This window comes from Nuphar pumila, chromosome 2 (genome assembly GCF_984573655.1).
Source record: "Nuphar pumila chromosome 2, dmNupPumi1.hap1.1, whole genome shotgun sequence".
In the NCBI taxonomy this organism is placed as follows: domain Eukaryota; kingdom Viridiplantae; phylum Streptophyta; class Magnoliopsida; order Nymphaeales; family Nymphaeaceae; genus Nuphar; species Nuphar pumila.
Window position 1 is genome coordinate 5,856,912 of NC_143250.1, and position 121,896 is coordinate 5,978,807.

The 121,896-nt window shown below is 38.0% G+C and overlaps 5 protein-coding genes and 1 long non-coding RNA gene across 7 annotated transcripts in view; 1 reads left to right on the forward strand and 5 right to left on the reverse strand.

The window, feature by feature from the left end:
• LOC149844586 (uncharacterized) overlaps positions 1-2,123 on the reverse strand; it is an 8,599-nt gene extending 6,476 nt beyond the window's left edge. The window contains exons 1-2 of the mRNA XM_089985503.1: positions 1,923-2,123; positions 527-623 (exon numbers count right to left, since the gene is read on the reverse strand). The gene's annotated coding sequence lies outside the window, so the exon portion shown is untranslated. The remainder of the gene's footprint in view (positions 1-526; positions 624-1,922) is intronic.
• Positions 2,124-7,818: 5,695 nt separating this feature from the next.
• EPF1 (epidermal patterning factor 1) lies at positions 7,819-9,074 on the reverse strand. The gene is made up of 2 exons (XM_089985508.1): positions 8,963-9,074; positions 7,819-8,102 (listed from the first exon to the last, which is right to left on the reverse strand). The coding sequence occupies exons 1-2, from the start codon at positions 9,072-9,074 to the stop codon at positions 7,819-7,821; spliced, it is 396 nt and encodes a 131-aa protein (XP_089841634.1).
• Positions 9,075-29,992: 20,918 nt separating this feature from the next.
• LOC149844588 (uncharacterized) lies at positions 29,993-31,381 on the reverse strand. The gene is made up of 2 exons (XR_016429769.1): positions 30,882-31,381; positions 29,993-30,682 (listed from the first exon to the last, which is right to left on the reverse strand). It is a non-coding gene; the product is annotated as an uncharacterized LOC149844588 (long non-coding RNA).
• A 25,581-nt stretch (positions 31,382-56,962) lies between these two features.
• On the reverse strand, positions 56,963-90,265 carry LOC149844589 (uncharacterized). Its single transcript, XM_089985518.1, has 15 exons — positions 90,123-90,265; positions 81,596-81,737; positions 80,733-81,034; positions 78,489-79,394; positions 78,340-78,385; positions 77,730-77,867; positions 77,258-77,632; positions 77,134-77,177; positions 76,221-77,031; positions 75,962-76,178; positions 75,402-75,601; positions 62,974-63,449; positions 60,520-61,606; positions 59,903-60,178; positions 56,963-59,801 (listed from the first exon to the last, which is right to left on the reverse strand). The coding sequence occupies exons 1-15, from the start codon at positions 90,263-90,265 to the stop codon at positions 57,165-57,167; spliced, it is 7,800 nt and encodes a 2,599-aa protein (XP_089841644.1). The 3' UTR covers positions 56,963-57,164.
• An 8,105-nt stretch (positions 90,266-98,370) lies between these two features.
• Positions 98,371-103,963, forward strand: LOC149844590 (uncharacterized). Its single transcript, XM_089985530.1, has 9 exons — positions 98,371-98,489; positions 99,383-99,609; positions 99,757-99,846; positions 99,950-100,082; positions 100,160-102,248; positions 102,327-102,492; positions 102,566-102,730; positions 102,953-103,105; positions 103,374-103,963. The coding sequence occupies exons 2-9, from the start codon at positions 99,400-99,402 to the stop codon at positions 103,572-103,574; spliced, it is 3,207 nt and encodes a 1,068-aa protein (XP_089841656.1). The 5' UTR covers positions 98,371-98,489; positions 99,383-99,399; the 3' UTR covers positions 103,575-103,963.
• A 2,196-nt stretch (positions 103,964-106,159) lies between these two features.
• LOC149844591 (Zincin-like metalloproteases family protein) lies at positions 106,160-121,488 on the reverse strand. Of its 2 annotated transcripts, none has more exons than XR_016429775.1 (17): positions 121,237-121,488; positions 121,058-121,139; positions 120,914-120,966; positions 120,767-120,821; positions 119,781-119,919; positions 119,643-119,697; positions 118,938-119,160; positions 118,032-118,127; positions 112,842-112,961; positions 112,647-112,772; positions 112,315-112,470; positions 108,959-109,075; positions 108,477-108,602; positions 108,364-108,382; positions 106,770-106,905; positions 106,544-106,709; positions 106,160-106,461 (listed from the first exon to the last, which is right to left on the reverse strand). XR_016429775.1 is itself a non-coding variant. In XM_089994879.1 (17 exons), exons 1-17 carry the CDS (start codon positions 121,452-121,454, stop codon positions 106,226-106,228), a joined length of 2,172 nt encoding a protein of 723 aa, XP_089851005.1. In that variant the 5' UTR covers positions 121,455-121,488; the 3' UTR covers positions 106,160-106,225. The 2 variants fall into 2 exon arrangements, 1 of the variants encoding a protein (XP_089851005.1); XM_089994879.1 differs by having other exon boundaries at positions 108,315-108,382.
• Positions 121,489-121,896: the final 408 nt, after the last annotated feature.

The following is a 121,896-nucleotide window of genomic DNA, read 5'->3' on the forward strand; positions in this document are numbered from 1 at the left end:
TGGCTGAGAATTTTTTTTTCTGCTATTTTCCTTTAGTTGGGCAAGCAGCAGGATATCCTCTGAAACATTATGCAGGCATAGGTTTTTAAAATATTGTCATATCTGTGTCAGTATTGTAGCATAATGACACATGAGACACACGCTAAGTGAAGTGAAAGCGCATTCTTGACATAAGTTACTGTCTTTGTCAAACCAAGTCAATAATTTCTTATATGTTTCATAACTTGTCCTATTCTGTAAGATATAGTATTAAGATTAGTTTCATCTATTCAGATCTTGTAGAGATAAGGTATCTCTCCTATAGACTTCATCTATTGTCATGTAGATCCAATGCTTTTGGCATCAAAAGATGTGAAAAACTGTAAAAATGTGGAAGAGGAAATGCCATCATTAGGTGCTTGAACCGGAACCAAGATATTGTATAAATTGTCCAAGGCATTGTTGAACCAACAAAATATTTTCCAAGCCACAGGGAAAGGGCAACGCAAAGAGAAGACATGATGAGAAAGAAGGAAACAGAACTCACCAACACATTGAGCCAACTGCGATATTACGTGAGAAAAATTATGTGCCCATGCAAGCTCCTCGCACCTACCCCTCCAATATAATTCATCTTCATCAACCTGTTTCATCAAAATGAATAGGGATTAAGCAGTCAAAAGCATGTTCCCCCTGTATGAAGTGCTAAAGAGGCAATAAAAAACAAAGTTAGATGGATTTTCCAGATAAGACCCATATCCCCAAGAAGATATTTTCCAAGATTTCATAGAAGAAATTTCAGAGGCCAAATGGAAAGCTACAAAAGAATAACAACTGTCTATGACATGGTTTTAAAATTTCCAAATGTCATAAGATAGTTGTTAAGCAAAATAATCCATGAAGTTACACGAATAAAGCAGGAGCGAATCAGAATTTTACTCTACAGTACATTTAAGCATCCATCTCAAGTCCTTAGAATCACGCTTGTGTAAACATCTACACCATGGTTTTTACTTTTCTAAAATCTCTTCTTGAGACTCATTTTTAACCAACATAGACTCAACTTTCTCTCATTTCTCTTTCTGCTTCTAAGTAGATAATGCCTCTATGAAGTCCACACACATATTTGAAGAACTATAAGGACAGCCCAACAAAGAAAAGAAACAGAGTGCTGACCCCCTTCAGGGAAGAACATGAAGGAATGCACTTTCGACGCCTAATTCTCATCTCAAGCGGCTAACTTCACTGAAGCTCCTCCCCAACCCTCCTATCCCTACTTCTTGTCAGGAAAGAAGGGTTGCAAAGAGAGAAACCATTTAAGGTGCGGCCATTGCAGCACATGCTGCGAGTCCCACGGTTGGTAGAGAATGGAGTGTTATGAGGCCAACCTATTTTGCTGGTGCCTACTGCCTACCAACAAGAGGGAAAAAACAGCAATGCAAGAAAAAGGAGGTTGAATTTCTCGGTGACACAATCATGACAAAGAGTGCATGTCCAGAAGAAAAGATCCCACCCACCCACCACTTTAATGATCCCTTTGACCCCCGGCAGTACTTGCAGATTTTTTGAAAATGGGCTCCAAAAGAAAACACTGTAAACCCGAAAAAGGTGGCCTTTTTTCTTCAAAAGCATTATGAACAAGACAATACATCTAATTAACCGCACCCTTGAGAGAGAGAGAGAGAGGTTGCATGTCAAATAAAATGCTTAGAACAAGTAAGCTATATAAAGGGAGAGGAATTGACATGGCAATCAAAGTTCTAAAATGTCGATCCAATAATTCTGAGAGAGAGAGAGAGAGCTTGCATATCAAACAAAATGAAAACTATGCGATAGAAACTGAGATAGAGACTGAAATCACGACGACCAACGTACTAAATATTTGAGATAACAATTCACACACACACACACACACACACACACACACACACACACAGGCACACCTAAAATGCAAGGTGGTGGATCAATGAACGCCAGAATCAACGTGGGGATCGTATTTAACTCCAGAAGAGGCATCCCCTTTGCCTTCTCCCCCCTCTGCCTCTGCCTCTGTTCTCCCTCCGACGTTGGTGGTGGTGTTGAGAGGAGGATGACGATGGTTGGGGATGGGACGGGAGAGAGGCTCGAGGGAGGGAGAAGGGGGAGGGAAAGTTGGGTAAATGAAAATATGTGGATCAACCACGAGAGAGAGAGAGAGAGAGTCCTCCGACTGTGGCGGGGGGACGTGAGGTTGGCCCGTCCCTCATGGTGGAGCGAGGCTGACAGGGCGCACTGCAACCGCGCTTTCTACAAAGAAAGAAGGCCCTTGATTCCCACATTCCTTCTGGTCGGGTCAGCGTTGGCCCGGACTCGCCCATATAACTAATAACCGAAACCCAGACCCACATAATTTTAGAATTTTATTTTTATTATATATATATATATATATATATATATATATATATATATATATGTATATATATATATATAATACTCGGGTCAGTCGACTACTCAGCAAAAAAGTCAGGTCAGGTCAAGTACCCAGTCATGACCCAAACTCAACCAAAATATTGCTGGGGTCGGGTTAGAACCTTTCATGCCCATACTCGGGGATTTGGGTTTGGGTCGGGTACCTGATACAAACCAGACCCATTGGCAGCCCTAAAATGCTTTCATTTTGCCATTGATCCTCCCTCCACGTGGTGCTCTCGCAGTCCAGGAGCACTAGGGCTGCAAATAGATCGGATATGGTTGGATATCCGATCTAAGTCCGAATGTTATTTTAGGATTCAGATTCTTTAAGTAAATTCCAAATATGCATTACAGTAGGATTCAGACATTCAATCGGATTACTTTCTGATTCGGGTCAGATTTACATCAGTTTTTTTAATTTGGATTTAGAATTTATCCTAATCAAAATCCAATCCGTTTGCATTTTTTATATGTAAATAACTAGTTTTTCTTTTTATTTTTCAAATCCAATATTAGCACTTGTGTTTTGGATTCGGATTCAACCTTCTTTCATCGGGTCTAATTTGAATTGGAAATCGGATTCAAATCTATTGCTTGCATTTTGAATTGGAATTTTGATCGAGCAAAATCTGGCCCAAATCGGACAGGTAAGGCCTAAGGGGAATCTATGGAGAGAGTTCCAGAGAAACAAGAGAAAAGCTATGTAAAGAAGAAGGAAAAAAGTTAGAGAAATAAGCATAAAGGAAGAGAAAGATAAAGGTTGTCTCCCACACAAAGGCTCAGAGCTCTAGCAGTCTTCAAAATTGATAAGGTTGCACAAATGCATTGTGCCCCTGCACCTGATTGCCCTCCATCTCATGTTGTGTGTAAGAAATAAATAATTAAAGAAATTATCAAAGAATAAGAGAAGTTAACCCCAATTTGATTATATAAAAAAAAAAATAGTCAAAGAAATTACCAAAAAAGAAGAGAAGCTTGAGACAGAGAGAACACGGGTGCATCCTACAGCTAAGATGAGTCAATGTTCTCACTTAGATGTGGACTGATCCTAGCCGTCCAGATGCATTTGTTGGACAGTTAAGATCAACCTAAGATGCTCTGTATCATATGTCAAAAGATGGGATCCTTTTGGAGAGAGAAAAGGAAAAGAAGAGAAAAATGAGATATAGGGATATGACGAAATTCACAGGCTCTTGGCAGGAGTGTGTGGATTTAACAATGTGAGCTAACTTGTGAAATGGGTGTGATTTGATGAGCTGTTACTTCTACAAAGAATTTGGATGAGATGCAATCACATTGTACAAAGTGCATGTGCTGCTGCATGACCACCACCCATTTGCTTTTGGGCCCCACATCAGACGACTGTTTCAGAACAAAAGGATAGCGACACATGCATTTTGTGCAATGTGATTGCACCTTATCCAACCTTGACAGAATGGGGTGGCCTAGAGAGAGAGAAAAAAAAGGGAGAGAAAAATGGGATGCAGTAGCTGGCAAAATTCACATACTCTTGGCAGGAGTGGTTTTTGCTCAGTGAGGATTTAACTGTGAGCTAACTTGTGAGATGGTTGTACTCATGATATTCCCATTCAAACAATGGGGCTCTAAATTCTCTTTAATATAGTTACTGTCTCCAATGGTCTTGTGCAAGACCAACAATGCCTACATTTTTTTTGGGTATTTTGCAAATTTGTTCCTGCCTTATAGCTAATTTACAAATCAGAGTGGCTTTCCTCCAAATTGTAGAGGCCTCCTTTCTTATTCCCTGCTGTCACTATTTCTGTTCTTTGTGCAAAAAATTTAAAAACATATGACAGATCTGATGTAAGTTGGATCTTTTTTTTTATTTCTAGGGCATATAAAATATTTTTTAACGTAATTTGTAACAGTTTTGAATTGATTTTGGTGTCATCAGTATAAGAAATGTTTAATTCTTCTCTGTTTCCTATCATAACACAATCATGACCAACATATCCTTTGAGATTAATCAACTTACCAATATTACCTGTCATATAGGCACTAGCACCAGTGTTTGAGGATCATTCTGAAACTTGGTTATAGTGAGGGAAGTGCTTGAGGGAATTCTTTGAACTAAAAAGCATGATTGAATCGATTGTAGCAGTTGGCAAACAACATTTTTCATACTGCTTTTCTTTCTGACCACTTGATCCTCCTAGACCTAGTTTGGAGTATTGATATTTTGCAAATTGATTCCTGCCTTTTTATTAATCCTTGCAAATCAGCCCTTGAGGTCAATTGGCCTTCTTCAGAAATTGATGGGTTCTGCTCTTATGAGAAGAACAATTTGCAAAAAGTGAATAAGGTAGAGACTATTTGGAAAAAATTATTACACTAACAACTATTTGATGAAGGGCATTTTTCCTATTTGACCATGATCAAATTAACAGCTGTTGACAGAAGGAGGTGAGGGCTGATTTGTTAAATGATATAAGGCAGGGATTATTTAAAAGAAAACTTTTTTTCTAATAAAGTAAAACCAAAGGATTCTCAAAACCCACAAATTTGCTTTGTGTATGTTGGGCATTGTGGAAATCGTAGTAAACCTTAAAACCCTAATTTTGTCATTTTCTCTGCTTGTTTGTCTACTTTCTTTCATTGCAAGTTTTGCTGGTAGATGATTTCTTACTATAAAACCCTAATTTTCCTCCATTACAGCATCAACATCGTCGTGCAGAGTTGCTTTCTAGATTTGTGGGATTTTGTATGCAAGTATTCGTAGTGGGTTTGCTATGAGGAAATATCTGCAAATTGTCCATCGTTCTATGTTTGTTTCTCTACTTTCCTGATTTTTCTCTTCTATTGCCAGACTCTGATCACAGTCTCAAGGGTAACTCTCTCTCGAGTGCTTGGTGTTGGAATCATTGATAGGAGCTCGGATGTTTTGCTGAAACCAAACTGGCAATTCAACTGCCAGGCATGGTTTTACTGCTAGGCTACTGCTCTAGGCCATATGTCAACTGCTGAATTTGGATCCAGTTTTCTGCTCTCTACTGATTCCCGTCCTTAGTGATGTTCAGTATGTATCATCTTCGTTGGCATCAGAATGAAAGATGACTCAAATTGTGAATATGCTCCTCGTTTTCCTGAGTTTTACTCTCCATTTTCAGTGGCCAATACCTTTCTTCTTTTTGGCAGGGCTTTTGCAAGGAAAAAAAGGCAGGCAAAACATCACTGTGGATGAACTGGGTCATGTAATTACCCGCAAAGGGAATATTATTAAAAATTAATAAACAATTTAAGCTCATCAGGTCGGCTTGGGATCCCCCGGCCCACCCCACGTATATAACTGTTCGGGTTTCGGCCTGATTCTAAAACCTTGGCCCAAACCTGGCCAATGGTAGGCAGGGTTGGCTTGTCCCATCGGGCTGCCCGGCCGGGTGCGCACCCTTAGTGTCAAGTTGATTGCCCAGGATCAAACTCCACTGGCGCATGGACGCTGCCGTTACTTTGTCACGGTTTGAACACATAATTGTGTCCTCAAACCTGAGTTTTACCTTGCAGGGAGGGAGGGAGGCCCATCAAGTGACAGGACTTTTCCTTGTCATCCAAATAATAATAATAATAATAATCTGATGTAAAGAGTTCCAATTCAAATAGAATGTGGCCAGTATTAATTCTGACTAATCAAATGTTGGCTAATCATGTTGGGGATAGTGAAAAGCTCATATCAAATATGGATTCAGGTATCCATTAAATTCAGTAGCAAAAAATCAAAAAACATATTGGAATCTGATTATAATCAGATATGGTTTTGGCTAAATAGTAGGGTAATGTAACCCTACTTATTATAGCTGGGTTGAAACTTTTATTTTTATTTATTTATAAGCCAGAGAAACTGCACCTGGAATGAAGACTTAGGTCATGCTGACTTAGCCTGCTCTAACTCATAAAACTCTAAAGCTAGGACACATGCCCCCGGGGCCAATGTTGGGTGTCAGGCTTGCGCAAAAAGGAGATGCCCATGGGAACTGAACTTTGATCACCCATCTAGTGGTCAAGGCCCCACCTTGGGGCTAGCAGGGTTCAAATTTGATGATGAGTGGGGATGGAAGACCTCATTGGGTCAGAATCTTAGCCATGCGAACCTTTTAAACGCAGATCTTTGAACTGGTCAGATGTTGGATCCAGTACCCATCCGACCCAAAACAAGATTTTTAGGTCTAGAAAAGATGGTAACAGCCTGAACCAGAAATGGTCATACATGGGACTTTCAGGCACCAAGGTGTTGTTTTTTCTACTATTATTGTAATGAATTTTACAAGTGCTTACTAAGTCAAATCGCAACTCAATCAACCCGATCTGACCCGGTGTTGAGCTATAAACAGGTATGGGAATTTAATATATAAATGTGGTCAGATATAGAATCACTGATATCTGACCCATCAATTACCTAAACCCAAATCCATACCTGACAACATATTATCTGGTGGGATTCAGATACAGCTAAATGGGTGGATACCCGACCCATTGACATCCCTAGGGCCTAATGAAATCAGAGCTCAGATATTTCTAGAATGTTGGTGGATTTGGATTTGAGGATCTTGTAAACAATGTTGTTAAAATTAGTCTGAATATAGGCCAATTCAGATCGAATCAGCCCTTAGCCGATTCAAGTGTCATTTCAATTTAGATTTTTTAAGAGGTTAAAGAAATTGCTTAATGTTTTTTAAATACTTTTTATTGTTCAATGACACGTGTCATCTGATGGTAAAAAGTTGTCTATTCACAAACGATTCGATCCAACTGGATTGGATTTTTAGGTTTTTTTTTAAGATTGATTCACCCAGTGAACCCATTTTAACATTAATTGTAAAGTTTTTTTGAGAGAAAAGGCAAAACATTGCTTGTAAAGTCTTCCAAACTATGTTACAAGTATGTCTGATATTTTTCAATTTTATCAAAAAAAAAAAATGAAAGTCTCATCCTTCTCAATCTATTGGTGATTTTAACGATATTTTTATTTTATTTTATCCCTATGCTGAATTTTGATTCAGCATCACTCGGCAACATTTTATTTGGATAGCTTCATCATCCAAACCATAGCAGTGGTTTCTTCATGTTAAATAGAAGAAAAAAAAAGTCAGAAAGAAGTTGGGTTGTCAGTGAGTTTAAAACATTAAGCAAATAAAGAACAAGTAGCAATCAGAACTGCATATTTGTCATTGTCAACCAGATCTACTTGACTGTTACATGTCAAAGGTGTGAGCTCCTAAGTGAGTAATAAATGTTACAGTAAAATAGGTTAAAACGTGTGATCCAGAGTGAAGAACAAGGGTGCAAAACAGGTGGGGAAGGTGGGCCTGTTACAGGGGCCCAACTCTGCTGTATGGTACAGACATGGTACATTGCTTTATCTGGAGGAGGAACTCATGGCACAGGGTAAGATTTGCTATTACACATGCATTTATATGCCATGGGGCATGTCTCTGCCTCTTCAAGTGTCGCACACACAAAGCTCACCATCACCCGTCTGCACGGCGAGCACCCCCCACATGCATGCGAGCAATCGGGCAAGCTAGATCCGGCTACCTGGACTGTATCTGTGGCTTCCTTCGGTTTGGTGTGCCTCCACTCTGTGAAAAACTCTGGTTTTAGTGGAGGCAGTCTCTTTGTTGCAGTTCTTGGACTTGCTGGCTGATGCTGGCTATGATCTGTGGAAATATGCAGCGCATATTATAGTTCGGACACACACTTTAAATACAGAGACTCACTAGTTGGTGATCTAATGCACTGAAATGCTAGATGCAAGCTATGTTTGGGTGTTATATGAACCATGACCAAGTTCATGAACTCCATGAATATGACAGGCAAAAATTTCAGACTTTTGATTCCTGTGGACATCCACTAAATTCAGTTCCAATAGCAGCAACTCTGAGAATTGAATAATGTGCATTTGCAAACATGACAAAATTAACAAACTCCAAGTTCCTGCATGTAGTACCAGCAGAATCATGACCAAGTCCTCGAACTCAATTATTGAACTTCATGAACTTAGCCATGATTTACAGGAATAAGCCCAAACACAATCTTGAACTAAAACCAAGTTTTCTCTTTTTTGTTTTATTGGATAATCCAAGCGTAAAACCCCTCCATCACCTACCCCACATTGACTGGCCTCTGGTTGGTAAAACCCTTGAGGTTCCCTGCCAATTGGGGAGTACACCCAGCTTTGATCTTGCTACAAGGGATGCCACCCTTAAGTTTCAAACTTGTGACGTCCGGTCAACTTGGTGACATTCACAAGTTGCTCCTATCAAATAGCATGACCTTATGGGCTAAACTAAAACCAAGTTGTTTTTTTTTTTTAAAGTCTAGCTGGGGTTAGACCGATCCCTACCAATTATACAAATTATACCATTGGGTTTTGAACCTGCAGCGTCCTAACACAAGGTGACGTTCACTAGCTACTCCTATCAGGCAAGCGGAGCCCCCTATTGGTTAAAACCAAGTTAATTAACACAACTCTGATGGAAGAATTCGAGTACTCTTTAGGTTTCAGCTAGATACTTACTCCGACTATGAAGACGCCCGATGCTCCGGCCGGCCGATGCCGGTTCAAAGAGGAAGAAGACTAGCAGTAGAACAGCAAGGAGTTTCATGGGAAGAAGAATTTTCATGGTCATTGATACACTAAGTTAATGAGTCTGAGATGTAGGAAGAAAAAGTGTGGATGCTTGGGATGGTGAGAGTTGGGAGTTGGGAAGTTGGGGGAGGGCATATTTAAAAAAGGGTGGGAGGGTGTCAAGCACATTGAAGTGGATCACAGGGTGGGTGTGGTTGGTAAGGTGGGGATCACATGAAGTACAGGAAGAGGGGGGGAAGTGTTGCTCATCACAGGTTTGGGCATGCTCACTGTGGTGAGCTTGCGTGATGCTCATCACGGAATATTGCCGCACGTCTGGCAGGCTCAGCAAGTGCTGATTACGTGAACATCACTGAGCTGGTTGCTTGTAGGTTTGAATAGACTTAAAACAGGCAGGAGGTTCCTCTCCCCTGCTTCTCATGAGGGCTGTGCATTGGTTTTAAAGGCTACAAGGTACAGGAGAATGTAATAATGTGACTTCCATTATTGGTCTCTCTCTCTCTCTCTCAATGCGACTGTGACTTCATTTAATCTCTCTCTCTCTCTCTCTCTCTCTCTCTCTCTCTCTCTCTCTCTCTCTCTCTCTCTATATATATATATATATATATATATATATATATATATATATATATATATATATATATATATATATATATATATATATGTGTGTGTGTGTGTGTGTGTGTTGGGGGGAGATATAGGAAATAACCGGTCAAGAAGACGATGGCAAAAGCTTACAATTAACATCAAAATAACGGCAGGCAAATTCTGCAGAGAAATTGAAACTTTTTGTTTTTCTTGCATTTTTATCGATAAAATATTAGAAAAAATTAATTAATTAAGAAAACAAAAGATTTATTGTAAGAAGAAATAAAAAAAAATTGTTGTTTTTTCCGGTTAATAGTTTTATATTATTTTGACCGCTTTAAATGGCAATCAAAATATCGCACTTTTCACGGTATTTTTTTAATGTCATCGATATTGGTCGGTTGAGAGTCTTGAGACCCTACCTAGGTATATCACTATGTTTAATATATATATACACACACGAATACTATACAAACGTGACATGAATAGGTGATTTTTATGAAAATTAGGACAAATGGAGAGGTATTTTTAGAATATTTAATTTATACAACATTATTTAACTTTTTTATATAAAAATATGTTTATTATTAGATAATATTCTCTTTTCCAGGGTACATACCAAATCCAGATTAAACACTTCGCGACGTGTCTCACAGGAGCATGTGCCGTATCACTACCATGTGAACCAGGTTTGAGATTTAATTAATTTTGCCTGGATATCCGACCCAACCTGGCCGACCCAAATATTATATATAATTTTTTAATCAAAATATGCATCTTAAATACCCTTTAAATTATATGGGTCGGGTTTGGGATTCATTTTCATGACCCAAGATAATCTGGGTTGTGTACCCGCTCCCAAGTCATTGTTATTTGCACGGGTTTGGGTAAAGCACAATACGACACAAACCCGACCCATGGACAAACAATCCTCAGCACGGTTGTTTGTGGACCCCGATCTGGATCGAACTTTAAACCTAAGGCTGACCCATTTACGTTTCCCTTAAATCTCTCACATGAGCAAAGCATGCCTACCGTATACAATGTAGGAAAAAACTTCATTTATGGGCCAATCATTTGCCCTTAATTGTAAATATAGGCCACACGTTTCGAAAATTCCAAATATTGGTTAAACGTTTATTGAAAACTGTCAAACAAGAGTCTGCATTTATTACTGTTTTTTTTAACTCAAGTTAAATCATAAGTCAAATTACAACAGTGACCTTAATCATTAAAAGTTGGCACTGTTTTACTTTATCTAATGAGGATAAGTACTTTTTAGTTTTTAAGGGACAATACAAGAAACAAAAAAGGACTCAGGTTTTACAATACGATGGGTGTTGACCTGACCTGAGGTCCCTATTTGACAGTTTCAGAAAAAAGTTTGGTCATATTTGAAATTGAAGGCAAAAGGTTGGCCCTTAAATAAAATTTTCCTTAAAATGAAACCCTAGATACATATTGGCATTTATTGACTAAAGCTACCGTATCCTTTTCTTGCTACATTTGAGCAAATTTATGATTCTTTTTTACAAGCATTTAATTGCATTACGGGTAGACTCATGTTGCCCATCTGCATAAGCCCTTGATATAGGCCATCCAATCTTGCAAATAAGTAGTGATGCAAAGTCGCAAACAGTTGGGATTCGGATCCGATGTACCCAATACCATATTTGACTAATGGGATGTTGGCTAAATGAACTTGAACTTGGATTCAGATGGTGAAGACTCTACCAGATCCACTTTTTTTACATGTAAATAGATTCAGATATCCTACAAACTCCGATATTTCTCAGATTTGATGGCAAAAAACCAAAACCATATCTGCAACCAATTGTAATCGGATATGGATATGACTAATCAAATGCAACAAAACGGAATCGAATTCGGTCAGATATCGAAATAAGTCTCTAACTTTGCCTTTATGAACCAAAATATTTCTCAATCTGAACCTGTGCTTAATCGCATCGACCGTTGATCGCGCACGCTGATGGATTGTCAGTACACAAAAAAAAATATTTGTGTAAAAAATGCTAAACTCCAAAACGCGCAAAAAAACCATGCTTTTGAAGCACCGCTAAACGTTCAAAGGACACGTACATAATTAAAAAGTTGTAATGCTGAAATATGTCCTTTTACCTTTAGTTGCGATATTGAATGCCAACCTTTAATGGCGCTTCAAAAGCAGCTAAAGGGTGGTTTTGCATAAAAAAAATGCCTTTTTTTCATTTTTTGTGCGTTGATTGCCCATCAATGCACATTATGGACGGTCAGCGCAATTAAGTAGATGCTCAAGCACGTATTCATCAAGCAGCTATATATATAAAAGAGAGACATGAATACATAAATATTTTGAAAATCAGAACATGATGACATGAGTTTTTTATTTTTAATGCTAAAACATACTTCTTGTTAGTAAAAAAATATTATTCAAATTTTTTAAATAACTTTAAAATAATGAATAAAACGTCATGATGTGTCACATGGTGCTTCCACATATGTGTCGTGTTATTTAGTAATGTGTCCCTAGGAACGTATCATGTTAGCATACTTGATGCCACGCGCATTGCCACCAGCCTTCTTGGCATAATATTAGTGTTATTTTGAAAATATCATGATTTTTATTGCAACAACTTCAGAAGTGATAAAATACAAAAAAAAAAAAAATGGCAGACTTTGGTTATATGGCCTACAAAGGCATATGTTAGATAACTAGGGACATTAATTCTTCCTGAATCGGAAAACCATGAGTCATAGTTGCCAAACCTTAAGTTAAAGGATGGCATGGCAAAAGTGACGGATAAAGCCCCTCCGAGTTAAGATAAAGACTTTAGGAAACTTAAGAGCAAGAGGTATATTTGAATACATTCTCATCAAACTCGAGTCCGTCAAAGTTCAAGCTTTAACGAAAACCATTAAACCTAACTCATCATTATATGCTTAGAGACTTAATCTCATGTCCTTATAACGAATCACTTAAAAAATAAAACCAAGGCAGATCATGCACTACAAGAAACCTGTGGATTAGCGACAACCTAAATCCGACGCTAATCCGTCGCTAAACTGTTTTGCGACGGATTAGCGTCGGATTAGCGACAGATAACTTTCATCGCGAATTTTTCAACGCTAAGTAGTGCCACAACTTATCCGCCGCATTTTCATTCGCTAATTTGCGATGGATTAGCGACGGATATGATCCATCGCTAGTCCTTCGCTATTTTAAATTAGCGATGGATAATAACAGCCGCTAAATTTTAAAAAAAAATAAAAAAAAAATGCTCGCTGCCGGCGCGTTTTCCGGCTGGGAGCAATTTTTTTTGTACAGAACCGGCGTCGGGATGCTCTTCCGCAACGAGCCAGTCACGGCTGGAGACGGGATCCGACGAGGGAGACGGGATCCGGCGAGGGTCGTAGTGGAGATGGGATCCGACGAGGGAGAGGCGGAACAGGCGATGGAGACTGTCGAGGGGCACCGCCGGGAGGAGCGGTCAAGGCAGGCGGCGTAGCCAGGGTTCACGGGGGAGAACTTGCAGGAGGCGTCGGGCTGGACGACGACGCGGAGGATGGAGGTGCCATTGGTGCCCGAGCAGTCTCCACCGAGAGGTGCCTGAGAATGGAGGTGTCGTCGAGCTGGACGACGAGACGACGAGAAAGGGATCACTGCAGAGCGGCTGCAGAAGTTGCGCGTGGTGCGAGAGGTGCCGTCGGGCTGGACAATGAGACGGGGACGGAGGGATCGCTGCAGAACGGTTGCAGAAGCTGCGCGTGGTGTGAGAGGTGCCTAAGAAGGACGACCTCCGTGGTGTGAGAGGTTGTTGCGCATCGTCAGAGGAAGGTGGGGATGGTTTAAATCGAACGGGAGGAGGGAAAAACAGAGGGAAGAAAATTTTTGAACGGGGGGGAGGGAAAATTTCGCGCCTCAGGCGAGATGGGTTTAAATCGAAAATTAGCGACGGAATTAGCGAAGGAATTTTTCCGTCCCTAATCCGTCGCTAATTAGCGACGGATTAGGGACGGAAAAATTCCCTCGCTAATTCCGTCGCTAATTACCATTTTTTGTAGTGTTTTGGCGATAAAAAAACATTGTCATTAATCCGTCGCTAATTTGCGACGGATATATTTCCATCGCTAATTTTGCAAAAATTTCAAATGTTAGCGACAAATAGTTTTCGCTTGTTGATCCGTCGCAAATTTTCGTCGCTAATTAGCATTTTTCTTGTAGTGATGATCAATGCATTATAGCATATAATGATGAGTTATAGAGGCATGAGGTCGATGATCAATGTATGATAAGTCTTTTTTAAGTGACTCGTAACGGATGGTCTTTTTTAAGAAAACATTTTTTTTTTAAAATCTGGATTGACAGAATTTGGATGAAAAAATGGTTTTGGGAGCCTTGAAAGTTTTAAAAAATTGTAGACCGTTGATTTTAGAACCTTATAAAAACCTATCCACGCATTGGTCTGTAGGGTCTGACATGGTATATTAAGGGATGATCCCACATTCCTTTAGGAATTTAGCAAACGGCTCTGGACGTTGTTCACCTGATTCATCATATCTACCATAGTACACACCACCACAGTCAGATCTAACTTCCTTAATTCTTTTGCCAAGTTGATTTTCAACTTCAACCTTGAATGATTTGAACACATCCAAGGATTGAGACCTTTCATGAATTAAATATAGGTACTTATAACGAGAATAGTCATCTATGAACGTAATAAAATATTGTTGACCATTTCAAAAAGTCGTAGGGAAGGACCCACAAATATCTGTATGAATTAATTATAAAACTTTTGTTCTCCTTTCGATACCTAATTTTCTTAGGTTTGTTTGTTTCCCTTTTATACACTCAACACAAACCTGAAGGTCACTAAAATCAAGAGAATCAAGAATCTCACTCGACATAAGCCTTTCAATTCTTTGTTTAGCAATATGACTTAAGTGTTTATGCTATAATAAAGCGAAATTCTCATTTCTTAATTTTTGTTTTATATCACGAGAACTTAAATTCAAAGTTTTGTTTAATGAAATAATAGTATCAAGCAAATAAAGGTTATCATTCATAGATAAAGAACTGATCCCAATAAGATTTGAATCAAGAAATAATTTAAATTGATTATTTTTTAATAAACAAGAATAACCGTATTAGTTCAAAAAAAATAGAAATCAAATTCTGCCTAAAAGATGACACAATAAATGTTTCTTTCAAATCTAAGTAATTTTCAGTCTTTAATAGCAACCTAAATGTTCTTATTGCTTCAACTTCAACGGTTTTGTCATCAAATATATAAATGAATCTTTCAGCATCAATTGGCGATCGTCAACTTAGGCAATTTTGCAAAAAATTTTGTGGGCCCACCCATGATAGAACTTGCGATGGCGAGGATGGCAAAAATTTTCTCTGCTTCCCACGAGCATGCCTACCCAACCGCGCTACTAGTCCGCCACGAGAATTAGCGCAAAGAGAATCAAACGTCGAACTCCATGCATTATAAATAGTGAGCGACAAATCTCCAGGATAGTAAGCATTGATGGCAGAGCCAAATTTTTTGGGGCCCACCCCTAGCAAAACTTACAAGGGTTAGGAGATGCCATCAAATGTTGGCGATGAGGCTAACATAGCTGGAGCAATAGACGAAAAAAAAAGCCCAAAGTGTTACGGTCGGACCGGGACCCAAATAGACCCAATCTTGACAGCATTGAGAGAGAGAGATGTACCAATTGTACTGGTCGTCAAGATCAAAGCCTTTGCGATGACCAACTTCCTTCATTGCCACCTTTTGTTCCCTCACTTTCTCTGCTTCAATATACTTCTTATCGTCAGGGTGTAGACAACAACGACTTTCATAGTCACGGAATGCTTCTTCATAGGGGCCTTTTTGTCTGCGAACATCTGAAGGATCAACGTGGTAAAAGATGGGGGAAGATGATCTTGTTGTTGCGAACCATCTAAGCCAACTCCTTCAAGCACCATTGGGAGTCAGTGTAGTTCTGAGACAAGATAACTATGCATATGACAGAGCGTTTGATTGCTCTCCAAAGGTTTTCGTCAATCCTTTTTCCACTCTCCAATTCCTCGTCATCCATGAAAGTATGGACCCCTTTTTGTTTTAGAGCTTCGAACAGGTGTCCAGTGAACCCTTTGCGGGTGTCCGAGCCTCTGAAGCTCAAGAAGACTTCGTACTTAAGTGGAGAAGAAGAAGTATTGAAAGGAGATGACATGGTTCAAACTCTTTTAGGTCTTATGCGAGAAATGATATGAGAGTCTGAACCTGATTTTCATCCAACGCAGGAGAAATATACTGAAGAATAAAAAAAAGTGAAAAAAAGCACATGGCACAAGCGAAGAATTTTATAAAAAAAAAAAACAAATAAAGGAAAGCACATGGAACAAGTGAAGAATCCACGTATTTTCTCTCTCTAATGGACTCTTTTAGGTCTCCTGAAAGAGATGATCTGAGAGTTTGAACCTGATTTTCATCCAACCCAAGAGAAAGATAGCAAAGAATCTTTTCAAAAAAAAAAAAAGTGAAGGAAAGCACATGGCACAAGCAAAGAATCTTTCTAAAAAAGGAAAAAAAAGTGAAGGAAAGCACATAGCACAAGTGAAGAATCCACATACTCTCTCTCTCTCTAATGGACTCTTTTAGGTATTCTGCAAGAGATGATCGGAGAGCCTGAACCTGATTTTCATCCAACCCAGTTGAAAGATAGCAAAGAATCTTTTTCAAAAAAAAAAGTGAAGGAAAGCACATGGCACAAGTGAAGAATCCACGTACTCTCTCTCTAATGGACTCTTTTAGGTATTCTGCGAGAGATGATCGGAGAGTGTGAACCTGATTTTCATCCAAACCAGTTGAAAGATAGCAAAGAATCTTTTTCCAAAAGAAAAAAAAGTGAAGGAAAGCACATGGCACAAGCGAAAATATTTCTAAAAAAGAAAAAAAAAGTGAAAGAAAGGACATGACACAAGTGAAGAATCCACAAACTCCATTATTCATCTAGCAGCTATGCAATATATATATATATATATATATATGTGGGTAGGTGCTTAATGCATAGGTGCTGAACTTGCGCTGAATCGCGCCGACCATCGATTGTGCACGTTGATGGATGGTTAGTGCATAAAAAAAAACACGTAAAAATACTAAACTCAAAATGCACGAAAAAACTCTTCCGCAGCACTTTTGAAGTGCCACTAAAAGTCAAAAGAATACATACATAATTAAAAATTTGTAATGCTGAAATATGTCCTTAATTTTACCTTTAGTGGCACTTCAAAAGCATAGCTAAAGGGTATTTTTACATATTTTTTCATAAAAATTTGCCTTTTTCTGTTTTTTGTGCGTTGATCGTCTATCAATGCACATGATGGACTGTCAACATGATTAAGTAGATGCTCAAGCACCTATTCAACAAGCAGCATATATATATGGACTCAATATCGATAAGAGACATGAATACACAAATATATTGAAAATTAGGACATGATGACATGAGTTTTTTATTTTAATGATGAAAATATCATTTAATATCGTAATATATAAAAACATATTTCTTGTTAGTAAAAAATACTATTCAAAATTTTTAAATAACAGTAAAATAATGACATAAACGTCCTGATGTGTCACATGGTGCTTCCACATGTTTGTCGTGTCACTTAGTAATGTGTCCCTGTGAATGTATGATGTTCTGATCCTTGATCCCCACGCGCATTGCCACCATCCTTCATGGCAAAATATTAGTGATATTTTGAAAATTTCATGATTATAATTTTTATTGCAACAATTTTAGAAGATGTGATAAAATACCAAAAACAAAAAATGTTTTAAAAATGTTGCGTATGGACATAGTATACCACAATTCTATTTCTTGTATTTTTAAATTTTACACAAATTTTAAAAGCGCTCGTACGTTGCGTGTATGTTGAAGTAAACAGATGTTTTGAGTCGACGTGGAGAAGCTTTTAACACAAATTTTCTGATTGTTACGAGTCATTGATCCATTTAACCATTTATGGGTACAAGTGTACGAGTGTATGTTCATGTTTTGAAGAAATAAAAGAAAAAAGAAAAAGACATTTTAAACAAGTTTTGAAGAAATAAGAAAGGTTGGATCATCTTATTTCTATCCCTTCTGGTTTTTTTTTGGGTGCTGCAGTATTAGACGTAAAAACTTTGGTTAATGTGTAAGAACTAAATGGCACTCGTATTGTGGTTTGTGGATCAAATGCTACAAATATGATCCACATGATTAAGAATGTGGAGTTAGAAATTTATGCAGCTGATTGTAGACTGTCCCATACTCCATCGGAGATAAATCCTCTACTTTGTGGCATAAACGGCCAACATAAGATAGATGAGGTCCTTGACTTCATTTGGTTGTTTTTTTTTATAGTTACTAGAAGTTTTTTGTGGGTCCAGCTTGTATGGGGCAACAGCATCCTAGGGAGCGGAGTGACATTGCTAATGTGACCAGCGTTTGACCCGATCCTCTCTCTCTCTCTCTCTCTCTCTCTCTCTCTCTCTCTCTCTCTCTCCATTTGAATTTACTTGGGCCTCCCCCTACAAGTCAAGTCAACCTCTAAAACATCATGGACACCCGTTGTTGACAAGGTGTGTCTTAAGCTCCAGTCTTGGCGTGCAAGATATTTGTCTCTTGCGGGCAGAATTACTTTGATCAAGCATGTTCTGTCAGCAATTCCAGAATTTTTCATGTCGGTCTGTGTCATGCCAGTCAATGTTGAGCACCAACTGAAGCACGTCTTGTCAAGGTTTTTGTGGCGTGGTGTAAATGGACCTTATAAGAGGCACTTGGTGGGATGGGACTCCATCGTTATGCCAAAGACTATGGCTGGCTTAGGAATTTTTGCTTTGCGTAAAAGGAGTGTGGCATTGGCTGTGAAGTAGTGCTGGTTGGCTCATACGTCACAGGATGCATGCGCAAACTTCCTACGGCTAAAATATGGTCTAATCGATTCGCTTGCTGTTCGCCGGGGGGCTCGTGGACCATACACATCGCATTTGAGGAAAATGTGGTTTAGGGCATTGCGTTTGTTTCTTGACAGGGATTTGGACGTAGGGGTAGACGAATCTTGGCTTCAATGGGCAGTCTCGAATGCGGGAGTTTTCCAAGTCCATAAGGTCTATCGTTCTCTTCTGCCTCCAGGTCAGGGCTGGATCTTCAACAATGCTCTATGGGTGAAGGGACCATCTCCGAGGACCAAGGTATTGGCTTGGTTGATTCTTCATGACCGGATACAGACCCATAACAATATCAAGAGGATGGGTTTTCAGTTTCCCAGTTGGTGTGTGCTTTGTCGACAGACTGAAGAAACTACACAACACCTTTTCTGGTCGTGTGAAGTGTTTCAAGAATTGTTTTCTAAAACTTGGAGGGCTCCATCAGTTGTTGTGCGGGAGGGTTGCTTTGCGTTAGATCTTATCCTCGGCCCTGCTATAAGTAGACGCGAAAAGAAGTGGAGGACTATTTGGAGAGTTTGGTTGTTTACAGTGTGGTGGTTCATATGGATGGCCAGAAATGATGCTACTTTTCGGGATGTCCTGTTCAACCTTAACCGTTTGACCCATAGGGTCTTGGCTGATGTGTATGCTATCTTACGCATATATCTCAATGACCTGCCTCTGCCACAAACCGATCCTCATATAGATGTTTGTGGTCCTCTATGAGTGTTCTGTTTTGTGTTATTGGTGTTCTCATGCTATGCTATTGTGTTTGTGCTTGTGGGTCTCAACGCTTTGTTGAGTTTCACTTTTAAGTAACGTTGATGGCTTTTCGGCTCCATTTGAATGAAAAAACAATACTAGCATCTCGGGTTTACCTACAAAAGAAAATTTACTACAGTATTTAAAGAAACCGTTTACCAGCTTCTCCTGCTAACGTACTCAAACAAGTTTATTACAGTAAAATCTCTCCCCCTCTCCAACAGCAAACTTGCAAACAGTAATATGAATAAGGCCATCAACCGGTTGGGTTTCACTAGGATCGTTCCCATACCAAACCCTATTGGGTCAGGGTTTGGTGATAAAGGAAGCCTAACTGGAATTTGGTTCCAAGCTAGCCAAACAGTCCAATTAGTATATATATGAAGCCTGAAAAGGTTTGTGAAATTGCATACCAGATGTGGGTTCTGCCTGGGTTTCCAATTAGGATCGTGAGAAATAGTGAGATTTATGAAAATCTCACGATAGTATAGCGAGATTTATGAAAAAATTTCGCAATTGCATCCCAGAAATTGCCTGAAAGTTTAAAATCGCAATTTTTTTGCAAGATTTTCAAAATATTTCGAGATTTATGAAAAAACATAAATACCGGCTATTTATCATGAAAAACCATGTGTTTTTATTTGTAAATATTTTTATTAATAATTTCTTATAATTAAAAATCATTTTTTATTGCCAAGATTTTGCCGCAAAAAAATGCGACATTTTTGAAAATTTTCAAATTCACACGAGTTCTTGAAAATTGATATTTCACCGTTTTTAACTTTTGTCTCTATGAACTCAACAAAGCTAAAGGAAAGCATAATGGTTGTTGACATCTGGATGCTCCCCACATGGAACCATGTTCCCCATTACCTATTCATCAGGAATCTTTGGATACATAGTATCCACTTAGAGTCATAAAGCTGGACCTGTTTCTCTTGATCGATAAGCATGAGGCTAAAAATGCAAGTTCCATTGATTTTTTTGCCACATTTCCCCAACTTGGTCATCACTATGGCTTATGGGGCCCCTTGACTTAGATGTTGTGGCTCTACCATAAGGCTGCCACATTCAACTCCACTTTAAAAGTTCAAATCATAAATCTCTTTCAAAAAATACAAATAAAAATAAAATTAAGAATAACAGTAAAAATTAAGAATAAAAGTAAAAATTCAAAGCACAGGACTACAAATGTTGCAGATATATTGAATTCTTTTTAGCATTTTATCGTGGGAAATGTACAGACTGAACTTTTTGATAAATGTGAACTTATTTTCTTAATTTTTCTTATGTTTTTATTATAAATATATGAAAGTTCTCTTGATATTTTCTCAGAAAAAAACTTCTTTTAATTTATTGTTTAATGTTCTCTTGATAAGAAAATCCTCAGAATGAAATTTGTGACTATGCGATAATTAAAGATCCATGAAACCATAGCTTATGTCATCACGTTGGACTATAAGTTTGATTTGGGTCGGGGCTGGCCTTAACATTTCGTTGGACCACACATCATAGTGTAGCTAGAGTTGAACAACAACCCAATTTTCCTGCAAATGAGGAAAGAGCAACACCAGGGATGAAAAAGTATAGGGACAAGGCTGTTCTGCTGCAGCATCCTTGTTTTCCTTTTTTGGTAGAATGGATTGAACCTGTACTTGGATAAACACATATAGATACAAGTCATGAATTTGGGGGAAGAAGTCTGCTTCGTCCCATTTGCATATGCTAATCTAGATCCGAATCTAACATATATACTTGATTGGATCTACACTGGAACTGATTTAGGTCTGGATCTTGGTCAGTATTTGGGGGTCGCCTGCATGACCATTGGGATGGCTGTGAAGGTGCTGAGATGAAGGCACCAGATCAAACCTCACTGGCTCACGGGTGTGTCTGTAGCTTTCAGGCCACGTATGGCAGAGGTAGTCATGGGCCCCACCCATGGTTTTCCTCGTTTGGGTCCGGTGGAGGCATTACCTAATCTTACAATATCAGATATGGCCTAATCGGATTTTAAGTTTGACTCGGAGATGGATATGCATTTACACGTAAAAATGTTCTGATATTAGCCCGGCCCAGATTCATGGTTGAATTTAGATGGTAAAACCTAAAACCAAATTCGTCTCAATTAACGGGATGCATCCGGAAAGCCCAACCTAATCCAATTAAACAGGTTCTGGTCAGTTGGATATATGACTTAGACTCAATCTGGTGCATTGACATCCCTACTCAAGGTGTGGACTCAGATCCCTCAGGGTTTTGCCCAAGTCAATTTTAATATTGTCCCAACCAGCCCGTGCGAAGATGAGTGAGTTGACCCCCTGATGAAAGAAGGAAGGTGGTTTCCCAAGCGCTCAGGATTCTCTGTCGATCTGGTTTATCTTATCCCTATCCTTATTGTTAAGATTGCCTCAGATTGGCAAGTTACCATATTGATCATGAAAGAGGTTTCCTAGTGTAATTAGGAAATACTCATGTGTTTCAACAACGTGTAAGCAAATGTATATATATATATAGAGAGAGAGAGAGAGAGTAAAGAAATAATATAACTGGTGCTGCCTTTCATGGACATAGGTCATATCGATCGAACCACGTTATATTTCTTGTTGATATGCCGATGGACACAAATCGTTACAACCCTAGCAATTGCATCATGTAAATCATCACACGATATGTGCATCACATCATGTAAATCGTCACATGATTTATGCAAATCGTGACTTGGGGTCACTTGCAAATCGTAACAGGCTGCCGCTCGCCGTTTTGGAATTTAACATGGTATCAAACCATAGGTTCAAGATTAGTCTGGACCAGTCGCTGCAGTAGCTGATTTGTCATTGTGTCGTTTCCACCTGTGTGTCAGCTTTCTCATTCTTCATGGCCGACGCTCAGGGATCATCCGGTGGGACGACTGCAACCACCAACTCATCTATGAAGGTTGTGGTTCAAGAGCTAAATCCTACCTTAAAAATCACCACTGTCTCTCTTAATGGTCGGAATTATCTAAGTTGGTCAAAAGCCGCAAGTCTTTTTCTTGGCGGTAAGTCGAAACTTGGATATGTAACCAGCAAGATTCAACAACCATCTGAAGAAGACTCGACTTATGATGAGTGAGAATCAACAAACCATCTAGTCATGTCTTGGTTACTGAATTCCATGGACCCAACTATAGCTGAGGGTTTTTTGTTTATGGAGACGGTCAAAGATCTGTGGGATGCCTTGAAAGAGGTATACGGGGTGCAAAATAATCTTGCTAGGGTTTATCAGTTGCAACAAGATATATCCCAATACACTACAAGAAAAATGTGTATTAGCGACAGACGTTATCCATCGCTAATCCATCGCAAACTCCGTCGGTAACATGTTTAGCGACGGATAGAGTCTGTCACTGTGGTGAGCTTGCGTGATGCTTCACGGAATATTGTCGCATGTCTGGCAGGTTCAGCAAGTGCTGATTACGTGAACATCACTGAGCTGGTTGCCTGAAGGCTTGAATAGAGGAGTTAAAACAAGTAGGAGGTTCCTCTCCCCTGCTTCTCAAGAGGGTTGTGCATTAGTTTTAAAGGCTACAAGGTACAGGAGAATGTAATAATGTGACTTCCATTATTGGTCTCTCTCTCTCTCAATGCGACTGTGACTTCATTTAATCTCTCTCTCTCTCTCTCTCTCTCTCTCTCTCTCTCTCTCTCTATATATATATATATATATATATATATATATATATATATATATATATATATATATATATATATATATATATGTGTGTGTGTGTGTGTGTGTGTGTGTGTGTGTGTGTTGGGGGATATATAGGAAATAACTGGTCAAGAAGACAATGGCAAAAGCTTACAAAAAACATCAAAATAACGGCAGCTAAATTCTGCTGAGAAATTGAAACTTTTTGTTTTTCTTGCACTTTTATCGATAAAATATTAGAAAAATAAACTATTTAAGAAAACAAAAAATTTATTATAAGAAATAAAAAAACAAATTGTTGTTTTTTCCGGTTAATAATTTTATATTATTTTGACCATTTTAAATGACAATCGAAATATCGCACTTTTCAAGATATTTTTTTAATGTCATCGATTTTGGTCACTATGGTTGAGAGTCTTGAGTCCCAACCTAGGTCTATCACTATGTTTAATATATATATACACACACGAATACTATACAAACGTGACATGAATAGGTGATTTTTATGAAAATTAGGACAAATGGAGAGGTATTTTTAGAATATTTAATTTATACAACATTATTTAACTTTTTTATATAAAAATATGTTTATTATTAGATAATATTCTCTTTTCCAGGGTACATACCAAATCCAGATTAAACACTTCGCGGCGTGTCACACGAGAGCATGTGTCGTATCACTACCATGTGAATCAGGTTTGAGATTTAATTTTGCTTGGATATCCGACCAAACCTGGCTGACCGAAATATTATATACAACAACAACAACAACAATGCCTTTATCCCTAGGTACCCTATCGTATGCCTTCTCCAAATCAAGAAAAACCATATGCAAATCTTTGTTACTCTCTCTATATCTCTCAATAAGTTTTCTAAGAAGATGTATAGCTTTCATAGTTGATCTTCCAGGCATAAAACCAAATTGAATCTCCGATATCATGACAACCTTCCTCAACCTATACTCAACCACCCTCTCCTAAAGTTTCATAGTATGACTCATGAGTTTTATACCACGATAGGTTGTGCAATCTTGTATATCACCTTTATTCTTATATAGAGGCACCAAAGTACTTTTCCTTTACTCATTAGGCATCTTATTTGTCCGTCAAATCTTGTTAAAATGATTTGTCAACCATTCTAAACTTTTTTTCCCAAGCATTTTCAAGCCTCGATAGGTATACCATCTAGGCCAACTACCCTTCTCGATTTCATTTTCTTCAAAGCCTCTGCAATTTCTTTCTTTTGAATCTTGCGCATGAAATTATGATTTATCTTATGAAAAGGAATGGAGAAGCCTCCAAGATCCTGAGCATGACTTTCATTAAATAGCTTATCAAAATAATCTTTTCATCTCTTCTTAATCTCCTCATCTTTAACTAAAATCCTTTGTGTTTCATCTTTGATGCATCTAACCATACCCAGATCCCTCGATTTCCTATCTCTCATCTTTACAAGCCTATAAATATTCTTCTCGCCCTCTTTGATATCCAACTTATCATAAACCTCCTTATATACCTTATCCCTCGCGTTTCGAACTACTTTTTTAGCTTCCTTCTTTGCTATCATATACTTCTCAAAATTCTTATTATCATGACTCTTACTTAGATTTCTATAACACTCTTTTTTAACCTTAATAGCTAATTTGACATCCTCGTTCCACCATGATGTATCCTTACCTAGCGGTGCACCGCCTTTAGACTCACCCAATACCTCCTTAGCCACCTTTCTCATGCCACCCGCTAACTTATTCCACATTAATTATGAATCCTCCTCGAGACACCAATCAACTTCCTTAACTACCTGCTCTACAAATATTCCTTGTTTAGCTCCTTTCAGTGCTCACAACTTAATTCTAGAATCTATCATATGTCTATCTCTTTTGCAGCATTGTCTAATTCTAAGATCTAAAATTAAGACTCTATATTGTGTAGCTACACTTTATTCCGGTATAACCTTACAATCGATGCAACAATACCTCTTAACACATATTATGCATATTATGCATTTTATGTTCTACCAATTCAGATTCATAAACTACATGACTCCATTACATTCTTGCCCCTGCCAGGGATTCTTCTCAACCCTGAGTTTGTCCTTGTGCTTTAAATGCATCTGAAGTTAAAAACCTATAGCTTTATAAAAACAAGTATATTTTCACCTTTTGTATATGTTTTTCAATTTGGACATGATGTGTGTATGATAGCTACTCAAATCATGTGCTGTTTGTGTTTCAATCTTGCAGCTACCAACCCCAAAAGTACAAGAATGCAATCTCATTTGTCTTACCAATTGATTCTAAAAACAAGGAGACATGGGGAGACAGTGAACACATACTTGCTTATATTTCTGAGACCACTATAATTTTTAAGGATATAGTCCAAGTCCGTGATGATCAATGGTGGCGTGCTCTCTCAACTGGTTACATAACCCAGTGGGCTGCTATGTATCCTTAGAAAATAGATGCCCTGTTCTATGCTCATTCTGTCAATGAAGTGAGAGCATTGACACCTCTTCTGGAGAAATTTAGACCAACAGTTGGAAAGAAGGCCTATATTGTGGTGTCTGGTGGTAGTTTTTGCCCATGTGAAGGCGTTGCAGATGCACTCAAGTGGCCAAGGGCAGGTTGCCGTGAGAGGAGATTCAAGATCTTTGATTTAGCCATTGGTGCTACTGGGGGGATTTCAGATTTTGAGGTGCTCATCCTGCATGTTGTTTATCCTTATTGAAAAGTTATACATACCAACTTATATGCTCCCAAGTTATTGAAAAGTTGATTATGGCCAATTGTATAGATTTTATCCTTCATCAGATTAATGAAAATTATTCATTTCATAATCCTTCATTTTAAACTTGCATGATTCATGATATCTCTATGATTTTTTATTCTCTTCTTTGAAACAATCTAATATTTTTGAAAGGCCATTGTGTTGTTGCTCATTACTTTTTTTTCTTTTTTTCTTTTCTGGTGTTGAATGTTGCATCCCATGGTTATTGAGGATCAGAGCGGCTGGAAGTTCCTGGATTTGTCTCTATATGGTGCCTAATTCACATAATTTACAGAAATACAATTTGATCATTATATGGAGCAAAATCCATATTTAGAGCAAAAATGCAATTCAAAGTCTATATTCGAGGCAAAAAAATATATTTGGGACAAAAATCTATATTCATAGCAAAGAATCATGATTTTAGATATAATTTCATAATTGGATCCATATTCGGGCAAAAAAACATAATAAATTTGTTAGAACATGTAAAATGGTAGACGAATCGGGTCATACGATCCAAAACGAAGTAATTTGACCCATTATTCTTGACTGTCCAAGTTGTTCTCACATCATCGTCATCAAACAACGACAATTGGAACATAGCATTTGAGTATGATTCAAACAAACGTTGGACTTAGAACAGCTGTTACAGAACGAACAGAACCAATGCTCTGTTCCATTCTTTTTGTTCATTTCGTCCAACCCTGAACAAGCCATCAAACGTACCCTAAGGCAACAATTGGTTCTCTCAGACCTGTAATAAAGTTCTATTATAACTGTTGCATATCTTGATACCTCAGTTGAGGCTCAAGAATCAAATATAAACCAAACATCTTAAACCTTGGTTAGAAGTAGAGATAAACACAACTCATTTCTATATAACGGTCACCTATTAAGTTAGGGTGTGCCTGCAACAACCGACTATCCCAAAGACATACTAATCAGCCATAACCATAACTAGTAGTACCACGGAAAATACAAAGTACTGATCATGTCTGTGAAGAATGGGTAGAAGACAATCAGTTAGCTGAGTGTCAATGATAAATGCCACATCTGGTTTGTGCACCTGGAGCACATGAAAATTTTTGAGTTGAGAGGCTCTGTTGCCAAATACACGAACATTCCATGCTAAGAACATTAACAGTAAGAAGTCATTGCATTCACCTCCCCATCAGAGGAGCAATGCACAACCAGATTCTCAGCATCATCAGTAATATTACTGTCCAAAGATGAAGAGTAATTCATCAATGTATTCTCCCCATCTTACTCTTGTGGAGGTGATCATCAGGTTATTTCACGGTCATATTGAGAGAAAGCTCTCTCAATGCAGATCCATTCTTTAGAATACTAGTGATCTCCCTCCTACCATCTTGAACCTTCACAATCGTGAAGGCTCTACTGTTAGCTTTTGCTTGAGTCTTTCCAACAACCATTGAGGCCCCACGAGGCACTAAGTCAATACACATCCTTGCTGAAAAAGAAAAATATCGAAACTACAAGCTTGGTAATTTGCTAAATTAATTTTGAAAAATTAATTTTGAAAAGTTTTTGTTAATTTTTCTATGAAATCCAATAAATGTATTTGATGCAAATAATAATCTGACATTTATTATTACGAGATCATTATGTTTATGGGTGTATTAATTAAAATATCCATGAGATGATTAATATGATATAAGATATCATAAGAGTACAGATAACTAGATGTTTGACTTTTGGCATAACTAAGTTTTCAATTCCTTCTGCCAAAATAATCACACCTAGATGAGGCTTGGCAACTCATTTATACGGCAGCTATAGTGTATGATGTTCATATTAAAAATGAAATGGCTGATTTTTGAGTTATCCAAGTAAAGACTGACCGGTTAACTATACACTGACCGGTTACATATGAGAAATTATCTTGAAAAACCATTTATTGTGAGAAGATAATTCTTGTATATAAAAGCGTTCACAATATCCTTTGATGTAAGAAGTTCATTCATTACTAAGTAAATGATTTAATTATTTTGAATACACCTAATAAGTTGTAATAAATTTATTGAAGGGTGTATATTAGATAATGAGTGAAATACTTGAGCAATCATGAGTGTCCAACAATGGATTCAAAACCATTTTTTGAAGAATATCTAACACTGAGGAAAAGTACAATTCATAATAAAAGGAAAAATTCAAGCTTAGACAAATTATTTTATTAAAATTAATTTTTCAAAAAAATTTATTAATTTTTTTATGAAAAAGTTTCATAAAGTCCGATTAGTGTTTTGAATTCTCAATAAGCAATTATACATAAGCTATGGGTTTGACAATAATATTATTATTCCTAAGAGGCCTATAAGGGATATTCATTTTTAGAAGAATTATTTTAAAAGTATTTTATATTAAAGAAATTATATTAAGTATAACTCTTTTAAGGGTTTAGTTATAATATGGATAATCCCACATTACTTATGGTTCTAGTAATTGGTAAAAATTCAAATTCAGTAGTTCATTGAACCTGAACTCGATAAGCCTAATAGATATCCCCTCCTTAAATTCAAGATATATTTAAGGAAAACCCTATTAATAGAGGTGGTTGAGGGAAGAAGAGTACTTCTCAAGATAGTCATAGTTCCTTTGTATCATTGAGAAGCTAAGGTTGAGAGAAATAGTCGCAAGAAGCTTTAGAATAAGACATCAATAACCTTTATAAAAAGCTGCAAAAATATACTTTTCTTTTCTAGTTTATATTAGATGATTAAAATATGCAAAATGATTTTTTGGGTTTGTGAATGACTCACCGTTGTTATTAGTATTTTTAACCTCTCCTAGTTTCGGTTGCCTTCGAAAAGACTACAATCTCCTTCCCATTAACCTTATCAAGGTCAATTTATATTTTACAATCTCCACAAGAGAATGATCTAGTCATCTTCTTTGACCATCATTCTACGTTCACTTTTTTTTACTCAAAGAAACCACCCCCGATGTAATGACCTAATCAAGCCTGCTCATCAAACTGCCTAGGCCCCATCCCACTAAGCCATACCCCTTGGGCCTATTATACGTTCACTTTTACTATTGTCGTTCCATCAACCACTTCACTATCATGCAGAACGTACCCTGTACCTTCCTGTTGAGCCCCTGATTCTTTAGAATCGCCTTCTTCCTGCCATGGTCCTTGCTCGATTTCTTATGATTCAATCTTTTAAGTGGCCTTTCAAATGTCAATGGTTCTCTTGTTCATGCTTTTGTTGTGCTGCTTTGTCTAAGACTGATCTACATTTTAGCTTCGCTTCACATAATTTGATCTCAACTAAGTGTACGCTTTCAGTGAAGAGTTGAGATCAAAGGAGCGGTTAAGTGACATGGCTAATGGCATGACAGTATTGCATTGGGCCCACAGTTACAGAGTGCAGGCCCACATGAAATGTTGTCATGTGATTGGCTATGTCACTCATTAGCCAGGAGAGTATACTTCCTTTAGTTGGATTCGTGGAAAAGCCATTTTTTTCTTATTTTTCAAATCAAATCCCTTTTGTTTTTTTAACGTTTTCCTCTTGCTTTTTGCCCTTTCCCACTCACCTCCCCTCACTTAGTAAGTATTTCATATTAAATGTAATAACTTTTTTTATAACAAACTTGAATATTGAGTGTATATCGTTTTAACACTTGCTTCCTTTTTCTGCTTCACATATCGTTTCTCATATTCATTTCGTTTCTTGATAACTACGTTCTTTTTAAGTTGTGGCCAGCCTTATCAACAAGAAGTTAATGTTTATGGATGGTAATCACATCTTCCATCAGATGAGCAAATTGAACTATCTTATATCATTAGGGCCTCACAGCTCAAGCCCAACGAGCCCGCTCCTTCACAGCTGCCACCACTTTATGATGATGACTTGACTCTTGAGTTGGATTGAGGGTCTACCATGGCTCTTTTTGGCATTCTCCCAAATTATAAAAAGTCAAAACCCAATACATTCTTTGGAAGAAGAAGAGAAATGATGGAAAATTAGAGAGATTTGGAATTGGAATTAGCCAACCCATTCAATTCTAAACTCCCCAACATACGGCTGAGGAATTGTTTATTCACAGTTCCATCAGTCATTCTGACTCCTGATAAAGCATAAAATAAGTAAACAACCTAGAATTTTACAAGTAAAAAGAAAACTTTTAAAAGGTTTTCTGATTGTAGACAACACCATTATTTTCCCAGGGACAGAATTCTCACGTAATCTTTTTTTTTTTTCCTTCCAAAAATTAGTAACGAAAATAACATCAGTAGCGATCAACAATCTCTTGTTAATAAGCAATATACAGCGAAGGAGAAATATAGAAAATGCAAGAACAAGGCACAAAATTGACGAGTTCTGCTTTAGACTGCTGTAGCCAGTTCACGCAAGAAAAACATAGACAAACAAACACTGTAAGATCCAAGAGATGTGGAGGAAACATGAGTAGAGGAATCAAAAGGTGTGCATCTTTTCGGAGAAGCGATTTCATCACCTTCTCGATAGCTTCTGCGGAAGCATTTGAGCAGGCACATGCAGCAGAAGATTCTTTCATGGTCAGAAGAAGGCTCTGGAAGCTGCTGATTGATTCCACAGGGCGTCTCCTCCTCACCGATTATTGTAGTGTCAATTCCATGCTCAATGTTTCTGGATGGTGACCCCACATCTTGCACAACAACAGTGGTAGCAACGTGTGCATGAGCTTCCAATGCCGATGGCAGAGCACTGTCCCTCCATTCGACCCTCTCATCAGATACTGAGCTGATTGATTCAAGGACAAAATCACTAGGGAAAATCAGCTTTTGCCATTCCCTGCGACCTTTTGAGGTGCGGTAATCCTGTTCTTCCAGTTCTCTGTGCCTTGATTGAGTTGCGGTAATCCTTTTTTTCCCATGAAAAATTAGTAACGAAAATAACATCAGTAGGGATCAGCAATAATAAGCAATATACAGCAAAGGAAAAATATTAACAGCGCAAGAACAGGACACAACATTAAAAGGTGCGAATCTTTTCGGAATTATGAGATGGTAATTACTACACTCTAGGGATTTATGAGATTACGGAGAAGCGATTTCATCACCTACTCATTAGCGTTTGCGGAAGCCTTTGATGCAGAAAATGAGCAGACACACGCAGAAGATTCCGAATGCCATTGGAAATGCTACATTCCGTTTTCCATGTTTATTTTCCTTCTCGTGTATGCTTGATCTTTCTTGGTCAGAAGACAACTCTGAAAGCTGCTGATTGATTCCACAGGGTGTCTCCTCCTCACCGATTATTGTAGTGTCAATTCCATGCTCAGTGTTTCTGGATGGTGACCCCACATCGTTCACAACAATAGCGGAAGCAGATACTGAGCTGATTGATTGAGGGACATAATCACTAGGGAAAATCAGCTTTTGCCATTCCCTGCGACCTTTCGACTTGGGGTAATCCAGTTCTATGCGCCTTTCTTGATTCCCAACCCTGACGAGCAATTTCCAGCAGGAAGAGGAAAATAGGCGATAGATCTTCCTGTACTCCTGGGTCCTTTTAGAGTATCCACTTATCAATACTTCTTCCTCTTCTTCTTCGTGGCATTCTTCGGGACGCTCCTCAAGTTTACTCTTTTCTTCTTCTTCTTCTTCTTCTTCTTCTTCTTCTTCTTCTTCTTCTTCTTCTTCTGCGTAAAATTCTTCAGGACTTTCCTCAATTTTATACTCTTCACCTTCTTCCCCATCGTTGCTTTCCTCTGCAGGTACTTCACCTTCTTCCCCTTCGTTGCTTTCCTCAGCAGATTCTTCACCTTCTTTGTGGTTCTCAATCTTATTTTCTAGGTCCACTTCCTCCTCTTCACCGTCAATATCCCCCACGATTAAATGATCTAAACTTTTCAACTCCCATAAAGGAAGTGGAGTTGTCAGCTTTGTAGCATGGATGTCCAACTTCTCCAGCTTCTCAAGGGACACTATGGATCTGGGAAGCTCTTTAATGTCAGTGCGATCCAAACTGAGTTCTTTTAGGTTTACCAGATTCCCCAAAGAATGAGGCAATGCACTTATTTGCTTACAGCCCGAAAAAATTAATCTCTGCAGTTCAGTCAACCCCCGAATTGAATCCGGCAAGCTTGTTAGCCTATCACAATCATACAGAGATAGTTCTTCTAAATTGTGAAGGGACCCAATAGAAAGGGGCAGCTCTCTAATTTTTGTTCCAACAAGATCCAAGTAACGTAACTTGTTCAAGTTCCCAATTGAATCCGGCAAGCTTCTTAGCCTATGACAATAATGCAGAGATAGTGCTTCTAAATTGTGAAGGGACCCAATAGAAAAGGGAAGCTCTGTAATTTTTGTCAAGTCAAGACGCAATGAGCGTAACTTCATATTGCAAATTGAATCCGGCAAGCTTCTTAGCTTATCATAAGCATATAGAGATAGTTCCTCTAAATTGTGAAGAGACCCAATAGAAGGGGGAAGCACTCTAATTTTTGTCTCACCAAGATTCAACTCACGTAACTTGTTCAAGTTCCCAATTGAATCCGGCAAGCTTCTTAGTGAATCACAACCATCCATAGATAATTTCTCTAAATTGTGAAGGGACCCAATAGAAAGGGGCAGCTCTCTAATTTTTGTTTGACGAAGATACAATTCACGTAACTTGTTCAAGTTCCCAATTGAATCCGGCAAGCTTCTTAGCCTATCACAACCAGACAGAGATAGTTCCTCTAAATTGTGAAGGGACCCAATAGAAAGGGGCAGCTCTCTAATTCTTGTTTCAGAAAGATCCAACACACGTAACTTGTTCAAGTTCCCAATTGAATCCGGCAAGCTTCTTAGCGAATCACAACCAAACAGAAACAACCTCTCTAAATTGTGAAGGGACCCAATAGAAAGGGGCAGCTCTCTAATTTTTGCTTTATGAAGATCCAACACACATAACTTGTTCAAGCTCCCAATTGAATCCGGCAAGCTTCTTAGCCTATCACAACCATACAGAGATAGTTCCTCTAAATTGTGAAGGGACCCAATAGAAAGAGGCAGCTCTCTAATTTTTGTTTCACGAAGATCCAACACACGTAACTTGTTCAAGCTCCCAATTGAATCCGGCAAGCTTCTTAGCCTATCACAAGCATACAGAGATAGTACCTCTAAATTGTGAAGGGACCCAATAGAAAGGGGCAGCTCACTAATTTTTGTTCCTGCAAGATGCAACTCAAGTAACTTCTTCATATTGCAAATTGAATCTGGCAGATGCGTGAGAGCCTCACAGTCAGATAAGTCAAAGATAATCAACTCCGTAAGACGACCAATGGATTCATCAAGTGAGACCAATTTCTCACATCCCCTGAGTGAGAGTTTTTGTAAATTTGGTAAACGATCAAAATTAGGAGATTTCTGAAGTTCAATGCATCGTTCAAGCTTAAGAACTCTTAAATCATGGAAGACCTGCAAAAACGTTGTCTTGTTTAAGGAAGCAATCACAACTAGAAAGTGCAAAGAAAGAAGGAATATAAACATTAATTAAAATACTAACCTTATTTCCACACTCATTAACTTCATCCCATAGTCCCACCATTTTACCATCTGATAAGTCGAGATATCCAATCCGCTTGAGGTCGAACTCCTCTGGTAGTGATCCTAACAGGCAGTCATGCCATTCTAACCATCTCAAACTTTTGGGCATTTTGCTGAAATCGCCTTCAAGATTGACACCTTTGATACCAAGCAATCTCAAATTGGACATTTTGGTGAAAGCTTCAGTGCTCAGACTTAAATCAAGAGGACCATCAATAAGGAGGGCTTCAATATTTTGTGACCCCTGGATATGCCCAACATGTACACTGTCAAGTTGTGAAATAGAGAACGACTATGATGCTAAGTTTTTGCATGATACCATATATGACCGCAAATGAGAAAATATGACAAAAACATAGCAAAATTATTTTGTTTCTTTTCAGTTTTGCCCTTAATTTGTCATACCTCCTGCCTTTTTTTAGGCCATAATAACTTGTCCTCTAATTTTTCAGGTGACAAAGTACATTAATCTGATTTGTCATATTTTTGATTTGTGGCCAATCAGATTTGTCATAGCTCCATCTACGACTTTGTCCAAACAAATAAATATTAGTAAATAAATTGTACCATTAATTAGTTATTACCTTACGATCATTCAATGCATCCCATGCATCATCGTCATCCCATATCCTGCTACGGTTTGCTATGTTTCTCCCCATATCTCGCAATTGATCATGCATCACCAATCTATTATATTCATCAATCTTCAAGAGAGATTTATGCAAGAATACTTGAATTGTTAGGTTCGAGGCGAACCCACAGGCTTTGAGTACATCGGTCACATATTCTCTTTGCTCACCAATAAACAAGCATGCGATGTCGAGAAATATTGTTTTCTCCTCTTGGTCAAGCCCATCGTAGCTTATTTTCAACCTTTCTTGAATATCAGGGCGAGGAACACGCTTCAACTTTTTCAACATTTCTTTCCATTGTGCTTCCTCTGTCATGTCAAACAACTCTGAACCCAATACTTCCAATGCTAAAGGAAGTCCACCTGTGACTTTTACTACTTTTCGGGAGATCTTCATAAATGGATCGAGAGGTTGGTTTCTCCCGAAAGCATGCCAACTAAAGAGCTCAAGTGATTCTTTTTTATCCATTTTTTCAGGCCTATAAATCTCATGATCCTTCTTCAAATGATGCACATTTAGTACGTGCTCATCCCTCGTTGTTATTATGACCCGACTTCCTTTCCCAAACCAGTCTCGTTCACCAGCCAATTTATTAAGTTGATCTATTTTATCAACATCATCAAGAATAATGAGGACTTTTTTGCAACCGCACCTCTGCCTTATTATGCTCGCACCTTGATCCTCACTGTGTATTGCTGGGTTATCAACATTTGCAATCTGAGAAATGAGTTGTTTTTGCAACGTGACCAGCCCATTGTGTTGTCCTGCTGCTTCCCTGATATTTGGAATTATGCATGCAGCATCGAACCTATCAGAGATTGTATTATAAATGACTTTGGCTAGTGTTGATTTCCCGATACCCCCCATACCACAAATGCCTATCATTCTAACATCTTCAGTTTCGATGCTCAACAATTCCATCAACTTGTCTACCCGACGCTCCATTCCAACAAGGTGCTTGGTGAGATCCAATGTATTGCAGTTGTCCTCAAGCAAAACCTTCTTGACGAGTATTTGGATCAATTCTGTCTCTTTTCTGCATGTTTTAATCGTTAGAGCAGCACCAATAAGAGAAGAGATGCAATAAGAAAATGTCTTGTAAACGTTTTTCAGATGTATGTTCATCGAAGAAAGCACTATTGTATTTGGTTTTTCTTTTTAATGATGAGGAGCCCCCACCGAGAACCAGGTCACTGGGCGAGGTAAACCTCAGACCAGTTAATGTCTTAAAAGATACCAGCATATCAAGTGGGAGTCGAACCTGAGATGAAGGGCTCATCATCTTCTCCCCAAGCTCACTCCCACTCGGGCGACTGGCGAATGTTGGTATTTGATAACGGATTTAGTTGAAAATAGGATTCACGAAGGAGTACGGATCCCATCATATTTGACATAGGATGGGATCCGTCCTACATTCAATCCTACCCATCCAACCAACAGCTAGGATTATTGGTCCACATTCTCACTAGGATGTGGATTAATCCCACATCTCTTTGATTGGCTGGATGTAATTAGATCTCTCTCTATATTGTTGGAAAAAAAGGATCAGGTTTTTCCAAAGGTTGTCATGACCAATTCAATAAGGAAAGAATAAAAGCTATAAATTTTGAGCCCAGATGCATTTAAAACCAAACTCAATAGAGCAAATTAGAATTAAAACTGGTAAAGGATGCAAAAGGGTCATAGCATATGACACCAACTCCCACCATCAGATATGTAACAAAACTGAAGGGTGCAAAGTTGTCACGAACTGAATTGGGCTCATTCTTGGACCTAGGTTATTAGAGCAGATCTACTACTTTAGCTGGGTGTTGGAGATAGGAGCTGAAGTTGTTAACATCCTCAAGAGGATGCAGTTGAAAACGGGCAATCTCCACTCTCAACACCGTTGTCATCTTCCAAAACCAAACATCTGTATGAGTTGGTGTACCATCATCTCCAGCTCCCAAACATCTACTCCCACCAAGTAGGGATGCGAGGAAGCCATTGATTAGACCCAGTAGTTTGCAAGGTACTTGATCCAATCACTTGATCTGGTCTCCCTAACATATACCTGAATCAAAGATCATATTCAGAGCACAAATGGCTGCTTGCTAGCTACTAATAAACGCGTTGAGGACGGATTGGGTAACCAAATATTTTTTGATTCAGTTTGGGGTTGTACATATAATTTATCGTTTTCACATGAAAATCATTAGGTTTTGCCATCTTCAACTGATAAAGTACCGCAACGTCTCATATCATAAATAGATCTATAACTGTACTACGAGATCCACGTTGGCCACATTAGGATGTGATTTCGAACCCATTCACTCTTGAAAATGGCATCCAGTATGGGGTCAAGCATAACCCGACCAATCCCGCATCTGATCCATTTCATTCCTAGCCACAAGAAGCAACCTCTATCGTGGAGAGAGAGAGAGAGAGAGAGACGTACCCATTGTACTGGTTGTCAAGATCAAAGCCGCTGAGATAACCAACTTTCGTCAATGCCTCCTTCCATTCCCTCACTTTCTCGGCTTCGATATGCTCTTCATAGTAGCTGAATGCTTTTTCATAGGGGCCTTTTTGTCGGCGAACATCTGAAGGGTCAACGTGGTAAAAGACGGGGAAGATGATCGTGTTGCTGCGAACCATCTTAGCCAACTCCTTCAAGCACCATTGGGAGTCGGCGTAGTTCTCAGACAAGATAACTATGCATACGGCAGAGCGTTCGATTGCTCTCCAAAGGTTTTCGTCAATCCTTTTTCCACTCTCCAATTCCTCGTCATCCATGAAAGTATGAACCCCTTTATGTTTCAGAGCTTCGAACAGGTGTCCAGTGAACCCATTGCGGGTGTCCGGGCCTCTGAAGCTCAAGAAGACTTCGTACTCAACTGAAGAAGAAGATGAAGTATTGAAAGGAGATGACATGGTTCAAACTCTTTTAGGTCTTCTGCAAGAGATTGTCTGAGAGTCTGAACCTGCTTTTCATCCAACGCAGGAGAAACAAAGTGAAAACCTTTCTCGAAAAAAGAAAAAAGTGAAGGAGGAAAGCACATTCGTGCTATCCAATCATCCTTATTAAAATCATTAATTGTCTCGCTTGACTTTAACCATAAAGACAAATGCTATTCTCTCTCTCATTTTTGACCAACTCTTTCTCCCTTCATTTGAATGCGAAACGTTACTAACATCTCCTGTTAAACTAAAATTTACTACATTAAAACAAAATTCCGTTTGCCAGCATCTTCTACTTACTCATAAAAGTTGAGAACAGTAACAACACACACTTCCACTCTCTCTCTCCAATAGCAAACTTGTTAAAAGTAATATGAATAGGGCTATCAATAGAGTTATCGACATAATTATTATCCAGTACTTGGGGCAGCTGAACATGATACATGTGTTGGGCGCATCGTTTAAGGCTCAGTTTGGAGACTGGTTTATGCATTTGACAAAGTGGCAGGCTACAGTTTCATTCTTTATTCTTTAGTGTAAATACAAAGGATGGAGGACCTCTCAATGCATAAACACCCACCCTAAGCTATAGTTTCCAAATGTCCAACACCAAGGTTGTTTGACCAGGTTTTTACCAATTACACTAACTCTCATTCCAACTACTAGTTTTCAAACAGAGCCGAGAAGGTCCACTTCATTGTGGCTCAATTACTGTCAAAAAATGCTATTGTGTAATGAGAAGAGTTTATCTGATTTCAACAGACATAAACATGGGTGTAAATGGGTTGGATTTAGTTCAGATTCAAGTATTATCAAGTTCGACTAATCAATATCCTGCCAGTTCTACTTGAGATGGAACACGGAGCTTGTGTACAGCCATCCTCCACTTGGGCCATCCAAGCATTCTTGGGTTGGTTCTTGAAGCTGATCCCTTCATTGCTTGCTTCGGTAGGCCCACCGGTCCGCCATCATGAACTCGCCAGCCATATGTATAACATTGGACCAACTCGTGGGTTTTTCATAAACATATATTGTAGCTTTCAAGATTGATGGCCTTTTAAAATCCCCTCTAATTCAAAGGAAATGCTGGTAACAAATCAGATGTAAGAACAAACAAATTTATAGAAAAAGAAATGATCTTTTTCTTATAATTGGTCGTCTGTCTTTTTTTGTTTTCTACAAATATCTTTTACTCAATCCTTCATATATTTGTAATGCTCAAAAAGTATATTCCTTTTATTATTTATGTTATTTACTTTTCTTACACCATAAATTGATTGTTTTTTTTTTTTTGCACTTAAATATCAATTAAAAAATGCCATAAAGTATTCCTATCAAAAACGCTAATTGCAAGGAGTCTTAAGTTGGGCTGGTAAATGAGCTGAATGAATCCAACAAGGCACGTTCGGGCAAGGCTCATTAATCGAGCTTATGTCTCGGCTCATGTTTGTGTTTAGTCAAGCCAAACTCGAGCTCAGCTAGTCTCTGAATGAATGAGATGAGCGGAACATGATCTGGCTGGTGGAAAAAAATCATATTATTTATACATGGAATATATATATATATATATATATCACTCAACAATACATATTTTATGTATATATTTTGCATTCATCCTTCTCTTTTTATATATATTTTATACATTCTTCTTTATGTTACACTTAAAATATATATTATACATAAAAATAAAAATATGATATTTTATTTATACAAGCTCTTCCTAACCGAGCTGAACACCCTGTGTTTGAGCTCGACTCATTTAAGCTAATAGGTATTTACTTTGCAGAGAAAAAAGTGCAAGCACATGACATAAAATTTTGTTCTAAACTAAAATTTTGTACATCATTCAACTCAAAAACAAGTATTTCCATAAGGTTCAATAAATAAAAACCGTAAAGCAAAAGTCTCTGCATGATTCGCTGGCTGGCTGCAAATACCCGTGAATGAAAGCACTATTTGAGACAACCAATCACACATGACCGAATTTCATGTAGGGGCTGAACTCACTAACTGTGGGCCCCATACAATGTTATCATGTGATTGGCTAGTGTCACATGGCCATGGCACTTAGCCGCTCCTTTGATATCAAGTCCTCGTTTTTGGGCTCGAATCTCCTCTAATTAGACTTTCAGTGTTAGCAATCCTTATTTTTTCATAAGATAGGGAAGCCAGGTTTAATGTCCTAATCACTGTTTCTAACCAACAAGCAAACTAATGTAAAGGAGACATGGAAGCCAGATAGTTGATTTTTTTTAATTTTGGGGTTGGAGGTGGGGAGAGGAAGCGCTGGGTCAAGGAAAAACACCCATCACCAACAGCATATTGTCTAGTCCTTTGTTGGTAAAACCATTGAGTACTAACTGAAAAGTACACCCAGATTTAACCTGTGGCAATGAACACCTTCAATGACTTTTGAGCTCATGATGTCCCATTCAACTTGGTAAGATGCACAAGTCACCTCTACCATATGAATAGAGTCCTTGTGGGCATTGAAACCAAATAGCCGGTAGAGTCATCAAAGTGCAAGGTGTTGGATTTATAAATCAACCGAAGACTAAAGAAGATCATAATACATATTCTCGTTAAATCGTTGAAACAGAAACAAAAACAAAACTTAATACGAAAGCGTACCTGAATCTATAAGTGCTCCGACAGATCGTTGACGGGTATGATCTTTCAAAACTTGTATACGTAACCGTTTTTCTTTTTCTAAACCTAATGAGAGAGGGACTAAATTCTCTTTCTTGATTATGACAAGTCTAAAGAGAGGGCCATTATATAAGGTTTGGGGACTATAACCAAATGTGCTTAAGAGTCTGTCTCCAATTGGGCTCTTTACAGAATGGTAGACAGTGCATGTCTCTCCACATAGTGTACCATACCATATGAGATATCATAAGACCCAACTGGATTAGATCACATCAATCGAGCTTGAACTTAAGGCAATCTATAATGTATGGTTTCACGTATGTAGGCCCAAAGAATTTTCTAACAATCTCTCACTTGGGTCACATACGTAACCTTATAATCATATATTATAACCTTACGAGCTCAAAAAATTTGTCTTATCAATTGATATCTCTACCAATTTGATTCATTAATCATGTCAACATAGAACCAAAGCGATCTTCATTACAAGTAACGTAATTGAACCCAAAAATGATCGTGTATATCGACATAACCAAATGACATGGATCAAGTATGGATGTGAAGCATGAAAATTACATGCAATGTGATCAAACATGCTTATTTTCAACTGGTCCTACCTAAAAACTTTAGTGAGATCACAATATAATGAGTATAGAATGAAAGTGAAACTTTAACTTTATACCAAAGTGACAAAATGAGCTTTATTATATCATAGAATGTCCAAATACAAATTCCTACTAAACCAGCATATCATAAAATGATAAAATACCCATTCGAGCAATATGCTCATGAAAGACCTTTGGTGGAAAACCTTTAGTAAGCGAATCTGCAATCATGAAGTTTGTGCCAATATGTTCTATTAATATCTGACCATTCTGCACTCTTTCTTTAACAATAAGGAACTTAATATCAATATGCTTTGACTTCGATAAGCTCTTGTTATTTTTAGAATACAGCATTGTTGAATTATTGTCATAAAATAACTTTAGCGATATTTCAATATTATCCAAAATTTGTAGCCCTGTAACAAAATTATGTAGCCATATCCCATGATCGGATGCATCATAACAAACTATGAATTTTGTTGTCAAGGTGAAAAAAGCAATGAGTGCCTGCTTGGCACTCTTCCAAAAAATAGCTCTCTCGACCAACAGAAAAGCATAGCCTAACGTGGATTTGTGACTGTCTTGGCATCCTGCAAAATCAGAATCGGAATCAGAATACCCAATGATCTTCAACTGATTTAACTTCTTGTATGTGAGCATGTAACCTTTTGTTCTCTGTAAATACCTCATAACCCGTTTGGCCGCTTTCTAATGATTCATACCTAGGTTACTAAGATATTTGCCTAACATTCTAACAATATACGTTAAATCTGAACACGTACATACCTGAGCATACATAAGACTCCTCACAACAGATGATAGAAAATTTGTTCTATAACCTTAATTTCAAACTGGTGTTTGGGGCACTAAATGAGACTAAATTTGTCTCCCTTAGCAATAGGAGTATCCACTGGTTTGCAACCTTCATGCCATATTTTTTCAGGATCCTTTCAATATAGCTCTTTTGTGATAATTCAAGAATACTTCAAAAATAGTCTCGATGTATTTGGATTTCTAATATAAAAGCGGCATCATCAAGATCTTTCATTTCAAATTTCTTTGTCAGAAATCTCTTAGTTTCGTGCAGTATGCCTATATCATTACTCGTAAGTAATATGTCATCCACGTATAAAACCAGAAAAATAAATTTATTTCCACTGAACTTATGGTATATGCATTCATCAACCACATCTATATCAAAACCAAACGAGAGGAAAACTTGATGAAACTTATGATACCACTGACAGGAAGATTGCTTAAGTCTATAGATTTTTTTTTTAATTTGTAATTAATTTTTTTGGCATTTCTTGAGACAAAATATTTTGGTTAGACCATGTATCTTATCTCATCGATGTCTACATAAAGAATGCAGTCTTAACATCCATCTATTGCAGCTCTAAATCATAATGAGTCACAAGTGTCATCATAATCGTAAAAGAGTCTTTCATAGAAACCGAAGAGAAGGTCTTTGTGTAATCAATGTCTTTCCTTTGAGTAAACCCTTTTGCAACAAGGCGAGTCTTATATCTTTTCACATTACCCTTTGAATTTCTTTTGATTTTAAATATCCATATGCAGTCAATGGGTTTCATACCTTCAGGTAATGGGACAAGATCCCATATGTTATTGTCCATCATGGATTTAATCTCCTCATGCATTGCTTCAATCCACTTTTGAGAGTTAGAACTTTATGTAGCTTGGGGTTGTACACATAATTTATCATTTTCACATGAAAATCAATACGTTTTGCCATCTTCAACTGATAAAGTACCCTAAGGTCTCATATCATAAATAGATCTATAATTGTACTACGAGATCCAAGTTTGCCCAATCTGGATGTGATTTCAAACCCATTCACTCTTGAAAATGGCATCCAGTATGGGGTCAAGCATAACCCGAACAATCCTGTATCTGATCCATTTCATTCCTAGACACAAGAAGCAAACTCTATCGTGTGTGTGTGTGTGTGTGTATATATATATATATATATATATATATATATATATATATATATATATATATATATATGGCTAGAGAGAGAGATGTACCCATTGTACTGGTTGTCAAGATCAAAGCCTTTGAGATTACCAACTTTCGTCAATGCCTCCTTCCATTCCCTCACTTTCTCCGCTTCGATATGCTCTTCATAGTTGTGAAATGCTTCTTCATAGGGGCCTTTTTGTCGGCGAACATCTGATGGATCAACATGGTAAAAGACGGGGAAGATGATCGTGTTGCAGCTAACCATCGTAGCCAACTCCATCAAGCACCATATGGAGTCGGCGTAGTGCTTGGACAGGATAACTATGCATACAGAAGAGCGTTCGATCGCTCTCCAAAGGTTTTCGTCAATCCTTTTCCCACTCTCTAATTCCTCTTCATCCATGAAAGCACGGACCCCTTTCTGTTTCAGAGCTTCATCCAAGTGTCCAGTGAACCCATTGCGGGTGTCCGCGCATCTGAAGCTCAAGAAGACTTCATACTCAAAAGGAGATGACATGGTTCAAACTCTTTTAGGTCTTGTGCAAGAGATGGTCTGCATGCAGAACCTTCCTCAAAAAAAGAAAAAAGTGATGGAAAGCACTTGGGTGTTATCCAGTCATTCGTATTAAAATTGTGAGCCGCCTCGCTTGACTTTGATATCATAAAGACATGCTATTCTCTCTCTCAAAAAAAGAAAAAAGTGATGGAAAGCACTTGGGTATTAAAAAGAAAACGTTGCTAGCATCTCCTGGTTACCTAAAATTTACTACATATGGCAGCATCTTCTACTTTCCTACTCAAAAAAGTTGAGCACAGTAAAAAGACGCACTCTCACTCTCTCTCTCTCCAATAGCAAACTTGTTAAAAGTAATATGAATAGGGCTATCAATGGGTTGGGTTTCACTCTGATCGTTCCCATACCAAACTCTATCGGGTTAGGTTTTGGTGATAAAGGAAGCTTAACTGAAATTTGGGTCTAACCCAAACAGTCCAATTAGTATATGGAGCCAGATATGGTTTGTTAAATTTCATACCAGATCTGGGTTCCAATTAGGGTCCACAATTTTTCGAAGCAAAAAACTAAAAAAAAATGTTGGTATTGCCTCTTGTGACTATAGATTCATGTGGTGGTTGGCGGTGAAAATTACCATGAAGGGATTTCTGAATGATCATATTAACACAATATGTTAGTGATGCTTGTGCTATTTGAGGATGCACCGTAGTGTGTTTTTGTTGCACATGGGCCCAAGATTCTCATTAGAGTTGCTAAGTGGCTCGTTTCCTTACATGATCAGCAACCAGTCCTCACTGAGCAACTCCATTGGCTTGGGTCTCAGAAGTGGTTCATGACCTTGACAACATGGCCAGTTTTAGAACTTAATTAAATGAGCCAGTTGAGTATGTGAGAATCCATCGTTTGAGCAAGAGTCGCCCTGACCAAGTGGGTTGGTAAAGCATCGAATTCAAAGGAAATGCTGGTAACAAATCAGATGTAAGAACAAACAAATTTATAGAAAAAGAAATGATTTTTTATTATTTGTCGTTTGTCTTATTTCCCATAAGAACCATACCTTTTGGTTTTCTACAAATATCTTTTACTCAATCCTTCATATATTTGTAATGCTCAAAAAGTATATTCCTTTTATTATTTATATTATTTACTTTTTTTACACAATTTCATGACAAGTTCTTTTTTTGGGGCAAGTGGACTTCTCGGAAAGCGACTTTCATGTTTTTCATCTGAATTTCTGTCTGAAACTGTTCCTAACACGGATTGCCTTGATGTTGGCTTCCTAGAATGGTCGTGTGTTCATTCATTCTTTAACAGGATTGCTCTGCAGGTCTTACAGAACTGTGATATCAAGATCTCGCCTATGTTTCCCTTCTTTAAGTCTGGGTTCACAAAGAAAACATGACATAAAATTTTGTTCTAAATTAAAATATTCTCTTAACTTAGACTTTCGGTGTTAGCAATCCTTATTTTTTCATAAGATAGTGAAGCCAGGTTTAATGTCCTAATCACTGTTGCTAACCAACAAGCAAACTAATGTAAAGGAGACATGGAAGCCAGATAGGTGACTTTTTATAATTATGGGGTTGGAGGTGGGGAGAGGAAGCCCTGGGTCAAGGAAAAACACCATCACCAACATCGTATTGGCAAGTAGGGATGGCAGTGGGGCGGGGCGGGGGACAAGGTCTCCACCCCCGCCCCGCCTCAAGATTTTATCCTCCACCCCCGCCTCCATCCCCAGCGGGGAATGGATTTTATCCTCCATCCCCGCCTTCATCCCCGTTTCATGTCCTCCATTCCCGGTTCAAACGGGGATGAGGCGGGGCGGGGCAGGGAAAAGTGGTGGGGGCGGGGTTGGGGCGGGGATGAGGCAGGGATCGTGGCGGGGACGGGGAGGGGCGGGGAAAAGTGCACGTCCATCCCCGCCTCCACCACCGCACGGGGATGGATTTTAACCTTCGTCCCTGCCTCCATCTCCGTTTCATACCCTTCATCCCCGGTCCAAACGGGGCGAGGCGGGGCCCCGCTTTCCCCCGGTCCACTGCCATCCCTATTGGCAAGTCCTTTGTTGGTAAAACCATTTGAGTACTGAATGAAAAGTACACCCAGCTTTAACCCGTGGCAATGAACACCTTCAATAACTTTTGAGCTCATGATGTCCCATATAACTTGGTAACATGCACAAGTCACCCCTACCATATGAATAGAGCCCTTGTGGGCATTGAAGCCAAATAGCTAGTAAGTAATAACTTCAGCTTATTGGAGTCATTGAAGTGCAAGGTGTTGGATTTATCAATCCATCTAAGACTAAAGAAGAACGTAACACATGTTCTCACTAAATCGTTGAAACAAAAACAGAAACAAAACTTAATGTAGAAGTGTACCTGAATCTATAAGTGCTTCGACAAATCGTTGAAGGGTATGATCTTTCAAAACCTATATATGTGACCATTTTCCTTTCTCTAAACCTAATGAGAGAGAGATTGAATTATCTTATTTTATTATAGGGAGTATAAAGAGAGAGTCATTATATAAGGTTTGAAGACCATAACCTAATGTGATTAAGGGTTTCTCTTCAATTCAGCCCATTACAGAATTATAGACAGAGCAAGTCTCTCCACATAGTGTATCATACCATATAAGACATCACAGGGCCCAACCAGATTAGATCGTATAAATCGAGCCTGAACCTAAGATAGTCTATAATGTGTGGTTTCACGTATGTAGGCCCATACGATTTTCTAACAATCTCTCACTTGAGCCACATACATAACCTGATAATCACACATTATAACCTTATGAGCTCAAAAAAATTGTCTTATCAATTGATATCTCTATCAATCTGATCCATTGATCATGTCAACATATAACCAAAGTGGTATCCATTACAAGTAACGTAATTGGACCCATCAATGATCATGTATTTCTACATAACCAAATGACATGGATCAAGTATGGATGTGAAGCATGAAAATTACATGCAATGTGATCAAACAAGCCTATTTTCAACTGGTCCTACATGAAAACTTTTGTGAGATCACAACATAATGAGTATAGAATGAAACTGAAACTTTAACTTTATACCAAAGTGGCAAAATGAACTTTATTATATCATAGAACGTCCAAATACAAACTCTCACTAAATCAGCATATCATAAAATGATAAAACACCCATTCAAGAAGTATGCTTGTGAAAGACCTTGGGTGACAAACCTTCAGTAAGCGGATACGCAATCATGAAGTTTGTGCCAATATGTTCTATCGATATCTAACCATTCTGCACTCTTTCTTTAACAACAAAGAACTAAATATCAATATTCTTTGACTTCGATGAACTTTTGTTGTTATTAGAATATAACAATACTGAATTATTGTCACAAAATAACTTTAGCGGTCTTTCAACATTATCCAAAATTTGTTTATTGCTTGTAGATTTCAATAGAGAAGTTAAAACAGGCAAAAAGTTCCTCTCTCATGCTTCTCAAGAGGGTTGTGCATTGGTTTTATTGGTCTCTCTCTCTCTCTCTCTCTCTCTCTCTCTCTCTCTCTATATATATATATATATATATATATATATGTGTGTGTGTGTGTGTGTGTGTTGGGGGAGATATAGGAAATAACCGGTCAAGAAGGCAATGGCAAAAGCTTACAAATAACATCAAAATAACGGCAGCCAAATTTTGTTGAGAAATTGAAACTTTTTGTTTTTCTTGCATTTTTATCGATAAAATATTAGAAAAATAAACTATTTAAGAAAGCAAAAAATATTGTAAGAAATACAAAAAACAAATTGTTGCTTTTTCCGATTAATAGTTTTATATTATTTTGACCATTTCAAATGACAATCAAAATATCGCACTTTTCAAGATATTTTTTCAATGTCATCCATTTTGGTCACTATGGTTGAGAGTCTTGAGTTCCTAACTAGGTCTATCACTATGTTTAATATATATATATACACACAAATACTATACAAACGTGACATGAATAGGTGGTTTTTATGAAAATTAGGACAAATGGACAGGTATTTTTAGAACATTTAGTTTATACGACATTATTTAACTTTTTTATATAAAAATATGTTTATTATTAGATAATATTCTCTTTTCCAGTGTACATACCAAATTCAGATTAAACACTTCGGGACGTGTCACACAAGAGCATGTGCCGTATCACTACCATGTGAATCAGGTTTGAGATTTAATTTTGCCTGGATATCCGACCCAACCTGGCTGACCCAAATATTATATATAATATTTTAATCAAAATATGCATTTTAAATACCCCTTGAATTATATGGGTCGGGTTTGGGATTCATTTTCATGACCCAAGATAATCTGGGTTGTGTACCCACTCCCAAGTCATTGTTATTTGCACGGGTTTGGGTAAAGCACAATACGACACAAACCCGACCCATGGACAAATAATCCTCAGCACGGTTGTTTGTGGACCCCGATCTGGATCGAACTTTAAACGTAAGGCTGACCCATTTACGTTTCCCTTAAATCTCTCACATGAGCAAAGCATGCCTACCGCATACAATGTAGGAAAAAACTTCATTTATGGGCCAATCATGTGCCCCTAATTGTAAATATATCGAAATAAGTCTCTAACTTTGCCTTTATGAACCAAAATATTTCTCAATCTGAACCTGTGCTTAATCGCATCGACCGTTGATCGCGCACGTTGATGAACTGTCAGCACACAAAAAAAATGTGTAAAAAATGCTAAACTCCAAAACGCGCAAAAAAACCATGCTTTTGAAGCACCACTAAACGTTCAAAGGACACGTACATAATTAAAAGTTTGTAATGTTGAAATATGTCCTTTTACGTTTAGTTGCAGTCTTGAACGCCAACCTTTAGTGGCGCTTCAAAAGCATCGCTAAAGGATGGTTTTGCATAAAAAAACATGCCTTTTTTTATGTTTTTTTGTGCATTGATTATCCATCAATGAACATGATGGACGGTCAGCATAATTAAGTAGATGCTCAAGCACCTATTCATCAAGCAGCTATATATATTGAAAATCGCCGAAATATGCCGAAAATGGTGTTGTTGCGGGTCATCTAAGCGGCCCACCAGGATGAGAGAAGCCAAGTTCGCCAAATAATCCGTCATTTGTTGCACTGACGTACTGGTTGAGAACCCCACAACAAGTCGTTGACGAACTATTTCTGGCGTACGCTGACCACAAGCTTATTCCAGGCGACCTTAAAGATGTTTTGAAATACATTGCACTCCCAAAATAGGTGAAATGCAGATTCTTCGGCCACCTCGCACAACACACATTTACTCGGAAGATGGAATCCGATGGATTTGAGGAAGTTGTCAGTCTGCACCCGATCGTGTAGGATGAGTCATGCTAAGAAACGAGATCGAGGAGTCGGTCCCTTGCCCCAGATAAGGCTTGTTGGGAAACTGTCCACCCCCGAAGGAAGAAGAGACAGGTAGCATCCTTTAGCGCGGAAAGAGACATTCGGAGCAAAGGCGCGTCCTAAGAACTGAGACAGCGAGTCAACACGGCCATTATTTGAAAGAACTGTAGACCTAGTTTGGATCCATGATTGACGAAGCTTTGACATTGCTTGCTGACTCACGCAAGTTGCCCCAACCAACGATTCCACACCCCCGTATTAAGCAAGAAGAATGCTGGCACACGGGGACCCATGTGTGTGCGTAAGCCAGCTCTGCTTCACGACGATAATCATACTCCTCAATCTGGGGTCATTGCTTCCCAAACCCGCCTATAAAGAGGAAGCCTTAGGGTATCCCACCCTATCAGGTGACGCTTGTTGTTGAAACCACGTCCAGACCATAGGAAGTTTGTCAAAACCCGAGATAGCTTCTTACTAACCCCCACATGCATCAGGAACATTGACATAACAAATTTTGGCATAGCATTTCAGACGTACTTGATGAGAGTCAGTCAACCCACGATGGAAAGGTAGGAAGCTTGTCAGGCTGAAATTTTATTCTGAACTCTTTGCAGAGTCGTGCTCCAGGCTGTCGTTGTGACCCTGCTTATCTGAAGCGGCAGGCCCAAATAAGAAAAAGAGTTTTTCATTATCGTGCATCCGAATATCCGCTGGCCCATGGCCAGCATCGACGTAGGGGCATTTACCAAGAACAAACAATATTTATCATAGTTTATAGATAAACCTGACATTGATAGGAAAAAAAGTAGGACAAGCTTGAATCTTAACATTTGTTGGATTGAAGCCCTTCCAAAGATAATCATATCGCCGGCGTGGGTCAGGATATGATACGAAAACTCCGGTATACTGAGTGGATCAATTAGGCCACACTCCATTGCCCTCTTGACCAAAACCACAAGGCCCTCAGAGACGACGTTGAAGAGTAAAGGAGACAGGGGACAACTTTGTTGAAGACCACGACCAAGTTTGAACTGCTTGCCCCTTACCCCATTGATCTGAATTTGTGACTGTGCATTGGTAACCAGCTCATGAACCCAGCTAGAGAAATGTCTGCTGAAGCCCAAATTCTCCAACATGTTAAAAAGGAACGACCAATGAACCAAGTCGTAGGCTTTATGGAAGTCAAGCTTAAGAGTGAAGAAAGTCCCCCTCCCCCCCCCCCCACACACACACACACAACTGATCTTGATAGAATGCAACACTTTTGTTGCCAGAATGAAAGAATGTTGAAGCCTTCTATTATGGATGAAGGCAAACTGAGCCTCCGATAAAATCCTAGGAGCGACTGACAGCATCCTATTTGCCAAAACCTTTGCAATAATGCGGTATAAACCTCCAAACACAGAAATAGAGCGAAATCGCGAGATGTCTGATGTAGCAACCTCATTAGGAATAAGAGACACAATGACTAGGTGGGAATCAATTGACAATCGACCACTGCGATGAAACTCAGCGAAGACATTAAGGATGTCACTCTTAACGCATTGTCAGAAAATGTGAAAGAAATCCACCGGATACCCATCAAAGCTTAGAGCTTTCCACTCAGACGAATCCCTCACAGTCGAGAAGATTTCATCTTCGGTGAACGACACCTGAATTGATTTGGAAAGAGCCTGATCCATGGTCAAGAATAATGCAGTACCCATAGCGCCACTTGTTGCTTGATCGGTTGCAGAAATACAAGTTAGTGAAATAGTTGGTGACAGCAGTGAGTACCTAATCGCCTGAGTAGGAGACACCGTCAATAGACATAGAAAGAATCACATGTCTTATATTTCTATGAGAGGCAAAAGAATGAAAGAACATTGTGTTTCTGTCACCTGCTTTAAGCCAAATCACCCTTGACCGTTGCTTCCAGCGTATCTCATCTTTTAGACGCCAAGATTGTAATAGCAGAGACAACTTGGCTGATCTAACATTGAGTCTTTCAATATCGGATGCAGACATTGAGGACATAACCAAGAGCAACTGATTGATGTTTGACAACTCGTGTTTTCACTCACCCATATTCTGAAATTTGATTATGTTATTGGAGACCAGCAAAGATTTGATGTCGCAAGATAACCAAAACAGTTTAATCAGGCACCGTGAAGTCGCCTAGTCCGCATAGCAAGGTCTACTCCAAAATTGTTGGACTAACGACTCGAAACCTGCCTCCTTAAGCCACCATTGCTCAAATTTGAAGGTTTTGTTGCCAGAGAAGTCTTGACCCCATCGAATAACAACCTAATTATGGTCCAAGACAGATGGTGGAAGTAGGCAACAAGAAATGTCATTAATAGAGTTCAGAAGATTCGGCGATACGAGCACCTGATCTAGTAGACGAAAGCACGATCGAGATCACAGATTGGTCCAGGAGAATATTTTACCTACATAAGGGATTGGGTACACTCGGTTCATCTAAATAAAATTTTGAAAGCCCATCATTGAAACTGAGAAGGAAACCGGAAATCTTGAGTCGATTGGCGACAAAAGGCAGTTGTAATCACCCATGACACTATGCTGGTCCCCGAAAGAAGCAATGACCTTGTTCAGGTCCGACCAAAACTCCTCCCGACGGGAATTGCGGTGGGGACCGTAAACCATTGTAACCATAGCTGGAACCGGCTTTGGCGGGAGGGGAAGTGCGATGGATATGAAAAAAGTTCCTATGTCAACCTACTGTAAGTCTAGAGAGTGTTTTCCAAGGAAGAGTAGACCTCCTGCATAGTTAATCGTAGGCTTGAAGAAAAAATCTGCACCATGCCAGATTTCATAGACGATAGAGCGCAAGATAACTTCAATCTTTGTTTCACAAAGGGCAATGAGATCGGGCTTTTCTTGACGGATCCAACTTGCCAGAAAAAGACGCTTAGAGGGGCAATTCAGGCCCCGAATATTCCAACACAAGATCTTCATAACTGAAAATCTGAAAACCTCCACGGAGTGCGAATCCTCCCAGACCACCTCGGAGAAACCCCCAACTCGCTGGATGGAGAATGTAGAGGCTGACGTCGTCTCCTGATTGGGAGACCACCCTGCCCAGAAGGAGAGAGAGAGAGAGAGAGAGATGTCCAAAAATTCTTAACTCTTAAAGCCTATATAATTTAAAAGGCTAAATTTAATTTTCTCTTTCACCTTATTGTAAAAAATGAAAAAGACAACCCACAAGTGCCTCATCTGGTAAGGGCAACTTGTGAACGTCACCAAATTGATGGTTTGTCACAAGTTCAAAACCCACGGGTGGGGTGGCTTGCAACAAGGTCGAAGCTAGGTGGACTCCTCGGTGGGCAAAGAGGGACCTCAGGAATTTTACCAACCGGAATCCCATTAATGTATAATTGATGATGGGGTTTTTGGCTTAGATTATCCAAAAAAAAAAGACATTTTAAACAAGTTTTGAAGAAATAAGAAGGGTTGGATCATTTTATTTCTATCCCTTCTGATTTTTTTTTGGTGCTGCACTATTAAACGTATATACTAATGGCATTTCTCATGATGCTTTTTCTGTGTGGTTATCTTTTCAGGCATGCTCGGTATAAATTTTGGTGGGTAATACCTTCAACTCTTTTCAATGTTTTGATAGCACAACCCTTTTCAACTATTGTACATGGTTTGCCTTTTAACATTAACTTTTGTCTTCTAATCTCCTCTTCCTATTACAGTTACAAGACATACCGCTTAAGGTCAGAGATGAAGATATATCTAAGATTTAGCTTTTGGATCTCGACTGATTTTGTATGCCACCTTGGCATTTATGTTGCATTCATTCTTGACGCATTTGGATAGAAACAAGAACCAACCTTCTTTGGAATATTCCTCAATTTTACTCTCTTCTTCTTCTTCTTCTTCTTCTTCTTCTTCTTTTTCTTCTTCTTCTTCAGGACTTTCCTCAATTTTACTCTCTTCCCCTTCGTTACTTTCATCCTCTTCTTCTTCGAGATATTCCTCAAGATAGAATTGAATTTGGAATCTGGAATCTTAGATGGAATTAGAAGATGGATCTGGATTTCAGAAATTCAGATGAGATTTGAAGATGGATATTGGATTTTGGGAACCCAAATAGAATTTGGATTTGGATTCAAGAAATCCAGATAGAACTTGAAGATGAATTTGGATTTGGATTTGAGAAATCCTGGTTGAACTTGAATTTAGTGTTAATCTTAGAATTTTGATTCTTAATTTTAAAGTGATTCGAAGATTAAAAACTCAAAATATTTCAAAAGAACTTAGGAATTTGGGAATTTAAAGTGAAGAATAGAAGACTTGATTTTAAAACTTGAATTTTTGAAATCAGATGATGAATCTGGGATTTTAAGGTTGAATTGAACTTTGAAATTCGATCTGAAGTATTGAATCGAATTTTGAAATTGAATCCTAAAAATGAATTTGAAATTTTAAAGTTGAATTGAACTTTGAAAATTGATTTGAATTGGATTTTGAATCTAGAAATAAATTTGAAATTTCAAAGTTGAATTGAACTTTGAAATTTAGAATATTGAAGTCTGAACTTTGAAAATAAGATAAAATTGAAAATAGAGAGATGAATTTGAATTTATAGATGAGAATTGAAGATTGATTTGAGAAATGAGGAAATATATGAAATTTTATCTCAAAATTACTTGGATTTTTGAAGAAAATTTGAAATAATTTGAAAATATGATGTAATTCTATCCTAAATGATGAATGAATTAAAGAGTTTTGAAAATTGGATTTTGAAAAGCATATTTCATTCTTTAAATGAATTGAAATAAGATTGAATATATAATGCATTCCTGACTATGGTTATAAAATGTTTTATAAGATAATCTATATTTAAATTCAGATAAAGAATAAAATACAGCGACAAATTTTTTGGACACATTGTTTTTGTAGATCATGACATCTCGATAAAGGAAATTTTGTAAATTTTTTGCCAGCTTATTTTTTGTCATTATGCACAGGAATTTTTTTTGGTAAATCTGTTTGTTCACTTGTGTTTTCTTCTATTCTGTTATTTGGACAGCTTTCTTGTGCCCGTTTTGATGTCTTGCCCCCTGTTTGCACACACTGCAGAACCATGCTCTGTCTTCACTGTATTATATCGTCTGTGTAGAATGAGGGGTAAAAACAATTTTAAAGTTGGAAAATCATTTTTTTTTTAGCTTTGTGCTTCAGATCAGGAGTGATTGTTACGAGTCATTGATCCATTTAACCTTTTATGGGTACAAGTGTATGAGTGTATGTTCATGCAGTATTTCTGAGGCCTTATTGTCCAACTTTGCATTACATGTAACATGAGTGTCATTCATGGTGCATGTGAAATATCGGCTAGTTCTGCTTTCCTAGTTGTTCTGCTTATGTTATGCTTTTGACAGTAATGCATCCAACTTTATATGATTGCTCTCCTTTTCAATCGATTCTCAGCATTGTGTTTTTTTTTTTGTTGTTGTTGTTGGTGGAAGATGGAATGATCCGAGTTGTTCAGATCAAAATTGACATTTTGCATATGGTAAGAACACCATAAGCCTGAATTCAGTCCATCCTAGGCCTTTATTTGGGCTTTGGCATGGGCCTGCTTTTAATAGAGATCAAGCACAAGAAGCGAAACTAGGCTTGCTCAGTTAAAAGTTGCCGGAAGCCTGACCTTAGTCTATAGCTAGCTGTTAGGCTCATCCTACTTCTAGCCTTAATAGGTAACCCGTTCCATATGTCTGACCTCTTTTTGAGAGAGAGAGAGAGAGATGTCCAAAAATTCTTAACTCTTAAAGCCTATACAATTTAAAAAGCTAAATGTAATTTTCTCTTTCACCTTATTGTGCAAAATGAAAAAGACAACCCACAAGCGCTAGCATCTTAAACTATCCACAAAAAAAAAAAACTAAAAAGACATTTTAAACAAGTTTTGAAGAAATAAGAAAGGTTGGATCAAGGTTGTTAAATGCGATGAGGCGAAGCGAGGCGTTGAGCCTGCGCTTCGCCTCTGAGGCGTACGCCTCTCACAACTGGTATGGAAGTGAAGCGGTGGGAGGGGAGGCAGGGAGAGGCAGAGGAGCAGTTGGCCGGCACGTGGCGGTGGATCCACCGGCACTTGGGGTTAGCACAGCCGACGAATCGGGTGGAGGAGGAAGATTTGGGGATGAAGGAGGGGATTCTGGAGGTTGATGAGGGGAAATTTGCGCATCACAGCACGCCTCAGTACCTTGAGCGTGCGCCTCGCCTCTGAGGCGTACGCTTCAGGTACTGAGGCGTACGCCTCTCACAACACTGGGTTGGATCATCTTATTTCTATCCCTTCTGATTTTTTTTTGGGTGCTGCACTATTAGACGTAAAAACTTTGGTTAATGTGCTTTGTGGATCAAATGCTGCACTATTAGACGTAAAAAAACATGTTTTGGGTCGTCTGGTTGGTTGTGTTATGTAAGAATGTTGCGTTAGAAATTTATGCAGCTGATTGTAGACTGTCCCATACTCCATCGGAGATAAATCCTCTACTTTGAGGCATAAACGGCCAACATAAGATAGATGAGGTCCTTGACTTCATTTGGTTGTTTTTTTTAATAGTTACTACAAGTTTTATGCTACATGGAGAAACTCATTTTCTCAAAAGCCCACTTTGAAAACAAGAAATTCCTTGATTCCCTAAAAAGAGGTTTGAGAAGCTCGCTTATGAAATATGAGAAACCCGTTTTCCTTTAGTGGAAAACGTGTGAAAAAATCAGGTGCCATGGCATGGCACAATCTTTTGTGCCTTATGCACGTGATCACCCTCCATCTTGAGGATAGGACCTGTCAGGCTTGGGGCTCAAGACCTGATGGAGGGAGATCAGGTGCCTAAGGCACAAAAAATGTGCCATGTGAAGACACCTAACCGGACTCGTGGAAAACCCATTTTTTCCTTATTTTCCAAATCAATTCCTTTTTGTTTTTTTTTTACATTTTCCACTTGCTTTTAGCCCTTTCCCACTCACCTCACCTCACTTCCCAAGTATTTCATATTAAATGTAATAATTTTTTTGTAACAAACTTGCATATTGATTTTATATTGCTTTGTGCATGTTTCACTTCATTACATATTTGTTTGTGCTCGCACTTCATAGTGAAGTGCTTCCTAGGGGTGGCAATTTCTGACACGACCCGCCAACCCGCCTCTTAAGCGGGTTCCGGTTGGGCTTAAGCCAACCCGTTTAATAAACGGGTCGACCCGTGTAACCCGTTTATTAAACAGGTCTGGTTCGGGTTGGGGGTATGCCAACCCGCCAACACGGCTGACCCGTTTAATAAACGGGTTAGGCGGGTGGGTCAACCCGCCAACCCGTCTGCCCGACCCGTCAACCTGCCAACCCGACCGCCAACCCGACCCGTCAACCTGCCTACCTGCCAACCCGACCCGCGAACCTGAAAACTCGTTTACCCGACCCAACCCATTTATTAAATGGGTTGGTGGGTCGTGTCGGGTTACCCGTTTATTAAATGGGTCGGGTTCGTGTTTGCCACAGCCGACCCGTTTAATAAACAGGTCGAGTTCTGGTTGAGGTATGCTGACACGCCAACCTGACCCGCCAACCCGACCCGATTGCCACCCCTAGTGCTTCCCATGTGTTTTTGTGTCGGTTTCTCATGTATTTGCAAAATCACTTCATCACGGTATTGCTTCATACTACCTTTTATTTCACATTGCGGCCCGCCTTATCAACTAGAAGTTCATGTTCACATCTTTCACCAGATGAGCAATTTGAACTATCTATATATGATTAGGGCCTCACAGCTCAAGCCCAACCAGCCCGCTCCTTCACAGCTGGCAGCATTGTATGATGAGGACTTGACTCTTGAGTTGGATTGAGGGTCTACCATGACTCTTTTTGGCAATCTCCCAATTTATAAAGAGTCAAAACCCAGTACATTATTTGGAGGAAAGAAGAGAAATGATGGAAATGAGAGATATTTGGAATTGGAATTATCCAACCCATTCAATTCTAAACTCCCCAACATAGAGCTGAGGAATTGCTCATTCACAGTTCTACCATTGTCATTCTGACTCCTCATAAAGCACAAAATAAGTAAACAACCTAGAATTTTACAGGTAAAAAAAGAAGAAAGCATTTAAAAGGTTTTCTGATTGTAGCCATCAAGTTTGCTAAATCCGATGAGGCGAAGCTAGGCGTTGAGCATGTTATGAAGCGAGGCGTAAGCCTCGAGGCGTTGAAGCGTAAGCTTCATGATCAAAATAATAAAATATATAATATTAATAAAATAACACTGGTAAAAGGTTTTTTAATATAAATATACATATATGAGTTTGTTATATACATATGAGTTTGTTTGATGGTTGATTTAGCAAATATAAGGTTTTTGAAGGACTTGAAAAATAAATAGCTCCCAATTTTTTTAAATTATAACCTTGAATTTGTTTCCATCAAAAGCGGCCTAAACAAAAAAAAAATTTAGTGATGCATATAAATATTTTTTTCTTGGACATATCAAATGCATACATTCAATAGAACTATCATGAAACTATAGTTTTTCAGCAATGCACTTTCACGCACATCTCCTACTTATATACAGGTATATGTAAATTTAAGTTAGTTATACTAATGCAAGACTTTTAGTGGTTTACCACCACGCAATGAATCGGGAGCTATTAATGCTATTGAAACTTGCATCAAAAGTTTAGCTGAAATCATAGGGCAATCCAAACAGTGTTATATTTGAAATTATTTTAGATAAATATGTATTCAAAGCAATTCCAGAACGCTTCAGGTACTGAGGGTGCGCCACAGTACCTTGGCGTGTGCCTCGCCTGTGAGGCGTACGCTTCAAGTACTGAGGCGTACGCCTCTCATAACACTGGTAGCCATCACCAATATTTTCCCAGGGACAATATTCTCACGCACCCTTTTTTTTTCTATGAAAAATTAGTAAGGAAAATAACATCAGTAGCGATCAGCAATATACAGCAAGGAAAAATATAAACAGCCCAAGAACAGGGCACAGCATTAAAAGGTGCGACTCTTTTCAGAATTAGGAGATGATAACTACTACACTCTAGGGATTGATGAGATTATGGAGAAGAATCGATTTCATCAACTACTCATTAGCGTTTGCGGAAGCCTTTTATGCAGAAAATGAGCAGACACACGCAGAAGATTCCCAATGGCATTGGAAATGCTACATTGCGTTTTCCATGTTTATTTTCCTTCTCGTGTATGCTTGATGGCTCCGGAAGCTGCTGATTGATTCCACAGGGTGTCTCCTCCTCACCGATTATTGTAGTGTCAATTCCATGCTCAATGTTTCTGGATGGTGACCCCACATCGTTCACAACAACAGCGGCATCATCGTGTGCATTAGCTTCCAATGACGATGGTGGAGCACTGTCCGTCTCATCAGATACTGTGTTGATTGATTCAAGGACAAAATCACAAGGGAAAATCAGCTCTTGCCATTGCCTGTGACCTTCTGGCGTGCGGTAATTGGGTGAAAACAGTCTTAGACGTATGTACCTTTCTTGATTCCCAACTCCGATGAGCAATGTCCACTCATCAGTATAAGAAGAGGGAAATTTGCGATAGATCTTCCTGTACGCCTGGGTCTTTTCAGAGTAACCACTTGTCAGTACTTGTTCCTCTTCTTCTTTATGCCATTCTTTAGGACGCGCCTCGAGTTTACTCTCTTCTTCTTCTTCTTCTTCTTCGTGGCATTCTTCAGGACGCACCTCAAGTTTGCTCTCTTCTTCTTCTTCTTCGTGGCATTCTTCAGGACGCTGCTCAAGTTTACTCTCTTCTTCTTCTTCTTCTTCTTCTTCTTCTTCTTCTTCTTCTTCTTCTTCTTCTTCTTCTTCAGGACTTTCCTCAATTTTACTCCCTTCCCCTTCGTTACTTTCCTCTGCAGATTCTTCACCTTCTTCGGGATATTCCTCACTGTCGCTCTCAATCTTATTTTGTAGGTCCACTTTCTCCTCTTCACCGTCAATATCCCCCACGATTAAATATCTTAAACTTTTCAACTCCCATAAAGGAAGTGGAGTTGTCAGCTTTGTACCATGGATGTCCAACTTCTCCAGCTTCTCAAGGGACACTATGGATCTGGGAAGCTCTTTAATGTGGGTGCGATCCAAACTGAGTTGTTTTAGGTTTACCAGATTCCCCAAAGAATGAGGCAATGCACTTATTTGCTTACAGCCCGATAAGATTAATGTCTCCAGTTCAGTCAACCCCACAATTGAATCAGGCAGGCATCTAAGTCTACTGCAACCTTCCATCTCCAATATCTTCAGGTTCAAAAGAGAGCCAATAGAATCAGGAAGCTCTTCTATGCTTGCCTTTGAAATGGTAATAGACACCAGACTTTTCATAATTCCGATGGAATTAGGCAACGCTCTTAATGATCTACAATTGTCGAATGTTAACCACTCAATTTGTGTCAAACTGCCAACTGACTGAGGTGTATTCTTGAGATCGCCGATAGGATCGGGTAGCACTCTCAATGACTCACAATCGACCAAGGATAGTCCATTAAGTTTGGTCAAGTTCCAAATTGAGTAAGGCAAGCTTCTTAGCCTGTGGCAGCCTGTCATACACAATCCCCATAACTTGTTCAAGTTCCCAATTGAATCCGGCAAGCTTCTTAGCCTATAACAACCAGACAGAGATAGTTCCTCTAAATTGTGAAGGGACCCAATAGAAAGGGGCAGCTCTCTAATTCTTGTTCCACTAAGATCCAATTCACGTAACTTGTTCAAGTTCCCAATAGAAAGAGGCAGCTCTCTAATTTTTGTTCCACGAAGATTCAACTCAGGTAACTTGTTCAAGTTCCCAATTGAATCCGGCAAGCTTCTTAGCCTAACACAACCCCACAGACACAGGTTCTCTATATTGTGAAGGGCACCAATAGAAAGGGGCAGCTCTATAATTTTTGTTCCACGAAGTTTCAACTCACGTAACTTGTTCAAGTTCCCAATTGAATCCGGCAAGCTTCTTAGCCTCTTACAAGCAAACACAGATAGTTCTTCTAAATTGTGAAGGGACCCAATAGAAAGGGGCAGCTCTCTAATTTTTGTTCCATCAAGATACAATTCACGTAACTTGTTCAAGTTCCCAATTGAATCCGGCAAGCTTCTTAGCCTATCACAACTAGACAGAAACAACCTCTCTAAATTGTAAAGGGACCCAATAGAAAGAGGCAGCTCTCTAATTTTTGCTCCACGAAGATTCAACTCAGGTAACTTGTTCAAGTTCCCAATTGAATCCGGCAAGCTTCTTAGCCTATCACAATCACACAAAGATAGTTTCTCTAAATTGTGAAGGGACCCAATAGAAAGGGGCAGCTCTCTAAGTTTTGTGCAACAAAGATCCAACTCACGTAACTTGTTCAAGTTCCCAATTGAATCCGGCAAGCTTCTTAGCCTATCACAACCAGACAGAGATAGTTCCTCTAAATTGTGAAGGGACCCAATAGAAAGGGGCAGCTCTCTAAATGTTGTTCTACTAAGATCCAACTCACGTAACTTCTTCATATTGCAAATTGAATCTGGCAGATGCGTGAGAGCCTCACAGTCAGATAAGTCAAAGATAATCAACTCCGTAAGACAACCAATGGATTCGTCAAGTGAGCCCAATTTGTGACATGCGCAGAGTAAGAGTTTTTGTAAATTTGGTAAACTATCAAAATTAGGAGATTTCTGAAGTTCAAAGCAATGCTCAAGCTTAAGAACTCTTAAATCCTGGAAGACCTGCCAGCCAAAATGCAAAACCGCTGATATTGTTTAAGGAAGCAATCACAATTAGAAAGTGGAAAGAAAAAAGGAATATAAACATTAATTAAAATACTAACCTTATTTCCACACTCATCCCACAGTCCCACCATTCTACTAAATGATAAGTCCAGATACCTAATCCGCTTGAGGTCGAACTCCTCTGGTAGTGATCCCAATGGGCACCTATGCCATTCTAACCATCTCAAACTTTTGGGCATTTTGCTGAAATCGCCTTCAAAATTGACACCGTTGATACCAAGCAATCTCAAACTGGTCATTTTGGTGAAAGCTTCAGTGCTCAGACTTAAATCAAGAGGAGCACCAATAAGGAGGGCTTCAATATTTTGTGACCCCTGGATATGCCCAACATGTACACTGTCAAGTTGTGAAATAGAGAACGACAATGAGGCTAAGGTTTTGCATGATCCCATATATGACCGCAAATTAGAAAATATGACAAAAACATAGCAAAATTATTTTGTTTCTTTTCAGTTTTGCCCTTAATTTGTCATACCTCCTGCCTTTTTTTAGGCCATAATAACTTGTCCCCTAATTTTTCTGCTGACAAAGTACATTAATCAGATTTGTCATATTTTTAAATTTGTGGTCAATCAGATTTGTCATAGCTCCATCTACGTCTTTGTCGATACAAATAAATATTAGTAAATAAATTGTACCATTAATTAGTTATTACCTTACGATCATTCAATACATCCCATGCATCATCGTCATCCCATATCCTGCTATGGTTTGCTATGTTTCTCCCCATATCTCGCAATTGATCATGCATCACCAATGTATTATAAACTTCATCAATCTTCAAGAGAGATTTATGCAAGAATACTTGAATTGTTAGGTTCGAGGCGAACCCACACGCTTTGAGTACATCGGTCACATATTCTCTTTCCTCACCAATAAACAAGCATGCGATGTCGAGAAATATTGTCTTCTGCTGTTGATCAAGCCCATCGTAGCTTATTTTCAACCTTTCTTGAATACTAGTGTGAGGAACACGCTTCAACTTTTCCAACATTTCTTCCCATTGTCCTTCCTCTGTCATGTCAAACAACTCTGAACCCAATACTTCCAGTGCTAAAGGAAGTCCACCTGTGACTTTTACTACTTTTCTGGAGATCTTCATAAATGGATCGAGAGGTTGGCTTCTCCCGAAAGCATGCCAACTAAAGAGCTCAAGTGATTCTTTTTTATCCATTTTTTCAGGCCTATAAATCTCATGATCCTTCTTCAAATGATGCACATTTAGTACGTGCTCATCCCTCGTTGTTATTATGACCCGACTTCCTTTCCCAAACCAGTCTCGTTCACCAGCCAATTTATTAAGTTGATCTATTTTATCAACATCATCAAGAATAATGAGGACTTTTTTGCAACCGCATCTCTGCCTTATTATGCTCGCACCTTCATCCACATCATCTATTGCTGGGTCATCGATTTTTGCAATCCGAGAAACGAGTTGTTTTTGCAACTTGACCAGCCCATTGTGTTGTCCTGCTGCATCCCTGATATTTGAAATAAAGCATACAGCATCGGACCTATCAGAGATTGTATTATAGATGACTTTGGCTAGTGTTGATTTCCCGATACCCCCCATACCACAAATGCCTATCATTCTAACATCTTCAGTTTCGATGTCCAACAATTCCATCATCTTGTCTACCCGACGCTCCATTCCAACAGGGTGCTTGGTGAGATCAAATGTATTGCGTTTGTCCTCAAGCAAAACCTTCTTGACGATTATTTGGATCAATTCTGCCTCTTTTCTGCATGTTTTAATCGTTAGAGCAACACCAATAAGAGAAGAGATGCAATAAGAAAATGTCTTGTAAACATTTTTCAGATGTAAGTTCATCGAAGAATGATGAGGAGCCCCCACCGAGAACCAGGTCACTGGGCGAGGTAAACCTCAGACCAGTTAATGTCTTAAAAGATACCAGCATATCAAGTGGGAGTCGAACCTAAGATGAAGGGCTCATCATCTTCTCCCCAAGCTCACTCCCACTCGGGCGACTGGCGAATGTTGGCATTTGATAACGCATTCAGTTGAAAAAAGGATTCACGAAGGAGTACGGATCCCATCATATTTGACATAGGATGGGATCCGTCCTACATTCAATCCTACCCATCCAACCAACAGCTAGGATTATCGGTCCACATTCTCACCAGGATGTGGATTAATCTCACATCTCTTTGATTGGCAGGATGTAATTAGATCTCTCTCTATATTGTTGGAAAAAAGGATCAGGTTTTTCCAAAGGTTGTCATGTCCAATTCAACAAGGAAATAATAAAAGCTATCAATTTCGAGCCCAGATGCAAATTAGAATTAAAACTGGTAAAGGATGCAAAAGGGTCATAACATATGACCCCAACTCTCACCATCAGATATGTAACAAAACTGAAGGGTGCAAAGTTGTCACGGACTGAATTGGGCTCATTCTTGGACCTAGGTTATTAGATCAGATCTACTACTTTAGCTGGGTGTTGGAAATAGGAGCTGAAGTTGTTAACATCCTCATGAGGATGCAGTTGAAAACGGGGCATCTCCACTCTCAACACCGTTGTCATCTTCCAAAACAGGACCCCCAAACACCTGTAGGAGTTGGTGTACCATCATCTCCAGCTCCCAAACATCTACTCCCACCAAGTAGGGATGCGAGGAATCCATTGATTGGACCCATTAGTTTGCAAGGTACTTGATCCAATCACTTGATCTGGTCTCCCTAACATATACCTGAATCAAAGATCATATTCAGAGCACAAATGGCTGCTAGTTAGCTACTAAACGCATTGAGGACGGACTGGGTAACCAAATATTTTCTGATTCAGTTTGGGGTTAGTGTACACATAATTTATCGTTTTCACATGAAAATCAATAGGTTTTGCCATCTTGAACTGATAAAGTACCGCAACGTCTCATATCATATAAAAATCTATAACTGTACTACGACACCAAGTTGACCCGATCAGGACGTGGTTTTGAACCCATTCACTCTTGAAAATGGCATCCAGTATGGGGTCAAGCATAACCCGACCAATCCCATATCTGATCCATTTCATTCCTAGACACAAGAAGCAACCTCTATTGTGGAGAGAGAGAGAGAGAGAGAGAGAGAGAGAGAGAGATGTACCCATTGTACTGGTCGTCAAGATCAAAGCCTTTGAGATTACCAACTTTCGTCAATGCCTCCTTCCATTCCCTCACTTTCTCCTCTTCGATATGCCGCCTTTCATAGTACTTGAATGCTTTTTCATAGGGGCCTTTTTGTCGGCGAACATCTGATGGATCAACGTGGTAAAAGACTGGGAAGATGATCTTGTTGCAGCGAACCATCATAGCCAACTCCATCAAGCACCATCTGGAGTCGGCGTAGCGCTTGGACAGGATAACTACGCATACAGCAGAGCGTTCGATTGCTCTCCAAAGGTTTTCGTCAATCCTTTTTCCACTCTCCAATTCCTCTTCATCCATGAAAGTATGAACCCCTTTCTGTTTCAGAGCTGTGAACAGGTGTCCAGTGAACCCTTTGCGGGTGTCCGAGCCTCTGAAGCTCAAGAAGACTTCGTACTCAACTGAAGAAGAAGATGAAGTATTGAAAGGAGATGACATGGTTCAAACTCTTTTAGGTCTTCTGCAAGAAATTATCTGAGAGTCTGAACCTGCTTTTCATCCAACGCAGGAGGAAGAAAGTGAAAAGCTTTCTTAAAAAAAAGGAAAAAAGTGTAGAAGGAAAGCACATGGGTGCTATCCCATCGTCCCAATTAAAATCATTAATTGTGAGCCGCCTCGATTGACTTTAACCATAAAGACAAATGCTATTCTCTCTCATTTTTGAGTCACACTTTGTCTTTTCTTTTGAATGTGAAACGTTGCTAACATTTCCTCTTTACCCAAAATTTACAACATCAAAAAAAAAAAAAAATCAGTTTGCCAGCATCTTCGACTCACTCAAAAAAGTTGAGCACAGTAAAAACACACTCTCACTCTCTCTCTCCAATATTACTTTTTAAAAATAATAGGGTTATCATTAGAGTTATCGACATACATACAAAGTGCTTGTGGGCAGCGGAACATGATACATGTGTTTTGGACGCGTCGTTAGAGGCTCAGTTTGGAGACTGGTTTATGCATTTATAAAAGTGGCAGTCTACGGTTTCTTTCTTTATTCTTTAGTGTAAATACAAAGGATGGAGGACCTCTCAATGCATAAACACCCACCCTAAGCTATAGTTTCCAAATGTCCAACACCAAGGTTGTTTGACCAAGTTTTTACCAATTACACTAACTCTCATTCCAACTACTAGTTTCCAAACAGAGCCGAGAAGGTCCACTTCATTGTGGCTCAATTACTGTCAAAAAATGTTACTGTGTAATGAGAAAAGTTGATCTGATTTCAACAGACATAAACATGGGTGTAAATGGGTTGGATTTAGTTCAGATGCAAGTATTATCAAGTTCGGCTAATCAATATCCTACCAGTTCTACTTGAGATGGAACACGGAGCTTGTGTACAGCCATCCTCCACTTGGGCCATCCAAGCATTCTTGGGTTGGTTCTTGAAACATGATCTGGGTGGTGGAAAAAAATCATATTATTTATACATGGAATATATATATATATATATCACTCAACAATACATATTTTATGTATATATTTTGCATTCATCCTTCTCTTTTTATATATATTTTATATATTCTTCTTTATGTTACACTTAAAATATATATTATACATAAAAAATAAAAATATGATATTTTATTTATACAAGCTCTCACTAGCCGAGCTGAACACCGTATGTTCAAGCTCGACTCATTTAAGCTAAAAAAACTGATCGTGGCTGAGCTCACCAAGCATGTGAACTGATAAAAAAACGAGTTTACCAGCCCTAGATCTAGGCCTCAAGGCTAATGCAGACCACATGAAGTGGCCTTCGAAACAGAGATGGCAAGAACTCAGTTTGGGGTTGCCCAAGTGGGGGATGGCATAGTGGTGTTGGGTCAATGCTGTCAGGCAAGCGGTTGAAATTTGAATCATCCCCTTCTGTAAGTCGATGCCCAGCATAGACTCTAGAGGCAACGGTCCTTGCCTCGGGATTTTACCTAAGGTGTGTGTGGGTGATATAGCTGCCACCGGGCTAGGGTTTAAGCATGCATCTAAAAAAAACAAGCAGGGTTTTAGAGTTTTGCACCCTAAGATTGATGGTGTGGTACACACGTAGAACAATTTCATGACAAGTTCCCTTTTTGGGGCTTGTGGACTTCTAGGAACGCGACTTTCATGTTTTTTATCTGAATTTCTCTCTGAAACTGTCCCTAACACGGATTGCCTTGATGTTGGCTTCCTAGAATGGTCGTGTGTTCATTCATTCTTTAACAGGATTGCTCTGCAGGTCTTACAGACTGTGATATCAAGATCTAGCCTATGTTTCCCTTCTTTCATGTGCAATGTCCCAAGTTGTAACACCTCTCAAGTCTGGGTTCATAGGTATTACTTTGCAAAGAAAAAAGTGCAAGCACAGAGAAAACATGACATAAAATTTTGTTCTAGATTAAAATATTCTCTTAACATTACCATGGTCACATCAGGTACATCATTCAACTCAAAAACAAGTATTTACATAAGGTTCAAAAAATAAAAACCGCAAAGCAAAAGTCTCTACATGATTCGCTGGCTGGCTGCAAATACCCGTGAATGAAAGCACGATTTGAGACAACCAATGACACATGACAGAATTTCATGAGATTGGCTAACTGTAGGCCCCGTACAATGACACATGATAGATTTTATCTTTTTAGATGGTTATCCTAATAAGTAGGTTGCTTTTATCAGAATTGAGAAATCTTCTTTAAGAAAATGAGAAATCCAGAGTTGGAATATGAGAAAATTTTCTAGTTTTTATTAAAATTTGCTGTTATTTCTAGGAAGGATGGTGGGTTTGAACCCCACCTCAGTCGCACCATACGGTATACATACACCGAAATAAGTTTGAAAACTGCCCAATGATCATGATATTCCCCTTGTGAAGGCAGGAGTTCCTTTCATTCCAAATGGCCCACCACAACTGGACGATTTAAAAAATAAGCAATGTCAAACGAAGAGTCATAAAAAATAACGGGATCGAAATGAAGCCAGCCTCGGTTGCCCTCCTATACACTGAATACAACCCTTCCATAGCAATGCTGAAAAGCAGTCTGCTTTTATTGGAATTTTGATATCATCAACAGTGGGGTCAAGATTGGGTGGCGGTGATGTAGGAAACGGACAAGTAGCATTATTGGAATTTTGATATCATCAATAGTGGGGTCAAAATTGGGTGACGGTGGTTGAGGAAATGGACAAGTAGCATTATTGGAATTTCGATATCATCAACAGTGGGGTCAAGATTGGGTGACGGTGGTTGAGGAAACGGACAAGTAGCATTATTGATCTCGAGTCCTCGTTTTTGGGCTCGAATCGCCTCCTCTAATTAGACTTTCGGTGTTAGCAATCCTTATTTTTTCATAAGATAGTGAAGCCAGGTTTAATGTCCTAATCACTGTTGCTAACCAACAACCAAACTAATGTAAAAGAGACATGGAAGCCAGATAGGTGACTTTTTATAATTTTTGGGTTGGAGGTGGGTAGAGGAAGCGCTGGGTCAAGGGAAAACACCCATCACCAACAACATATTGGCAAGTCCTTTGCTGGTAAAACCTTTGAGTACTGACTGAAAAGTACACTCAGCTTTAACCTGTGGCAATCAACACCTTCAGTGACTTTTGAGCCATGATGTCCCATTCAACTAGGTAACATGCACAAGTCACCCCTACCAAATGAATAGAGCGGGCATTCAAGCCAAATAGCCATTAAATAATTTTAGCTTATTGGAGTCATCAAAGTGCAAGGTGTTGGATTTATGAATCCATCAAAGACTAAAAAAGATCGTAATACATGTTCTCACTAAATCATTGAAACAAAAATAGAAACAAAACTTAATGCGGAAGCGTACCTGAATCTATAAGTGTTTCGACAAATCATTGATGGGTACTTGTATACGCGACCATTTTTCTTTCTCTAAACCTAATGAGAGAGGGACTGAATTCTTTTTTTTTTTATTATAAAGAGGCTGAAGAAAGAACCATTATATAAATTTGGGACCATAACCTAATGTGATTAAGAGTCTATCTTCAATTCAGCGTATTACATAATTCTAAATAGAGCAAGTCTCTTCACATAGTGTATCATACCATATGAGATATCATAGGGCCCAACCAAATTAGATCACATAAACCGAACTTGAACCTAAGACAGTTTATAATGTGTGGTTTCACGTATGTAGGCCCACACGATTTTCTAACAATCTCTCACTTGAGCCACATACGTAACCTTATAATCACACATTATAACCTTATGAGCTCAAAAAAATTGTCTTATCAATTGATATCTCTATCAATCTGATCCATTGATCATGTCAACATATAACCAAAGCAGTCTTCATTACAAGTAACAGAATTGGACCCATCAATGATCACGTATATTTACATAACCAAATGACATTGATCAAGTATGGATCTGAAGCATGAAAATTATATGCAATGTGATCAAACAAGCATATTTTCAACTGGTCCTACTTGAAAACTTTAGTGAGATCGTAGCATAATGAGTACAGAATAAAACTGAAACTTTAACTGTATACCTAAGTGGTAAAATGAACTTTACTATATCATAGAACGTCCAAATACAAACTCACACTAAACCAGCATATTATAAAATGATAAAACACTCATTCGAGTAGTATGCTCGTGAAAGACCTTGGGTGACAAACCTTTAGTAAGTGAATCTGCAATCATGGAGTTTGTGCCAATATATTCTATCGATATCTAACAATTCTGCACTCCTTCTTTAACAACAAAGAATGTAATGTCAATATTCTTTGACTTTGAAGAACTTTTGTTGTTATTATAATACAACAATATTGAATTATTGTCACAAAATAACTTTAGTTGTCTTTAAACAGTATCCAAAATTTATAACCCTGTCACAAAATTACGTATTCATATCCCATGATTGGATGTCTCATAACAAACTACAAATTATGCTGACATGGTGGAAGAAGCAATGAGTGTCTGCTTGGCACTCCTCTAAAAAATAGCTCTCCCGGCCAACAAAAAAATATAGCCTGACGTGGATCTGCGACTATCTTGGCATCTCGCAAAATCAGAATCAAAATACCCAATGATCTCCAACTTATTTGACTTCTTGTATGTGAGCATGTAACATTTTGTTCTCTACAAATACCTTAAAACCCATTTGAATGCTTTTCAATTATCTATACCTAGGTTACTAAGATATTTGTTTAACATCCCAACAATATACGTTGAATTCGAACATGAGCATACATAAGACTCCACACACCAGATGCATAGAAAATTTGTTCCATAACCTTAATTTCATACTAGTGTTTGGGGCATTGAGCGAGACTAAATTTATCTCCCTTAGCAACAGAAGTATCCCCCTAGTTTGTAATCCTTCATGCCATATCTTTTCAGGATCCTTTCGATATAGCTCTTTGGTGATAATCCAAGAATACCTTGACAATAGTCTTGATGTATTTGGATTTCTAATACAAAAGAGGCATCTTCAAGATCTTTCATTTCAAATTTTTTTGTCAGAAATCTCTTGGTTTCATGCAGTATGCATATATCATTACTCGCAAGCAATATCTTATCCACATACAAAACCAGAAAAATAAATTTACTCCCACTGAACTTATGGTATATGCATTCATCAACCACATTAATCTCAAAACCAAACGAAATGACAACTTGATAAAACTTATGATACCACTGACGGGAAACTTGCTTAAGTCCATAGATGTATTTTTTTAATTTAGAAACAATTTTCTTGCCATCATTTGAGACAAAATATTTTAGTTGGACCATGTATATTATCTCATCGATGTCCCCATTAAAGAATGAAGTCTTAACATCTATCTGTTGCAGCTCTAAACCATAATGAGTCACAAGTGCCATCATAATCCTAAAAGAGCCTTTTGAAGAAACTAAAAAAAAAAGACTCTATGTAATCAATGTCTTCCCTTTGAGTAAACCATTTTGCAACAAGACGAGTCTTATATCTTTTCACATTACCCTTTGAATCCTTTTTAGTTTTAAATATCCATTTGCAACTGATGGGTTTCACACCTTCAGGTAATGGGATAAGATCTCACACGTCATTGTCTCCCAAGGATTTGATCACCTATTGCATTGCTTCAATTCACTTTTGAGAGTTAAAACTTTGTGTACCTTGATGAAAGTTAATTGAATCATCTTCTCTTAGGCTAGTATCACCCTCATGTTCTTCTAGAAATATAATATAATCATTTGAAATTGTTATCTTCTCTCTCTAGTGAATTTTCTTAATGGCACTGGTTCTTGAGGTTGTTGAGTTTGAACTCTAGGAATAAAAGCTTTATTTTGGACACGGAGATCTAAAGCATTGCCTTGATCCGAACTTGTGGGAACAATGTCATGAATGAAAATCTGATCATTGTCATCCATAACTGTAGAAAGATAAATAGACTCATCTTTAAAAGTAGTGTCTTTTACTTTATCACTCTCCCCAAACTCAGCACCCTCAAAGAAACAAGTGTTTTCCATTTTGAAAAATGACTTATTCACAGTGTCATAAAACTTATAGCATCTCGATTTTTTAGAATATCCAACAAAATAGCAAATAATTGTTCTTTAATCCAGTTTTTTTGCATATGGCCTGTAGGGCTTAGCCTCAGCTGGACATCCCCAAATATGAAAATGTTGCATATTAAGCTTTCAGTCTGTCTCCAATTCATATGGGGTCTTGATTACTGCTTTAGAAGGTACCATGTTCAAAACATAAGTTAGAGCCTTCAAAGCTTCTCCCTAGAGGGACTTAGGTAAAGTAGAATGAGAAATCATACTTCTTACCATATTCTTAAGAGTCTTGTTCAGTCTCTCAGCAACACCATTCATTCTATAAGTGCCTGACATGGTATATTAAGGGATGATACCACATTCCTCTAAGAATTTAGCAAAGGGCCCTAGACGTTGTTCACCTGATTCATCATATCTATCATAGTACACACCACCACAGTCAGATCTAACTGCCTTAATTCTTTTGCCAAGTTGATTTTCAACTTCAACCTTGAATTATTTGAACACATCCAAGGATTGAGACCTTTCATGAATTAAATATTGGTACTTATAACGAGAATAGTCATCTATGAACGTAATAAAATATTGTTGACCATTTCAAGAAGCCGTAGAGAAGGACCCACAAATATCTGTATGGATTAATTCTAAAACTTTTGTTCTCCTTTTGATACCTAATTTTCTTAGGTTTGTTCGTTTCCCTTTTATACACTCAACACAAACCTGAAGGTCACTAAAATCAAGAGAATCAAGAATCTCACTCGACATAAGCCTTTCATTTCTTAATTTTTGTTTTGTATCACGAGAACTTAAATTCAAAGTTTCGTTTAATGAAATAATAGTATCAAGCAAATAAAGGTTATCATTCATAGATAAATAATTGATCCCAATAAGATTTGAATGAAGAAATAATTTAAATTGATTATTTTTAAATAAACAAGAATAATCGTATTTGTTCAAAAAAAATAGAAACCAAATTTTGCCTAAAAGATGACAATAAATGTTTCTTTCAAATCTAAGTAATTTTCAGTCTTTAATAGCAACCTAAATGTTCCTATTGCTTCAACTTCAACGGTTTTGTCATCAAATATATAAATGAATCTTTCAGCATCAATTGGTGATCGTTAACTTATGCAACTCTGCATAAATTTTTGTGGGCCCACCCTTGGCAGAACTTGCGATGGCGAGGATGGCAAAAATTTTCTCTACTTCTCACGAGCATGCCTACCCAACCGCGCTACCAGTCCGCCACGAGAATTATCGCAAAGAGAATCAAACGTCGAGCTCCATGCATTATAAATAGTGAGCGGCAAATCTCCAGGATAGTAAGCATTGATGGTAGAGCCAAATTTTTTGGGGCCCACCCCTAGAAAAACTTACAACGGTTGGGATATGCCATCAAATGCTGGCGATGAGGCTAACATAGCTGGAGCAATAGACGGAAAAGAAAGCCCAAAGTGCTGCGGCCGGACCGGGACCCAGATAGACCCAATCTTGACAACATTGAGAGAGAGAGAGATGTACCAACTGTACTGGTCGTCATGATAAAAGCCTTTGAGATGACCAACTTCCTTCATTGCCTCCTTCCATTCCCTCACTTTCTCCGCTTCAATATACTTCTTATTGTCAGAGTTTAGACAACAACGACTTTCATAGTCACGGAATGCTTCTTCATAGGGGCCTTTTTGTCAGCGAACATCTGAAGGATCAACGTGGCATTAACCCCAACACTAGACTCATCAATCAAAATAATATCATCAGCAAACAACATACACCACGGCACATTTTCTTGAATTGATCTTGTAAGCTCATCCATCACTATAGCAAATAGGAAAGGGCTTAAAGCAGATCCTTCATGTAACCCAACCGTTATAGGAAAATTTGTTGTTACCCCTCCACAAGTGCGGATATTGGTTACTAGTCTTTCATACATACTTGAGAGAAACACCTTACTTCATCATTGTCCACCAGAGAACGTCCCTAGGTACCCTATCGTATGCCTTCTCCAAATTAAGAAAAACCATATGCAAATCTTTGTTCCTCTCTCTATATCTCTAATAAGTTTTCTAAGAAGATGTATAACTTTCATAGTTGATCTTCCAGGCATAAAACCAAATTGATTCTCTGATATCATGACAACCTTCCTCAACCTATACTCAACCACCCTCTCCCAAAGTTTCATAGTATGACTCATGAGTTTTATACCACGATAGTTTGTGCAATCTTGTATATCACCTTTATTCTTATATAAAGGCACCAAAGTACTTTTCCTTTACTCATTAGGCATCTTATTTGTCCGTCAAATCTTGTTAAATAGATTTGTCAACCATTCTAAACTTTTTTCCAAGCATTTTCAAGCCTCGATAGGTATACCATCTGGGCCAACTACCCTTCTCGATTTCATTTTCTTTAAAGCCTCTGCAATTTCTTTCTTTTGAATCTTGCGCATGAAATTACGATTTATCTTATGAAAAGGAGGAGAAGCCTCCAAGATCCTGAGCATGACTTTCATTAAATAGCTTATCAAAATAATCTTTCCATCTCTCCTTAATCTCCTCATCTTTAATTAAAATCCTTTGTGTTTCATCTTTGATGCATCTAACCATACCCAGATCTCTCGATTTCCTATCTCTCATCTTTACAAGGCTATAAATATCCTTCTCGCCCTCTTTGATATCCAACTTATCATAAACCTCCTTATATACCTTATCCCTTGCGTTTCGAACTACTTTTTTAGCTTCCTTCTTTGTTATCATATACTTCTCAAAATTCTCATTATCATGACTCTTACTTAGATTTCTATAACACTCTCTTTTAACCTTAATAGCTAATTTGACATCCCCAATCCACCATGATGTATCCTTACCTAACAGTGCACCGCCATTAGACTCACCCAATACCTCCTTAGCCACCTTTCTCATGCCACCAGATAACTTATTTCACATTAATTCCGAATCCTCCTCGAGAAACCAATCAACTTCCTTAACTACCTGCTCTACAAATATTCCTTGTTTAGTTCCTTTCAGTGCTCACTACTTAATTCTAGAATCTATCATATGTCTATCTCTTTTGCGGCATTGTCTAATTCTAAGATCTAAAATTAAGACTCTATGTTGTGTAGCTACACTTTATTCTGGTATAATCTTACAATCGATGCAACAACCTTTATCTCTTTTTCTAAGTAGAAAAAAATCTATCTGACTCGTATTAACCCCACTTTTAAATGTTACTAGGTGAGACTCCCTCTTCCTAAACAAGTGTTTGCAAAGATCATATCATAGGACAAATCAAAATCTAAAATCCTTTCTCCACTTTCATTTCTTTCTCCTATATCATAGCCTCCATGGATACTCTCAAATCCATCCCTACTAATGCCTACATGTCCATTAAGGTCACCGCCGATGAAAAGCTTTTCTCCAAAAGATATCCCTTGTGCTACTCCATCTAAATCCTCCCAAAATTGACGCTTAATGAAATCATCTAAACCTACTTGAGGTGCATAAATACTAATAATATTAATAATATATGTACCTAATACTAATTCAATAAGTACAATTCTATCACCCTTCCTACGGACCTCAACTACATTATCTATAAACTCACGACTCATAACAGTCCCTACTCCATTCCTATTCCTATTTATTCATGTATATTAAATCTTATATCCCCAAGGTTCTATCACTTTTGCTTTCTCACCTACTCATTTGGTCTCTTGTAGACATAAAATATCAATCTTTCTCATACACATAACATCTACTAACTCTACCAACTTATCAGTTAAAGACCCTATGTTCCAAGTGGCTAACCTAATTTTATGGTCCTGGACTAACTTCTTTACCTCGACCCGTCCAACAAATTAAGTGAGAGAACCCTTGCCTATTTGACACTAGACCCGAGCACCGGTGTGATGTGTCGCTTCTGGGCAACGACCTAGCAACCCTTGCCCATTTATCACTGTCGAGCCTATGGAGTACATCGCGTTGCTCAGTAGGGAACGCCCCAACGAAATTCTCATATTGGTTCATAATCAAAGAGTATGACTAACTTTTTATGCTGGCCTACAGCAACCCTCCTCCTTTATCCGGGCTTGGAACCGGCAGTGTATAACTAAGCAGGCGGAGTTAACCCAAATATGATATACAATATTTTAATCAAAATATGCATTTTAAATACCCCTTAAATTATATGGGTCGCGCTTGGGATTCATTTTCATGACCCAATATAATCTGGGTTGTGTACCCGCTCCCAAGTCGTTGTTATTTGCACAGGTTTGGGTAAAGCACAATACGACACAAACCTGACCCATGGACAAACAAATCTCAGCACGGTTGTTTGTGGACCCGATCTGGATCGAACTTTAAACGTAAGGCTGACCCATTACATGAGCAAAGCATGCCTACCGCATACATTGTAGGAAAAAACTTCATTTATGGGCCAACCATTTGCCCCTAATTGTAAATATAGGCCACACGTTTCGGAAATTCCAAATATTGGTTAAACGTGTGGCCTATATTTAATTGCATTATCCTTTTCTTGCTACATTTGAGCAAATTTATGGTTCTTTTTTACAAGCATTTAATTGCATTATGGGTAGACGCATGTTGCCCATCTGCATAAGCCCTTGATATAGGCCATCCAATCTTGCAAATAAGTAGTGATGCAAAGTCGCAAACAGTTGGGATTCGGATCCGATGTACCCAATACCATATTTGACTAATGGGATGTTGGCTAAATCAACTTGAATTTGGATTCAGATGGTGAAGACTCTACCAGATCCACTTTTTTTACATGTAAATAGATTTGGATATCCTACAAACTCAGATATTTCTCAGATTTGATGGCAAAAAACCAAAACCATATCTGCAACCAATTGTAATCGGATATGGATATGATTAATCAAATGCAACAAAACGGAATCGAATTCGGTCAGATATCGAAATAAGTCTCTAACTTTGCCTTTATGAACCAAAATATCTCTCAATCTGAACCTGTGCTTAATCGCATCGACCGTTGATCGCGCACGCTGATGGGTTGTCAGTACACACAAAAAAAAATTGTGTAAAAAATGCTAAACTCCAAAACGCGCAAAAAAAATGTGCTTTTGAAGCACCGCTAAACGTCCAAAGGACACGTACATAATTAAAAAATGTGCTTTTGAAATATGTCCTTCTACCAGATGAGCAATTTGAACTATCTATATATGATTAGGGCCTCACAGCTCAAGCCCAACCAGCCCCGCTCCTTCACAGCTGGCAGCACTGTATGATAGGACTTGACTCTTGAGTTGGATTGAGGGTCTACCATTACACTTTTTGGCAATCTCCCAATTTATAAAAAGTCAAAACCCAGTACATAATTTGGAGGAAAGAAGAGAAATGATGAAAATGAGAGATATTTGGAATTGGAATTATCCAACCCATTCAATTCTAAACTCCCCAACATAGAGCTGAGGAATTGCTCATTCACAGTTCCACCATTGTCATTCCGACTCCTCATAAAGCACAAAATAAGTAAACAACCTAAAATTTTACAGGTAAAAAAAAAAGAAAGCATTCAAAAGGTTTTCTGATTGTAGCCATCACCACTATTTTCCCAAGGACAGTATTCTCACGCACCCTTTTTTTTCCTATGAAAAAATACTAAGGAAAATAACATCAGTAGCGATCAGCAATATACAGCAAGGAAAAATATGAACAACCCAAGAACAGGGCACAACATTAAAAGGTGCGACTCTTTCTACAATTATGAGATGGTAATTACTACACTCTAGGGATTGATGAGATTATGGAGAAGAAGCGATTTCATCAACTACTCATTAGCGTTTGCGGAAGCCTTTTATGCAGAAAATGAGCAGACACACGCAGAAGATTCCCAATGGCATTAGAAATGCTACATTCCGTTTTCCATGTTTATTTTCCTTCTCGTGTATGCTTGATGGCTCCGGAAGCTGTGGATTGATTCCACAGGGTGTCTCCTCCTCACCGATTATTGTAGTGTCAATTCCATGCTCAATGTTTCTGGATGGTGACCCCACATCGTTCACAACAATAGCTTCCAATGCCGATGGTGGAGCACTGTCCCTCTCATCAGATCCTGGGCTGATTGATTCAAGGACAAAATCACCAGGGAAAATCAGCCTTTGCCATCCCCTGCGACCTTCTGGCATGCGGTAATCCTTTTGATACAGTACTAGCTGTATGTACCTTGATTGATTCCCAAACCTGACGAGCAATGTTCAGTAGTAGTCAGAGGGAAATCGGCGATAGATCTTCCTGTACTCCTGGGTCTTTTCAGAGTATCCACTTATCAGTACTTCTTTCTCTTCTTCTTCGTGGCATTCTTCAGGACGCTGCTCAAGTTTACTCTCTTCTTCTTCTTCTTCTTCTTCTTCTTCTTCTTCTTCTTCTTCTTCTTCAGGACTTTCCTCAATTTTACTCCCTTCCCCTTCGTTACTTTCCTCTGCAGATTCTTCACCTTCTTCAGGATATTCCTCACTGTCGCTCTCAATCTTATTTTGTAGGTCCACTTTCTCCTCTTCACCGTCAATATCCCCCACGATTAAATATCTTAAACTTTTCAACTCCCATAAAGGAAGTGGAGTTGTCAGCTTTGTAGCATGGATGTCCAACTTCTCCAGCTTCTCAAGGGACACTATGGATCTGGGAAGCTCCTTAATGTGGGTGCGATCCAATCAAAGTTCGTTTAGGTTTACCAGATTCCCCAAAGAATGAGGCAATGCACTTATTTGCTTACAGCCCGAAAAACTTAATCTCTGCAGTTCAGTCAACCCCCAAATTGAATCCGGCAAGCTTGTTAGCCTATCACAATCAGACAGAGATAGTTCTTCTAAATTGTGAAGGGACTCAATAGAAAGGGGCAGCTCTCTAATTCTTGATTTACGAAGATCCAACTCACGTAACTTGTTCAAGTTCCCAATTGAATCCGGCAAGCTTCTTAGCCTCACACAAGCATACAGAGATAGTTTCTCTAAATTGTGAAGGGACCCAATAGAAAAGGGAAGCTCTGTAATTTTTGTTTGATCAAGATCCAACTCACGTAACTTGTTCAAGTTCAGAATTGAATCCGGCAAGCTTCTTAGCCTATCACAACCAGACAGAAACAGTTCTTCTAAATTGCGAAGGGACCCAATAGAAAGGGGCAGCTCTCTAATTTTTGTTCCAGGAAGATCCAACTCACCTACCTTGTTCAAGTTCCCAATTGAATCGGGCAAGCTTCTTAGCCTATCACAACCAGACAGAAACAGTTTCTCTAAATTGTGAAGGGACCCAATAGAAAGTGGCAGCTCTATAATTTTTGTTCCTTCAAGATCCAACCAGCATAACTTGTTCAAGTTCCCAATTGAATCTGGCAAGCTTCTTAGCCTATCACAACCAGACAGAAACAGATACTCTAAATTGTGAAGGGACCCAATAGAAAGGAGCAGCTCTCTAATTTTTGTTTTAACAAGATCCAACACAGGTAACTTGTTCAAGTTCCCAATTGAATCCGGCAAGCTTGTTAGCCTATCACAATCAGACAGAGATAGTACCTCTAAATTGTGAAGGGACCCAATAGAAAGGGGCAGGGCAGCTCTCTAATTTTTGTTTCACTGAGATTCAACTCACGTAACTTGTTCAAGTTCCCAATTGAATCCGGCAAGCTTCTTAGCCTAAAACATGGAGACAAAGATAGTTTCTCTAAATTGTGAAGGGACCCAATAGAAAGGGGCATCTCTCTAATTCTTGTTACACTAAGATCCAAGTAACGTATCTTGTTCAAGTTCCCAATTGAATCCGGCAAGCTTCTTAGCTTATCACAATAATACAGAGATGGTTTCTCTAAATTGTGAAGGGACCCAATAGAAAGGGGCAGCCCTCTAATTTTTGTTTTACCAAGATCCAAGTAACGTAACGTCTTCATATTGCAAATTGAATCTGGCAGATGCGTGAGAGCCTCACAGTCAGATAAGTCAAAGACAATCAACTCCGTAAGACGACCAATGGATTCATCAAGTGAGCCCAATTTCTTACATCCGGAGAGTAAGAGCTTTTGTAAATTTGGTAAACGATCAAAATTAGGAGATTTCTGAAGTTCAAGCTTAAGAACTCTTAAATCATGGAAGACCTGCCAACATGCAAAAACCGCTGTCTTGTTTAAGGAAGCAATCACAACTAGGAAGTGCAAAGAAAGAAGGAATATAAACATTAATTAAAATACTAACCTTATTTCCACACTCATTGCCTTCATCCCACAGTCCCACCATTTTACTACCTGATAAGTCCAGAAACCCAATCCGCTTGAGGTCGAACTCCTCTGGTAGTCTTGCCATTCTAAACATCTCAAACTTTTGGGCATTTTGCTGAAATCTCCTTCAAGATTGACACCATTGATACGGAGCAATCTCAAACTGGACATTTTGGTGAAAGCTTCAGTGCTCAGACTTAAATCAAGAGGACCATCAATAAGGAGGGCTTCAATATTTTGTGACCCCTGGATATGCCCAACATAATACACTGTCAAGTTGTGAAATAGAGAACGACAATGACGCTAAGGTTTTGCATGATTCCATATATGACCGCAAATGAGAAAATATGACAAAAACATAGCCAAATTATTTTGTTTCTTTTCAGTTTTGCCCTTAATTTGTCATACCACCTGCCTTTTTTTAGGCCATAATAACTTGTCCTCTAATTTTTCAGGTGACAAAGTACATTAATCAGATTTGTCATATTTTTAATTTGTGGCCAATCAGATTTGTCATAGCTCCATCAACCTCTTTGTCGAAACAAATAAATATTAGTAAATACATTGTACCATTAATTAGTTATTACCTTACGATCATTCAATACATCCCATGCATCATCGTCATCCCATATCCTGCAATTGATCATGCATCACCAATGTATCATCATCTTCATCAATCTTCAAGAGAGATTTATGCAAGAATACTTTAATTGTTAGGTTCGAGGCGAACCCACACGCTTTGAGTACATCGGTCACATATTCTCTTTTGTAACCAATAAACAAGCATGCCATGTCGAGAAATATTGTCTTCTGCTGTTGGTCAAGCCCATCGTAGCTTATTTTCAACCTTTCTTCAATACTAGTGTGAGGAACACGCCTCAACTTCTCCAACATTTCTTCCCATTCTCCCTCCTCTGTCTTGTCAAACAACTCTGAACCCAATACTTCCAGTGCTAAAGGAAGTCCACCTGTGACTCTTACTACTTCTCGGGATATCTCCATAAATTGATCGAGAGGCTGTCTTCTCCCGAAAGCATGCCAACTAAATAGCTCAAGTGATTCTTCTGGATCCATTTCTTCTGGCCTATAAATCTCATGATCCTTCTTCACATGATGCACATTTAGTACGTGCTCATCTCTCGTTGTTATTATGACCCGACTTCCTTTCTCAAACCATTCTCGTTCACCAGCCAATTTATTAAGTTGAACTTCATTATCAACATCATCAAGAATAATGAGGACTTTTTTGCAACGACATCTCTTCTTTATTGTGGTTGCACCTTCATCCACATCATAAATCGCTTGGTTATCGCCATTTGCAATCTGAGAAAAGAGTTGTTTTTGCAACTTGACCAGCCCATTGTGTTGTCCTGCTGCTTCCCTGATATTTGAAATAAAGCATACAGCATCGAACCTATCAGAGATTGTATTATAGATGACTTTGGCTAGTGTTGATTTCCCGATACCCCCCATACCACAAATGCCTATCATTCTAACATCTTCAGTTTCGATGTCCAACCATTCCATCATCTTGCCTACCCGACGCTCCATTCCAACAGGGTGCTTGGTGATATCAAATGTATTGCGTTTGTCCTCAAGCAAAACCTTCTTGACGATTATTTGGATCAATTCTGACTCTTTTCTGCATGTTTTAATCGTTAGAGCAACACCAATAAGAGAAGAGATGCAATAAGAAAATGTCTTTTAAACATTTTTCAGAAGTATGTTCATCAAAGAAATCAATATGGTATCGAGAACCAGGTCACTTTGTGACGTAAACCTCAGACCAGTTAAAGTCTTAAAGATACCAGCATATCAAGTGGGAGTCGAACCTGAGATGAAGGGCTCATCATCTTCTCCCCAAGCTCACTCCCACTCGGGCGACTAGCGAATGTTGGAATTCGATAACGCATTCAGTTGAAAAAAGGATTCACGAAGGAGTACGGATCCCATCATATTTGACATAGGATGAGATCCGTCCTACATTCAATCCTACCCATCCAACCAACAGCTAGGATTATTGGTCCACATTCTCACCAGGATGTGGATCAATCCCACATCTCTTTGATTGGCAGGATGTAATTAGATCTCTCTCTATATTGTTGGAAAAAAGGATCAGGTTTTTCCAAAGGTTGTCATGTCCAATTCAACAAGGAAAGAATAAAACCTATCAATTCTGAGCCCAGATGCAAATTAGAATTAAAACTAGTAAAGGATGCAAAAGGCTCATAACATATGACCCCAACTCTCACCATCAGATATGTAACAAAACTGAAGGGTGCAAAGTTGTCACGGACTGAATTGGGCTCATTCTTGGACCTAGGTTATTAGATCAGATCTACTACTTTAGCTGGGTGTTGGAGATAGGAGCTGAAGTTGTTAACATCCTCATGAGGATGCAGTTGAAAACGGGCCATCTCCACTCTCAACACCGTTGTCATCTTCCAAAACAGGACCCCCAAACACCTGTAGGACTTGGTGTACCATCATCTCCAGCTCCCAAACATCTACTCCCACCAAGTAGGGATGCGAGGAAGCCATTGATTAGACCCAGTAGTTTGCAAGGTACTTTATCCAATCACTTGATCTGGTCTCCCTAACATATACCTGAATCAAATATCATATTCAGAGCACAAATGGCTGCTTGCTAGCTACTAAACGCGTTGAGGACGGATTGGGTAACCAAATATTTTCTGATTCAATTTGGGGTTGTACACATAATTTATCGTTTTCACATGAAAATCATTAGGTTTTGCCATCTTCAACTGATAAAGTACCGCAACGTCTCATATCATAAATAGATCTATAACTGTACTACGAGATCCACGTTGGCCCCATTAGGATGTGATTTCGAACCCATTCACTCTTGAAAATGGCATCCAGTATGGGGTCAAGCATAACCCGACCAATCCTGCATCTGATCCATTTGATTCCTAGCCACAAGAAGCAACCACTATCGTGGAGAGAGAGAGATGCGTACCCATTGTACTGGTTGTCAAGATCAAAGCCTTTGAGATTACCAACTTTCGTCAATGCCTCCTTCCATTCCCTCACTTTCTCCTCTTCGATATGCTCTTCATAGTCGCGGAATGCTTCTTCATAGGGGCCTTTTTGTCGGCGAACATCTGATGGATCAACGTGGTAAAAGACTGAGAAGATGATCTTGTTGCAGTGAACCATCATAGCCAACTCCATCAAGCACCATCTGGAGTCCGTGTAGCGCTTGGACAGGATAACTACGCATACAGCATAGCGTTCGATCGCTCTCCAAAGGTTCTCTGTCTAGTGGATTTTCTTAATGGCATTGGTTCTTGAGGTTGTTGAGTTTGAACTCTAGGAATAAAAGCTTTATTTTGGACACGAAGATCTAAAGCATTGCCTTGATCCGAACTTGTGGGAACAATGTCATGAATGAAAATTTGATCATTGTCATCCACAACTGTAAAAAGAGAAATAGACTCTTCTTCAAAAGCAATGTCTTTTACTTTATCACTCCCCCCAAACTCAACACACTCAAAGAAACAAGTGTTTCCCATTTTGAAAAATGACTTATTCACAAAGTCATAAAACTTATAGCCTCTCAATTTTTCAGAATATCCAACAAAATAGCAACTAACCATTCTGTAATCTAGTTTTTTTTTCATATGGCCTATAGGGCCTAGCCTCAGCTGGACATCCCCAAATATGAAAATGTTTCATACTAAGCTTTCAATATGTTCACAATTCATATGGGGTCTTGATTACTGCTTTAGAAGATACCATGTTCAAAACATAAGTTGTAGTCTTTAATGTTTCTCCCTAGAGGGACTTAGGTAAAGTAGAATGAGAAATCATACTTCTTACCATATCCTTAAGAGTCGTGTTTTGTCTCTCAGCAACACCATTCATTCTAGGAGTGTCTGACATGGTATATTGAGGGATGATCCCACATTTCTCTAGGAATTTAGCAAAGGGCCCTGGACGTTGTTCACCTGATTCATCATATCTACCATAATACAAACCACCATAGTCAGATCTAACTGCCTTAATTCTTTTGCCAAGTTGGTTTTCAACTTTGACCTTGAATGATTTGAGTATATCCAAGGATTGAGACTTTTCATGAATTAAATATAGGTACTCATAACGAGAATAGTCATCAATGAACATAATAAAATATTGTTGATCATTTCAAGAAGTCGTAGAGAAGGACCTACAAATATCTGTATGGATTAATTTTAAAACTTTTGTTCTCCTTTCGATACCTAATTTTCTTATATTTTTTTGTTTCTCTTTTATACAATCAACACAAATCTGAAGGTTAGTGAAATCAAGAGAATCACGAATCTCACTCGACATAAGCCTTTCAATTCTTTGTTTAGAAATATGACCTAAGCGTTTATGTTATAATAAAGCGGAATTCTCATTTGTTAATTTTTTTTTTTTGTATCACAAGAACTTAAATGCAATGTTTTATTTAATAAAATAACAATATCAACCAAATAAAGGTTATCATTCGTAGATAAAGAATCGGTCCCAATAAGATTTAAATTAAGAAATAATTTAAATTGATTATTTTTAAATAAACAAGAATAATTGTATTTGTTCAAAAAAATAGAAACCAAATTCTACCTAAAAGATTGCACAATAAATGTTTCTTTCAAATCTAAGTAATTTTCAGTCTTTAATAGCAACCTAAATGTTCATATTATATCAACTTCAATTGTTTTGTCATCGCCTATATAAATGAATCTTTCAGCATCAATTGCCGGTCATCAAGTTAGGCAACCCTGCATAAACACACTTATGTGAGTGGTAGCACCAGAATCCATCCACCAAGTGTGTTCGGGCACAAAAGTCTAATTAACTTTAGAATAAACTAAAGTAACGAGCATACATTTCTTCTCACGCAGTTATGATACTTGGTACAATCCTTCGTCATGTGACCCTCCCTTTTGCAAAAGAAACAACTAGAGTTTGGGTCCTGATATCTTTTATGTTTCTTCTACGATTGAGGGTCAACTGCAATTTTTTTAGTCCTTTCCTTTTTCTTAAACATGTCCTTAGAGGTTACTGCCAAATGAGCACTCTTGGTCTTTTCTTGATTCTGTAAACACCCCAAATTTTCACCCTCATCCAGTGTTTATATATTTCATGTGTCATTGCATGCATTCGGCATACCATTTCATTGCATTGCATGTCATTACATCTCATTTTCGAGATCCAGCACTCCTATTTTCAAAATATTTAATCCAAATTCGGGTTTTAAAACTTTTCCTTCAAAATCAATTTTAAAACCATGGTTTTTAATCAACATTCTATCATTTGCCAACCCACAAGACCTTATATTTTGAAATGTTTTTCGCAGAAAACAATCTGGATTCATTTTAAACTCAATTTTCAACTGATTTTAATTCTCATATGAGACTCATTTAGGTGGTGTCGATTCTGGATTCCTTCATTTATCAAATTTCTCAAAAATTTCAGAGTCCTAGTTGGACCAGGACTCTATCTTTTTATCTTTTTAAAACATTTTTAAAACACCATTCTGATTTTAGACCAGTTATGGTCATATCCCTTGTCCATTTCCTCTATTTTGGCCAAAATCTTAGAGTTCTAGTTGGATCAGGATTCTTTTTCCAGAGTCCCAGTCGGATCAGAACTCTACTTTTTACTATCTTTTTCTACATGTTTTGGAGAAAACCTTTCAAAATCTGTCATTTTGGCCAAAATCTCAGAGTCCTAGTTGGATTAGGACTCTTTTTCAAGAATCTCAGTCGGATTAGGACTCTTCTTCAGAGTTTCAGTTGGATAAGGACTCTGTCTTTTGTCACTATTTTTACCTGTTTTTAACCAAATCTTTCAAAATGAGTCAAAAACTTAGAGTTTCAGTCAAAACAGAACTTTGTTCAGAGAGTCCTAGTTGGATCAGGACTCTGATCCTGATTTCAATTTTGAGAGAATCTTTCAAAAATCTTTCCATCTATCAAAATTGTTACACTTTTATCAAAGAATTTCAAAATTCTGGGATTTTATCTAAGAGTTCTGATAGAAACAGGACTCTGCCCCAGAGTCCTGATCGGATCAGGATTCTATCCAAAGTTTGTTTTCTCACTCTATTTTCACTTATTTTCAAAATTTTTGTTTAAATTTCATCATTTGCTTATCAGAAAACAAAAAATTCTTAGAGTTCTGATCGAATCAGGACTTTTTCTCAGAGTCCTAATCAGATCATGACTTTGGACCAAAACTTTAATTTTATCCTGTTTTTCAAAATTCTCTCATTTGTTTTCTCAGAAAATCCAAAAATCTGAGAGTTCTGGTTCAATTAGGACTTTGTCCACCAGAATCTCAGCTGAATCAGAACTCTGTTTTATTTCAATATTTGTTATTGTCTTCACTGTTTTCACAAGTTCTTTCATCTGTTTTTCAGAAAATACCAAAAAAAATCTAGAGTTTCAGTCCGATCAGGACTCTGTCCCAGAGTCCTAATCCAGTCAGGAGTCTGTTTTAAAGTTCGTTTTTACTTCCATTTTCACTTATTTTCATTTGTTTTTCAAAATTTACGTCATTTTACAGAGTCCAGTTAATTCAGGACTCTATTTCAGAGTTTGGGTTGAGTTAGCACTCTAACCCTCATTGCATTTTCTGCCTTATTTTACCATTTTTTGATAAAATCTTTCAAAAAACTCCTTCATTAGGATTTTAAAATCCAAAATCTCAGAGTTCTAATTGGTTCAGGACTTTGGTTCAGAGTTTCAGTTTGCTTAGAACTCTATTTTCAAAACTTTGAATTTCAATTGTGATTTTAACCCCTTTTCAAAATCATTTTCAGTCTCTGTTTCAAGTTTTTCAAAACTTCGATGTGGGGCCCACTCAGTTGGCACCATATCCAGAGGAGTTCTGACTCAGTCAAGACTTTGTGCTATTTCAAAATTTTCAATCTTAAAATCTACTTTTGAATCTCTTTTTAAAACCTTTCATTTTCAAGTTTTAAAATCGTTTTTGAAAATTCAAGTGGGACCCACTTGGGGTGGCGCCACATTTGAAGAAGCCAAGGTTAGACTAGGGTTAGTCATTTTCTTAGTTAGGTTAGGGGTTTAGAGGAGTCAAAAGCAATTTTAAAAATCTATTTTATTTAAGTTTTAAACTATTGGTTTTTAAAGGTTTTAAATTCAAGTTTTAAAAACCAAATGTGGGTTCATACTAGGTGGTGCCACATTTGGACTTTCTAGGGTTTAATTAGGTGTTAATTAGGGTTTAGTTAGAGTTCATTTAGGGTTAGGAAACCACAAAAAATCGTCCTCCCTTGATGGTTTTAGATAGAGTTTGAAAAAGTCAAAGTTGGGTATTAATTAGTCCTAATTACATGGGTTTTGAAAATCTATAAAAAGGGGTCTTTAGAGGGGTTCAAAGAGGCTATTTTTCTCTCAAATTTTCGTGGTCTCCCTCCTATCTCCAGCACCTCTTCTTACTTCATTGAAGCTGCAACCCCAAGGTGAGTTTTTTTAACACTATTTTATTATTTTTTATTACTTTTTTATGATTTTTCAATAGATTTCACCATGGAAATTCCCCTTTCATGGATTAAACCATGGATTCAACCTCAAGAACCTCAAGTTCAATTCAAAAAGATGATCTAACCCTATTCCATATTGTTTTCCATGATTCTAATCCATTAGAATCGTTTATTGCATTGTTTTTTATATTTTTAACCAAGAAAACATGAGATTTATCTGATTAAATGGATTAAATCCATGGTTTCAAGGGTAAAAGCAATTTCAACCATGGATTCCCTATGTTTTATTTATTTTTTTAGCATATTAATGTTTATTACATGTGTTTCATCATCAAAATCAATTTTGTTTTGTTTAGATAATTTTTATGGTTTTTCAAGGTTAAATCATATTTTTTTTAGTGTTTCTTAGATTTCTGTATATTTTAATTTCAGATCAGTAGAAAGCATGTTAGTTCGTATTGAAATATTCATTAAAATTTTTTTATTTTTTTATATGTTGTTCACGAATATGTCAGTGAACTACTGTATAAAAATCAGACGTTTTAGAATTCGGAAACTCTGTTAATAAAATACAAATTCAAATCGGGATTTCTATTTATTAAAATCGTTATTTAATTTCAAACATAACTTGCAGATGCGTTATTTCTTTCATCTGATTCAAGATCTGTAAAGTGCAGTTGCTTTGTGTTGATGTAGGCTATTTATTGTAAAATTTTTATAACTTTTTGCCTCTGTTTGGTATTTTTCCTCTGTTAGAAAGTTGGATCCATCTTTTAAAACTCGTTATGATTTATTAAAACCCTAATCCGCCTTATACTGATCATAGATCTCAAACCGTAGATCTGATTCATGATCTGTAAAAATAAAAGTTTATAATTTTTTTGTCTATTGTTCATTACTGAAATTTCAAAAATGTTTGATGAAATCTACTATTTATTTCTGTATTTATAACCGGAAGTACATGTTTTAATCAATTTTAGATTCGTTATATTTAAGTCCAGATTGACGGAAGGGTATCTCCTTCATCGGAGTTGATTTTTCCGATCTGAAAAAGAGAAATTCTCTATTTTTTTGTCTAGCTTGTCTCTGTAAAATTTTAGAAATTTTCATAGTAGATTAACCCCTGATTCGGGTCTAACACTGAAACTGGTATGTGACCATGGGTAAAAATAGCATATTTTAGGGTTTTAATGCAATTTTTTAATTCAAATAATGCCAAAAATATATTTTATGGTTTCAATCTGATTTTAGGGTGATAACAAGTGCAGGAGCCGATTTTTATAAATTTTGGAACCCATTTGATGCTTGAATGGATTAAATTGCAAAACAGGGTGCCCACAGGATCCCTAAACACTGCTAAAAACATGATTTTCATGATATTTCTTGATTTTCGTGTATAAGTTCATGTTTTTAGGGTTTGATCATGTTTAAAATCATATTAGGATGTTTCATGGTCGATTTTATGTTTATTTCAATCCTAAATCCAAAGTTTTTATCAAAATTTATTTCAAAAAACCCTAATTTCAAGGCCATAGTCTTGCTATCAGGGGCATTTTTGTCATTTGACCTCAATTTCGAAATCCCTAACTTATATTTTCTCATTTTTAATCATATCATCTTTAGTTTAATTTATCCTTATTTTAATTTCAAAACTTGCATTTTACAAAATATCTTTCTGAAAACCCTGATTTCAAGACCATAGTCTTGCTATCAGGGGTATTTTGGTCATTTTGACCCCAATTTTGAATTTTTAAATCCAATTTTCATATTTATTCAATTTTATTTCTTATTTTATTATATTTATATTAGGGAATCATGAAAAAAGACTTATATCTAGCAAAATCCAGTAATTTCTAGATATTACTCGATAAATCTAGAAAAGCCAAAATATCTTCACTAACAAGTTTTCTAGTTTTGCAAGGATATTGAATACTTTTATTTTTCTGTATTTAAATTCAATTAGTGATGTAAATTAAATGTAAACTTCGGAATAAGAATTTCAATTTCTGCTTAGATTAGGATTTGCATTGCATATAGTTTTAAACTTCGATATGTAACTGCTATGTTTGTCATTCATGCACATATTACAAATTTACTATGGCCTACACGAATGGCACGTGCATAAGCTCTTAGGGAGTTGACAAACTCGGTGAAATTTGTATTTATAGTCATAGTCAGAATACGAATGAGACCCAGATTTGTGATCTTCGTATTAGCCACATTCAGCCTACACTCTTAGGCTAACTTCAAAATGCACTGCATTTCTCAAAAATACAAAAGGATTTTCTCAATTCCTCAAAATCAAGCCTTTCAAATCCATATTAATTCATTTCATTCATTTGCAAATTTCAATTCCAATCCAGAGAAATCGATTTTCTTAAAAAAATTAAGTCTTATTCAGAAAGTGATTTTCTCAAAACTCTGAGCTTTCAAGTGATATTTCAAGTATTTCTCAACTTCAAATCATGATTTTCCAATTCATAATATCTTCAATTTCAAAGTTTGAATTCAGGAAAATCAAATTTTCTAAAGTTACTTAAAATTCCTCAGAAATCCATTTTCACAAAACACTTGGATTCTTCATAAATCGATTTTCATTTTTCTCAGAAATATTCTCTCACCATGATTCATGATTTTCCAAGTGGCATCTTTTCCAAGAACTTTTCAAGTATTTCAAATATTTGAAGCAAACATCATGTTTTCAAATCTGCATTTTTCAAAAAATTCATAGCACATGCCTGATTCTTTGTGTATTTAGAAAATAGAACACGATTTAGACAAGTTGAGCAAAGCTAAGCACACTTTTGATCCTTGGTTCGATTACCCCTGGTAAAGGCGCCAGGAACGGTTGAACCTTGTACCGAAAGGCGAGTCCCATTCTTCGGAATTATCCCGCATTTTAAAACAGAGGTGAGTTATTTTCAAAATCTTTTTCAAAAGTCAGTTTGACTTGCAAAAGTAAAATTTTGCGATGATAACAGATTCATCCTATCTTCTTCTTGCACACAGTGTGAAATGAGCTCGTTAAGAGTCCATTTTTTCTTATAATAGTTGTAACTGACTCTATTATACAGGAAGAGATATCAAAACCAAGTGCACGAGTAAGTCCTCAGACAACTCTAACTTTAGTGCCTTGAGTTTTGAAGCAAGATGGGACATCTCCATGATGTACTCTCTAATGTTCATTTTGCCCTTATACCTCATTGAGACAAAACTCGAAAGAAGAGTACTTATCTCAGCCTTTTCATTTTTCACAAAATGCTTTTCAATTTCTTTAAAGAAATGTTTGGCATTTACCTCTTCAAACATGGTGCCCCTGAAGGATTCAGGAATTGCATGTTTCATGATCACGATACTCATACGATTAGATTGATCTCACCGCTCTGAGTTCTTTTTATCCTCAGTGAAACTCTTATCTGTAAGAGCAAGGGAGTGATCTTCTCATAGTGCAAGATCCAAATCCATGCATTTAAGAACAATCATAATGTTCTATTTCCAGTTCTTAAAATTGGAACCGCTCAAAATAAAGATGAAATTAATGTTTGCAGATATCATAGAAGCAGCGGTATTAACTGAATAAAGAACAGACAAGTTCACAATTAACATACATTTCGCACATGCAATAACATAAAATAATATATTTAAATAATGGTAAACCCTATTACAAGATACCTAGTACAACATTGATACTTAGTCTTTGAACAAAAGTGTCACTTGTAAATGGTATACTCCATACAGTAATTAAAACATGGACAATTAGTCTTGTCAAACAACAAGCCTTTATTTAGACTAAGTCATTATTCACATGAAAAACTGAATAATTGTCCCATATTTATTACTGAAAGTATATATTTGGGTTTGGCCAAATAGTAATCTTTCTTTGGGTCGATCACTATTTGCATGAACCACAAACATATAACTATTACAGTATTTCAAAAATGAACTAATCTACACAACAGAGGTTACTTTGGCAACGTGTTGATTCAATCAGTCAAGTTCAGAATGTTGGATCTAGGAACAAAGAAAAAAATACCAATGTTCAAATATGTCAATGAGTGCATATTAAAATAAAAAGCAAATATGATAAAGTATACGAGCCAAAAAGTAACCAAAGATCGACCCATGATAGTGACTCACAATGCATGCCAAAAGCCTTGAACAATAAAGCTCTTAAAAAAATTTATTTTCCCCTTTTTTTTATTGCAAAGCATATGCACGGGTCTGGCCCCATGGGATTGGGCCGGACCCAACAGTGGGTCACATCAGGTCTGACCAGGCACGGGTCAGACCCGAACAAAGTATACCCAAACGGTCCTGGCCATGGGGTCAGGATGGACCAAGCCTGACTCGTGGGTTAGGTCAACCCGACTCAACACGGGTCAGAGCCTTAACTAAGTTGGTTCAGTCCCCTTGACCTAATAGGGACTGAAGTGGTTCGGTTCCTAATGCAGTCTTGGTCTAGCATTGTCCAGAGGTTTGAACTCAGCCTCATGCCGCATAGAAGGCCAGACCCAGCCTAGCACCGCCAAGAGGCCCGTATACGGTCTTGCGCTACCCTGAAAAATAGATCTAAGTCTGGTACCACCAGGAAGGCCGAGTATGGCCTTAAGCTATCCTAATTGTTGAAATTGGTCTGGCGCTATCCTGGTGGCCAAACTTAGCCTGGCACCGCCGAGAGGGCCAGATTCGGTCTTGCGCCCCTGAAGGGATATTTCTCAGTCTGGCACCTTCTGTGAGGCCCAAACACCTCCTGGCACCATCCTAATGGCCAATACGACTCAACACCTCCCCATGATGACAGATGCAGGCACAACCCCAACCGAAACCCAGACTCAGCATGGTTCGAAGGTGAAGGTCGAAACGCTCCTTGATTACCTTACGGTGTCGGAGCTAACCAGATGCCCAGACCGTCGATGTCGAGCATTGATCGACGTTCGATAAGGAGGATTAGATATCAACTGATGGCCATCTGGCAAAAGAAACAACGAGAAGAGCTGGTATGACCCTTCCCCTTTCATTACGATAGCCATTGGGTGTAGACCGAGCATTGTCGGCTTTGAACCACCCGACGACGGTGGCTGGGGTGAACCAGATCCCCTTTACACCGCTGTTAGACGCAACCAACTTTAAATAGTCATCGATGGTGGCTGGGGCGAACTAGATGCCACAAACCACCGTCGATTTTTGACTGGCCTACCGCAACCTCCCATCCGGCCAAAAAGGAAAAGATGGTGTTTAGAGCGCCATACTGTCTGGCCGGTCCAAGATGAATCGGGGAAGGACCGAATGACCCTTCCAACCGATCATCGTTAACAGAGATGCGCCTCACGGCCCTTCCCATCCAGCGGACAACAAAAAAGAAGGGCCCAATGACCCTTCCTGTTCGATAGTTTGAATAGGAGCAAACCCCTTCACCGCCCAACGGCGATCCGACGAGCAGAAGAAGGAGGGTCGATCGACCTTCCTCCGCCTGCGTCCTAAAACCCAACATGATCGATCATCGTAAAAAAAATGTGAAATATTCAATAAGATTGTATTTTTCAACGATTCAACAGAAACATGATCGCTTTGATACCAATTGTTAGATTTATGAATCCATCGAAGACTAAAGAAGATCATAACACATGTTCTCGCTAAATCGTTGAAAAAGAAACAGAAACAAAACTTAATACGGAAGCATACCTGAATCCATAAGTGCTCCGACAGATCGTTGACGGGCATGATCTTCCAAAACCTGCATACTTGACCATTTTCCTTTCTCTAAACCTAATGAAAGAGGAACTGAATTCTCTTTCTTGATTATGGGGAGTTTGAAGAAAGGACCATTATATAAGGTTTGGGGACCATAACCTAATGTGATTAGGAGTCTGTCTTCAATTCAGACCATTACAGAATTTTTGACAGAGCAGGTCTCTGCACATAGTGTATCATACTATATGAGATATCACAGAGCCCAACTGAATTAGATCACATAAATCGAGACTGAACTTAAGATAGTATATAATGTGTGGTTTACTTATGTAGGCCCACACAACTCAATATAATGTGGTTTTCTGGTGAACACCTACATTTAGGAATCTTCACACCAAACTTAACATGTTTGGGTGAGTTTCAATATCTATAGATCTTCTACAAGAATTAAGAAGATGAATTATCTATTCACCAGATCTCCTCGATTTAATTAACATTTTAGGGAGGACACGATGGGAGGGATCTCTTCCCATTCTAGTGTGATTCCTTTGAGCTGGCTGAATTGATAACCTTTTATCTCTTCCTCACATTTGGCACCTTGGAGAGACTTCTTTGGATATAAGATCTTTTCTTGAGTTGAGTGTCTCGATCCAGTCTGAACTGCATCATTATCTCTAACATGGGGAAGGTCTAAAGTGACCTATTAAAGGGATGCAATTGGTTCGGTTCGAGATCAGCTAAATACATGGGAAAGTCGGATCTAGAATAATCAAAAATTGCAAAACCCCCCATCTAGGATCTAACCCTTTTGCATCCCTAGTTATGAGGCTTGGCTTAGACCCGTCCTTATCGGGCCTAGTAACAAAACTAGGCCTGACCGGATTATATGTAACATCAGGCTGGTTTTGTGAGAATATATGATAATAGTGATGATCTTTTTTTTATAAGATAATAATCATGAACTTGTTACATTAGGCACACAATGAAAGCAACACTTTTACACCTTTAATTTGATATAGGCTGTTATGAAGGGGTGTCAACGGGTTAGATCTCCACAAGAATTGGGTGGGTCTGGAATCGGATCAGTTTAAGAGGTGCATATTTATGATGATGATTATGATATGATGGTAACGATGAAGATAACAACTGGCCTTAGAAACTCGATAGGACAAACTAGACTGACCTTGGGAAGACATGCATATATGCACCAATTCATGAGTGAAAGCCAATTCAGTCCAGCTGCATGGGTCCATCCCTGATAAAAGCAGTTCCGAGCATAGTCAGAGCTGGGGGGGGGGGGGGGGGGGGGGGGGGCAGGACTGTAGCCCAGTCCTGCCTCCCGAAACAGTTAAAAAAAAAAGTTTAAAAGCCCAGTCCTAGCCCAGCCCTAATTCCATATGAAATAGATTTTTATCCATTTTTGTAGCCCAGTCCTAGCCCAGCGCTAACTGCAGCAAATAGTTTGATTTGTCCATATGAAATAGATTTTTATTAATAATTGTAGCCATTTTTATTTTATCTCAAAAACTTTTTTTGGGGGGATGCTGCCCCCGAACCCCCGACTATCAAACCAGCTTTTTTTTTCCTGCACCCCTGTCCCCCCCCCCCCCCCCCACACACACACACATGAATCCTAGCTACGCCACTGGTTCCGAGAGTAACAAATAGTTTATTCAGCTCAGCCTAATACTGACCACCATTGACGACACCGTGCTCTATAGAAGTAACTATTTGTATTTTAACATTTTCTTTTCTTTTTGGCAAATTAAGCCCAATCCATGAACATAATCTATATGGTTCGTTTAGTTAAAAACATGTTTTAAATGGTCAAATTGTACTTCATAAGTGAAAAAAATAATGGTTGATAACACACCAAAATTTATCTTATCCAATTATTTAAAGACAGAAGAGGGGATGTCATGGGCTAAAAGCGAAGGCCCCATGTGACGTGTCCCGATGTACCCCAACACCAGAACGGTCTTTCAAGCGCACAACAAAAATTGAGTTAAACGTTGCTTGTCAAGCACACGAACGCAATAACACAAGCACGCACTTGCACAATCACATAAAGAAAGCATAAAGGCAAGAGAGCATAGGAACCCTGAAATCACCTTATACTAGGTTTTTTAGGCCAAAGGCTATTACATGCACTACAAGAAAGAAAAATAGGTAACTACATCAAACAACAAAAGCAAAAAGCTTGGTGATCTAGAATCTGAGAAATGGTACACTAAAATAATTTGCTTTAAAAATTACAGAGTCTTTGTTGGGTTCCAATATCATTTTTAAACTTTCACAATAAGCCAGCTAGTATGTCCAATACTCAAACTTGTTATAGCTTTTATTCAAAATATTAGTGGAATTCATCAACCATCTCCAATTTATAATCATGCGCATCATGCAACATATTGTAAATAAGCATCCTAAGAGTACAAAACAATTTTGAAATACAAAGTTATTTAAATAGATAAATCATAGAATGTGTAATTTATATGAGAACATTGGGAAAATGCCTGCATTATAGAGAAAAAATAGGTCTATAAAGATGCTGCTAGCATCATTTCTGATTATCAAATTTCATCATCATAATTTACAGCCAATCTTTAATGCACATACCCTTCTTCAATCTTGTTGACTCCAATCATGTTGAATATTAACATGGTATATTGTTGAAATTCTTTCTTCGAACATTCCTAATATATCAGGAACTTGAAAAATCCATCTATTTCATGCTAAGTTGTGACTCCAAACAGATTATATCATATTTTTCCTAAAAATGAAACAAATAAATCTTAGCTTCTGGCTGTTAACTTTCCAAAATTTTCTTTGTGTGCTTTAGACCATTGGCTTCAATATCTTTTAGAGTTCTAGTGGCAACAGAAACTGGTCCTGGAAATTCTAGTCTACACATCTAATAGCCTCAATTTGCAAGTGGTTTTAGGAATTGAGCTATTTCTTGCTAAACAAAAGAATGTAAGAGCACTGATAATTGGCTTAGAAGTAATATCAGTTTTGCTAGATTGAGCTTTTAAACTGGAGTATTATTCAAGATCAACTGCAGCATAAGAGAAATGGAGAAAAGATCACATTTGGAGAGTCACATTTTCTTTTTTACAGATATTAAGTTATTAAAAGGTCTGAATTATGAAAAAAGTTCAGATTTGTAACAAATCCAATCTAGGGATGGCATATATGAAATTTGACCCTAAAAGACAGACAAGCAGGGCTAAAATGAAGAGGATATGGGTATATTATGCATCTAGATTACACCATATATATGAGCTACTCAACCCACGTCCATTTGGTAGCAGTCATGCCACAAGCCTCCCTTCACAAACGTATACCTAACAAGAATATACATGAGCTTTTAATAAAAAGGCAACCTTCAAAATAAGTTTCTAAATTACAAAGACAATAAAAGAAATTACAAAAAATATTGGACACCTTTTGTGTGTGTGTGTGTGTAAGAGAGAGATAGAGCTTTATTTTTGGATTTATAACCCGAAGAAACCGCACTAAACATGAAGAGCTGGTCCCGCTGGCTCAGCCTGCCATACCTACGGTCATCCTGCCGGCAGCGTAAAACTCTGAGGCTAGGACCCCGTGGCCTATGCTGGGCATCGGCTTGCCCATAGAGTAGAGGCCCATGGAAATCGAATCTTGACCACCCATCTAGTGACCAGGGCTCCACCCCACTACTCCATAGCAAATCCAGTGAGCTATATATAAGGAGACATCAAAAATATGAATCCAAATTAGCTAGAAAATAAAAAATAAAAACACTTTCGGCGACCTGTGAGAGAGCATCAATTTTTGTAATATATGTATTGAACTCTATGTTTCTCATTCTAATAAAATATACAAACTTTTTACAATTGTTATCATACTACCGTGGGAGTTCCGCATGGCTAGTGGGGTGGTTGTGAAGTTGTTGAGTTGTAGACCCCGGATCAAACCCAGTTGGCACACGGGTGTGTCCGTAGCTTTCAGAGGTGGGTCACATAAGGCAGGGTGGTCGTGGGGCCCTACCCGGGGTTTTCCCTCGTTTCCGCAAGGGTTCCAAGTCATCAAAAAATTGTTATCATGTGTGACGGGCGTATCTTTCGCATAAACAAACCAACATGTAGAATATCCCAATTAGAAAAATTGTAGATATTGTTTAAATTTACCAAATTTCAAAATCCATTAAACTTGGGATTCATTACCTCCTTCCAAATCATATTTATTTCAATGAAAGACGTAAAATTTACTATTCTTATAGATTTCATGTCTTGAGTAATAAGGTCTTCTAAGACAGACATTAAGGGAGGGTGCGCTCTTCTTCTAAGTAATCCTATGATCACCCTCTTTATTTGAATTGAGGGTTCTTTTTGTTTTTATTGCCCGGTTGGTGAGGATGGACCATTGATCTAGTTTCATGATTGAAAAATCATGTATTTTGCTTCAAAACCTCTCCATCTATTAGTCTAAATAAATAAACAATGCTAAACACAGTATGGTCAGATCAAGAAAACAAAACTCATAGCTTTGTTTTTTTTTGATAGACAGTCATTTTCAAAAAAAAAAAAAATTGATAGACAGTACAATGCTGTCAAGAGTAGCCAATGTACACATAGATGGATATAATAGTACCGAGGCCACAGAGGAGTGGGAACCACCCACTTAGAAGTTGACCATGTACTAACCCAGATTAGATTCACGAAAGTTTTTTTTTAATCTAAAAAGAATAGGTGCATTTTTTTGTTTTACTAAATTGTTAATTTTTCTTATTAAGGGGAATTGAAACATATCTTAGGCTTCAGCAATAAATTTTTACAATGCAAAAAAGAAAAAATGATAGCACAAACGGCCATATTGTCAACTAGCTTAGACATTGTTTATGTGATGCACTTTTGTTATTAGTCATTTTGCTCGAAAAAAATATTATGGAAAAAACACACTTGAGGGGCTTCGTTTCGAAAATTGTTGATCGACTACAATCTATGTGACAATGATTCATGGACTTGAGGACGCCAGATTTGGGTTTGACTCGAGAGTTTGATTTTGTTTTTTTCAAAACATGGGGGTTTGACTCGAGAGTTTGAATTTTTTTCCAAAAAATGGGACACGAGGACATAGAATTTTTTTTTAATTAATAAAATTATTTTTTGAATATTTTAACATTTAAAAATAGATTTTATTAAAATAAAATTAAAAACAAAAAAATATTTAAAATATTAAAATAAAATTAAAAACAATAAAATTTATTTAAAATATTAAAATAAAGACTCTAGGTGTCAGTGTTTGAATCCACTTGTCGACACTTGTCACCAGAGGCACTAAGCCAAAATGGTGTGTCTTGTGACATAGTTTACAATATAAGTATTCTTAGAAGGGTAGAGGTGGTTTAGATTTGGGTTGAGCATTGGCGTAAGCGCAACCAAGTCCAATCTATTCATATGTAGAATAAAGAAAGTATAGATTGAGATGATGGTACCCTTATCATAACCTAATAGGTCAACATAACCCTTCTTGTATCAAAATTTATGAAAAATTATTGTAGTGTTCGGATAATTTGATTCGATTCTCTAAAAATCTTACAATTTTTTATATTTTATCGATGTCTAAAATCGTAAATATCCAACATCGTTAGGACCTTTTTATCTTTCACAAGTGTGAATTTAGGCCTTATTGTGATAAAATTATATTACCCATCGGCTAGGTCCAACTCTCACTTAAATTCAGAATCGTGCGTTTTTTTATGCTGACCTCACAAACTTGCATAAATTTATTTGTGAACTTTTTGTAAAATTGAAACTACCAAAATCGTAAATATAATATTCTTTCGTATATATGTCAATATTTTGCATAAAATATTTGCAAAACACCTCTTATAAATATCTTACTTTTTGGCATATAGTTTCCGAAATTACATAGATTTATGTGCAAAACTCCACTTAAAGGAAAACATCCAAATCACAAATCCTCTACTTAAATATTTGTAAAAAAATTATTATATACAATTTTTTTTAATATTTGTGATTTTAGCGAATCATATATATACTTATTTTTTATTTGAGGATTTCTTCTTCGTGTTTGTGTCTGCAAAGAACTACTTTATAGAACTCTTACGATGATTTTTGGAGGAGATTTGTAATTTTATTATTTTCCTTTAAATGAAGTTTTACACATAAATTTATGTAATTTTTAGAAGTATAAGCGAAAAAGTAAGATATTTACAAGATGAGTTTTGCAAATATATTTATGCAAAATATTGAGGTATATGCGAAAGAATACGATACTTATGATTTTAGTGGTTTCAATTTTATCAAAAATTCGTTATGCGATCAAGTTCATGAGGTCTGCCAAAACAAACTTGAAATTTTGAATTTAAGTGAGAGTTGGACTTAGCCCTAGGGCGATACAATTTTATCATAATAAGACCTAAATTTATAGTTGTGAAAGGTAAAAAGGTCTTAAAGATGTTGAATATTTACTAGTTTAGAAGTAAGGAGAATATCAAAAATTGTAGAGTTATTAAGAAATGGGGTCAAATTATCCATACAGTACACAGTTATTTTTTCACAAAATTTACTTGGTGCCAAAAGTTTTAAAATCACAATACACCATCATCTAAATCCTCACTGACAATTTTATTGGCAAAAAAAAAAACCTAAAACTCCGGAAAACATGTAAAAACATATTAAAACTGAAAATATGTAAAGGTCATTTATCCAATAAATAGACAACAAAGATGGAAATCTCTTCATAAAAATCTTAATATTCTCACACACCCCAAAAAATATCATGCTATTTGGAGCATTTTAGACGACAAACACACTGTTTACAAGCACAATGGCACACCTGGTTTTGAAACACGATTATATGTGGTCCTGCAGATCCGGTTCAGACCCGGGTCCGAACTCCGAACTGGGTATTATGATTCATGTCCATCCCCTACTTCCCTGCACCAACGGTCAAGAAGAAAACAACAGAGGCCAAACAGGAACCAACGCGGCTTTGGGGGCGCCCCCTCCTGAAAATAGGAAGTATGGTTGCTGGAGGTTCCCTGTTTCCCGTTTGAAAAGGAGGTGGCGAGGCCTCCCGGCCGTTCTGCGCTACTGCCCCTCTCTCTGGGATCTCCCCCACCTACCCCCACCGATCCATTCGTCTCTGCAAAAAAAATAAAAACAGAAAAACCACAGTTAGATCTTTTATTACACAGAGGAATATAGAGAAAGAAGAGTAAAACTTCTAGGTGGTGAAATTTCAAATTTGTATTGACGAATAGAAGAAGAAGAATTAAGAAGAAGAAAGGTTGGTTGGTGGGTGGGGGTGGGTGGGGGAGGGGGTCCCGGAAGAGACAGTGCGCCGCACATCGGTTGATGTGCTAAACAACGTTCTTCTCTGTGTACCATTTCAAAAGATTTTGAATTAGTTGGGAAGAAGTGTTGAATAAATCCTGAAATTCTGGGCCAGTGGGAGAGCTTATAGGCCTTGCTTTCTTTCTTCACCACATGGAGTCTGCCCTTCTCCTTCTCAGGCCCTTCTTCTTGTTCTTTTGAGGAAGAGGTACGTATGAATTTGGTTGAATTAGCGTTTTCCGGCCTTCTTTTGATTGATTATGTGCTTGTTTGTGGATTTGAGGCATACCCATTTTGTATGTTCTTTATGAATTTTCTGTTGCTTCATTGAGCATGCAGAGATAGATGGACAGATTGGTAGAGAGAGAGAGAGAGAGAATGAAAACTGTATATGTGCCTTTTTATTAGATCCATATATATATATATATATATATATATATATATATATATATATATATATATATATATATATATATATATATATATATATATATATATATATATATATATAATAATTTACAGTCTTTGGATCCCTGACTTCAGGGATTGTATAAGGTATTTCTATATAAAGTTTACAAAAGTAATTACCATTATGATATGGAGTGAAGGGATCAGGTGCAATCACATTGCATGAATGCAATGTGCCGCTGCACCTGATCCCCATACATTTGCTGTCGGTTCCCACTCTAACAAGCTGTACCACAGAAGATGGAGGGTGATTGGGTGCATCGGCACATTGCATTTGTGCAATGTGATTGCACCTGATCTTGCCTCTGAGCTGGGACCTCTGCATAGGTTATCCTTCTTAGAGAGTGAGATACTCATAAGATTGAAAGCTTGCTAGGTCAGATTTCCCAATATAAGTTGATACTCTTTCCCAATTTGTTACACCGTGTGAAACTTCTTTACCAATACTACACCTGTCATGTGATTTTTTTGGTTGTGTTTGTTGGACAATAGGCATATTCTGTGAGATCCCTGCAAACGGTTTGGTAATTTTGTGAATGTATTTTTCCTCCTTTGTGATTTTTGTTTATCACTCTCACGATATAGGAGAGATCTAATTGTGTTCATTTTTTCTTTTGTGTCCATTATAATCAGTCTAAGGAGGAGAGGGGATGGCATATGGACATAGACTATTGGAAGGATTAAAAACTCCATCACCATCATCTCACTGGGTAAAGAACGGGAGGTTGGACGGGAAAACATCCCTTTCTTGTGGATGGACAGGAAGTGTACATTTGATGGCCAAGCTAAAGCAAAAGGTGCTTCGTTTCCGGGACATACTTGATCTCCCACAATGTAGTGAATTCGCTTCCATCAATGAGGTATCAATGAATCAACATCCTTTGTTCTTTCTCAGCTTCACTTTGTCTAAATTTAAGCCCTATGAAGGACTTCACTAACACATTTAGTTTTATGGGATCATCATTACTTGTCCATTGGTTTTAACCAATTGATGGATCCTTCTGCAGTTGTTTAAGTGTACAATAGATGATCTACAAAAGCTGTATCCCCTGCTTGTCTTATGCGCTCCCATTGAGACGACCACTTCAATATATCAGGTGTTCATGACATTACATTTGGCATGCCATTTGTTGATAGGATCGGGTTCATACATTTAGCTTTTCTCATTGTTCTGAGAGGTGAGTCGGATTCTGTCTGTAGATATTGCACCATTTTTATCAAATACTAAGAGCTGTTCAAGGATCATGGGCAGTGACTCATTGCAAAGTTATACAAATTGAACAATATGACGATGATGATCAGATGGAGGAGGACCTCACCTTAGACCAACTAAGTATGCATACACCATCTTGTCAGATCACCCTGTGATGCCTAAAAAACTAGATGACCGGATCTGATCTTTGAATGCAGGCCAAATAATTTTAGAGAGGTTGAAGCGCATGAGTAAGCAATCAAGAGATGTCTTTGACCTTATGGAGGAAGAGGACCAAGAAGAAGGGGATCCTCACCAATCCATATTTGGTGACTTAGGAGAAGATGATGGCAACAATTGTTCTTTAGATGACAAGGTCTTCCGTGAGTTACCAAACACCCCAACCTCTGTTCTACCAGTGACACCACCACCCTCTGTAGGTGCCCATGTTGGTGATATCGTGCACACTACATACTTGCCACCATTGCTTTGGCCTCTAAGGCTTCAAGCAGTAGCTAAGCTGAAGCCCATGGATGTGAAGCGCCTTACTTTCCACATGTTGCCTCATGCACCTCTTCAGACATATGCTGGCTCGCTGCATGACTCAAGCAATGAAACTAATAGTGCAAAGTTGCATGGCCAAGTAATCAATAGTTTCAGTAATCTATTAGCTTCCCCTAATAGAGAAAAACAGCCCTTGAATTTTGATACCACAGTGAAAGACAAAGATGATATTGTGCCTAAAGATGACTGCAGTAGAAGTATGAATGATCCTTGTAGGTTGTCTGTTGTGGAAAACTGTACTTCAGAATCTATGGTCAACAATGGCAACCACAAAGACATCATGGATGATCACAATTCAGGCAGTGATGCTCTGTCTGAGCCTAGTTCATGTACTGCAATGAGCAAGAGCAATCAATTTCAACGCGATGGTGATAGTAGCGTTCTTTTGGACCAGAATGATAGCATTAGCAGCATTTGTGTGGCCTCTTCAAAGGCCAGTATCCCTACTCCCACTTTGAAACCCATATTTATTCCTCCTCCCCATCCACCTTTGAAGCCCATATCTGTTCATCGTTCAACCCCTCCACCTTGGGACCCCAAATCTGCTAATTCTCCTCCTTCTACACTTGTTACGCCCATGACTGTACATCCGCCTCTCAGTCCACCTTTGGAGCCTAGATCCGTTCATTCCCCTCCCCCTACACCTGCGACACCAATGTTCGTACCTGTTCTTTCTCCTCCTCCTCCTCCTCCTACACCTGTAACACCCATGTCTGTATATTCTCCTTTCCGTCCACCCTTGGAGCCTATATATGTTCTTTCTCCTCCTCCTACATCTGTGACACACATGCCTGTATGTCCTCCTTCCCCTACTCCCACTTTGAAACCCATATTTATTCCTCCTCCCCCTCCACCTTTGAAGCCCATATCTGTTCATCGTCCAACCCCTCCACCTTGGCACCCCAAATCTGCTAATTCTCCTCCTTCTACACCTGTGACCCCCATGACTGTACATCCGCCTCTCCGTACACGTTTGGAGCCTATATCCGTTCATTCCCCTCCTACTACACCTGCGACACCCATTTCCGTATATTCTTTCCATCCACCTTTGCAGCCTATACCTGTTCTTTCTCCTCCTCCTCCTACACCTGTGACACCCATGTCTGTATATTCTCCTTTCCGTCCACCTTTGGAGCCTATATCTGTTCTTTCTCCTCCTACACCTGTGACACATATGCCTGTATGTCCTCCTTCACCTTCACCTTTTCAGCCCATATTTCTCCCTCCTCCTCCTCCTTCCCTTCCATCCTTGAAGCCCATACCTGAAATTCCTTCTCCTCCTCTTCCTCCCGCTCCCCCACCATTAAACCCAATAACGTCAAGGGTAGAGAATGAGGCAGTTAGTGAGAACAGTAGCAACACGGTTCCTTCAGGAGCAAACGCACCTCAGCCACCCGGTCCACCCCCACCAATACTACCAAAAGTTGCTTCTGCTCCTCCACCCCCAGCAATGCTGCCAAAAGTTGGTGCTGCTCCTCCACCCCCACCAATGCTGCGAACGGGGGGTTCTACTCCTCCACCTCCGCCCCCCCTTGGTGTAATGAAAGCCTTGCGACCGAAGAGAGCAAACACCAAGCTGAAGAGATCAACACAAATCGGCAACCTTTATAGGCTTCTGAAGGGAAAAGTTGAAGGTGGTCAGCGAGAAGGCAAATCACCTCAAGCGCGCAAAGCTCAGGTTGGTGGCAGCAGCAGCAACCAGAAACAAGGGATGGCTGATGCACTTGCTGAGATTACAAAGAGGTATGTTCCTTCAACTTCCTAGAACAGAAGATTCTTTTGCATCAAACTCATTATTTAAAAACTCCATGCTACAATCAGGTCCTCCTATTTTCGCCAGATCGAAGAAGATGTTCAGAAGCATGCAACAACAATAAGGGAAATGAAATCAGCCATTGACTCTTTTCAAACTAAAGACACGGCTGAATTGTTAAAGTTTCATCAATATGTTGAGCTTCATCTTGAAGAATTAACTGATGAGACTCAGGTTTTTTTTGTTGAGACTTAACTGGTTTATTTGCTTTGTTAATGCTGCTTATTTGAACAAGACTTTTGTGCAGGTGTTATCAAGGTTTGAAGGTTTTCCAAGTAAAAAGCTAGAGACATTAAGGACTGCATCTGCACTTTATTCAAAGCTGGACGCAATTGCCAAAAATTTGGAGACCTGGAAAATTGATGCACCACTATCTCAGCAGCTTAATAAAGTCGAATGTTATTTTGATAAGGTAAATATGCAAACTGCTATTGTAGTTAGAAGTACATAAGTATTGATACGCTCAAGTGTTCCCTAAGGCACCTCTTTGTTAACCCAAACTTGTTGGCCTTCATTCTGGTGGGACATTGTTTTCAACTTTGAGAGTCCAATGAAATATTGAGAAGTGCATCCTAAGTATCATTGTGTCTCTCTTCTTTTTCTTGTTTATAATTCCTGTTTTCTGCATTTACAGATCAAAGTGGAAGTTGATTCACAGGAGAGGACAAAGGACGAAGAAGCAAAGCGTTTTCAGAGTCACCAAATTACCTTTGACTTCAACATTCTTGTAAGGATCAAGGAATCCATGGTGGATCTCTCCTCAAACTGCATTGAAATGGCACTAAAGGTCAGCATTTTCTTTCTTCTCGGTTTTATAGTTTTCAAAACTCAGGAGTCTTACTCTATTCTTGCACTAATGAGGCAACTCAAAAATGCAATATGGTGAATGCGTGCTTACAACAGATCCACAAGCTATCTCATGTCTTATCTTGTTTGGTATGTGACATCATCATGTAGCATTCAACTGTCTTTTTGGTTAGGCTCATAGAAAACCATTGTGGACTGATAAAAATTCCAAACATGGTAATTATGATGATGTTAACGTGTTATTACAGGAGAGCAAAGAAGCAAAGGCTGCAGTTAATTGTGAAAACAGTGCCAAAGCCAACAGGCGTTTGAAGTCATGTTCTCAGCTGCTCTGGAGGGCATTTCAGTTAGCCTTTCGTGTGTATAATTTTGCAGGTGGACAGGACGATCGGGCAGAGCAATTGACTGCAGAATTGGCCAAAGAAATAGAAAGTTACCCTCACGATTAGTTTAGCTTGTGCTTCTAATGCCGGTCCAGTTTTCAAGCATCTTCTAAAGAGCAGAACATGCATGATATTAGTATACCTCATGCTACATCTACATTGAAATTTTGGCGTCTGCACAGTCAAGTCACTACTAGTGCTTCCTTCCCTGCTGCCATGCTTTATAACAGTACCAATACTAGCTTCCTCCAACGTGCTGTCTATAAAATGAGACATTTTTTGCTACGAGAGTAAATATAATTGGAAATGGCCTTCAGTGATCCGCAGAACATTCTGCACTTCTATAAGTATCAATCTAGTGCTGGGGCTATCTGCATTATTGCCTCGTAGTTTCATGTCTGTACTGCATGTATCTTGATGCACATGTAAACACATTTTGGTGGTCGTTTTATCTATATTAAGATTTTACTTTTGCAAGTCTCATGCTAAGCTGGATGTTTTTGGTGGATAGCTTGTGTTTTTAGATCATGCTATTTGGAGTATTTGTGAAGAGCATGATTTTGGTGTTAACTTTTCCAATCTACTTATCAAGTGCTGATGGAATAACTGCAAAACTGAAACCAAAAGATTCACAATTAAGCTTAACAGGCACCTTCTGCAAGATTCTACCTTCTCCACCAGACTCTTTTTCCACTCCCATGCAAATGGGTTAGCGGTTTTATGCAGTACAAAGAAAATTTTCATCAAAGGCCAACATGTTTGGAAGTGACAGTTATGTGTTTGAGGCATGTTTATCACTATTATATTAACAAAATGATTCCATATATGAATGGCAGAAGTCCTTTTACTTGCTGTACAGATGTATTTGAGGATGTATGATGTGTGCATAGGTGCAAACTTGCAGACACCTTCAAAAAACACCTCTCTCTCTCTCTCTCTCTCTCTCTCTCTCTCTCTCTCTCTCTCTCTCTCGTGTGTAACTTAGGCAATACATTCTTAGTCATAGTGTACATGCTTCAAGACAGAAGCACGAATATTAATAGTTTGGGTTAGGCTTGGTTTTCGACCCGGTATTGGCCTTTAGGAGGCTCGAGCCGATCCAATTTCGGATATGTGACACCTAAGATGGGCAAGGTTGGGCTCACCAGGCAGCGCAATAAGTGGGGTAGATCTGCAATTCCAGAATCCAGGCCCGTTTGCATATCCGATTTGGGCCTGGTTGGCTATCCGAGACAAGGTTGGATATCCAGCCATTGTCCCCATGTGCGAGGTGTTATGAGCTTGCTTATGAGAATGCTCATACTTGGATCAATGTTGTCAGTATGTGTGAATCGGCCTGAATCAGCTTTTTTTTTAATTTAAAAACGGTTAAAAATATTTTTAATATTATTTTGATTTTTGTAACACGAGTCAATTTCTGGTTAAAAGTTGGCCAATTCAGTTCAATTCAACTCCAAATCGGAATCAGTCGAAATGATTCAAGGTCCGATATGATATTGACAACATCAGTTTGAATCCAAGCTTCAAGACCAAAGTCAAGTACCACTTAAAGCTCAATGGCCATTGGCCAGTGTCTTTTTGGCTTTATATGAGCCCACTATCCAGGAACCTCATATTTGAGAACCAGTGGGCCACGGTCCGGATGTGTAATGGGTAAAACATAATAAGTATCATTTGGACAGGGGTCCAATACTGGACAAGTTAGAAGCGCACTATCTTAACCCGAGGATCTCGGGTTAAAATCCAATTGGGAGTCTGAGACAAACCAATGGTTAGGCTGTCAACAAAAAGAAAAACATAAATAAGAAAACTAATTTGTTTGGCACTCGCAGGGCTGTCAGTAGACCAAGTTCATCTCAAAAGTCCGGTTGACCAATAGCCGTTTAACTGAATATGTAGATGTTTCCAGATCCAATTAGCTATCCGAGTCGGATCTGGTTTTGGGAATTAGGTCTTATCTTGCTTGAGAAATAAAACAGAATCCGACAGGAACCTAAACCTTGAATACGTGTTAAACAGTATTGTACGGACAAAACTGGATCCATGTTTATTAAAGGCTCTTCACAGCTATATCCAAAAAGGCATGATTATTTCAATTTAACCAAGAGTGTTTTTGGATAATCCTGAAAAAACACCTCACTCTCTCACGAGCTCAAGCTGATGAAATAGTATCAGGAATGGGGATGTAAATGGTTCTGATTTGGGTAGGATGTGGTCAATATTGTATCTAACTAAGCAAATGTCGGTTGAGTATATTCGAATTCAGATTTAGATTAGAACAGTGAAAAATCTCATACCAAATCCGCTTTTTTACATGTAAACGGATTCTGTAATCCATCAAACTCGAATATTCATTGGATTCAGTACCAAAAAAATGAAAACCATATCGGAATTCATTTATAATCAGATATGGTTTTGGCTAACCAAATGCAACTAAACGGTGTCAGATTCAGTTGGATATTCGATAAAATCTGATTCATTGACATCCCTAACTAGAAATAAGAGCTATTAGTGGCTACTATTGAAAAAAAAAAGACAAGATCTATGGTATAACTTTTCTGTCAATGAAAAAAATGAGTATAAAGTATAAAGTATATAGTATAAAGTATATAGTATAAAGTACATGTAAAATAAACATACAACTTGAAGGATTTATGAACAGTACAACAGATTCAAAATAACTAATTAAAAATTATTGTACAACAAATATGTTATAATTATATGTTCAGTTCTTTACGTAGGCTGCAAATATTGGGAACTATCCCTCCAATATTTCTCATGATACCATCACCTAGAAAATCTTTCAACATTTCAGATGGATCCCTTGAACCTCCATATTGAAGGAACTTCATTCTAAGAGCTGAACCAGCAGATAAAGATAGTGGATCCTCAAGGCAAACCTCTTCCCATATGGTAGCAGCAAAACACTTTGCATACAGGTAGCTATAATAACCTGAAGCATCATAATCACTTGGTCATTGCTCATTATATCACAAGAGTATCATTATTCAAAAGATATTGTACATATCGCTTACCAGAACCATAGTTTATAAGATGGTTGAATCGAGTATGCCAGTACGTCCCCTCTACATGGCCCCAACTTGTATACTTCCTTTTTAGGTCAGCAACCAGAGCAACAGTATCTGTTGGTAAAGACGAATGCTCTCCGAAGAGTGTTTGATCCATCACTGCATAAAATATCTGATAATAAATGGGATTAGAAAGATACATTTCAGGAAATACTTCGGTATGAGAATTTACCTGACGCTGCAGTTCTGTTGCAGCAAACATTTTCTTGGCAGCATTCATTGAGACTACCAATTTCTCAGGTATTACTTCGCCAGTTGAAAAATGCCGAGCAAATCTCTTCAGGACACGATAATCCCATGAATAATACCTACAAAGCACAAATCTCAGAATATGAAACCATTGAAATATTTGAAAAAGAAAAGGTCGCTGGATTGCCATATAGAAATGCACAAGTTCTCTTTATTTGTTTGTTCACACAAAAAGCTACATTGAGAACAAGCAAATCTACTCAAGCATGATCAAATGAAAAAGTAATCTGCAACTGAACAATAAAACTGAATCAAATGTGAAATCAATATCCATGCAGCATGCACAGCTAACATGCAACTGGGATGATTAAAGCTCGCAGAAAAGGGATGCTTGTGATAAAACTAACAAGAGAAACAAGAAAAGCTACACTTGGTACAATATTTTGTGTCCTTATACTAGAAGTTGAAGATAACTATGGTCATGCAAAGGACTTCAAAGCTGGTCGACATTGCTAACCTCTTCCCCCCTTATGCAAACATTCAAATTTAGTTAGTATTACAAATGCATATTCACAGTCAACTCTCCCAAAGGTTGTGTCGCAGCAAGGATATAGGGAACCCATCAAATATGCCATGACGAACAACAATACCTAGTCAAACTCATCAAATTAGTTGTTGCACACCTTTAAGAATCAGTCTGGTTCTAGAAGACAAGACCAGATTGACCGACTTAAAACTTGCCAAAGTGAATCTTTCCTGATGCTTTTTTGCATTCATTTCTAGCCAAAATGCCAGTGGAAAGAATTTGCATGCCAGAATGATCTTGAGGGACTTTGGATGCACCCATTTATCAAAATAAATCAAATAAACTGGAAAATTGTGCTCTCAACATGTCAATATCCTTGTTTTCCCATTTTATACAAGTGGCCACATCCAAAGACACAAACTTACCTAGTCTATATCATTCTACTACTCAATAGCATACACATTCTATAGAACAAAATAGGAAAACCAAGAGGAAACATTGACGTATCAATGAATCCCCTTGACAACATACCTTTAGTGGTACCCTCCAATCTCTAGAGATCAAGTTTTTTTATGCCCAAGTTCATGTTATGAGCAGGTTATGAAGCTCACAGGCAAGAACCCCATTATAATACTAGATTAATCATTATGATTATTCCTTGACAATATTCAGATTCTATAGTTATGTTTTACCATGTTCTTCAAAGAAAAATTCAGATCCCAATGTTACATCAGATATCTTTCTGAAAGAGGGCATCAAAAGATGTAACATCTTTCTAAATGATGGCATAAAAAATGAAGAGTATCACTTAAAAGAAGCACAAGACACTGGTCTCTAGGCAAACCAAATTGATTAGTCAATATATACTTGCCTTATAAAGCATAGATAAGCAATATTGTTGCAGCATAAAAGAATTTGCAAAATTATCTCATTATTTTCATGTTAGGACTAGACCCTATTAAGTATCTCCATAAATTCAATGAGTCAAAAACCAATACTCACTCAAAAAGGTTTGCAGGTGTTTCAGCTAAATCAAGAACCATTCTAGTACCTGAAAAATGTTGATAGTCCTGGAAGATTCATGCACCTTTAGTTAGCGAAATATATATAATAATATTATTTTCATGGAAAATACATAAAGGAAAAGAAAAGAAACACTGTTACCGTTCTTGATAGGAGAGAATGGAGAGCATGCCCGAACTCGTGAAATAATGTCTCTACTTCCCAATGGTTAAGTCTGGAAGTTGATGATCTTGATCTGGCAGGGAAGTTGCAGACTAATGCTACGGCCTAAAAAAATCCAATATTGCAGTTAAAGATGGAATGAACCATGAATCTTCATTAGGAATATTTTGAGTTCATTTTTTTCAAGGATAAGACCAAAAATCATTTTGAAACCACGTTTTCTGTATTTCTAATGTAATTGAAAGTTCAGTGCAATCACTGGAGACCTCTCAATAAAGAGGAAGGAACAACTAAATCATCATCTACCCTTTATGTATAAGTCGAGCAGTAGCAGTGATGCTAATAGCCTAGGAGCAAACCAAACATGATAATCCAAATGCATTAATAAATAATTGTTGGGCAAGATATCAAAAATATAATGTATCATATTTAATACGTTTGATGAAGATGACATGGCTTACAGGAAGTTGGTATTGAGCTTCAGAAAGTTTCCTTCCACCTTTGATAGCAAAATGAGCACAACCTTGGAACTTGCCCTTCCTACTGTATAAATCAAGATATAGGAAACCCAAGTCACCCTACAATAAGAGCATGAAAATTTAAGGATTAAAGAGAGTAAAAGCACCAAAACAAGCATAATCAAGCAATCAGTGGTCATGCCAATAAGGTAACCAATAATCTATATGTCAATCTTCTCATGTATCACATTATTAAGCATCAACTAGCTGGAGCAGAGCACCAAAAAAATGTCAGCCAATGATGGAATTTTCACTAAATATTTTTTCAAATAACAAGCACATGCAAATGAAGATCAACAAATTCAATGTTAGCACTTCCTTCCCAACAAGTTAGAATGCCGTATGCAATTATTATATCTTTATAAATGTGAAGAGACAATGTAACTAAATTAGTGCTTGATTGTTTCAAGTCCAGATTCTGTGTGAAGGATCACAGGAGCAGTTAGTAGGAGATCATCAGACGGTCTATAGAGTGAGCCGCAATTTGCATACAATTCAACAGATCCACTGCTCTAGCCATTTACCAACATAGTTTAAGGGATGGGGAGGGGTCGAATAACAAAACACTGGATAGATAGGATGAAATCATCATCTATACCTGAGCAACCTACCCTGCATGGATATATGCCTCATAGTCCAAGAATTAATCATTTGAATAACCACTGTCACCGATATCACTGATATTTTGAAAATATCATGATATTTTCAAAATATCGTAATATTATCATGATATTTTTGATATATTTAAAAAAAACTTAATTTTATATATTTTAAGTTCAGTTTTTCTATTTTTTGTTTATTTTTATTTTAAAACTTTTAAAACTTGTTTCTTTATATTTTTTGCAAGAAAAATAATAGAAAACCTATTATTTTCCTATCTTTCTTATTATTATTTATATTTTTTCAATTTTTAAAGCTTCCAAGATTTTTATGAGATTTTTCCAAAAAAAGACACTTTTGAAAATATCTCTGAGAAAAACCCTCACCGAGAAATTACCTTGAACCCATGTCACATGGGTGCAGGGGCAGGGGTGCGGCACTTTAAAAAAACTTGGGTGTGGGGGTGCGCCGGTGCGGCAAAAATATAAATAAATAATATATATATTTATTTATTTATTTTTATATTTATATTTATATTTTTGCCGCACCCCCACACCCAAGTTTTTTGAAAGTTCCGCACCCCCCACCCGCACCAAAAGTTGGATATAAATGACCCTGGATGTGTTGACTGCACCCAGGGTCAGGTTGACCGCATCGAGTGCAGGTGCGGGTGCGGCACCTAGTTGGCGAGTCCCTGTGACATAGCCTTGAACAATGGACGATGCAAGTAACCATATCCTCAGCAATATCTCAATGGTTGTCTCCAGAGAACCACTTGCCAGAGCACATGACAGAAGATTGGCACATTCACCTTCACAAGGTGTTTAGAAGAAAGGCCTAATATAATCATTGGCCATAAACAACACCAGTAACATTGCTGCAGATAACTTTTTCCTTTAAAACCAACTAAAATAAGGTAGAAAAAAACTCTTTTAACCAGATTTTTCGCATAAAAGAATGTCCCGAGTTCATCTGAGATGAAATAGTAACAGTGGCCGCAGGAACAAATCACCAGCAAAAAACTCAAATAGACAGTTTAAAAAAATGGCTCCAAGGCTCCAGGATAAGGCAAGAACAAGACAAAGAATAGGCAACCATAGCGAATAGCCACAGAAACATCAAAGAATGATTACCATGTGTTGCTAATGATAAGCATGATGAAGGTGGATGAGCCATGTCCAACAGCCCAAATCGAACACAATGACGCAAAGGCTCTCATTACTACAAGATAGAGGAAGAAATCGCTTTACCATATTCAAGGGCTTTTTCAAAATACAGCTTCAACAGGAAATGGCAGCTACACTTTCCAGACATTATATCAATAATTCATGAGCACACAATATGAAATCTGCAGTTTTTCTGCCTCTGGAGATGCACAATAAAACTTTAAATTGTCTTTGATAATGACACCTTTGACAGCCATTATCAGTGACTTAGAGTGGATCTACTGGACATAGAGGAAAAATCAGAACTTAGCGAGATGAAACCACTTAAGCAGTGAGTACCACTAGCAAGACATTGATACAATTAAATTTGCACATAAATTCAAACAGACCATGTCAGGAAACACAAAGCAGAAGAAGAAAGACCTTGAGCAATAGAAAAGGGAAATCATCTAGATGAGGGACCTTGTCAATCCTAACCCTAACCCGAAAATGGCTCTCAAATATTCCCAAAGAGTTGCATACCCATTATAGCAATGATAGTGCGAACTGATCCAAATAGCATTCACCGGACTAGTCTACCCCAGAGGATATTAATCTGATAGTGCGGATGAAATGGAGCCCGAATTATTAAACACCAAACTACCACTTCCATAGAGAGAAAATGAGATCACCTACAGTCCTAGCAGAACCACAAGGTAGAAACCACAAATCTTGATCATCACAGACGAGCCACATAATCCTAGAAAATAAGGAATCATATAAGAACTCTCCAAATAGGAATGCTTAGATCATCTGATGTGGCTAGGTCAAGACAACTCATATTTCCTGATGGATGAGATGGAGGGAAGAAGCAAGAAATGGGTTCAACCTAAAACCCACATATTATTTACATGAATTTATTTCAGCAATTCAACTCGATCAACACAGTCAGTAAACCTATATTTCCAAGAACTGAAGTTTCAAGACCACAATCCAATAGTTGGACTCAGTTCCTATCCATGTCATATATGCAACAAGTAGTACAAAACTACAAATCCAGCATGAAACAGCATCCTTACCAATGGCAACAGCAACTGAAAATGAGTTGCAACAAACAATCCCAAGCAGTAGTGACACAGTTCCTAAAACAATTGTGAAGATTAAAATTACTCATATCTTGCATATGACGAGGCATTCTCCACCTGAAAATCAGGAAACAGGCCCTCATTCGTAAAATGACAGATGAAAGACTATAGCAGCCAGACAACTTAAAGCTAGACCTAGGGTGTCCTGCCAAATCTGACAAGAGATATGTCCTTTCAACTAGAATTGGAAGGATGCACAAGTATCCAGGGAACACATGGAATTTCAAGGACATAAAAGTTCATGGGTGCAACAATCATCATGAATAAATGAATCCTCTGAGACAAAAACATTTAATGTATTCACCCAGAAAGATATCACAGCATCCCAATAAAGTATATCAACCAACAAAAAGCTATTTGAAATCTTTGTGATTTATCAATGCTCTTAAAAAAGCATATAATCTACTACCTCGTCAGGGTGATGAAGTGACAGTTTAACCACAGTCGGGTGCCATGATTCTCCAGGTGCAAGAGGAACATTGTAAAATGTTGCACCAAATAATGACTCCACAAGAACTTTAAGGCCCTCAAGGCACTGAGATAAGGGAAAATATGATGCCACAACCTGTCAACCATAGCATCAATAAGATCTACTCTGAAAAGGTACATGGACTTCTGTGAAGTTGCTTTTGATTTAAGCAGAAATCAGAAGACACTAAATTTCCTTACTAGCAAACAGAGAGATACAGGAATTTAAAACAAATTGCCTTGCAATAGAACTAAATGACGATAAAAGGTTACCGCTGGATCTATTTCGTAAGCAGAAGACTTAATCATTCCCGTGAAGTATGCTTCATCCCATGGCTCAACATCTCCACTTGTATCTCCACAAACCTGAGACTTGACTTTCCTAATCATCTCCACCTCCTAAAGTGAAACTTAATCATTAAAAGTGCTGAAATTTCAAGATCTAGAATTGACAAGATCAACAAGTACCTCATCTGCTCGACCCTTAATAATATTACTCAATTCAAGCAAGAAGGACATCACAAGATCTGGAGATGAAGCCATTGTAGGTTGCAGTGTAAATTCAGCGTAAGATTTACACCCCATTATCTGCAGCAAACTTTGAACCAGAATAACAAGTGGAATAGATAAAATGAATATAAATTGACTGATATTTCTTACAAAGAAACAGGCAACCATAAATGTTGTAAATGTTTTGCAAACTGAAGCAGTGTTTTAAAACTCGCCGAGTCAACTCGGTGACTCGGCTCGGCTCGGCCCTCCAGCGAGTCAACCCGGCAAGGCAAACTCGGTTTGCCAAGACTCGGGCCTGACTCGGGCGAGTTCTGGGATGTTTGAAATTTGATTTTTTAGGTATTTCAAAAAAAAATGATACCGAGCTAATGGTATTATGGGAGTTCTGCTCAATCATCTTCAATTTCCCCTCAGAAATAGCATCTCCTACATTTAGATTGTAAATTTGTGTAATTCTTGTGGAAGAAAAACTAAGTACATCATTCTGACCAGTTTACTAAGTTTGATGATTCAAATCATATAAAGAACTGGCCCTCATTAGTATAAGCATTAAGAATAAGATAAGATGACTAGTCTGAAAAGATAACTTAGAAATGCAAACTTGAGAATTAAATGCATGCTGACAATAGATATTATGCATAGAGTAACACTGGAAGATTGGCTTTAGGAGGTTTGTTTCTCCATTTCTTCCAATCACGAGCTACAACATCTATCATAATGCAACCTTTGATGTATCTTTTCACAACCTCCCTCCAAATCTTCCTCTTTTCTTAGCTTTTCCATTAACATGGTATCATTAATGTTGTGACAAGTCTCTGTGGGACATGTCCAAACCATCCTAAGCAACAACCTTCTTTTTCTGTTATTGGCAGTACTCTAAAGTGTCTTCTAATGCATTCATTTCTGTCCTTTGTTATTTTATACATTCATCCTACTATACACATCTCTATAACAGGAATTCTCTCAACCAGTGTTATTAAAAACGCGCCTCAAGGCGCAAAAAGCGCGCCTCGCCTCAAGGCGAGGGGCTTTATGCCTTGAGGCGCATATATAAAGTGCAAAACCTTCGAGGCGTGCGCCTCATACGCCTTGAGGCGCACGCCTCGAGGCGAGGCGCGCCTCAAACTGAGGCATGTATGCCTGGGGCTTTTGGTCAAATGAGGGTCAAAGCCCTCATTTGACAAAAAAATAGGGTTTAAAGTTTAAACAAACCCTAATATTTTATGTTTTCATGCAGACTCTCTTTCTCTCATGCGCAGTCTCTCTCTCGTCTCTCATGCGCAGTCTCTCTCACACGCATACTCTCCCTCTCTCTCATATTTTTCTCACACAGGTACTCTTACCTCTCTCACACGCAGTCTACTGCTTTTTCTCATTTTCTTTTGGGGGAGGGATCAAATTGTTTACGAGTTTTGAGTGAGGTTTCATTTAAGAAAATGAGACTTGTGAAACTTGTGGATAGAGAAGACCAGAAAATATTACTTTTGGGCAATGGTGCATCCTGTGGCATGTGGTCCAGTTAGGCATTTTTTCAGAACTTTCAGCACTGTGCAACGAGTTCAATAAGTCTGGCAAGTTTACTGAGAATAGTGGAGTGGATAATTGTTCTTAACGCAGTTCGTAGCTCTATCCAATTTCAGGATGTTACATATTTTTGCAGTATGTGTACCACCCATCATACAAAAGGATGCACACAACTTATTTCTTCCATTAAATCCCACTTTGAGCTCCATGAGCATTTCTGATACTAACAGCATGAAAAGGAGAAGAGTGGGTACTTTTCCACCACAAGTTAGTGCCTTTCTGTGAGATAGTTTTTTCATGTCCTGGTGAAGTAAAAAGAAAACTATATTCCAATCAAAAAGCTCTATAGAACTACTTGCCAGTTAGTAGGAGTTCATTTGGTTGTCTTCTGATATCGGTGTTCAATCTCTGATCCTAACTTGATGAAGTGTGGCAATGAGATGCTACTTAAACAGCAACTAGTTTTGTCTTAATAAACAACTGAAAAATAATACATAATGCATGCTTCAATAGACAATAAATTGTGAATACATCACCATGCCTTTCATGACATCCCTAAGGTTCTTTGACACTTTTAAAAAGCCTCACATTACATCATTTCTTTCTGCCTTGCAATTCCTCATTATATGAACATCAGAAGTTTGAGGGGCAATATCGAGGAATGTGTGTTTAAGCCATATTGGTTACAAAAGATAAATCTCATATATCTTTCAGTTATGTAATCAGTTTTTAGTTACTTTTATATGTTAATCTCACATTTTTTAGTACTTATTTGAGATTTTCTATTTCTTATTGGTTGTGATTTCATCAATAAAGCATTTCTTTATTTATTTTTATTTTTAGATATTTTTTTTGAAGTTTTCAAAAAAAATATTTGAGGCTTACGCTTTACGCCTCGCCTCAGTTTTTGGTGGAGCGCCTCGCTACGCCTCAACGCTTTTCACAACACTGCTCTCAACACTGGGCACCATGTAAGAATGTTGGTATTACAACAATCTTGGAAACATTCTTGCAATCATAAAAGTGCTCGTCCATCACATAACACTCCACTAGCTTGTCAATATTTAATCCATCGAACTCATCTTACTAGTAATATCTTCATCAAGCCCACCATACTGTTGGTATAAGACTCATTTAGTCATTTAGTTGCAAAAGGATTCACTCAAAAGTACGGTATGGATTATGAAGAGACTTTCAGCCCTGTGTTTAAAATGGGAACAATAAGAAACATTTTATCTCTAGCAGTGGATCATGGTTGGACTTGAAAGAAGAAACAACCACAGGGATACAATGAAAATGACTCAACTGAATATGTGTATAAACTTAAGAGGGCAACATATGGGTTAAAGAAGGCTTCATGTTCGTGGTTTGAGACTTTTTCCTTGGAAGTACAGAAACATGGCTTCTACAAATCCTCTCTTCATCATTCATTGTTTATCCACAAAGGTAAAGGATACATGATTGTTTTACTTATATATGTGGATGACATCAATGTCACACGAAACTTAGATAAGCATATTGAGGAGATAAAGGAAGTGTTGAACAAACGTTTTAAGACGAAGGATCTTGGTAATTTGAAATATTTCTTGGGAATTGAAGTTGATAAAAAGAAAGATGGGTTGATCCTAACTCAGTATAAGTATATTATGGATCTCTTGCATAAGACAGGTATGTGTGATTGCAAATCTTTGCTAACCCATATTCCAATGCATAAGCAGTTGAGTGTTAATGATGGGGAATTGTATGGTGATCCAACTGAGTATAGAATTATTGTGGGAATGTTATAATACCTTAGTTTCACAATACCAGATGTTGTGCATGCAGTAAATCAAGTGTCTTAATTTATACATCAACCAAGAACTACCCATATGAAAGCAGTGAAGCGAATTTTGAGGTACCCTGGGTGATGGGTTGTTTTATAAGGAAAGAAATAATAAAGATCTATCTGTAGTTATGGCCAGGCGATCCAAATGAAAGAAGGTCAATTTCAGGTTATTATGTATTTGTTGAAGGTAATCTAGTTTCACGGTCAAGCCGAAAACAGAGGGTTGCAGCCCGATCCAACACTGAAGTTGAATATCGGGCCATGGCAGCAACGACTTCAGAGTTGACGTGGATACGAAATTTACTACATGAGTTAGATGAGACAGTCCCTAGATCAGTTTTATTTTGTGACAATCAGTGTCATAAAAGTTTCATTAAACCATGTGCATCATGGAAAGACCAAGCATATAGCGATTGATCAACACTTCATCAAATGTAAAATTGAAGACAGAAAACTTTAAGCAAGATTCATTGGTTCAAAAAACCAAATAGCATATTTTTTTACAAAGGACTTGACATAGCAAAGATTTTGGTGTTTAAAGTCCAAGTTGTCCATAGTGATTACCATGTACAACTTGAGGGAGGCTATTAAGAGATAACGTTAGTTGGAACTGGATATTGAATCTAGATCCAGATCTAATGAGAAGAAAAGAGAATCGGACGTTATGTGTTACTTTCCTATTTTGTTTCATTTCCTTATTATTTCCTTATTTCAGTTTCCTTATTGTATAAGGAAAGGACTTGTGTAAAGAAAGGATTGTAAGTTGTGTTTTATAAATAGAGCATAACATCACACGATCTCCCTATTGGGAATCGGTTCAGCAACAACCCCTCTTCTTATTTTCTCTTCCTACTACTTCTTGAGACAGTTCTGAACACCTAAAGGTGCCATACTTATTAGGTGGTTTATGACAACTCAGTAGTCAGAAGCAGGAGCAAGAATGAGACTTGAAGCAATACTTGTAGCAACCACACAAAACACGTTAGATGAACAAAGATTAATCAGAAAGATTACTTTAGATTTTGACCTTAATAAGCATGCAATCAACCATTTATGTGTCAAGATTAACCTATAAGATTGTTGACAAATGTTAAACATAATGAGATTTTTGCATAAGATCTTCAATTAATGAGTTTGTTAAATGTCAATATGTTTTGTCTCACTAATGAAAAGTAAACAGTTTCTCTACAAAGCATACCTATTGCTGTTTATGAGACCGTAGATATGCATGTGGCATATGTATGTATGTATGCCTATGTATTAATTCATGCATGTTTTTGCATGTAGTTCACAAATTACAAGCACATTCTGTAAGTAATACATAAAATACTATCCTAGAGGCCCCTTCTATAGCATTTGTTCCTACATTGTACTCAATATATGATCTACACGAGAATCAGCCCTTGAACCATGACTCAGATCTGGTAGCGGAACTCAATCAGAAGCATCCATTAAGGAATGTCATAGCACTAGAGATGAGAATAAACTGGCATCACAATTCACAAGTTGTAGAAGGAACCACAAGCTTTGGAAAGGCCACAAATCCTATATTGCACAAAGAAATTTTAGCAAGGGCATGATCATGTTATTACTAATACTGGTTGTACATGTCCCTACTGGCAGAATACAATGTTTAGAATTTAGATAGAAGCAAAAGTCAGATACTCATACCCATTATGCATTACAAGTGTTTTACAAAACATCGACTTCCAAACTCTATTAATATGTAAAACTAAGCATTACATTTACCGTGAGAAATAGTAGTAAGGTAATCATGATCAGCAAAATCGCCTTACCTGTGCAAGCTCATGGCGAGCTGCTATAAGCTTGTCAAGGACAGCAAGATTTGCAAATGGAGCAGAGTTCCCTGTGATGTATGCTTGTTTCCTGACCTGCATATATACTTATTTAGATGATTTTAAGATAATTCAACACTACTTCATCTGGTAATAGATAATCACCATGAAATAAGTACTTATTCCGACTCTGACAGCAAAAGCATTCAAGGCCTTCGGAAAACCATCACAGTTATTTTTGAACTGACAAACACCATTGATCACCTATTCGCAAAGATGCAAACAATGTCGATGGGTTTTTCAGTCCACAGAACCCACAAGTTTTGATTTGAAACATGGTTAACCACGCCAATTACTTGCAACATTCATTCTCAAGCATATTAGTTTCATCAAAAAGATTGCCAGAGATATGGAAGGTAACAAAAAGAAATTTAATATTATATAAACCTTTAAGGCCCATAAGTTACTCCTGACACTCGATACACCTGCCTATGAAATGTAGCATGTTTTATGATCTATATTGACTGCCTGAATTAGGAGCCTGCATCATAGGGGCATCTTTTTCATCAATAAACCTTTCTAGCCAAGAAATCTCAGCCACGAATATCCCCAAGATTGTGACACACACACACACACACACACACACACACACACACACACACACACACACACACACACACACACACTGTGCACGGCTCACACACAACACATGCACATGTGCATGCACATGTGCCCAGATACACACACATACCATCTAATAATGACCACCGTCACATTTACCTTGTTCTCCCATTGGCATGTAAGAAAGAGCTCTACAATGTGTTCTTTCACACATTACAATAGGCAGTTGCAACTAGGCAATCATGATGTAACAAGAAACTAATTTAAACTACAATTTTAATCTACCTCGTCATCTTTGGTCCATTTCAATATGGAGGAGAGAGTACCCTCATCTGTTGTAATTCGAAGCCCCATGTCTTGAATCTTGTCTGAAGATTCCACAGATAGCTTCACAGAGCCAGACGTTGTGCGACAGATGGGTTGAAGAATATGATGCATACTTTTGGGTACACGTGAAGCAGGAAATATATCAAATTGACCGGGGTCATTTACTATATTTTCATTGAACCTGACAATAACCCAAATAGAACAGGAAAAATGTCACAAACATCATAATGAATAAATGACTACAGCAGACTAGAACTTCAGAAAGAGGCCTTTTGATATAGATGATTGAAAGAAAGTAACTACTTGATCAAGAATGCAGGATCAATCACTTTAATTAGCAACTACACCAAAACTAGAATACCATGCTACTCCTGTACATAAGATAAACTCTATGATCATCAATATGAAATTATAAGAAAGAATAGTCGGCACATATTAATGGTTAGGTTCATCCCAAAAGAACAAATAATTTATGTTCATCACAGAGGATCAAATAAATTATGTACAGGATCAAAAGTGATCATCGGGCCTGCAAAAGAAACAAGCCCATGCAAATGAAAGAACCTCATTGCCATTCATAATCAGAGAAAGAAAGATGCATTCGACACACAAAAAGAAACTGCAAAATATGTAATGGTCCAACAGCTTGAGTTGTAAACACACTCTCTTCCTAGCTGAGCAATTTCAGTGTTTAGCTTATTCACCAGATCCAGCTTCCCTGCAAAACAGGGATCTCAAGAATCATAATAGACCCAATTGATATAATCCCAATATTAATATAGCAGGTGATGGAATACCAACCAACACAAAGATGGATGCCACCTTTCTCAAAGTCAGTACGTAAAGTATGAGCAGCTCTTTGAGCTTCAGCAGTTGAAAAAGTTCCTTCTTTTTCTGCTTTGATGACTGCATTGTACAGACTTTGATTTGTATTTAGCAACTGCAATTGAAGTCAGCAAGAAAACATGAAATTCAAATCATAGAGGAACCTATTAAAATACAATGAGTATCAAAACTATTTGACAACTTTTTTTACAAGACAAATATTTGGTTGCCCCACTTATCCATTCTAGAGCTTAAATAGCATTGAATGTCACTACCCTTTTCTCACAACCTCAAAAACTATAAAGCAAGAGACTAACATTTCGGGAAAGTTGCCACAAGTCTACAAGCTAGCATTGCAGTTTACTACCAGGCTCTATTCATGAGGAACAAGTTTGAGACCAGAGAGAGCAGAGTTGATGCATCAATTCTCCACCTACTTCTAGGTACTCAATTCCCAGGTTGTGTGGATTTTATAAGCTTCCATAGGAACTTTGGCTGACCCTTTTTTCTCTTCTTTTTAACTTTCACCATGAAGGAAAAGATGGGATTGGAGCCCATTCTCCTTTGTCCACGATAATACTTATGTTCAACTTGGTCAATAAACCGAATTGTATAATCTTTCTACAATTCAATAACGCATAACTTGTTGTTCCTGGTTCTAGTTCATGTGATAAAACCAATCACTTGGTAAACAAGATCCCAAATGTAATAATTATATTCTACAGTACCAGGACATGGTTATATGAAACTTAACCAGATGGTTTTTGTGTTTAAATACATTTGGAAAAGTATATGATCATACAAGATATGGGTGCAGGAGAAAATCAAGTATCATCATGACACAGTTGTCAAGAATCGAATAAGAAACCTCATGTGAACAACAGCTACAAGACTCCAAGCAACAATTGCACGGATAAGAACTAATGGAGAAAGCAAAACTGACAGGGGAAAACACGCCTTACATGTAAAAATGAGTGCATCTCGATGGATGCTTTGTTTGCCTCCTCAACAAATTCCCTGCAACACCACACAGAAAATATCAATTCATCCATACATCAAAGAAAAAAAAGACCAACACGAGGAATGAAATCAAACGCGTCGGAATTCACCTGTCTGGGTGTGTATTTCTGCACAGCTCCGCAGAGTCCACGACAGAGCAAACCTAGGGAGCACAAAACAAAAGCACCACCTTCATTTTTATGAATCAACAATACAAATAAACGACCACCCACGTTATTTTTCGAAGAAAATACCGTATCGGAGATCTCATCCATGGCTCTGATGACCTCCTCGGAAGGAGGAAGCCCAGAAATATACGAAATGAGCTCTTCTGATCTGTAAAAGAACCATTTTTTTGTCATTCAGCTGGTCTTTGACGCGATTAAAACGAAAAGGAACCAGAAAAAAGAAATGGGTAGTCTTTTCTTCACACCTTCGGATCGCATTCTTCACGAAATCACGGAATCCTTTGGGCGTTTTCAGTTCTTCGAAGCCGTAGAGGCCCGACTCGGCCTGTGGATGGGCAACTGGTGAAGTGGGTATGGGAGATGGAGCTGAACCAACTTGCTGAGAATGGTAGGAGCGAGAGAGCGTTCTTCTTCTTAACAGGCAGAGACGAGAAGAGACGGTGGTGGTGCATCGGCGTAGCATCTCTCTCTCTCTCTCTCTCTCTCTCTCTCTCTCTCTGATTGTTCGCCAAAGTGACCTAACCAGTAGAGAGCAAATGGATCGAATTGATCGGACCACCGATAAGAATCCGATATGAACTATGTATTTCGGATCTCAATCTCCGATTTAAGATCCGAAGATTAGAGATACTTTTACGGATGCAAAGTGTTACATAGTCACAAATGTCGTTCTTGGCAATTTCTCGACATTGAAATATCCCGAAAGATTTTAAAAAAATTTGTTTTTTCTCTGAAAAATATCTGTTAGTTAAAAATATTATAAATAAAAATATAATAAGAATATTAAGAAAAAAATTTAAACAAATAGAAAACACAGTAGAAATGATAAGAGGTATATAATCTTATCAAACATATAAAAAACGAATGGAAAACAAAGTAATAAGATATCATATTATTAAAAGTAT

Bases quoted from the DNA above. Each gene is read 5' to 3' on its own strand.
- EPF1 (XM_089985508.1), bottom strand. From the start codon at position 9,074: ATGACCATGAAAATTCTTCTTCCCATGAAACTCCTTGCTGTTCTACTG. The intron at 8,103-8,962 runs GTAAGTATCTAG...ATATTTCCACAG, and splicing joins CGGGCGTCTTCATAGTCGGA to ATCATAGCCAGCATCAGCCA.
- LOC149844589 (XM_089985518.1), bottom strand. From the start codon at position 90,265: ATGAAAGGGGAAGGGTCATACCAGCTCTTCTCGTTGTTTCTTTTGCCA. The intron at 78,386-78,488 runs GTGTGGGTTCGC...GATCAATTGCAG, and splicing joins GTGACCGATGTACTCAAAGC to GATATGGGATGACGATGATG. The intron at 60,179-60,519 runs GTAATAACTAAT...GGGCATATCCAG, and splicing joins ATGTATTGAATGATCGTAAG to GGGTCACAAAATATTGAAGC.
- LOC149844590 (XM_089985530.1), top strand. From the start codon at position 99,400: ATGGCATATGGACATAGACTATTGGAAGGATTAAAAACTCCATCACCA. The intron at 100,083-100,159 runs GTATGCATACAC...CTTTGAATGCAG, and splicing joins CCTCACCTTAGACCAACTAA to GCCAAATAATTTTAGAGAGG. The intron at 103,106-103,373 runs GTCAGCATTTTC...GTGTTATTACAG, and splicing joins GCATTGAAATGGCACTAAAG to GAGAGCAAAGAAGCAAAGGC.
- LOC149844591 (XM_089994879.1), bottom strand. From the start codon at position 121,454: ATGCTACGCCGATGCACCACCACCGTCTCTTCTCGTCTCTGCCTGTTA. The intron at 121,140-121,236 runs GTGTGAAGAAAA...GTTCTTTTACAG, and splicing joins GTGAAGAATGCGATCCGAAG to ATCAGAAGAGCTCATTTCGT. The intron at 120,967-121,057 runs GTATTTTCTTCG...TGTGCTCCCTAG, and splicing joins TGGATGAGATCTCCGATACG to GTTTGCTCTGTCGTGGACTC.